A 133492-nucleotide genomic window follows, 5' to 3' on the forward strand; every position below is an offset into this window, starting at 1 on the left:
AGCTATGATCACACCACTGTGTCCCAGCCTGGGCAATAGAGCAAGACCCTGTGTGGCTCAAGCAACAACAAAGGAAGGAAGGAAGGAAGGGAGGGAGGTAAGGAAGAAAAGAAGGAAGGAAGGGAGGGAGAAAGGAAAGGAGGGAGGGAGGAAGGAAGGGAGGGAGGAGGAAGGAAGGGAGGAAGGAAGGGAGGGAGGAGGAATGAAGGGAGGGAGTGAGGGAGGGAAGGAAAGAAGGAAGGAAGGGAGAGATAGAGGGAAAGAAAAAGAAAGAGAGGAAGGAAGAAAGGGAGGAAGGAAGGGAAGGAGAGGGAAGAAAAAGAAGGAAGGAAGGATGGGAGTAAGGGAGGGAAAGAAAGAGAAAGAGAGGAAGGAAAGAAGAAAGGAAGGAAGGGAGGAAGAAAAGAAGGGAGGAAGGAAGAAAGAAAGAAAGAAGAAAAAAGAAACACACACATCTATCTCTAGCTCTTTACAGTGTCATGATGTCATTTAACATAAGTACAAGGAAAAGTTCAAGGCATTTAATTCTAGCCTTTACAAAACCCAGAAGCATCTTGAGTGAAGTACTATTATCTTCATTTCCTAACTTTTGGCATTTGTTGACTCATTATCTCATACGTGGCTTGGGTGAGAAAAGCACCTGGGTGGAAACCTCCTTCCCCGGCTACTTCTCTGGCCAATGTGGACCGTTCTGAATTTCCCATATGCTTTCTTGCAGCTCCTGCCTGAGGCTGAAACCCTTTCCAGGGTGTTTTCCCAACTGTTATCAGGATGGGATGCAGAACCAGATGCTGTGCTCTGCCCAAACCCCGCCAGGCTCCTGCCTTCTCCTGCAGTCTCACTTCTCACCGCTCACTCTCCTGAGGCTTACCCAGACCCACCATGTGGCTTCTCATTGCAGTGCTTATCAGGCCATCTTTTTGCTTGGACTGTCCTTTCCACCCATCCTCCCACAGCCAACTCTGCTCATGCTTTTACACTCAGCATAAACATCCTCTCCCACAGGGAGCTGTCCCTGACCCAAACGCCCAAGCTGAGCTAAATGTCCCTGCTTGGGTCTCCCACAACTTATGCTCACCCACACTGCAGTCAAAGTGTGCAAAGCACACATTTGACTAATGAGAATTCCACTAACTCTGCTTGGCCAGAAGGAGAAAGAGAATAACTTTATTTATTTATTTATTTTTGAAGCAGGGTCTTGCTCTGTCTCCCAGGCGGGAGTGCAGTGGCATTGTCCTTCTGCACCGCGCCCCCCGCCTTTTTTTTTTTTTTTTTTTTTTTTGAGTTTTTGTAGAGACAAGGAATCACGCTGTTGCCCAGACTGGTCTCCAACTCCTGGGCTCAAGTGACCCTCCCACCTCAGACTCCCCAAGTAGCTGGGATTACAGATGTGCATGCCATTTCCCTATTCACTTTATTTTATTTTGTTTATCTATTTATTTATTTTTTGAGACGCAGCCTTGCTCAGTTGCTCAGGCTGGAGTGCAGTGGCTCGATCTCGGCTCACTGCAACCTTTGCCTCCCAGGTTCAAGAGTTTCTCTCGCCTCCGCCTCCTATGTAGCTGCGACTGCAGGTGCGCGCCACCATACCTGGCTATTTTTTTGTATTTTAGCAGAGATGGAGTTTCACCACGTTGGCCAGGCTGGTCTCAAACTCCTGAGCTCAGGCAACCCACCCACCTCCACCTTGGCCTCCCAAAGTGTTAGGATTACCGCGCTGGTCCCTATTCATATTTTAAATAGAACCACACTTGGCCCCCTGAGCACTCCCCTGTGAGGGTTAGATGGGAGCTCCAGTGTTATCTTAGTCCTCAGTTGTTTAACATTGGGAGCCACTGGCCTCTCTGGGAGTGAACCTGGCATTTAAATATACATATATTTCCTGGAGCAAGAAATTTCATAAACATAGCAAGACAGTTGGGATGCCACGGACCAAAGGAAAAGCAAGCATGACATAGCCACCCACAACAAGGGCTTATTATCCAAGCTTTGGTAACTAGGTTAGAACCCCAGCTCTGTTGCTAACCAACCTGGGTACTTTAGCCAAGTCACTGTACCTGTCTAACTTCAGATCCCAAGTCTGCCCATCTCATAGGGTTACCCTGAATCTAAGTGGAGTAACAAATGTCATGAACTCACAAGGTAGACTCGACCCTCAGTAACAGTTCGTGTCACCTCCATCCCACACTACTCTCCCTCTTTGGACCCTGCACCCATGGATTTCATCCACCGCTGGCTAGGAGCTGAGCAGAGGGACCAAACACGTGAAGAGGTGAACTGGCAAGGAAGGCTTCCAGGACAGGTAGCATGTCCAGAGTTCCAGCCTGCAGGCGTCTACCGAGCCTGGTCCAGGCTGGCACGCAGAGATGCTTCCAGCCTTCCAGCAGCTACGCACTGACTGTAAGAAAAGCCTGCTTTTAAATCCCCTATACGCATTTAGGAGCCGGTGGGGCCCCTACACATTCGTGTCGCCCTCGTTACTGCACTCTTCCATCCGGATGGCATTTAGCTGGGTCTGGGTCTGCCACCCGCCTGACCACCAGTTCCTTGAGGGCAAGAGGCGCCTGCTGCCCTCGGGGTCTGCGCGCAGACCGCAGCTGCTCAGATCCGGAGACAGGAAGGTCTGCTGGCGAGAGCTCGACGCCCGGGTCATAGTTAAGGATGCAAGAGCCCGGCTCCTTCCCGCAGCCCAGGCCCGGTCATTAATTGCTTCTGTGCCTCCATTCGGTGCTGCGCAGTCCCAGGGATGCAACCGCAACGTTTGCGCATAGTAGGCTCTCGATCTGTAATCCAGCCAAGCCAGGCCTGTAGTCTGTAAATGCCATCTCAGCGGGAGGGCTCTGGCTGCTGCCCAGGGCCGTTTCCCGGCTCTTTCGGGGTTGCCCGCGCGTTCCTGACAGTAGGAACCCGCAGCCCGCGGGAGTCAGCTGAGACCCGGCCGGCACTTCCCAACCCTCTGCACCGCCCCAGCGGCGGGGTCTGGACCAAGTCGCCCCTAGCAACAGCAACCGGGCCGGCTTTCCCAGGCCACGCTGATTGGCCGGACTCCGGGAGGCGGCGTGTCGTCACTTCCGGCAGCCGGACGCAGCAGAGGAAGCCGAGGGGCGGCCATCTTGAGTCCGTGAGGCTCCGAGGTGCCGGGGTGCGGCGGCGGCGGCGGCGGCAGAGGTAGCGGCAGCCACTAGGGCGGAGGCTGAGGCGGCAAGCTCGCTGGAGAGGGAGAAGCAGCTGGGCGCAGGCGCCTTTTCCGCAGGCCGCTCCATGGTCGGCCCCTGCAGCCCGCGGCGGCCTGTCTTGCGCTCCACTTCCTTCACATCCTCCTCCGCCTCCTGTTTTTCAGGGGCCGCCGGCGGCGTTGTGTGGAGGCCCGCGAGCTGAAATTCGCGGCGCGACGGGCGGGAGTGGAGAAGCAGGCAAGGGGGCCGGGGCTCGCGGGGCGCCCAGAGACGAAGGGACGCCGGCGGGCGGAAGCGCAGCACGCCGCCCGCAGCCTCAGCCCCGCCACTGCCGCCCTCCTGGGCTCCTCGCCGCGGCCGCCGGGGCAGGGAGAGAATGAGCCCCGGTACCCGCCGGGGTACGGCCCGGGCCAGGCCCGGGATCTAGACAGCCGTAGGGGGAAGGGAGCCGCCCTCCCCACGGCGCCGCTCCAGAACTGCCGTGGACTCGAGGACGCTGGTCGCCGGCCTTCTGGGGCTGTGCTGTTTTGTTTTCACCCTCGCATTGTGCAGAATTAAAGTGCAGTAAAATGTCCACTAGGACCCCATTGCCAACAGTGAATGAACGAGACACTGAAAACGTAAGTAACCTGGGCGTTCTCGTAGGTGGACCTTCAGGGTGGCCTTCGTGCTCCTCGGGCCGTGCCTTGCAGTCTGGCGTTCCCCCCTCCCAGCCCGAACGCTCTGGAAATAGAGGGCAGGCCGTAGTTACCCGAGAGGCAGCCGGGTCGGACCATTTCCTCCAGAAGTCCGCCCTATCCCCCCGCTCGTGGGCGGGTCTGCGAAGTCTATCGATTATACGGGCAGTCTCGTCGATTAATAAAGCCCAAAAAAGTTGCAGCGTTACGGATCGGTTCTTTGAAAGGTCAGGTTGCCGCACAATGGATTGTGCAAGAGTGTGTGTGTGTGTGTGTGTGTGTGTGTGTCAGATCACTGCAGTGGTCAGTGCTTATTTTAACCAAACTCTGCTTTTAACTTGGTCAGGCAATGGAGACTGTCACATTAATAACATATATTACTGGTGCTGATTAATCGATTGGGTCAAGTGGACTGTCTCGTTCTTTAAGATGGTCTGGAACTAAATTTAATCACAGCCACTAAGTGTCCACTGAGGGATCTTTGCGGAATTCCAAACCACTAGAGCGCAGCCTTTATTAAGGCACAGATTCCTGTCCATACAAATCTGTTTTGAAGGAGTTGGTTAAACATTTTGAAAAGCAGAAAAGCAGATGTATAGTGAAGCTCTGCTCTGCCACTCACTGCGTAGCAGAGGGACACCCGCTGGGGGCTTCGCTGTCCTCCATCCTAAAAAGAGGTTGGCTTAGATGAGCTCTTAGGTCTCTTTCAGCGCTCACAGGCTATGGTTTTATAAAAGGAACCTTTTATTTTGTTCATGTGAAACTACAGAATGCCAGGAACAGCATTGCTATAGAATGACAACTTGTAGTAGAAATTCCATTGAAAAAATATTTTGACTCTGTTCGTTCTGAACTCTTCTTTAGCCCACTGGGTTCAAAAGTGTTTCAATCTACTGGTTGGCTGTCTTCTGTAAAACATCTAGCAAAATAGCTTGTAAAGAAATTTCACTGGCCTTTCATTAAAAGTGTTAAGAGGTAATTGCTGGCACGAAATATCTTCTCTTAGGGAATGCTTCCTTGCTTTGAGTATTTTTATGCTTTCAATAATGTCCTGAGATGTGGCCTAGTGGTGTCAGTGCTTTCATTTTGATCTTAAAAATGCCACTTGTTTGCTGGATAACTGTCTGATAATTTAATCTGTAAACGTAAACCTTAAGTATAAAGCATCCCTGTAGCATATTAGTGTATAATATTTAACGCTGTTTAACCCTGAATAGGTAGAGCAGTGGTGTATGTTTCTCCACCTGAGATAGATTAGAAAATTATGTAAAGAGTAATAGAGACTCTTAGACTAGGTGAATCAGGGAACTAATTTTCTCATAGTCTGTTTAAAGAAACTTTTTTTTTTTTGGTGAGATAGACTGAGTTTCTGTCTCCCAGGCTGGAGGGCCGTCGTGTGATCTTGGCTCACTGCAACCTCCACCTCTCAGGCTGAAGTGATTATCAAGCCTCAGCCTCCTGAGTAGCTGGGATTACAGGCTTGCACCACCATGCCCAGCTAATTTTTGTATTTTTAATAGAGATGGTGTTTTACCATGTTGGCCAGGCTGGTCTGGAACTCCTGGCCTCATGTGATCCACCTGCCTCGGCCTCCCAAAGTGCTGGAATTACAGGCGTGAGCCACTGTGCCTGATTGGTTAGTTTTGATCATTGATCTTCACTCAGAAGCAAAACCTTGCATTGAACCAGAGTAGGAGTTCCATGCTTTCTAAACTGAAGCCAAAAACAGTCATAGCAGATTTGTGGTAATGAAGGATTTCAAATGGGTCTGTCTTTCTTTCTTTCTTTCTTTCTCTCTCTCTCTTTTCTTTTCTTTCTTTCTTTCCTTTCTTTCTTTTCTTTCTTTCTTTTTTTTTTTTGAGACAGAGTCTGGGCTCTGTCACCTGGGCTGGAGAGCAGTGGCACGATCTCAGCTCACTGCAACCTCCACCTCCCTGGTTCAAGTGATTCTCCTGCCTTAGCCTCCTGAGTAGCTGAGATTACAGGCATGCACCACCATGCCCAGCTAATTTTGTCTTTTTAGTAGAGACGGGGTTTCTCTATGTTGGTCAGGCTGATCTTGAACTTCCGACCTCAGGTGATTTGCCCACCTCAGCCTCCCAAAGTGCTCTCATTACAGGTGTGAGCCATCAGCCATCTAGTATATTTAAAACTGAATTGTTGGCTGTGTTTAAATCAGGTTTATCACACATTGTTGCATTAATTTAACATGCCCTGTTACATTTTTAACTCTTGTATTGGCATGTTCTGGAAGGAGCTATGTATCTTTCACAGTGCCTTTGTGTCAGTGTTACAACTCAGGTATATATCATATTACCTACATTACTATACTGCTAAGTATTAGGCTTCCTGCCAATTGAGAGGTGAACATTCAAGAATGAATGGGAGCTCTCATTCTATTGAGAAGCTTTTTTCTTTAAAGTTAGTTTTATTGACATAGAATGTTCATCCATTTTAAGTATACAGTTTGGTAAGTTTTGACAAGCATATAGTTATGTAACCACCTTCACAAGATGTAGAACACCCCATTGCCAGAGAGGTCACTTAATGGCCCATTATAGTCAGTGCTCTCTCTCTTTCTCAGCCCCTGGGTAACCACTGATCTACCTTCTGGCCCTATAGTTTTGCCTTTTCTAGAATGCTGTGTAAATGGAGTCACAGAGTAAATAATTTTTTGTGTCTTTCACTTTGCATAGTGCTTTTGAGATTTATTTTTTGAGTGTGTATCAGTTCATTCCTTTTTATTGCTGTGTAGTATTTCATTGTTTGGATGTACCACAATTTTTTTTTAATCCACTCACCAGTGGTGGACATTTTTGACTATTATGACTAGAACAGTTTTGTTTTTCTATTTTGTAAAAATACTTTTATTGTGGTTATCCTAGGAATCTTACTTAATTGTGTATGACTGTGATAAGAATGTTACTAGATCAAGACTAAGAAAAGGCAGGCAGGGTGTGGTGGCTCTGCCTGTAATCACACCACTTTGAGAGGCTGAGGCAGGTAGATGCCTTGAGGCCAGGAGTTCAAGACCATCCTGGCCAACATGGTGAAACCCCATCTCTAAAAAAAAACAAAAACAAAAATTAGCTGGGTGTGGTGGTGCATACCTGTCATCCCAGCTACTTGGGAGGCTGAGGCGGGAGAATTGCTTCAACCCAAGAGGCGGAGATTGCAGGGAGCCGAGATCATGCCACTGCTCTCCAGCCTGGGTTACAGAGCCTGTCTCAAAAAAAAAAAAAAAAAGAGGGGGCAAATAATTTGCAACAAAAATATTATCTTCATCTTTGTACACTGTTTTTGATTGATTTCCAAATGTTGATGTCCACCCTTAGTGAATGGGTACATAAAAGTTCACTGTCGCCACATCATGTTATAGCTCAAAAGAACCAATCAGTCTGATCCAGTGAGGATGATGAGACTCAGAGAGGTGACAGAGGCTGCTAGTAGTGACAGGAGACCACTGTTTAGTAGCAAAGCCTCTGCCAGGCTCCAGCCTAAGCTCCTAGCTTAGGCTCCACAAGGAGTCGTAGTTGTACCTATACACAGAGTATTTCTAAAACTTTTGAAGCTTGTGGATCAGGGGTGTCCAATCTTTTGGCTTTTCCAGGCCACATTGGAAGAAGAAGAATTGCTTTGGGCCACAGATAATATACACTAACACTAATGGTAATTGATGAGCTTAAAAAAAAATTACCCAAAAAATCTCATAATGTTTTGAGAAAGTTTATGAATTTGTGTTGGGTCACTTTCAAAGCCGTACTGCGCTGCATGCAGCCCTTGGGCCATGGGTTGAACAAACTTGCTGTGGATTTATTTTTATTTTCTTTTGAGACAGTATCTTGCTCTGTCACCCACGCTGGAGTACAGTGGTGCAGTCACAGCTTACTGTAGCCTTGACCTCCTGGGCTTAAGCAGTCCTCCCGACTCAGCCTCTCGCATGCATGGCTAATTTTTTTTTTTTTTTTTGAGACGGAGTTTCACTCTTGTTATCCAGGCTGGAGTGCAATGGCACGATCTCGGCTCACCGCAACCTCCTCCGCCTCCTGGGTTCAAGCAATTCTCCTGCCTCAGCCTCCTGACTAGCTGGGATTACAGGCAAGCGCCACCATGCCCAGCTACTTTTTTGTGTTTTTAGTAGAGACAGGGTTTCACCATGTTGACCAGGACGGTCTCGATCTCTCGACCTCGTGATCCACCCGCCTCGGCCTCCCAAAGTGCTGGGATTACAGGCTTGAGCCACCGCGCCCGGCGGATGGCTAGTTTTTAAATTTTTTTTGTAGTGACAAGATCTCCCTATATTACCCAGGGTGGTCTCTAACTCCTGGGCTCAAGCAGTCCTCCTATCCCAGCCTCCCAAAGCACTGGAATTACAGGTGTCAGCCACCACACTCAGTCAAAACAATTTTTTAAAAATGTTTTATTATAGCAAAATTTAAATAAATAGAATGTTATTTATTAATCTCTTAGACCCAGGGTGATTTTACCCTCTAGTGGACATTTGACAATGTCTAAAGACATTTTTGGTTAACACAACTAGAGAGAGGTTTGGCTGACCAGGAATGCTGCTTAACATTTTACAATAGACCGGACAGTCTTCCACAACAAAGAATTACCTGGCCTAAAATATCAGTAGTCCTGGATTTGAGAAACCCTGATGTGTATAGTTAGCCCCCATGCACTCAACAGCGCAGCTCAGTGACCAGTCGTATTTCATTTATAAATGAAGAAGTAAATGCAGTATCATTTCCTCTCTAAACCTTTTAGAAGAGATGAAGCCTTTTTAAAGAAAAATAAAATGAATACCTTTATCATATTTTCTTAATATCAAATATCCAGTGTCTAAATTATCTCACATTTCTAATTTTTAAACTCTGTTCAAATTAGAATTCATCCACTGTTGTTGGCTGATATGTAAAATATGCCTTTTTTTTTTTTTTTTTTTTTTTTAATTGAGACATAGTCTCACTCTGTCACCCAGGTTGGAGTGCAGTGGCAAAGTCCCACCTCACTGCCAACCTCTGTCTCCTGGGATCAAGCAATTCTTGTGCCTTCTGAGTACCTGAGATTATAGGCACCAGTCACCACGCCTGGCTAATTTTTTTGTGTTTTTAGTAGAGATGGAGTTTCGCCATGTTGACCAGGCTATTCGCAGACTCCTGATTTAAGATGATCTGCCTGCCTCCACCTTCCAAAGTGCTGGGATTACAGGCTTGAGCCACTGTGCCTGGCCAAAATATGCTTTTTAAAGGCAACCAGTTTGCATTTCAATTTATGTTCTATAGTTACATGGAGTCATGGACACATCCTTTTTCTATACTGGCAAAATTAGAAACATAGTTTTCACCTAAATTTCAAAGAATACAACACTTTTTTTTTTTTTTTTGAGACAGAGTCTCGCTTTGTCACCCAAGCTAGAGTACAATGGCATGGTCTTGGCTCACTGCAACCTCCGTTTCCTGGATTCAGGTGATTCTCCTGCCTCAGCCTCCTGAGTAGCTGGGACTACAGGCATGTGCCACCACACCTGGCTAATTTTTTTTAATTTGTAGTAGAGATGGGGTTTCACCTCGTTGGCCAGGCTGGTCTTGAGCTCCTGACCTTGTTCTGTTCGCCTCGGCCTCCCAAAGTGCTTAGATTACAGATGTGAGCCACTGGGCCTGGCCGGATATAACACTTTGTTGGCCCTGGGTTATTTGCCAAAGTACCAGAGGCCCAGGGCTTTCCCAGTTACTTAACAGCTACTGATACGTGTGCATCGTGTACTTAGTATTAGTTAATGCAAATAGTCCCCCAAATTTCTGACCTCTGTAAAATAAACTGATGATGCTGTTGCCTAGCCAGCTCTCGGTTATGTGAGACTGAATTAACCTGTTCCGCAAGTAGGAGTGCCTACCACGTTATGACACTGTGCTAGGTGCTGTAGAGGCCATATACCTGGGAAGCATAGCATTCTCACACTTTAGGAATTCCAGTCTGACCTTTGTGAAACTAGTCCTGTAACTCTCAAACTTAAGCAAACATTAGAATCACCAGAGGGGTTTTAGAACCCTGGTTGCAGGGCCTTACCCCCAGACCTTGATTTTAACTGTAGCGTTTGAATTTCTAGGCTGTGTGCAGTGGTTCATGCCTATAACTCCAGCACTTTGGGAAGCCGAGGTGGGCAGATCACAAGGTCAAGAGACTGAGACCATCTTAGCCAACATGGTGAAACCCCGTCTTTGCTAAAAATACAGAAATAAGCTGGGCATGGTGGTGCCCACCTGTAGTCCCAGCTACTTAGGAGGCTGAGGCAAGAGAATCACTTTAACCCAGGAGGCGGAGGTTATAGTCAGCCAAGATCATGCCACTGCACTCCAGCCTGGCAACAGAGTGAAACTGTCTCAAAAAAAAAAAAAGAATTTGGATTTCTAACAAGTTGCCAGGCGATGTTGATGCTCCAGGTCCGGGGACCACACTTACAAATCACTGTAGCAGGAATTTCTGATGTTTATTTATTAAGAAAAAAAGAAGAATCACTGCCTTAGTGTTCAGTGAAGGCTTGCTAACTAAACTATACTCCTTTTAGATTGTGCTGTGACTACATCGAGGAGAGGTTTCCAAACGATTTAATTGAGTTTTCAGGATCCATGAGTTAAAAAAACAAAACTGCATGTTTATTAAAAACTGTAGTTGTGGAAAATAACAATAGTTGCCATTTGATGATCACTTACTGTATACCAGGCAACGATAGAGTACTTTATAGAGTCATTTCATTTAAAATATGTAGTGTTGGTCTGCAGAAGTAATTTAAGCTTGGAGTTGGTCTGCAGAAGTAATAAGGAATTTGTACTGACCCATCTGCACCTGCTTTTTTTTTTTTTTTTTTTGAGACAGAGTTTCGCTCTTGTTACCCAGGCTGGAGTGCGATGGCACGATCTCAGCTCACCGCAACCTCTGCCTCCTAGGTTCAGGCAATTCTTCTGCCTCAGCCTCCTGAGTAGCTGGGATTACAGGCATGAGCCACCATGCCCAGCTATTTTGTATTTTTAGTAGAGGCGGTGTTTCACCATGTTGACCAGGATGGTCTCGATCTCTTGACCTCATGATCCACCCTCCTCAGCCTCCCAAAGTGCTGGGATTACAGGCTTGAGCCACCGCACCCAGCCTGCACCTGCTTTTACAGAGCAATAGGAAGGGCAGAGTTGGTGTTGAAAGAAAAGGCCTTTTTTTGGAGGAGGGGAAGCATCCAACTTTGTCTTCACCCTAGAGTTCACTAGCACTTCACTCTAGCCACTCAAGCTGCTTGGCTATGATGAGTCTTGTGTACTTTTATGTAGACTAGATAAGACGTTGTTTCTGTGGGTTATGTGGGACTCTGGTGTTCGGTGTTGAAGCTCAAACAAAGCAGATGTTTTTTCTGTATTTCTTGTTAATAGGCAGTTGCTTTTGGTTGGACCTAAGTATTGCGGGATTTGTGTATGGACGGTTCTCACAGCATTTTTTTTGGCAGAATTTAATATGAAATCCGAGAAGTTAAATTAACAGGTTTTGTTTCTGGAATTGTACATAACCCTAGTCTTTTTTATTTATTATTTATTTTTTAATTTTTTTGTGATGGAGTCTTGCTCTGTTGTCCAGGCTAGAGTGCAGTGGCATGATCTTGGCTCACCTCAACTTCCACCTCCCAGGTTTCAGCAATTCTCCTGACTCAGCCTCCTGAGTAGCTGGGATTACAGGCGCCCACCACCTTGCCCAGCGAATTTTTGTATTTTTAATAGAGACGGGGTTTCACCATATTGGTCAGGCTGGTCTCAAACTCCTGACCTCAAGTTATCCACCAGCCTCAGCCTACCAAAGTGCTGGGATTACAGGCGTGAGCCATGGCACCCAGCCAAAATCTTAATGCTATTTTCTTGAAGGGATGTGATAGAAGTAGTCTGGGCTTGAAAGTGCAAGACAAAAATGAGAGCCTAAGACTGATTTAGAGAAAGATTCTGAAGACAGTTATGAGGTAGAATGGAGAAGATATGGAGCAAAAAAGGAAGCAACAATAACATATAAAAGGAGAAATTAAAATTTAGTTACAGACTGGAATTTGAAATTGGTCTTGCGATTTAAGTAACTGGACAAATTAATTCACTTGCCTATGCCTCATTTTTTTTTTTTTAAATCAAAAGAGAATAACATCTCAAGTTGTGTTTTGGTTTTTTTGTTTGTTTACTTAGATTTTTATGTCTTTTCACTTTCTCAATCTCCTCTGTGGTCACATTCATCAGGCATTCTGTCACTTTCATCATTGTCAGGCTGGCCTTGTGTTCCATCTAGGCCTGCTGCATAGCTGTCATCCTGAGATCTCCCTTCACCCGTTACCTGGGGATTCCTTTTGCCTTTCCTGTCAGATCCTCTTTTCTTCCCCTTGGTTCACTCTCAGGTTTCATTACAGCAGTTCTTCCAGTGATTTTCTGAGAAAGTTGCTGGGAGGTCAGATTTTAAAATCCTTTCATATCTGAAAACATCTTTATTCTGTCCCCGTACTTGACTGATACGTTGGCTGCGTATACGCTTCCGAACTGAATACCCTTTTTCCTCAGAATTTTGGTTTTTCTTCTTATATAGCATCTGACACTCCGATTTGGAGAGATATTAATGCTATTTTGAGTCTTGCTTATTTTTCTGCATTTATTTAAGGCTAACTGGAAGTTCTGTGCATTTGGATGGATCTTTAATACAGCAGTGGGGCACACTGTTAATTCTTTGTGGAGCTCTTGATACCAATATATTTTGTCTTATCACTTGGCCTGGGCAAGCACAGAATGCCCATATTCCAGGGAGCTGAGTCAGGGAAGAGAGCAGAAAGAAAGATCTGTGGCTTTGCGTTTTCTCTCCTTGTTTTCAGCGTCCCTGCCCTCAGTTGTGCCCTTTGTCCGTAAGCCCAGAGACTTTCCATTTTGCCCTTTCTGAGGAACCTCCAGTTTTTTTCCACAGTGGGAGAGAAGACCTGGGGGTCTGTTATTTAATGGACTGACAGATCATCTTGTTTCAGGCTTACTTCACTCACACTTGTAGAGGTACTTGGTACCACCCGTTCCTGAACCTTTTGAGGGTTCTATAATACAAATCAGGATTTTCCAGTATCTCTATAGCTGGTTTAGGATTAATCTTTCTTACATGTGTTAAGTCATTTTCCTTCTTCTTCTTTTTTTGCTTCTGAAATGGTATCTTTAGTTTCTAAAGTTATATCATTTCTGTTTTCTTTGTCTTGTGTTTTTTTCCTTATGCCTTGTATTTTTTTTTTTTTTAACTTTCATTTTAATGGAGTTTGGAGATTGAAGAGGGAGAGAATGTAAATGCAGCCACGATTTTTAACAGACATGGATTAGGTATTTACATATGCCAATATATGTCTTTAAAATTTAGCTACTGCTTGTTATTATAAATAACAAACTAAGATTAATAGGCTTTTTGAAAAATTGAAGGTAAATTTGGCTAATGGTGGGGGGTTGTGCTAGAGGAGTGTTTCCCCTCTCCCCCAAGCTTTCCTACCTCTTCTTTGTTGGTGCCTACCCTGAGTAGACCCTCATCTCTCATAAGAACTCTCCTACTTGCCCTTCGAAGACTCCATCCCTTCACATCTTGGGATATCTTTTTTCCTTCGTGTCATCCAAATGTGATCATGTCCTTTGAATGCCTAGAGCTGCGTTATCCGGCACAATGCCCAGTAGCCACAGACGTGGCTACCAAGCACTTGAAATGTGGTTAGTCTGAATTAAGGTGTTCTGTAAGTATAAAAGATAAACCCGAGTTCAAAGACAGTATTTCAAAAATAGGATATAAAGCTTTTTTATATTATACATTGAAATATTGGGGTATATATTGGGCTAACTAAAATGTTATTAAATTTAACATATTAAATGTTTCTTTTTACATTTTTTAATGTAGCTACTAGAAAATTGAAAATTACATATGTATGTCACATTATACACCTATTATACAGCATTAAAGTATTCACTCTGATTTTCTTTTTTTTTTTTTTTTTGAGACGGAGTTTCGCTCTTGTTACCCAGGCTGGAGTGCAATGGCGTGATCTCGGCTCACCGCAACCTCTGCTTCCTGGGTTCAGGCAATTCTCCTGCCTCAGCTTCCTGAGTAGCCGCGATTACAGGCACGAGCCACCATACCCAGCTAATTTCTTTTTCTATTTTTAGTAGAGATGGGGTTTCACCATGTTGACCAGGATGGTCTCGATCTCTTGACCTTGTGATCCACCCGCCTTGGCCTCCCAAAGTGCTGGGATTACAGGCTTGAGCCACCGCGCCCGGCTCCTATTCATATTCTTTTTTTTTTTGAGACGGAGTTTCGCTCTTGTTACCCAAGCTGGAGTGCAATGGCGCGATCTCGGCTCACTGCAACCTCCGCCTCCTGGGTTCAGGCAGTTCTCCTGCCTCAGCCTCCTGAGTAGCTGGGATTACAGGCACGCGCCACCACACCCAGCTAGTTTTTTGTATTTTTAGTAGAGACGGGGTTTCACCATGTTGACCAGGATGGTCTCGATCTCTCGACCTCGTGATCCACCCGCCTCGGCCTCCCTCCTATTCATATTCTTTTTTTTTTTTTTTTTTTTTTTTTTTTTGAGACAGAGTTTCGCTCTTGTTACCCAGGCTGGAGTGCAATGGCGCGAATCGGCTCACCGCAACCTCCGCCTCCTGGGTTCAGGCAATTCTCCTGCTTCAGCCTCCTGAGTAGCTGGGATTACAGGCACGCGCCACCATGCCCAGCTAATTTTTTGTATTTTTAGTAGAGACGGGGTTTCACCATGTTGACCAGGATGGTCTTGATCTCTTGACCTCGTGATCCACCCGCCTCGGCTTCCCAAAGTGCTGGGATTACAGGCTCGAGCCACCGCGCCCGGCATATTCTTAAGATGCTTTCTCATAAATTCAGCTGTGAAGAGTCACATTATCTTTGGTCTGTGTGACACTATTTTGTTTTATCTATTTCTGTTAATTCCCATATGTCATTTCTCTTACCTTCCGTCCCACATTACTGTTTCAGTGTATTTAGTATAGTGTGTGTGTTCTTACAGTTTATTTCGGTATGTTTGGTACTTTATGTAAATATTGCATATGTCTCATCTGTGCACTTAATATATTGCATCTAACTGCTAAATAGCACTCCATTGTATGCATCTACCACATTTTACCCATCTGCTCACCAGAGGTGCTGCACATGTGGGTTTTCTCCAACTCTCTGCCACCACCAAAAAAAAAAAAAAAAAAAAAAAAAAGCTACAACATCTTCATGCAAGTCCGCTTATGGAACAATGTAAGAGTTTCTTTGGGATGTATAGCTTGGAATGGACTTGCTGGGTCACAGGAAATGTCAGATTGTTCTTCTGGATGGCTGCTTGCCATCAATAGTGCATGAGAGTTTTTGTATTCCCCTTTCTCTGCCAACATTTCAGAGCTTTCTAATTTTTCACCACCTAACAGGCATATTATGGTACCACATTGTGGTTTTAACTTGTATTTCTCTGTGATTTTTAGAATCTCTTTATATATTCCTTGGCTTTGAGGGCATTCTTTTCTATAAATGCCGTTTTTCCTTTGTCCATTTTTCTATTGGTTGCAGTCTTTTTCTTGTTGATCCTTAGCAGTTCCTTGATTATTTTATTTTATTTTTTATTTTTTTGAGATGGAGTCCCACTCTGTTGTCCAGACTGGAGTAGCTGGGACTAAAGGCGCGTGCCACCACACCTGGCTAATTTTGTGTTTTTAGTAGAGACAGGGTTTCACCATGTTGGCCAGACTGGTCTTGAACTCCTGACCTCAAGTGATCCACCTGCCTTGACCTCCCAAAGTGCTGGGATTACAGGTGTGAGCCACCACGCCCAGCCAATTTTTTTATTTTCTAGACATTACTCTGTTGTAGCCTTAAGACATTGCAGCTGTCTTCTCTGTTCTTCATCTTTCCATAATACCCTTCATGAATAGAAACCCTTAAGTTTTATAAAATGAACATGCTTTTGAAGTTTGACTTAAATACTTCTATCAGAAGGATATTCTCTTACTTTTTTTTTTTTGAATTGGAGTTTTACTCTTGTTGCCCAGACTGGAGTGCAATGGCACAATCTTGGCTCACCGCAACCTCCACCTTCCGGGTTCAAGCAATTCTGCCTCAGCCTCCTAAGTAGCTGGGATTACATGCATGTGCCACTACCTACGCCTGGCTAATTTTGTATTTTTAGTAGAGATGGGGTTTCTCCATGTTGGCCAGGCTGATCTCAAACTCCTGACCTCAGATGATCCGCCTGCCTCGGCTTCCCAAAGTGCTGGGATTACAGGCATGAGCTACCATGACCAGCCTCTCTTACATTTCTTACGCTAATCTTTTATCATTTTGCCTTTCCCTTGTAGGTTTTTGTTCCTTCTAGGTTAAGCCTACTTTTGCATGTGGTCTTAGGTAGGGATCTACTTTTATTTTTCTCCATTGACTGATATAGTAAACCAGTTTCCTCACTGCTATCTATTCAGCAACCCATCCTTTCCCCGCTGGTTTATGGGGCCTTCTTTATTGTATCTTACGTTCCCATATCTTCATGTCTTTTGTTCTTCTATCCTGTTGCATTGGTCTGTTTTTTTATTCTTGTGCCAATATCTCACAGCTCTCCTTTTCACTTAGCATGGCTTTGCAGTATATTTATTTTTCTTTTATTTTCTTTATTTCTTTTTCTTTCTTTCTTTTTTTTTTTTTTTTGAGACAGAGTCTCACTCTGTCGCCCAGGCTGAAGTGCAACATGTGCCTCCCGGTTTCAAACTATTCTCCTGCCTCAGCCTCTCAAGTAGCTGGGATTACAGGCATGTACCACCACTCCCTGATAATTTTTATATTTTTAGTAGAGACAGGGTTTCACCATGTTGGCCAGGCTGGTCTAGAACTCGTGACCTCCAGTGATCTGCCCACCTCAACCTCCCAAAGTGTTGGAATTGCAGGCATTATTAAACTTTTTATTTTTTGAAATAATTTGGCATACAGAAAAATTGTAAAACAATAATAATAATAATAATAATGCAATAATGATGGTTGGCTCTCTCACGTCTTATACCTTTTTCTTTCCTTAAAGCTATGGCCATGACTTTCATGTATTATGATAATAATAATAATAATGCAATAATGATGGTTGGCTCTCTCACGTCTTATACCTTTTTCTTTCCTTAAAGCTATGGCCATGACTTTCATGTATTATGTTACATAGTAGTAGTAATGCACACCTTGTCTTGTTTCTGATCTTAAGTGATTCTGGAAGTTCTCTCCATTTATTTTATTTCGTTTTTTCCTATTCTAGCGCTGGAGAATAAGTAAATGAGAATAAAATTTCATTTACTGTAATAGTTGCAGAAGGTTGGGGTTTTTTAAAATTGTTTTCATTGTTGTTTTTTGGGGGGGGTCAGTGATTATCAAATCAATGACATTCCATTCTAATCCTAGTTTGCTATTGAGTTTTGTGGGGGCTTTTTGGTAGAGACGGGGTCTTGCTATGTTTACCCAGGTGTGTCTCAAACTCACGGGTTTAAACAAGCCTCTTTCTTCAGCCTCTGAAGGTACGTACTGGGATTACAAGTATGAGTCACCATGCCTGACCAAGAGTTTTTAAATTATAAATTGTTCAGTCTTATCAAATCCTTTTTCTATGTTGAATGAAGTAATTGCCTAGCTACTTTCAAAAGTGAAATGTGACTTTGTGAATATCTCTAAAGTATAAAATACTTGGAGAACAGCCATTTATTGTCACAATTTGGCTTTTTAGTTTTTAGTTTTTTGTTTTTTAAACATTTAGAAACCCTGCCTGTATGTTAAGGAGGTAGCTTGTGATTTTAGGATTAGAAAGGATGTAGGGGCACACTTCTTGTGTTTTACAGAAGGGACCAAGTTCTATTCAGGAAGATTTGAAACATAGTGTAAAGTTGTTGCTGTTTTAAACTTGTAAAGCTGATTTCTTCTCATGTGTGAGGTACTTAAGTGGGCCTCTCAAATTTCAGATTGGTTCTCTGCCTGGTAGATACAAAGACACAACTATTCCGGAACCTTATTAATGTTAAAAAAAATTTTTTTACTGACTTACTGCTGGCAAGGATTTTTTTAAAAAGGATTTTTAAAAGGTGTCTAGGAAATGTCTTCTGATTATACAGTTATTTACAGTCTGTGGTTCTTTTATATGTGGGCACAATTAAGAACTGATATGTAAAACAAAATGGAGTGCATTCCCATTGATTTTTCTTATTGCTTTGCAATGATATGGCATCTATGTCAGTTAGTAGTGCTTTGGCTAAACGTCACAAAGACCTAACACAGTGGCCTAAACAAATAGGGGTTTATTTTTCTCCAAAAAAGACATCTGGAGGTATGCAGCGTTTTGCTTTAGTTCAGCAGTTCAATAATATTGGAGTTGGTGGTTTTTTAAAAGTAGTTTTGTGGCCGGGCGCGGTGGCTCAAGCCTGTAATCCCAGCACTTTGGGAGGCCGAGGCGGGTGGATCACGAGGTCAAGAGATCGAGACCATCCTGGTCAACATGGTGAAACCCCGTCTCTACTAAAAATACAAAAAATTAGCTGGGCATGGTGGCACGTGCCTGTAATCCCAGCTACTCAGGAGGCTGAGGCAGGGGAATTGCCTGAGCCCAGGAGGCAGAGGTTGCGGTGAGCCGAGATCGTGCCATTGCACTCCAGCCTGGGTAACAAGAGCGAAACTCCGTCTCAAAAAAAAAAAAAAAAGTAGTTTTGTCTTTTCTCTCATGTTTGAGACCTTGTAGCTACAGGATAACATCATATAGCCACAGCTACATGGTTGCATTCAAGGAGGGAGGAAGGAACTGTATTGGCAACTCTGTCCTCCCCTCTGACGCTTTTTTTTTTTTTTTTCTGAGATGAAGTCTCACTCTGTTGCTCAAGCTGCATTGCAGTGGCAGGATCTCTGCTCACTGCAGCCTCCACCTCCTGAGTTCAAGCGATTCTCATGCTTCAGCCTCCCAAATAGCTGGGATAGGTATGCACCACCACGCCTAGCTAAATTTTGTACTTTTAGTAGAGATGGGGTTTCACCATATTGGCCAGGCTGATCTCGAACTCCTGAACTCAAATGATCCACCAGCCTCAGCCTCCCAAACTGCTGGGATTACAGGTGTGAGTCACCATGCCCAGCCTCCTCTTTTATGATAAATTTACCCAGACATTATCAACACCTATCCCCTTACCCACGTTGCCACCTAGTAGGCTTAATAAGAACTGGCCAGAGCTAAGCCACATGGTTATCTCTAGCTGCAGAGAAGTTTGGGAAAACAAGTATTTGACTTGGCCATGTGGTCTCTCTGAACACACTTTCAACTTGAAGAAGGAAATCTCATGCCTTTGGCTGTATTCCACATTATTTTCAGTAGCAGTGTACATATTCTAGTTTTCATGGTGAGTGAAGTGATAACAGCTCAGTTCCACAGGAGGGAGAAGAATCAAGGCTCATTTAATCTATAAGAATTAAACTTGGCAGCTTTTGAATACCCATTAGGTTCCTGGTCTGCCATAAAATATTATAAAGAAGCCCAGGCATTGTGGCTTACACCTGTAATATCAGCACTTTGGGAGACCAGGGCAGGAGGATCACTTGAGGCCAGGAATTTGAGACCAGCCTGGGCAACATAGTGAGACCCTGTCTCTACAAAAAATTAAAACATTAGCCATGTGTGGTACACGTGCCTGTAGTCCCAGCTACTAGGGAGGCTGAGGTGGGATGACCCCTTAAATCCAGGAGTTTGAGGCTGCAGTTAGCCATGATCACACTACTGCACTCTACTAGGCTGGGCAACAGAACGATACTGTGTCTCAAAAAAAAGAAAAATCAAGTTTTTTTTTTTTTTGAGACGGAGTTTCACTCTTGTTACCCAGGCTCGAGTGCAATGGCGCGATCTCGGCTCACTGCAACCTCTGCCTCCTGGGTTCAGGCAATTCTCCTGCCTCAGCCTCCTGAGTAGCTGGAATTACAGGCACGCGCCACCATGCCCAGCTAATTTTTTGTATTTTTAGTAGAGACGGGGTTTTACCATGTTGACCAGGATGGTCTCGATCTCTTGACCTCGTGATCCGCCCGCCTCGGCCTCCCAAAGTGCTGGGATTACAGGCGTGAGCCACTGCACCCGGCCAAAAAAATCAAGTTTTTAATCAAAGATTTATATAACGTGTGTGTGCGTGTGTGTGTGCGCGTGTGCGCTCAGGTTGTTTATTGGCTCCTTAGGAGGAAAAAAAAATGTATGAAATAGTACAAGAATTCAGAATTATTTGTTTAAATGTTTAGTGTTGATACTGAGTGTTGCGATATAGGAATAGTGAACTTTTCCTTAGGGTCAGTGATGGATACTTGGGAAAATAAAATGAAAGCCAAACAGAAACAAAAAATGATTTAATTTGCTTCTCTTTTGAGGGAATTTTTTTTTTTTTTTTTTTTTTTTTTTTTTTGAGACGGAGTTTCACTCTTGTTACCCAGGCTGGAGTGCAATGGCGCGATCTCGGCTCACCGCAACCTCCGCCTCCTGGGTTCAGGCAATTCTCCTGCCTCAGCCTCCTGAGTAGCTGGGATTACAGGCACGCGCCACCATGCCCAGCTAATTTTTTGTATTTTTAGTAGAGACGGGGTTTCACCATGTTGACCAGGATGGTCTCGATCTCTCGACCTCGTGATCCACCCACCTTGGCCTCCCAAAGTGCTGGGATTACAGGCTTGAGCCACCGCGCCCGGCCTTGAGGGAATTTTTTTAAGTTAACTCTTAAATTTTTAATTTAAGGGCTTTGTCAGGAAACATCAAATTTAAATATATTAAGTTTAGCAACCTAACAAACATACATCAGATCTTTCAATCTGTTGTGTGAGGAAAGACAAGTTTCTTTCTACTTTCTATTATGACTGTTGGTTTGTAAGATTGTGTTTTAGGTTAGGCTGGGTTATGCTGTGGTAATATACATCACCAAAATTCTAGTGACTGAACACAGTAAAAAGCTTCTGCGCACTCCAAGTCTGCTTGAGGGATCCCAGTAAGGAGAAGTAAGAAATCCTGATGAGATGCAGGGAGAGCCATAGAAGGCTTCATGACAGATGATCTAAACATAACAGAATGAGTAGGTTTTTCTTAGGTTTAAAGACAAGAAAGGACATTCAAACTGAGGGAACAACATTATGACTGAGTCAGAGCTAGACTCAAAGCTCTAGTATACTGGATGATGTAGTGGGAGAGGAAGAACAGATGAGCAGGCCTTGAATTCATTTAACATTCAGCAAAAATGTGTTGCATATCTACTATGTGCTAGGCACTGTTTCAGATTTTGGGGAATATCTGATAATGAACAAAACCCAAAAACCCTGTCCTCGTGAAGGTTACAACATGCTAATGGATGAAGTCCTAAGGAGTTAGTATTTTATTATAAGCACATTGGTGAGTAAGCAAAGATAGGAATGTTGGATTCCTATCAATCTTAAGATTTTCCTGGCCAGGCACGGTGTCTCACACCTGTAATCCCAGCACTTTGGGAAGCCAAGGTGGCTAGATCACTTGAAGTCAGCAGTTCAAGACCAGCCTGGCCAACATAGTGAAACCCTGTCTCTACTAAAAATACAAAAATTAGCCAGGTGTGGTAGCACACACCTGTAGTTCCAGCTACTCATGGGGTCGGGGCAGGAGAATTGCTTGAATCAAGAGAGGCGAAGGTTGCAGTGAGCTGAGATTGTGCCACCGCACTTCAGGTAACAGAGAATCTATCTTAAAAAAAAAAAAAAAAAAGATTTTTCTAATATTCTATTTTACATGAAATAGAAGGCAGTTGGTTTGCATGAAACTTGTTATTTCATCAATTTAACTGCCTCATATGGAAAGCACACATGTCGAAGTCAAATAAAACATAGAGATGAATATCTGAAATTAAAGCATTTTATTTGGAAGCAAGAATTGCAGTTTGGGGCACACACACACAGACCACATGGTGGTCTTCAGTATGTCTGAAGAACAAAGTAAACGATGGAGGAGTTTTTTGTTTTTTTGTTTTGGAGACGGAGGATCACTCTGTTGACAGGCTGGAGTTCAGTGGCTCGATCTTGGCTCACTGCAGCCTCTGACTCCCTGGTTCAAGCGATTTTCCTGCCTCAGCCTCCCAAGTAGCTGGGATTACAGGCATGCATCACCACACCCAACTAATTTTTGTGTTTTTAGTAGAGACGGGGTTTCAGCATGTTGGCCAGGATGATTTTGATCTCCTGACCTTGTGAGCTGCCAGCCTCAGCCTCCCACAGTGCTGGGATTACATGCGTGAGCCACTGCGCCCGGCCCCAGCTGCTATTCTAAGATCCAAGGGATAATGAATTCCTGTTTTTGTTTTCATGAAACTTAAATTCTAGTGTAATCAAAATCATGTAGAAATATAAATGTGATCACCCAACTTCTTTTAAAATTATACTGCAGTTGATGTAATCATTTGTATTACAATAGCATGCATCTTGTGCACAAAAAATCCACCTGTTTTTGTATTAAAGCCTTAATGTCAAAGCTTTGTTATCATTTTAGTCTTTTCTTTTATCAACTCTGTGTTTCTAAATGGGCTGTTTTCCCAAAGTTCTAATATGGAAATTAGAATCATTTTTGTTATAGGAACAGTGCTACAAGTTACCTAGATTTGTAACTAGGCCATAAAAAGCCTGTTTTATCTAAAATAGACATTTGCAGTAAAAACTTAGAAATTGTTATTGGGATGCAGTATTATGTGATAATTGAATAAAACAGACAACAGCCTATCCCCAGACCTGGTATACGAGTGTGTAAATATTAGAGTAACAATGAAGAAGTAGATGGAGATTAATATGGAAATTCTGAAAAGTACATCTTTTGAGAAATTCAGAGGTAGATGGCACAAGTTTTAAAGCTTACTTTCACTTTAAAACACCTGAATTTCATTTTCTTTGACAGGTGTATTACAAAGCAGTTTATCAGCTAGATCAGTCTTATTTTGACTTATGGGTATGTAGAGAAAGACGGCATTTTACTGGACAAAAAGTTGAAAAGAGAAACATATAAAGGGGATCGAAAGTGGCTGTGAGTGCATATGAAGTGAGCAGGAGTTAACAGCCACAATGGGGAAGGGATTAGGACATCTAATCCTTTGAGTGCGTATAGGGCCAAGGGAGCAGTAGTAGCACGATGCCTGCGCATACAGAAATGTACACAGTGTGTACACAGAAGTGTAATTCTTGGACCTGAATGTTTCATAGGATAGAGACATATTGAGTACTTTATTCAACATGCATATTGAGTACTTTATTCATCTGTTCAACAAGGGCTATCTATTAAGCACCATACAGTCTAGCTGTTTCTTTAAGCACATTGTTTTGAATTACTGTTAGCAGTGTAGTGTAGAAGGAAATTGGGAATCCAGATTCTCTCTGGATTTCCCCCTGAACAGTTATGTGGCTGAATCCTCATCTGATGAATGGGAACATTAGCATTTCCCTGCTCCACAGGCTGTAGTGAGGCTCAGGTGTGCAGGTGCACTTATTAGCATGTGGAAAAGTTGAGCACTGTATAATTGGAAGGCAGCCCTTTTACTCCTATTTTATATAACAGCTGTGTATGCAAAATATCTAATTTCTTCCTGAACACCCAGTTGAACTGTAACACTTGGTATTTTTCTTCTCAGAATTCTCATTTTCCTCATAAATTTATATTATGTCGTTAAATTCCTTTGAAGTGGTAGATACTTTAGAATTAAAGTAGGAATGTTGTTTCTTCAACTAGAGGCTCTTAGAACTTGGCAAGTACTCTGTGTTCTCTCATTTCCTTATCTTTGTGTATGCTGTATTACAGCACACGTCACATGGAGATGGGCGTCAAGAAGTTACCTCTCGCACCAGCCGCTCAGGAGCTCGGTGTAGAAACTCTATAGCTTCCTGTGCAGATGAACAACCTCACATCGGAAACTACAGACTGTTGAAAACAATCGGCAAGGGGAATTTTGCAAAAGTAAAATTGGCAAGACATATCCTTACAGGCAGAGAGGTAAATACCAGTTATGCTTATTTCTGTTATGACTGTTGCTCTGTTTATTTCCATGTAAGAGAGAGAAAAGAATACGGATGTATTTGGCCTTATTTGTAAGCTAACTAAGCTTTTTATTTGTTTTATTTTATTTTATTTTATTTTATTTCAAGACAGGGTCTCTCCCTGTCACCCAGGCTGGAGTGCAGTGGCGCAGTCATGGCTCGTTATAGCCTCGACCTCTTGGGCTGAGGTGATTCTCCCACCTCAGCCTCCTGAGTAGCTGAGACTACAGGTATGTGCTGCCACACCTGGCTAATTTTTTAAAACAATTTTTGTAGAGACAGAGTTCTTACCATGTTGCTCAGGCTGGTCTTGAACTCCTGAGCTCAAGCAGTCATCTTGCCTCAACCTCCACAAGTGTTGGGATTATAGGCATGAGCATTGTGCCTGGCTAATTAAGCTTTTTCTTTTTGGGGCTGCGGGCGCAGGGGACGGAGTCTTGCTCTGTAGCCCTGGCCTGGAATGCAGTGATGTGGTCTCTGCTCACTGCAACCTCTGCCTCCCAGGTTCAAGCGATTCTCCTGCTTCAGCCTCCCTAGTAGCTGGGATGACAGGCATGTGCTGCCACGCCTGACCAATTTTTTTTTTTTTTTTTTTTAGTAGAGACGGAGTTTCATCATCTTAGCCAGGCTGGTCTCAAACTCCTGACCTCAGGTGATCCGCCTGCCTCACCCTCCCAAAGTGCTGGGATTACATGCATGAGCCACTGTGCCCAGCCTAATTAAGCTTTTTCAAAAGAACATGAAACATGTATTAGTTTCCTGAGAGTTATTTTGCTTTCCCATTACTTAAATGTTGTAAATATCATAGAGGGTTTAAATAATCTTTACCTTTAAAAATGAGTACTGTTGCCAGGCGCAGTGGCTCACGCCTGTAATCCCAGCACTTTGGGAGGCTGAGGCGGACAGATCACGAGGTCAAGAGATCGAGACCATGCTGGCTAACATGGTGAAACCCCCTCTCCACTAAAAATACAAAAATTAGCTGGGCACGGTGGCGGAGGTTGCAGTGAGCCGAGATTGTGCTACTTCATTCCAGCCTGGTGACAGAACGAGACTGTCTCAAAAAAAAAAAAAAAGAGTAATGTTTTATTCTTTTTCAGTAGTAAACGTCTGCCACCACAGTAAAAATTGTCTTTAACTTAAAGTACACACTTAAATATTTGAGCTCATGTTACTTGCAAATCGATAATATTGTCAATATTTACAAATTTATCTTCAAGAGGTTTCTTTATTTCTCTACTTTTCTCATAGTGTATGTTTAATGGGTTATTGTGTAGGAAGGCACATACTTTCCTAACCCTTGTGAAATGGCTTTCTGCTCAGCCTCATTTCTATTAATAAAAAATACATGCATTAAAACCACAAAATTAACTCTCTCCTGTTTTGTGATACAGATCCTGTTTTGCTGCACTTTTTTTTTTGACAAAGTTTTGCTCTTTCACCAGGCTGGAGTGCAGTGGCTTGATCTCGACTCACTGCAGCCTCCACCTCCTAGGTTCAAACAATTTTCCTGCCTCAGCCTCCTGAGTAGCTGGGATTACAGGTGTCCGCCACCATGTCCAACTGATTTTTGTATTTTTAGTAGAGACAGGGTTTCACCATGTTGGCCAGCATGGTCTCGATCTCTTGACCTAATGATCTGCCCGCCTCCGCCTCCCAAAGTGCTAGAATTACAGGCGTGAGCCACTGCACCCAGCCTGTTTTGCTTCTTTGATGTAGTTTGTTGCATTTAGGTCTTTGCACCTACTGTTCCCTGTATGTGAAATAACTCTGTACTCTTGTTTCGGGATCACTTCTGAGAATCATTGACAGATCATCTTTCCCCATGCATGGGATCCCATAAAAATCCAAATAACCTCTTTTATGGCACAATTTACATTGTATTGGAATTGCCCATCTGTCTCCTTCTCTAGTCTGCAGGTGAAAACGACAGAACTTAACACAGTACTTGGAACCTGTTAGGTACTTAATAAATATTTGTTAAATGAATGTAATAATACTGTGTTTTTTTTTTTGGAGGAGGGTGACAGAGTCTTGCTTTGTTGTCCAGGCTGGAGTACAGCAGTGCCATCTCAGCTCACTGCAACCTCTGCCTCCCAGGTTCAGGTGATTCTCCTGCTTCAGCCTCCCGAATAGCTGGGTTTACAGGCACCCACCACCACACCCAGCTCATTTTTTGTATTTTTAGTAGAGATGGGGTTTCACCATGTTGGCCAGGTTGGTCTTGAACTCCTGATGTCAGATGATCTGCCTGCCTCAGCCTCCCAAAGTGCTGGGATTACAGGCGTGAGCCACTGTGCCTGGCCTGAATGTAGTGACACTTTTTTTTTTTTTTTTTTTTTTGAGATGGAGTTTTACTCTTGTTACCCAGGCTGGAGTGCAGTGGCACGATCTCGGCTCACCACAACCTCTGCCTCCTGGGTTCAGGCAATTCTCCTGCCTCAGCCTCCTGAGTAGCTGGGATTACAGGCATGCACCACCATGCCCAGCTAATTTTTTGTATTTTTAGTAGAGACGGGGTTTCACCATGTTGACCAGCATGGTCTCGATCTCTTGACCTCATGATCCACCCGCCTCGGCCTCCCAAAATGCTGGGATTACAGGCGTGAGCCACCGTACCCAGCCTTGTAATACTTTTGAAGGAAGCTTTTAAAACAAATGCTGACCCTGTGATAGATGTGCCAAGACTGTGACACATACACTATAGCATTCATGCCTACAGCCCACCAGGCCTGGGGCTGCAGGAGCATGAGCCCTGGGTCAGTCATCTGTCAACAGGCATCGTCTGTTTGCAGCAGTGTGCCCTATAAATATTCTCATTTCCTGTGTGTGCTGAGACTTGGAAAAGGTTGGAAAGCACTGGACTGTGCTAACTGGAATCTTAAAAAACTCTTGCCAGAAATTTGCCTCTTCACAATTCATCCCAATTTTAGTGATAAAATCCTTGTGGATTTTTTAGTCATGACTCCTGTTGTTGAGCTGCCTTAGATTACTTTTGGAACCTGTAAACAGCTTGTGTGGGTGGAGCTGTCCCTGTTGTCCTTGATTAAAGCTTTCTTGAGATAAGGAACCAGGCCTCTGAGTTTAATTCCCACCAGTTCCAGGTGGCTACTTGCCAGCTTCCTGATGTGGGCAGAGATGGTGGGCTGAGAGAGCATTGGGACAGACACACCCTCTCCCATTTATTTACCTAACTTAACATTGGCTGGAGTCTGGCCTGTGGTGTTTACTTCTAGTAGGTTCTTTCTCTAGAAATCCTTGAATATGACTGGCACTGTGGTTTAATTTAAAATTTTTGTTAGTTTTTTAATAACTTTGAACAAAATCATTTTACTTTTTTTTTTTTTTTTGCCTATTATAGATATGACCCAGAATCATATAAAATGTAAACATTGTAGGAATTCATTATGTAGAAAGTAAAAGTTCCTTGAAATTTGCCTCTTCAAAGACAGTCACTTTTGCCAGTTTGGTGTATATTCCCAGAGTTTTTTATATAGACATTAACTTTTTAAAAGATTTTAACAAAAAGGGACTCGTATGGGACATAGTGATCGTTTTTTTACTTAGTAATGTACCTTGACCATGTCTGGGTCTTAGTACTCATAGATCTCACACACTCAGTTTAAAGGCAGCATAGTCTTCCTCTGTAGGGTGGTATCATAGTTTATTTCGTATCAGTGGGCATTAGAGTTGCTTCTAACTTTGTGTTGTTATGAATGTATCTGCAATGGACATTCTTTAGCATTGTATGTTCTTATTAAGTGTTTCTGTAGGATAATTCCTAGAGATGGAAGTCCTAGGTCAAAGTTGATAAATATTTGACATTGTAATAGATATTACTAAATTTGTTTTGAATAAAAAGTGATGTGTACCTACTTTGTCATCCTACCAAAATCAATGAATGTTCATTTTCCTACATGCTTCTACACTAGATAATTTTTGTCTATCTGAATGTCTTAGTCTGTTTTTGCCGCTGTAACACAATACCAGAGACTAGGTAACTTATAAGGATAAGAAATGTATTTCTTACAGTTGTGGAAGCTGAGAAGTCCAAGATCCAGGGCCTGCATCTGGCCAGGGTCTTCTTGAAACATGAAGGGCATGATGGAAGGGCAAAGGGTGGAGAGTAGCAGGGAGGGAAGGGAAGAGGAGGAGAAAGAGAGAAAAGAGGGAAGAGCCCTTGCAGCCCGATTGCCTCTCTAGGGCTGCACCTCTTAATACTGCTACAGTGGCAGTTACATTTTAACATGAGTTGAGGAGGAGACAAACATTCAAACCATAACACGGATGGACAAAAAAAGGTTGTAGAAAAAAACAAAGTTGCTTTTTCCCTTTTCACTACTTAGATTTATGATCTTTTAATATATTTTTGTCATCATATTTTCTTTTTAAAACAAATTCCCTGGCCACCTGCAGTAACTCATGCCTCTAATCCTAGTGCTTTGAGAGGCCATGGCAGGAAGATCACTTGAGCCCAGGAGTACAAGGCTGCATTGAGCTATGATTGTACCACTGTACTCCAGCCTGGGCAGCAGTGGATGTGCTCTAAAATAAATAAATAAAGCAAGTTTCCTGCTTATATCATATATCCATTTTTCTTTTTTTAAAAAACAGTCTTAGTAATTTAAACCCTTTGTGTTTTAGTCATCTGTCTGATGTGTCTGTTGTGTAGGTTATGAATATCTTTCCCTAGATTGTTACTTCTCTTAACTGTTTATGATGTCTTACCTTAGGGAAGTTTTTAAGTATTTATGTGGCAAAATTGTTTCATCTTTTTCTTTTTTTTATTTTATTTATTTGTTTATTTTTTGAGATGGAGTTTCGCTCTTGTTACCCAGGCTGGAGTGCAATGGCACGATCTCGGCTCACTGCAACCTCCACCTCCTGGGTTCAGGCAATTCTCCTACCTCAGCCTCCCAAGTAGCTGGGATTATAGGCAGGCGCCACCATGCCCAGCTAATTTTTTTTTTTTTTTTTTTTTTTGAGACGGAGTTTCACTCTTGTTACCCAGGCTGGAGTGCAATGGCACGATCTCGGCTCACCGCAACCTCCGCCTCCTGGGTTCAAGCAATTCTCCTGCCTCAGCCTCCTGAGTAGCTGGGACTACAGGCACGCACCACCATACCCAGCTAATTTTTTGTATTTTTAGTAGAGACGGGGTTTCACCATGTTGACCAGGATGGTCTCGATCTCTTGAAATCGTGATCCACCCGCCTCGGCCTCTCAAAGTGCTGGGATTACAGGCTTGAGCCACCACGCCCGGCCTTATCTTTTTCTTTATTATGTTTGGGTTTCATGTCTTCATGAAGATTTGTCCTATGTCTTAAAAAACAGTTCTGTATCTTCTTCTAATATTCCTCTTATGGCTGGCTCACATTTTAACATTTAATTCATGTGCTATATAGTTGATTAGGTGTAGGGATATGGCTTTTTTTTTCTGCTTGGATTACAATTGTCTCAGAACCATCAGTTCTCTCCCCAATTGAAGATACCTGCGTTAACACGTGCTAAATTCTTGTATGTGTCCTGTTGTTTCTCCAGTCAATTTAGTCCCATACCATGGTGTTTTTACTACTACAGCTGTGGATTATATATTTTAGGTCAGGTTCCCTTCCTGATGATTCTTTTTTGTGTGTGTGAGACAGTCTCACTCTGTCACCAGGTTGGAGTGCAATGGTGCTACTTGGCTCACTGCAACCTCCACCTCCAGGATTCAAGCGATTTTCCTGCCTCATTCTCCCAAGTAGCTGGGACTACAGGTGCTCACCACCGTACCGGGCTAATTTTTGTAATTTTAGTAAAGACGGAGTTTCATCATGTTGGCCTGCATGGTCTTGATCTCTTGACCTAATGATTTGCCCGCCTTGGCCTCCCCACATGCTGGAGTTGCAGGTGTGAGCCACCACACCCGGCCAATAATTTTTATTTTTCGAAATTTTCATTTATATATATTTCGTCCATTTACTTTTCCAGATGAATTTTAAAATTAAATTGCCATTTTCTAAAAACAGGACATGAAATTTTGATTAGACTAAGTTTCACGGGATTAGTTTTTTTTGTTTGTTTGTTTTGTTTTGTTTTACTAGTGGCAGAAGAATTTATTCACATGTGCCTTAATATACTTGCTGGGGCTTGCCCATGGTACTCTTTATATATAAGGCCTGGACATTCTGCCAGTTTTTCTCAAACAGTGATACCAAGAAGTTAACAGCCATGTGAATGTTATACACAAGCTCATTGTCTGTCATCTTCACATGGCCGATGGCCACAGCCAGACATAACACCTTCTTCATTTGGAACTTGATTATGGACTTTGCCTCATTCACTTTGGCCAACATGTTTTTGTTGTGTGTGAGCAGGGTACAGAACTTCCCTGCCTTATTTAGGCCTGGGCCAAGGATTCGTGGGATTTGCTTGATGCGAGACTCTGAAGCCAAAAATGCATCATACTTCTTTGGCCAACTTCTTGACCAGTTTCTTATTCTTGTTGAGTTTTTTCAGCGCCTCGATGTCCATGTGGGGGATATCCTTGTCCTTGTCCTTGTCACAGTGCTGCTGGTCCCCCAGGACATACACTTGGGGCAGGGAGTGGACTTAAGCCTGACGGTGCCCAAGAAGCACTTACCCTTCTGGGGGTCATGGTTCTTCAAGCTGATCTGCAACTCCACCGTCTTCAGGAACTTGTGGCACTTGCACTGGTTCCTGTGCAGGACTTCCTGCACCACCACGTACAGGGTGTCATGGGAGACTTTGCTGCTCATGGGTTCTCAACCCATGATAACTGGAAAAGCGGGATTAGTTGGTTTTCTAAATTATTCATAGTTTGGGAGGAAATTGATATTTTCATGATGCTAAGTCTTTTCTATTCAGGAATATGCAGTGTGTCTTAAATTTGTTTTCAGAGTTTATACCTTTTTTCATCTCTTTATGTAATGCTTGTTAAATTCATTCGGAGATATTTTATAATTTTTGTTGCTAATGTAAATGAAACTTTTTTTTCCCTCAAAGCAATAATATATAACATCTTGCATTTGGGAAACTTTTGATCTCTCATTTGGAACATCGAAAATTAAGCTTATGTTATTTTTTAGTAGCACACTTTTTTTTTTTTTTTGAGGCGGAGTTTCGCTCTTGTTACCCAGGCTGGAGTGCAATGGCGCGATCTCGGCTCACCACACCCTACGCCTCCTGGGTTCAGACAGTTCTCCTGCCTCAGCCTCCTGGGTAGCTGGGATTACAGGCACGCGCCACCAGGCCCAGCTAATTTTTATATTTTTAGTAGAGATGGGGTTTCACCATGTTGACCAGGATGGTCTCTCTCGATCTCTTCACCTGGTGATCCACTCGCCTCAGCCTCCCAAAGTGCTGGGATTACAGGCGTGAGCCACCGCGCCCAGCCAATAGCACGCTTTTTATTTGGTTTTCAGTTCTATGAATTTTAGCTCATGTACAGGTTCATGTTACCACCATTATAATCAGGATATGGAACAGTCCCATTGCACCAATCCCTTGTGCTGTCCATTTAAATGGTAACCCCATCCCCTACCATAACCTCCTGCAACCCCCTGTCTGTTCTCCATCCTTATAGTTTTATTTATTTTATTTTACTTTTTTCGAGATAGAATCTCCATCTGTCCCCCAGGCTGGAGTGCAGTGGTTCTGTCTTGGCTCACTGAAGCCTTCGTCTCTTGGGTTCAAGCAGTCCTCCCACCTCAGCCTCCCAGTAGCTGGACCACAGGCACACAGCACTGCACCCAGCTTATTTTATTTTTCGTAGAGACAGGGTTTCACCACGTTGTCCAGGCTGCTTTTGAACTCCTGAGCTCAAGCAGTCCATTTGTCATGGCCTCCCAAAGTCCTGAGATTACAGGTGTGAGCCACCACGCCTAGGCAGTTGCCTTTTCTCAAGAATATCAAATAAAATGGGATCATATGATATGTATGTAACCTTTTGAAACTGGCTTCTTCTCACTCAGCATAATGCCTTTGAGATTGATTCAGGCTGTTGCATATATTGACAGTTTGTTCCTTTTTGTTGCTGAGAAGTATTCTGTTGTATGGCTAGACCACAGTTGGTATTAGCTCTCCCACTGAAGGACATTTGAATAGTTTCCAGTGTTTGGCAGTTATGAATAGAGCTCCTGTACAAGTTTTTGTGTGATCATAAGTTTTAGTTTCTCCAGGAGTGACAATACTGGATCCTGTGGTAAAGAATTAAGTGAATTGTTAACTAGAAAACTGGTTTTATATAGCAGTATAATAGTCCTTGTAGAAAGAAACCTAAAGCCTCTGGTCTGTATTGGTATATTTTTATTACTTAGTACTGTTCTCAGCTAACATCTTATTTTTGTCAGTGTTCTCTAGCCCTGTGATGGGAATTTGATATATTTTACCTGTTGAAGAACTAAAATCTCTGAAGAAAACCCGGAGTGTTGCAGAAAGAGTGGCATTGATGATTTAGGGACTTAGTTTATTGTGAGGCAGTATAAGATAAAGGGTTATTGTGTATTATGTTGAAAGTTTTAACTGCTATCCTTGTGGTAAGAACAGAGATGTAGAATTATATAGTGAAAATAATTTTCTAAAAGATGGGAGTAGGGATAATCTATATCGTGCCTTTAAGTCACAAGGATGTTGTGAACATAAAAAATACTCATGAAAAACTGTGTGTTCATTGGAAGAGAGGCATTTTAATTTAACAAACATGTTGGAGTAAGAATTAAAACCAAGATATATTAATATGTACACTCTGGGGACCATTTTAAATCAAGCTTTAAATAGCCTACTTATAAGTAAGTTCAATTTAGATGAGACCTCCCCCACTCCCAGGATGGTTTAGACCATGAACCAATCAGAAATGGACATCAAAATGCTCATTTTATATATTTTTAAAATACATATGCCAGTTGTGAAATTCATCTGATTTAGCTCTTAAATGAAAATGCTACCCATTATCCATATTGTCCTGGAAGCATCCATCCCATATTTACTGTGAATCTGGGGATGTTGGTGGTATCTGCTATCTTGCTTTTGACCAACTTTTCTTAGCTTATGGTTATTTTGGTGTGATATATTGCCTGTTTTACACCAGTTTTCTTTCAAGTTCATTATTTCCCCACCCATGCACACACACTAATTTCATAGCCTCCCAGAGACCTTTCCCCTCACATGAACTACAGAACTCACTTCTCTCAGTCATTTTTACTTAATTGGAGTTACTTATTGTTAAAAGATTATTTTCCTAAAGTAATGCATGCACATAGCTTAAAAAGTCAAATATACTAAAAACTTGTGATGACAATCAGAAGTTTCTTACCCCTCTTTTTCCTAGCTACAGGGAGGTGTTAGGCCAAGGCATTTTTTAGAAGATGGACAAAATATCAATATATTTCTTTACTAATGGGGATAATCTAATAGAAAGGAGGAAAATGGAAGTGCAGAAGAGATTTTGGAACAGGTGAGGGGATGGTGGAGACATTGGCCTTTGGATAAAGTTGACAATTCTTCCATAGAAATAGGAGGAAAGCCAGCCAGGCATGAATCCCTGCACTTTGGGAGGCTGAGGCAGGTGGATCATCTGAGGTCAGTAGTTCAAGACCACCCTGGCCAACATGATCCCATCTTTACTAAAAATATAAAAAATTAGCTGGGCGTGGTGGCAGGTGCCTGTAATCCCAGCTACTCAGGAGGCTGAGGCAGGAGAAACACTTGAACCTGGGAGGCAGAGGTTGCGATGGGTTGAGATCACACCAGTTCCCTCTAGCCTGGGCAGCAAGAACAAAACTCCATCTCCAAAATTAATTAATTAAATAAAACAAAGAAATAGGAGGGAAGCAGAGGGTGCTGGCATCAGTGCAGGTGAGGGGATACTACTGGTAGTAGGAGCTTGTAGAAATTCTCTTCTGAGTGCAAGCTATTTTTTCACTAAAATGGAAAGCCAACTCGTCTAAGATGAGATATGTTAGAGATGTGAATAGATTAAGTAATTGCCAGACCAGCAGGAGAGTAAATAGAGTAGAGAAAAAAGAATTGCCAGGCAGCCTTAAGGCTTCCCTGAGGTTGGTGACCAAGGATTTAAAGTGGGAAGTGTCAGCATGGAGGTGTGTTACTCTCCAGCCACATTTGATTGCCCAGCTGCAGGCAGGGCATTTGCAGAGATTGGGGATTTGTCACATTAGCATAGTGAAGCGAGAAAGGAGCAAGGGCGTTGATATGGAACCTCCCAGGAAGTGATCACAGTGAAATTAGGGTTACAATTAGGAAGTAAGAACTTGAGTAGGAAGATTCACACTATGAAGGTGGTAGGGTAAGTGGATTACAGATGCTGGTGAGTTCCAACAGCTGTTGGAGTACTAGATTGAGTGAGCTGGAAGGTAGAAGAAGTTGGTTAAAGAATAGGAAGCTCAAAATTTGATCGTGAAAGGTTTTCAGATATGGGTAATATCAGAGACTGGAGTATGACCATGTAAATGGCTTAAATATGTAACTTTTTTTTCTTTCTAGAAGTTTATCCTTGGTTTTTAGAAATTTCACATTGAGGTGCCAAGAGAGTTAGTCTTCATTCGTTGTTCTTGGTGCTCATTGGACCCTTTTAATACAGAGATTTTTGTCTTCCAGTTCTGGAAATTTGTCTCTTGTTTTTCTTTTTAACTTAATCTTCATTCTGGAATCCTTAACGAAAGACTAGAGTGCTTGAAAAGAGCCTCAATTTTTATAAAAATCTGTCTTCTATCTCTGTTTTTTTACTTTCTGGGAAATATTTTTAACTTTATTTTCCAGTCTTTCTGTTAAAAATATGTGTGGGGGCTGGGTGTGGTGGCTCATGCCTGTAATCTCAGCACTTTGGGAGGCTGAGGCAGGAGGATCACTTGAGGTCAGGAGTTTGAAACCAGCCTGGCCAACATGGTAAAACCCCGCCTCTACTAAAAAATCCAAAAAAATTAGCCAGGCGTGGTGTCGCATGCCTGTAATCCCAGCTACTTGGGAGACTGAAGTAGGAGAATCGCTTGAATCCAGGAGGTGGAGGTTGCGCCACTGTGCAAGTGAGCCAAGATTGAACCACTGCACTCCAGTCTGGGTGACAGAGCAAGACTCCGTCTCAAAAAAAAAAAGGTGAGGCCGGGCGTGGTGGCTCATGCCTGTAATCCCAGCACTTTGGGAGGTCAAGGCAGGTGAATCACGAGGTATCAGGAGTTAAAGACGAGCCTGGCCAAGATTGTAAAATCCTGTCTCTACTAAAAATACAAAAATTAGCCAGGCGTGGTGGTGGGCACCTGTAATCCCAGCTACTCGAGAGGCTGAGGCAGGGAATTGCTTGAACCTGGGAGGCGGAGGTTGCAGTTGCAGTTGCAGTGAGCTGAGAGCCGAGATTATGCCACTGCACTCCAGCCTGGGTAACAGAGTGAGACTCCATCTCACAAAAAAAAAAAAAAAAAAAGCTGTGTGTGTGTTTTGTCTTCTTTCTCCAGTTTACTCTTTGATCATTTTTATCTGTTCGTTGTTGTTGTCTTTACAGCATCTAGCTCTGGTATTATCAGTGCTGTTTCTTCTGCCGGCTCCCTGAGAATAGTAAAGGCTTTTTTTTTTTTTTTTTTTTTTAAACTTTTTTTTGAGACAGAGTCTCCCTCTGTCACCCAGCCCTGGAGCACAGTGGCGCAACCTCTCACAAGTTATGTTAGCAAGTGTGGAGAATAGAGGAGAAAAAAAATCCCGCAATCCTAATATTTTGAATACCGTTTTCATTTTTGTATATTCTGCATATACATGTTTTTCAACATTTTTATTGTAATTTTGTATCTCATTTTTTCTGCCCTCGGATTTTTATCCAAAGCAGTTTTCTATATTGCCACATAATCGTCGTAATTGTTCGTTTCAGTGGTTACGTACAATACCATTGATGAAAACAGCAGTTCTCAAACTTTTCTGTCTCAGAACTCCTTTAAATTGAAAATTGAGAACTCCCCAAAGCTTTCATTTATCAGGATTATCTATATTGATAGCTACTGAATTGAAGTTATTACTTAGGAAACTTAAATATATATTAATTCATTAAAAATAATCCTGTTACATGATAATGTAAATAACATATTTTCATGAAAAACAACTCTTTTTCCAAAGCAAATTATTGAGATAGTAACAGTGTTTAAATTTTTGGCAAACCCCTTTAATTTCTGGCTTAACAGAAGATAGCTGAGTTCCCGTATCTGCTCTGCATTCACACTACTTTGGTGTGTTGTTTTAGTTGAAGTGTATGAAGAAATGTATAGCCACCAAAGCAAGGGAGTATCTTAATACCCTTTTCAGGTGATTGTGGATATTGTTCTTTGACTTTATATCAAAACTCAGTAGTTTTCTGGGGGTGGGTAGACAGTGATGAATCGAATTTTTATTCAAAACAACTGTTAGTGACTGACAATAAAAAGTTAAAATCCAGAATGATTTGCTTCAATTTAAAATTAATTATATCCCAAGAGCAGGTGTCCACCAGGTTGCCTGAGGGGAGGGGTGAGCTGGCCCAGGTCAGAAACAGCAGGTCAAAACTCCTGTGCTGCATTGGGATGGGAATTGGGATCAAGATTGCACCTGTGAATAGCCACTGCACTGCAGCCTGGGGAACGTGAGGAGATCCTATCTCTTAAAAGAAAGAAGCACGCCTGTAATCCCAGCACTTTGGGAGGCTGAGGTGGGCAGATCACGAGGTCAAGAGATTGAGACCATCCTGGCCAACATGGTGAAACCCTGTCTCTACTAAAAGTACAAAAATTAGCTGGGCATGGTGGCACATGCCTGTGGTACCAGCTACTTGGGAGGCTGAGGCAGAAGAATCACTTGAACCCAGGAGGCAGAGGTTGCAGTGAGCTGAGATTGCGTCACAGCACTCCAGCCTGGTGACGGAGCAAGACTCCGTCTCCAAACAAAAAAGAAAGAAAGCCGGGCGCGGTGGCTCAAGCCTGTAATCCCAGCACTTTGGGAGGCCGAGGCGGGTGGATCACAAGTTCAAGAGATCGAGACCATCGTGGTCAACATGGTGAAACCCCGTCTCTACTAAAAATACAAAAAAATTAGCTGGGCATGGTGGCGCGTGCCTGTAATCCCAGCTACTCAGGAGGCTGAAGCAGGAGAATTGCCTGAGCCCAGGAGGCGGAGGTTGCGGTGAGCCGAGATCGCGCCATTGCACTCCAGCCTGGGTAACAAGAGCGAAACTCCGTCTCAAAAAAAAGGAAACAAACAAAAACTAATTGTAGCAGATTTGCAAACAAGCAGGACAAGGGTGAAAGCAAGACTTGGTGTAAAATGTAACATGTACTTTTTCTATATATGTTACATATCTTATGTAACTAAAAATCATAAAAACAATCAGCATGCTTTTAGTACAACCTGGAGGTATAATGTACAGGAAAAAAAAAACTCATAATACTATATTATATTATATTATAATTATAAACTTAATCCCAGTATATTAAAATAAAAAAAATTAAATAAATTAATGAAAATAAATAATTATAAACCTAATCCCAGTATATTTTAAAAATCACTTGATTTTACAGTTCTGAACATTTTTTTTTCTTTTTGAGACAGGGTCTCGCTGTCACCCAGGCTGGAGTGCAGCGGTATGATCTCGGCTCCCTGCAGCTATCTATCTCCTGGGCCCAAGCAATCCTTCCACCTCAGCCTCCTGAGTAGCTGGAACCACAAGTGTGAGCCACCACATCCAGCTAATTTTTTTGTATTTTCTGTAGAGATGAAGTCTCCACATGTTGCCCAGGCTGGCTTCAAACTCCTGGGCTAAAGTGATCCTTCTGCCTGGGCCTTCCAAAGTTCTGCGATATAGGAATGAGCCATCGCACCCAGTCAACACCTTTTTTTTTATTGTGGTAAAATATATACAACATAAAAGTTACTTTAGCCATTTTTTAAGTATGTAGTTCAGTGACATCAAGTATATGTACATTGTTGGACAGCCATCACCAGTATTCATTTCCAAGGCAGATAGTTAATACTCACTTTTTGTGGATTCTATATTTGCAAATTCATCTACTTGATGCAATTTATTTGTAACCCCAAAATCAGTACAGTGCGTTGGTAATCCATTTTGGACATTTGCAGAATGGTGAAAAAATGTGCCCGTCCCTAGCTGTGGTTCAGCAAAGGAACACTTTGCCTTCTTATTTCAGTCTTTGTGCTGTGAACCAGAGTCTTTTTTGTGGTCTATTTAATGCCTTTTTTCTTTTTTTTTTTTTTTTTTCATTTTTGTACTTTTTGTTGATGATTTTGCTGTTTAAAATGGGCCCCAAGCATAGTGCCGAAGTGCTAGCTAGTCTTCCTAACGAACACTTGAGTGGAACTTACCTAACATATGCATTTTCTTTGTAAGGCACATCATAACCTTGCTGTGGATAAAACTGTGGACATTTGAGTTTTTTCCTTGCAATGTACATGGCTTTGGTGCTTTACAAAGAAGATGCATGTGTTAGACATTTCACTCAGGTGTGCATTTCAGTGCTGTGACTGTGAATTCAGTGTTGACCAGTAATAGTAAAGAAGACACACACACATAAAACAAATTGATCAGTTGATGCAAAAATGTTGTGACAAGAAGAAACCTAACCCTATTATTTCCCCTAGAAGCAATGATTTAGTATTCACCAATTCAGTGAGTTGCCAAAAACAACAAGAATTGACTGTATCTCCTTTTTTGAAACAAGAGGCGTTATTATGGGAAGGGCATTAGGAAAAATCATAGGCTTTCCTCATTTGCTTGATACTTGATTCTGTTCATGTCTTCAAGAGGAGAGACCTAAGAAGAAAACTGAGAGCTCCCATTAATGGGTAACAAGTGCCTGGCTTAGCTTCATGGAGGCCAGAGAACTTTGGCCTTTACACTGGGACGTTTCATACACACAGCACAGAGTTGTTTTCTCCAGACTGTTGAGTTTTTCCTTTTCCAAGCATAGGGTTGCCTTCCTGTGCCCTACTACATGTGCCGCTATACTGTTATATTTTTATCTCCCAGAAATTCTTTGAAGTCACTTGTCTACTGGTGGCACGGCACCCCTTCCTTTCTCTTGGCCATTTCTTGTCCTTTGGTCTTTATTCTTCAGTGGGCCTGTCAGGTGGCAGGAGAGAGAAATGCATGTGATCAGTATGCCATTGTTAACCAGTGTCCTCATTATGGTTATGAAAATAACTTTATTTCATTATTTTTATTTAAGTTACATATTACACACAGTTAAGAGTTAGGGTTACCGTTCAAGACTTGTTACAAGAGTCCCCCTAGACTCACCTGTTTCCCTGTCTCCCAAGATGGCCACTTTTAATCTTTTAAAGTGATTCTTTAGTCTTTTAAATGCTTCTTTCATACTTTATAACGTGCTTGTAGTCTTACTTGTTTTTCAGGTTTAGGCATTATCTGTTGACATTTAAAGTCATCATGGACTTTAAAAAACACAAAAACTCTTTATTGAAATGTACCACAGGCCGGGCCTGGTGGCTCATGCCTGTAATCCCAGCACTTTGGGAAGCTGAGGTAGGCAGATCACCTAAAGTCAGGAATTTTGAGACCACCCTGACCAGTGTGGTGAAACCCCTGTCTCTACTAAAAATACAAAAATCAGCCAGGCATGGTGGCATGTGCCTGTAGTCCCAGCTACTTAAGAGGCTGAGATAGGAGAATTGCTTGAACCCAGGAGGCAGAGGTTGTAGTGAGCTGAGATTGCGCCACTGCGTTCTGGCCTGGGCGACAGAGCGAGACTCGTCTCAAAAGGAAAGAAAAAGGCTGGGCGTGGTGGCTCAAGCCTGTAATCCCAGCACTTTGGGAGGCCGAGGCGGGTGGATCACGAGGTCGAGAGATCGAGACCATCCTGGTCAACATGGTGAAACCCCGTCTCAACTAAAAATACAAAAAATTAGCTGGGCATGGTGGCACATGCCTGTAATCCCAGCTACTCAGGAGGCTGAGGCGGGAGAATTGCCTGAACCCAGGAGGCAGAGGTTACGGTGAGCCGACATCGCGCCATTGCACTCTAGCCTGGGTAGCAAGAGTGAAACTCCATCTCAAAAAAAAAAGGAAAGAAGAAAGGCCAGGCATAGTGGCTCATGCCTGTAATCCCAGCACTTTGGGAGTCCGAGGTGGACGGAAAATGAGGTCAAGAGATCAAAACCATCCTGGCCAACATGGTGAAACCCCGTCTCTACTAAATATAAAAAAAATTAGCTGGGCGTGGTGACACACACCTGTAGTCCCAGCTACTCGGGAGGCTGAGGCAGGAGAATCACTTGAACCCAGGAGGCGGAGGTTGTAGTGAGCCAAGATTATGCCACTGTGCTCCAGCTGGGATGACAGAGTGAGACTCCCAAAAAAAAAAAAAGAAAGAAACATAACACACATAAAGAAAAAGTGCCCAATTCTTAAATGTACAACTTGATGAATTATCACAAAATAAACACATTTGAATTACCATGACCCAGGCAAAAAACGTACTGTGACCTACACCCTAGAAAGCCTCCCTTTGGCCTCCTTCAAATCCCTTCACTACCTCCACTTCCTCAAGTGAACCACTGTGCCAGCTTCTAATGCCATAAGTTTTATTTGTTTGTTGTTTTAACATTGTGCTAATAGAATGTTACAGTATTATTAATAATAGCATATTTTGTGTCTGCTTCTTTTACTCTACTTCATACTTGTGATATTCTTCCATGTTGAGGTTTTCATTTGTGACCAGCTGTTGTGGTTGTTTGGCTTGGTTTCCATTCGCTATGGATTGAATTATATGTCCTCAAAATTTGTATGTGTAGCCCTAACCCAAAGTGTGACTGTATTTGGTGATGGAGTCTTTATAAAAAATTAAGTGGAATTGCAAGTATGAGCCCCAGTTGATAGGATTAGTGTTCTTACATGAAGAGACACCAGAAAGCTAGCTTTTTCTACCATGTGAGAACACAGGGAGAGGGTGGCCATCTGCAAGCAAGCCAGGGAGAAGGTCCCCTTTAGATCTGTGAGAAAATAAATTACTGTTAAGTCCCCCAGTCTGTGGTATTTTGGTTATAGCAGTCCAAGCTGACTAATGCGTCATTCTTCAGGCACTCCGTCCCCCTAAAGGACTTGCAATTTTTTTTTTTAAGCCTCCTATTTTAGTGGTTGTGAATTCTGTAACACCTTTCAAAAGCAGGGTGTTAGGATCTTTTGACCATTAGTGAACTAACAGAAAGTGGAAGATAACGATTTTTCTCCAGTGGGTGTTTGCTGTGGATTCGTTGGGAGAAGCCCTTCTCATGTATGAGCTGTCCTTATCCCTATTTTGTAATTTTCCACCTTGCTGCTGGCACAGAGTGAATGTAAATGGAATTTCCCAAAAATTTCCACAAGAGGTGGCTCTCACTTAGTGAGCCCCCTTGGCGTTTCTTGTGTCTGCCTTTACCCACCTCCACAATCACTGGAATGAAGGGGTGGTCTTCTCTGAAGTCTGCACCTTTCTGAGGCACAGCAATCGGGGACACCCCACAGTTACCACCTCTTTTGGTTACCCCAAGGTTTCAGCTTTGTCTGAGCTCTCCAGACTCCAGCTCTGGGCCAAGGTGATTTTGTTGGAGTCATCCCAGCAGGAAGCTAGGAGGAAGAGGGGATTAGGAATTCCCACTCAGACTTCCTTGCTGCACATACACATGTCATGCTAAATGATGATGTTTCACTCTGGGGACATGGTTGCTTTTGATAAAATGACTTTTCTACAGTTTAGTTAAGCTGACTGAAACATATTTGAAGCTCCTATTTTTGCTTCAGATGCTCAAGATGAAAATGTTTAAGAACAGAGTCAGGCTGGGTGCGGTGGCTCATGGCTGTAATCCCAGCACTTTGGGAGGCCAGGATCACCAGCCTGGCCAATGTGGCAAAACTGCATCTCTACTAAAAAAAATACAAAAATTAGCCAGGCATGGTGGCATGCGCCTGTAATCCCAGCTACTTAGGAGGTCAAGGCACGAGAGTCACTTGAACCCAGGAAGTGGAGGTTGCAGTGAGCTAAGATCCTACCACTGCGCTCCAGCCCGGGTGACAGTCTCAAGGAAAAAAAAAGAATAGAATCTTTAGAATAGTGGCAGGATGCCGTGGCTCATGGCTATAATCCTAGCACTTTGTGAGGCTGAGATGGGCAGATTGCTTGAGCCCAGGAGTTTGAGACCAGCCTGGGAAACCTAAGGATACCTCATTTCTACAAAAAATTAGCTGGACATGGTGGCACGTGCCTATAGTTCCATCTACTCAGGAGGCTGAGACAGAAGAATCACCTGGATCTGGGGAAGTCAAGGGTGCAGTGAGCTATGATCATGTCACTGCCCTCCACTCTGGACAACAGAGTGAGACCTTGACTCAGAAAAGAAAAAAAAAAAAAAGAATCTTTAGCATAGGAGGAGGATACTGAGCAGAACCAGGAGAAACTAGTGATTAAGAGTGCAGGTATGAAAATAGAAACTCGGTCTCAGGAGTTCAGAGAGAAGAACTGGAAAGACAGCATGTTTGACGGATTTGGCTGTGAGTAGGAGGAAGAAAACAGAATGGAGGCCAGAAAAGTGTGTGTATATTTAAGGGTTTCTTTGGAATTGGGAGATCCAGGTATACTACGTAAAATTACTTATGAAGGTAAAGTTTGAAGAAAATTCATTCGACTTTGATTTATATAATTTTTAAAACCACATTATCTGGTAAAACACCAGAAGTCCTGTTTCTTGGTTACTGATATGAGTGTTCAAGACCTCAGATCAACTCAGCATACATTTATGTATTTATGTATGTACATATATATTTATTTATTTAGGGATGGAGTCTCATTCTGTCACCCAGGCTGGTTGCAGTGGCTCTATCTTGGCTCACTGCAGCATGCATTCATTTATTTAATCTTTTTTGAGATGGTGTCTCATTCTGTCACCCAGGCTGGAGTGCAATGGCTCCATCTTGGCTCACTGCAACCTCTCCCTCCTGGTTTCAAGGTTTCAAGTGATTATCCTGCCTCAGCCTTCCAAGTAGCTGGTGGAATTACAGGCATCCGCCACCAAGCCCAGCTAATTTTTGTATTTTTAATAGAGATGGGATTTCACCATGTTGGGCAGGCTGGTCTCAAACTCCTGACTTCAGGCGATCCACCCACCTCAGCCTCCCAAAGTGTTGAGATTACAGGTGTGAGCCACCATGCCTGGACAACGCAGCATTTATTGAGTACTCCTTGTGTGCCAGTTAGGGCTATAAAGATGAATAAGATGTATTTTCCCCAGTTGAGACATGTATAAGACAGTTGACATTTGCCTGTTTCAGTAGTCAGTATTTTCTTTTGCTTATTCAGTTTCCATTGAAACTTAATATTTTCCAATTTTTCAGGCACACACATTCATTTACCCTCCACTCCTTCCCCAGTTCTGATTTGCTTCCTCCCCAAAGATGGGGGTGATGGTTCACCCACTCCAGAGTCAGAATTGCTAGATGCCTTGTTGCAGTGATTTTTTTCTGTGGCTCCTCTGGAGGTTATAGGCTCCTAGGGAATGAATAATGTGGTCAGGTGGAGGCTTCTGACCAAGTTAAGCAGGGTTTTAAAAACACGGTGTTCATATACATAGTGCAGCTATTCTCAAAACTATGGCATGGGGAGACCCCTGGAGGTTTCCTGAGACAGTTTTAAGGAGTCTGCTGAGTCAAAAACCTATTTTTGTGATACTATTAAAACATTTGCTTTTTCCATTTTTTCTCTCACAAGCGTAGAGTGGAATTTTCCAGAGGTTACATGATGTGTGTGTGATATAGCACAACAGATTGAATGCAGATGCTCCTATGAAAATTTCACACAAATATATTACTTGTGTTATAATGGGCTTATTGTTATTTTGAAGTGAATTGATAAGTACTTTTTTTTTTTTTTTTACAATTTCTCAGTGTTTACTTGTATTATGGTAAATATTGATACAGCCCACATTTGGGGGACATCAGTAACCTTTAAGAGTGCAAAAGGGGGGCCGGGCACAGTGGCTCAAGCCTGTAATCCCAGCACTTTGGGAGGCCGAGGCGGGTGGATCACGAGGTCAAGAGATCAAGACCATCCTGGTCAACATGGTGAAACCCCGTCTCTACTAAAAAAAAATAAAAATAAAATAAAAAAAACAAATTAGCTGGGCATGGTGGCACGTGCTTGTAATCCCAGCTACTCAGGAGGCTGAGGCAGGAGAATTGCTTGAACCCAGGAGGCGGAGGTTGCGGTGAGCCGAGATCGTGCCATTGCACTCCAGCTTGGGTAACAAGAGCGAAACTCCGTCTCAAAAAAAAAAAAAAAAAAGGAGTGTAGAAGGGGACCAGAAAGTGTGAGAACCTTTGTTGTAGAGAAACTCTAAGCTCATTCCCTGGTCTTTGGCTATAGATGCTTTCTCCAGGGGTCGATCTTCCTGTGTCCTGCTGGGTGTCCAGTAGGAAGCACAGCCTCTTTGATCTTATGGACGTGGGCTCATTTGCTGTTTTGGAGCTCAAAGCGAGTGCAAAGCTGAGTTACTTTATCTTCCCTGGTCATGGCAAAGCCTCCACTTTTGTTCCCTTATGTCGTCACTTTCGTTCTTTCCCCATTCTGGATACCCATAGTCCATAGAAATCATTTTTACCTGACAGTGATAAGCCGACCAGAAGCTATAGAAGCTGTGGTACGTCCTGTATATCCTAATGGTTTTTAAAAATACTGGCTGGGGCATATTCACCCTTTCTGAATAAAGGCTGCTAGGTGACCCTTTTGTTGCCTCTGTATATATTCACTTGGTTAGCCCACAGATTGCCTTGGACCTAGTTCCCTTTCCTTCTTCAATTGCCCAAACAGCTTTTCTAAAGTTTTTAGATACAACAGTTACTTACTTGTATGCTTACTTATCCCACAGTCAGCTAAATTTAAAGTGTCAGTAAATTGTAAATAAAAGATTTGCTACATTGCATATGTTTTTAGAAGTGCTTTCTGTGTATCATTTCTCTTTTTTTCTTGGTTTGGAGGAGATTTTCCCCTTGTCTATAAGTAAATTAAATATAAAATGTTATTATAGTACCTTTATTAGATTGAAGCCCCAATTTGCTTATACCCTTATTAGGTTGAAACCCCAATTTGCTTTTCTTTCTTTCTTTCTTTCTTTTTTTCTTTAAATGAAAGGAAGTTTATTAAAGAAGTCAAGAAACAGGCCAGGCACAGTGACTCATGCTTGTAATCCCAGCACTTTGGGAGGCCAAGGAAGGTGGATCACCTGAGGTCAGGAGTTCAAGATCAGCCTGGCTAACATGGTGAAACCCCATCTCTACTAAAAAATTAGCCAGGTGTGGTTGTGGATGCCTGTAATCCCAGCTACTTTGGAGGCTGAGGTGGGAGAATCACTTAGAACCTGGGAGGCAGAGGTTGCAATGAGCCAAGATCGTGCTATTGCACTCTAGCCTGGGCAACAGAGGGAGAAGCTGCCAAAAAAAAAAGAAGAAGAAATAAAGAAACAAAAGAATGGCTACTCCGTAGACAGAGAGGATGGACTGCTTGACTGAGTCTACTTATAGTAATTTCTTGATATCGATAAACAAGGGGTGGATCATTCATGAGCTCTCTGGGAAAAGGGCAGAGATTTCCTGGAACTGAAGGTCCCTCCCCTTTTAGGGGACTATTTAGGGTAACTTCTCAAAGTAGCTGTGGCATTTGTAAACTGTCATGGTGCTGGTGGGAGTGTCTTTTAGCGTGTTGATGCATTATAATTAGTGTATAATGAACAGTGAGTATGACCGGACGACACTTTTCATCGCCATCTTGGTTTTGGTGGGTTTTGGCCTGCTTCTTTACCACATCCTGTTCTGTCAGCAGGGTCTTTGTGACCTGTATCTTGTGCCGAGCTCCTCCTATCTCATTCTGTGACTAAGAATGCCTAACCTCCTGGGAATGCAGCCCAGTAGGTCTTAGACTTATTTTACTCAGCCCCTTCTCAAGATGGAGTTGCTCTGGTTCAAACACTTCTGACATATTTTCCCCCTCCCTTTTACAGGGAGACCCTTAGTCCTAAAGAATTGTAGAGGTACAAAGATCTATCATCTGTAACTTCTTCAGGCCAAGTAGGGGTGTTTTGACTATTAGGGTCTCTTGTATTTAAGGTAGAGAGAAATTTAGTCAAAAAGCATTGGTATGGAAGCTTCTGTTTTCAGTTACACAGTTTTATGAAGTTACGATTGCTTATTGTAACCAGCTGAGTTTAAGGTTTTGAGATTTGTTTGCTTGCTTGCTTCTTAAGAATGCCATGTATCTTGGCATTTTCAGTCCGTAATTACTAGATTCTTAAAATCCATAAATATTTTTTTCTAGGTTGCAATAAAAATAATTGACAAAACTCAGTTGAATCCAACAAGTCTACAAAAGGTAAGATTGGTTCAATGTCCAGTATTTTTTAAACGATTGTCAGTGCTAATTGCCATCTAATTTGTCCCTTAAATACCTCAACTGTTATTTTTATTTTATGTTTAATGCCATAAAGCTTCCTGTTCCTCAAATTAGTGCAGCTTAATGTAGTATTTCATAAAAATGGTTGGGTTATCTTCAGTCAAAGATTTAGCTGTACAAGGCTGTACTTTTTATTGAATATTCTAAATATTGACTAGAGAGTACAAAAATGTTTTCATGTAATTGATATTGTGCAGATTTGTAGCTTTCTTATAGCTAATACCGAAAATTTTAAAGTCAACACTTTGGCTTCCTTAAACCCTTAACACACCATGTCTGATTAAGGAGTGACAATTAATATAAAAGGGAAATGTAAAAGTAAAAGTGGAAAAACATGTTCATAAAGCATTATTGCCATTGGTTTCATTTAACATCGATCAAGTCTTTGCCCTAGTACCTTTTAGAATCACCTGGGCAAATTTTTGAAAGTCTTAATACTTGCATAATAATACCTAAGCAATTAGGTAGGGCCCAGACATAGATATTTCACTGGTAGGTGCATCAGCAAATAATTAATGATCTTCATAAAAAAGTCTTTCTAGTTGTTTTTAGCTTTGCAGAGTCTTTTTACATACTTCATTTGATTTCTAGATTTGGCCTATAGTAGTTGGGGGGGGTACAAAAACCATGAACTAGGAGCAGGAAGTACTGAATTTAAGTTCTGGCTCTGCCACTTAACCAGATGTCTGATTTGACCTTGAGCAAGGCACTTAACTTTTCCGGACCTTGGGTTTCTCACCTTTAAAATGGTGATAATTGGCTGGGCGTGTTGTGGCTCACACTTGTAATCCCAGCACTTTGGGAGGCTGAGGCTGGCAGATCACAAGGTCAGGAGATCAAGACCATCCTGGTCAACATGGTGAAACCCATCTCTACTAAAATTAAAAAAAAAAAAAAAAAAATTAGCTGGATATGGTGGCGTGCACCTGTAGTCCCAGCTACTTGAGAGGCTGAAACAGGAGAACTGCTTGAACCGGGAGGTGGAGGTTGCAGTGAGCCAAGATCACACCACTGCACTCCAGCCTGTTGACAGGGCAGGACTCCTTCTCAAATAAATAAGTAAAAAATAAATTTAAAAAATGGAGATAATTTTATCTTCTCATGATGGATGTGACTATTATTAAAATAACACATGTAAAAGAGCTTTGTAAACTGCACTGCACTTTACATTTGTAAGATATTTTGATAAGTGCAATGCTGTATATATATTACTAATGTATTCCTCATGGTTATTTATATCCTGGTTATTTTGAAGCCCTGTCCCTGTTACGTGTGTGGGAGGTGGGGAAGGAGATAGACTTTATCTTGCACTAAAAATGTTACTGAGACAAGTAGTTTTTGTGATCTGCAACCCATATGGGCTTTAAGGCTTCTCAAGGTGGGCATGAAACATCTAAAAACACCAGTCCTTTGTCCTGAAGAGGAAATTTTATCTGTTTCCTTAAACTTTCTATATTCGTCTGTCTAAGGACTTAGTACTAATAAATACATGAGCGGTTACTAAAATTTGGTATTCAGAACTAAAAACATACACAGATGTTTACTGAGGACTCTAATTGAGTAGTCTATGATGTTACATACCTTTCACTATTCATGTGTACCTGGATATAATTGTAATCCTAGCAGTTTTCCAGGAAAAAATTTTATCATGGTGTTGTATCAAGTTGGCTGCAGTTTTTTCTTCTTGTTTGCTTCCTTCCTTTATTTTTATTTTATTTTATTGGTCCTGATTTTTAATTGCTGCTCTTCTTTTATTGTTTGTCACATTATTATTAGTTTGTCTGGTTAGCCCACTAGTGTGAAGATTTGTTTGTGGTATCATTCAAGTATGAACCATCCACAGAAGACCGATTCTAAAGCTAGCTCTATCCTAAGTTAAATAACTTGATAAGTATAATATTATACGGCATTGTTTAAAATTGTGTATATAACTTGATATAAAGTAAATTAGAAGCATTCTATATACATTTCTTTCACATTCTTTTTCACCAGGTTTCTTATCTCCAGCCTCCCCTTCTCGTCCCCCTACCAACTCCTGCCATTTTGTGACAATGTAGAGTGTTCCAGGAGACCTTGTCAGCCCTCTTTGGAATAGTCTTTCTTGCAGCCTTTTTTCTTCTCAGCACTATTCATAGTTGTATCACACTTACTTCAGGAACAGCTCTCTTAGATAGTGATTTAAAGCTGTGGAGCATGCCCTAGCAGCTAAGATTCCTTGTAAAGAATATTCTGCCATCAACAGTATGTAGTCTGTTTTTACTGCCACTACCAAAAAAGGTAGACTGGCTCATTCAGGCAGTGTTTGAACACGTGTTAAAATACCAGTTTCATGATATTCAGGCTTGCACGCTGGGTCATGAATATTTACTAAATGTACATATAAGTAAACCTGAGTTGACTCTGTTTGCTAATTGATGTTATTTTCACCGAAGAGTCTCTTCATTTTTCCTTTGTATTTTTCTAGCCATTGAATTAATAAATGTTAGATTTTAGTGAGAGATTTATTTTTCACTACTGTTTTTGGACTTTTTTTTAAGAGATGAGTCTTGCTTTGTTGCCCAGTCTGAACTCGAACTTCCTGGTATAAGCAGTCTTCCCACTTCAGCCTCCCAAGTAGCTGGGACTACAAAGGCACACCACAGCATCTGGCTATATACCTTCTAACTTCTCACTACATATCTGGGATGCTATTCTATTTTTAAACATATTTTAGGTCAGCTTTTTTTTTTTTTTTTTTTTTTTGAGATGGAGTCTCGCTCTGTTGGCTAGGTTGGAGTGCAGTGGCGTGATCTGAGTTCACTGCAACCTCCACCTTTTGGGTTCAAGCTCTTCTCCCTCAGTCTCCTGAGTAGCTAGGAGGCATACGCCACTACACCTGGCTAATTTTTGTATTTTTAGTAGAGATGGGGGTTTTGCCATGTTAGCCAAGCTGGTCTGGTCTCAAACTCCTGACCTTAGCCTCCCTTCGCCACCTGCCTTAGCCTCCCCAAGTGCTGGGATTACAGGTGTGAGCCACCACACCCAGGCTGAGGTGGGCGGATCAGTTGAGGTCAGGAGTTCCAGACCAGCCAGGCCAACATGGTGAAACCCTGTCTCTACTAAAAATACAAAACTTAGCTGGGTCAGGAGGCTGAGGCAGGAGAGTTGCTTAAACCCAGGAGGCAACAGAGTAAGACTTCATCTCAAAAAAAAAAAAAAAAAAACCGCGCACACACACACACACACACACACACACACACACACACACAAGAAATTTGTAACATGTAATAAAATAATTGATTTTTTAAAAATGTATTCATTTTTTAAAAATTCACTTTGAGAGGCTGAGGTAGTTGGTTACTTAGCCAACCTTGAACACATTCAGGGATAGAGACACACTCCTTCCTATAGCATCTTATGCCAGTGTTCCGTGGCTTTGTTATTAGAGCCTTTTCCCCTTCAGAGTAGCATCTGCCTTCTAGAAACTTCTACAACACTGTTCTTTATTTTTCCATATGGAGTTGTAGTCACTCCAAACATAGCCCTTAGAAGTTGCTATTTTGGGTCGTCTTGATTTTCTCTTCTCCAGAGTAAATACCCTCAGCCCCTTTGGGTACTCCCACAGGAGTTGCCCTCAGCAGAGGTCTTCTTTATTCCATACTTGGAATTGTTTCCCCCTGCCACCTGAATTTGCTTGATTCCTGCTAAAATTCATTTAATTGATTTTCTGCCTTAATTCCAGTCTTTTGGGGCATTTTGGAATAATAGGTCTTTTGTATTAGCTGCTATATAAATTGCATATGGAAGTCTCCATCCAATTAAAATATTAGGGCAAGAACAAGACCTTTCAATGGAGAATTCATCCTTCTAAGTTGATACTGCTGACCCAGTAGTAAAGCATATTTTGAGTAAGATTTAACCACCATTCTTAAATCTAGACTTACTAGGACAAAAAGGGAAATCCCTGTGTTTTAAAATTTTAATGAGATTTACAGAGGAAGAAAAAAAGGAACATTAAACACAAATATATGCAAAATACCCAGTAGGATTTATTGAAGCATTATTGACTGTAGATTTCGTCAGGGTCTTTGTGGGGAAATCCTGCTTATACCCACCTCAGTCTCCTTCCTTCCATTCTTCCTTCCTTCAGCTGGCCTTATCGTGATTCTAAAATAGGGCAACACTGCATTCCATAAAATAGAATAAGTGTTCCTATGAGCTGAGCAGAAGTTGGCTTTAGAGACAAAGACTGAAGAATGCTGAGGCAGGTCAGGCTCAGTGGCTAACTCCTGTAATCCCAGCACTTTGGAAGGCTGAGGCAAGAGGATCACGTGAGCGCAGGAATTTGAGACCAGCCTAGGTGACATAGAGAGGCCTGTCTCTACAAAATAAATAAATAAATAAATAAAACAAATTAGCCAGGTGTGGTGGTGTGTACCAGTAGTCCCAGTTACCCAGGAGGCTGAGATGGAAGGATCGCTTGAGTCTAGAAGTTGAAGGCCGTAGTGAACTATGATGGTGCCCCTGCACTCCAGCCTGGGCAACAGAGCAAAACTGTCTCAAAAAAAGAAGCTAAAGCAAAGAACAAAGAGTGTATTGATCCTTTCGGATTTTTTTTGTAAGGCAGGGACAAGGAAACAGAACAATAGACCACAATAGACAACACCACATAGAAAAATAACTGATTATTAACATCAGGTTAATTCACAGTACATTTTTTTTCTGTAAGGATTAAAGCAGTAGGAACTTATTATTGTGCCAGTTGAAGTTTTTTTGTTTGTTTGTTTTTATAGACAGTCTCGCCCTGTCATCCAGGCTGGAGTGCAATGGCGTGATCTCAGCTCACTGCAACCTCCAACTCCCGGGTTCAAGAGATTCTCCTGCATCAACCCCCTGAGCAGCTGGGACTACAGGTGCACGCCACCATGCCCAGATAATTTTTGTATTTTTAGTAGAGACAGAGTTTTGCTGTGTTGGACAGGCTGTTCTTGAAATCCTGGCCTCAGGTGATTCACCCGCCTCAGCCTCCCAAAATGCTGGGATTACAGGCGTGAGCCACTGCACCCAGCCAGTACAGTATAAATCTTCAATCAGGGGCTGGACGCAGTGGCACACACCTGTAATCCCAGCACTTTGAGAGGCTGAGGTAGGCGGATCACCTGAGGCTAGGAGTTTGGGACCACCCTGGCCAACATGATGAAACCCTGTCTCTATTAAAAATACAAAAATTGGGCCGGACGCGGGGGCTCACGCCTGTAATCCCAGCACTTTGGGAGTCCGAGGCAGGTGGATCACGAGGTCAAGAGATCGAGACCATCTTGGCCAACATGGTGAAACCCCGTCTCTAATAAAAATACAAAAAATATTAGCCGGACGTGGTGGCACATGCCTGTAATCCCAGCTACTCGGGAGGCTGAGGCAGGAGAATTGCCTGAACCCAGGAGGCGGAGGTTGTGGTGAGCCGAGATCGCGCCATTGCACTCCAGCCTGGGTAACAAGAGTGAAACTCCGTCTCAAAAACAAAAACAAAAATATTTTATTCATTGTGCCCCTCAAGCCTGGTCCACTCTGATCCCCTCAAGCACCAGACACCTACCCAGGAAGAGGAAGCTGTTTTCTTTTTAAAGTTGGTGTTTGCTTTGGAGCCACTGTTAGTGCTTACAGCTCTGTAGAACTAGTGGCCTTTTTTGACATCCTAGGGAATCTTGGTTGTGGGACATATCAGGGAACTTTATAATTTGAAAGCCGGAGAACCAGTTCATGCTTTTCATGTGATCTGTTGTGTAATTACTTTTACTGCTGCCACCACTGGGTTTTTTAGGACACCGTTGATTTGGTTTTTTAAACCAGTAGGTTTCCACCCTTCTTGTGCATTAGAAACATTTGTGGAGTTTGAAAAAAGCCTATTTCCCTCACAGTACTTTCCTCCCTAGAGGTCTTATCTTGGTGGGTCTAGAGATGTGGTGATCCCAGTACACAACCCAAATGGGAATGGCTCCTGGTCTATCTTCAATTTCCCCTAAAGTTCTTAATTTCTCTCCTCTTCCAAAAGGTAACCTGTCTTCTTTATTTATTTATTTTATTGATTAAGTGATTGATGGGGTCTTGTTTTGTTGCCCAGGCTAGAATGTAGCGGCAAGACTAAAGCTCACTTTAGCCTTGAAATTCTGGGCTCAAGTATCCTTCCACCTCAGCCTTCTAAGGTAGCTGGGACTAGAGGTACGCACCACCACACCCAACTAAAGTAACCTATTTTATTTATTTATTTTATTTTTTTATTTGAAGAGCCCCCCTCTGTTACCCAGGCTGGAGTGCAGTGGTACAATTTCGACTCACTGCAACCTCCGCCTCCTGAGTTCAAGTGATTCTCCTGCCTCAGCCTCCCAAGCAGCTGAGATTACAGGCACCTGCTGCTACACCCAGCTGATTTTTGTATTTTTAGTAGAGGTAGGGTTTTGCCATGTTGGCCAGGCTGGTTTCAAACTCCTGACCTCAAGTGATCCACTGGCTTCTAAAAGTGCTGGATTACAGGTATGAGCCACCATGCCCAGCAAAGTAACCTATTTTAAAGATGACTCCTTCCCCACATATTCTAAGTTTTTAGACAGATTCCACTGCTGAATACTTCCTCCCTCTCTGGAACGCTTCCTAGGAATGCCTTAGTACCCAGTTCCTGGCCTCTTTTCTCTATTTGGGTGAAGCAGAAGTTATTTTGGGAATCCTTTTCATTGAACAACTCTTTTCATCTTTTTCTTTTCAACTACCTTTCTCTTTCATTTTTTTATATTGACTTATAGCAGGTCAGTAGTTCAGGCCATTAGCAAAAGTAGTAACTGCTGTAAAAATAGTTGTTACAGTTTTGCCTGTCATGTACAGTCCAATGCCTACATTCAGATTAGTGTCATAAATCTGATAAATTAATACAAATAGGGGATGGCACAAATGAAATCCAAGACAGATGCTTCTTTGACTGATTGATTGATTGACTGATTCAGGGTTTTACTTGTAGCCCAAGCTGAAGTGCAATGTCATGATTATAGCTCACTGCAGCCTGGAACTTCTGGGCTCAAGCAATCCTCCCCTCTTGACTTCCCAAAGCACTGCAATTATAGGCATGAGTCACTGCCCCCAGCCTGATTTCACATATTTAAAATATTGAGAATAAAAACGTATATATGTTTTTGGACTTCAAAAGAGGTAGAAGAAATAGAAAAAAAATTACAGCTTCAATATTGTTGCTTTTTTAATCCTTATAAACTTTTAAATGTATTGCCAGACTTATTTTTGTTTTGGTAAGAAATAATATAGCAAGATATTTGGAATACATTGTAAACTGAGAATATTAGAGTGTATTTTGGGGGTTTGTTTGTATGTTTTGAGCAGCAAGGTCTCACTATCTTTCCCAAGCTGGTCTCAGACTCCTGGATTCAAGCATCCTCCTGAGGATTCCAATCTGCCTTCCAAGGAGCTAGGATTATAGGCACACACCAGCATACTCAGCATACAATGATCATTGTATCAATGATTGATTATGCTGTTTTGTAAAAGTCACCAAGGAACCAAGTGTTTTAAGTAGGTTAAACTTAGAGCATAGCCCGGACCCATTTGCAGAAAATATAAACTTGGGTACAAATTAGACCTTTGTGAGAGAATTATAACAGCAACATAGCTAGAATCACAATCACATGTCTAGTGTTTATTATGTAGCAGGTGCTATTCCATGCACTCTGTATGTCAAGCATCCTTTAATTGTAGAGTTGACAGGGTCAGGGAGGTCAAGTTACCTAGACTCATCGAGTGGTGCAGCTGGGTTGGGATTAAGTCGTGTGGCCCCAGAGTTCTAATGACTATACATACTTTACATCATTGCATGTACTTTTCACGACAATCCTGTGAAGTAGATGTTTGTAAAATCTATCTTACAGATAAGTAGGTAGTTCTCTAAGATTTTGTGACTTGTTCACTCATCCAGTGAATAAGGGACTGAACTAACATTAGAACCTAAATCCATAGCATCAAATAGCTTGCTTTCCCTTGGAGAGCCAGTCGTTCATAGTACTTTCAATTGGGAAGGAAGCAAAGAAACATACTGAAATTCACCTTGCAAGTGGTAGATACCTAGTAAAATCTGATAAGTTAATTTTGTTAATACCAAATTCATTTTCACACTAAATTATATTTTTTCTGATGTTGCTCTGATTCTAGGAATCTTGACCACCAGAACCTTGAGTTTGGGAGATGAGAAAATTCTTAGTTTGTCTTTGAAATATTCGATCATAAAAACCACATTGTTGGCCAGGTGTGGTGACTTAGGCCTGTAATCCCAGCACTTTTGGAGGCTGAGGCAGGCAGATTGCTGAGCTTAGGAGTTCAAGACCAACCTGGGCAACATGGCAAAACCCTGTCTCTACATACAGAAATCAGCCAGATGTGGCGGTGTGCACCTGTAGTCCCAGCTACTTGGCGGGCTGAGGCTGAAGGATTGCTTGAGCCCAGGAGGTCGACGCTCCACTGAACCATGTTCATGCCATGGCACTCCAGCCTGGGTGACAGAGCAAGACCCTATCTCTTAAAAAAACACACATTGTTGCTACTCTTGTTTTACCTTTTTTAGAACTGCTTTGTTGTATTAATCAGTTGAAGCAAAGCAATTTTTTAAATTCAGTTTTTATTTTATTTTATTTTTTTATTTTTTATTTTTTATTTTTTATTTTTTTTTGAGACGGAGTTTCGCTCTTGTTACCCAGGCTGGAGTGCAATGGCGTGATCTCGGCTCACCGCAACCTCCGCCTCCCGGGTTCAGGCAATTCTCCTGCCTCAGCCTCCTGAGTAGCTGGGATTACAGGCACGTGCCACCATGCCCAGCTAATTTTTTGTATTTTTAGTAGAGACGGGGTTTCACCATGTTGACCAGGATGGTCTCGATCTCTCGACCTCGTGATCCACCCGCCTCGGCCTCCCAAAGTGCTGGGATTACAGGCTTGAGCCACCGCGCCCGGCCCAGTTTTTATTTTTATTAAATACTGACTACATACAAAAGAATGTTCTGTTCCTTGTTTCGTGTATAAATATGTATATGAGATGAACGCTCTTATACTACCTGGTTTAAGAAATAGATCTTCGGCCGGGCACGGTGGCTCAAGCCTGTAATCCCAGCACTTTGGGAGGCCGAGGCGGGTGGATCACGAGGTCGAGAGATCGAGACCATCCTGGTCAACATGGTGAAACCCCATCTCTACTAAAAATACAAAAAATTAGCTGGGCATGGTGGTGTGTGCTCTCCCAGCTACTCAGGAGGCTGAGGCGGGAGAATTGCCTGAACCCGGGAGGCGGAGGTTGCGGTGAGCCGAGATCGCGCCATTGCACTCCAGCCTGGGTAACAAGAGCGAAACTCCGTCTCAAAAAAAAAAAAAAAAAGAAATAGGTCTTCAACAATACCTTTAAATCAGTTCCATATTTTGTATATTTTGCCCCTCCTCAACCTGTTTCCCCTTCTTCATTTCCCACCTACCAGGTAACCACTAAAAAGTATTTTCTTAGTGTTTTCTTGCTTGTCTGTATAATTTTAATATGGATCCCTCATCAATGTAGTGTAAAGGTTTTTTTGTCTGTCTGTTTTTTGTTTCTTTTGGGTTTGTTGGGTTTTTTCTTTTTTTTTTGAGACTGAGTCTCATACTGTCTCCTAGGCTGGAGTGCAGTGGTGCCATCTCGGCTCACAGTAACCTCTGCTTCCCATGTTCAAGAGATTGTTGTGCCTCAGCCTCCTGAGTAGCTGGGATTACAGGCGCCCACCACCACACCCAGCTAATTTTTGTATTTTTAGTATGGATCAGGTTTCATCATGTTGGCCAGGCTGGTCTCGAACTCCTGACCTGAAGCAATGCATCCACCTTGGCCTCCCAGACTTCTGGGATTACAGGTGTGAGCTACTGTGCCTGGCCCATGTAGTGTAAAGTTTTAAACATTGTATAAATAGACTCATGCTATATGTATTTTCCTGTTTGCTTTTGCTTTCCTTTTTTTTTTTGAAGACAGAGTCTAGCTCTTGTCCAGGCTGGAGTGCAGTGGCGCAATCTCAGCTCACTGCAACCTCTGCCTCCTGGGTTCAAGTGATTCTCCTGTCTCAGCCTCCCAAGTAGCTGGGATTACAGGCATGCACCACCATGCCTGACTAATTTTTGTATTTTTAGTAGAGACGGGGTTTCACCATGTTGGCCAGGCTGGTCTCGAACTCCTGACCTCAAGTGATCTGCCCCCCTCGGCCTCCTAAAGTGCTGGGATTACAGGCGTGAACCACCATGCCCGGTGCTTTCTTTCACCTACATTGCATTCCATGTTGATGTATTTTGCTATAATTCACCTTCACTGCTATGTCCATTTTCAAGAATATATAGTATCCCATTATGTGAATATACCACTCTGTATTTATCCATTCTGTGGTTCAGGGACATTTGGATTGCTTTTTGTATTGCAAACATGACCGCTGTGAATTGTCCTTTGTATATCCTGGCACACTTGTGAAGTATTTCTTAAAGCTATATACTTAGAATTCTTGTATCACGAGATCTGTCTGTACGTTGTCCTCCTTCATTAGAAAAGGCCCAATTATTTCCAGAGCAGGTGTGCTAATTTATATTTTCTTTTTTTTTTTTTTTTGAGACAGAGTCTTACTCTGTTGCCAGGCGCCAGGCTGGAGTGCAGTGGCACAATCTTGGCTCACTGAAACCTCCGCCTCCCAGGTTCAAGCAATTCTCCTGCCTCAGCCTCCCGAGTAGCTGGGACTACAGGCGCACACCACCACGCCCAGCTAATTTTTGTATTTTTAGTAGAGACGTGGTTTCACCATGTTGGCTAGGATGGTCTCGATCTCTTGACCTCGTGATCCGCCTGCCTCAGCCTCCCAAAGTGCTGGGATTACAGGCTTGAGCCACTGCGCCCGGCCGCTAATTTATATTTTCATCAGTAGCTTGTAAGAGAGCACAAGTAATGTAGCATCCTTATCAAAATTTGATTTTCTCTGATTTTTTAAAATTTGTGCCATCACAGGAGAATTGCTTGAACCTGAGAGGCAGAGGTTGCAGTGAGCCAAGATCGCGCCACTGCACTCCAGCCTAGCAACAGAGCAAGACTCTGTCTCAAAAGAATTTTTTTTAAAAAGTTGTACCATCAGTTTAGTAAATTTAAAAGTGATATTTAGCCAGATCACTTCTGTAATCCCAGCACTTTGGGAGCATGAGATGGAAAGATCTCCCAAAGCCAGGAGTTCAAGACCAGCCTGGGCAACAGAGCAAGACTGTATCTACAAAAATATATTTTTTTAATTAGCTGGGCATGGTGATAGGTAGCTGTGGTCTCACATACTTGGGAGGCTGAAGGTTGATTAAGTCCAGGAGTTCACAGCTGCAGTGAGCTGTGATCACACCACTGCACCCCAGCCAGGGCAACAGAGCGAGATCCTCTCTCAAAAAAGGAAAAACAAAATCTCATTGTGGTTTTAATGTAACATTTTCCTGATTACTGATGAGGTCACACATTTTTTCATGTTTAGTTTTTTTGTGCTTATTTGTTTCTTTTAATTTCTAGTGGATTTTTTTTTTAATTTTAGGATATAATTATATATCCTGGATTCTATTATATATGTGGCACATATCTTCTACTTGATGGTATATCTTCATCCTCTTGATATTGTCTCTTAGTGAATAGCAGAGGTTCCTAACTTTGAAGCAGCTGAATTTATCAGTCTGTGTGTGTGTGTGTGTGTGTGTGTGTGTGTGTGTATATATATGTATGCTTTGTACTTTTTGTGTCTCCTTTAAGAAATTATTCTCTACCTGGAGTCATAAAAAATATTCTTCTCTGTTGTCTTCAAGTGTTTAAAATAATCTTTAAACACCAGCAGTCATGTGTTATGAGGCAGGGATTCAGTTTCATGGTTTTTCATCTGTATAATCACTTGCTGCCTCACTTCTCCTTTCTTTACTGATCTGCATTGTGGACAGTCTGCAGGTCTAAACACGCTTTGTTTTTCAGAGTGGTTATTCTGGTTCACTTACCAATTGCCATTTTGAAGGCAATTATTTTTATTTTATTTTCATATTTTTAAATTTTATTTTTAATGATAGGACACCAAATGATAACTAGAACCCCAAAATAAATAGGTGAAAATCAGAGCTACATTGATAGAAACACAGGCATGACAGAGAAGACTTTATAACTTAACTCTCTTCTGCCATTCATGAATGACACGATAAATAGGGGGAAAAAAGGTACATATCTTATACATATTTAATATACAGCACCTACATTAGCCCATATTATAGCTGTTCAGTTTTAACCCCTTTTTCAGGATACATAACAGCAGTTGTGCTAGGATATTATTGTCATAACTATTCCAATGTGTGATGACTATGAAGTAAATTATTTTCTCAGAGTTTGGCAATACATAACATTTGAATAAGCCAGGCTAACATCTTTCTAGGCTATAGTTTCTAATGTAGAGCAATAAAAATAGAACCAAACAAAAGACTCAAACATGTGGAACTTAAAACAGAATTCTTGGATCAAAGAAAAATTACAAACCAAAATTGTAGTATATCTAGAAATTAATGATAATAAACTGTGTCTGAAACTATGTAGTACTGCTTTTTGGTCGTCCAGGAAATGTATATCCTTAAACATTATTAAACAAGAATGACAGGGAACGCATTACGTATTAAATGATTTAGAAAAGGGAACAAAATAAATCTCAGGAATAAATAATAATATAAGGAGTTAGTAAAGGCAGAAAAGGAGTCATTAAAAGCAGAAAATAATGAACTTGAAAACAATGGAAATGGTAAGTCCAAAACTTTGGGGGGTGTTTTGGTTTTTGTTGTTGTTGTTTTTGCCAGGAAGTGAGAAGAGAGGCATGAAGTAGATAAGCTACTAAGTATTGCCAGGGGGAAGGGAGAGAAAACACACAGACAAAATAGGAAATAAGGGGGAAATACCAGATACTGAAGAATTTAAATTATTTTAAGGGAACCTTTTGTACAACTCTGAAAAATATTAGAATGCCCAAAGAAATGGATAATTTTCTAGGAAACCATGACTTACCAAAATTGACGCTGGAAAAGAATCGATACACATCAGTAACCACAGAGTTGAGAAGGTGGTTAAAAGGAGAATAGGTACCCACCTCATATTGCCAAACCTGGAATTGATTATTGAATTCTTTGAGATCTGTGAGTACGTACGCTTACCTCTGTCCAGCTGTTCCAGAACTTAAGAAGAGGAACTTCCAAATTCTTTTCACAAATTCAGAAACATGGCTATTGAAATATATTAGAAACAGGAAAGAAAACTACAGTTCAGTTTCACTTATCCATCCTAAAATTGGGAATTAATATCAGCCTATAGGACTAAATACTGATAAATTTATCTTTGTTTCCCCCAAGATTCACTAAATGATGGTAAAGGAATTAAAAAGCAGGCGAAAAGAGACCAGGAATTGGGTACTGAGGCATTCTCAGCAAGAGCCCCAAGAGACGCAGGAGATACCCAGCTGTTACAGTGGAAGTTGCCTTTGAGACTTGGAGCACTTGGGGATGGGGGTCTTTAAAACAGGTTACCTACCTAGCACAAAGGAGACCAGACCTGCCAGCCAGTTCTCTGCCTCTGTGGCAGCCAGTGACATCAGTTTCTTTGAGTCCTTCCAGAGATCTCTGTATTAAGAAGCAGGTTTTGGCCGGGCGCGGTGGCTCAAGCCTGGAATCCCAGCACTTTGGGAGGCCGAGGCGGGTGGATCACGAGGTCGAGAGATCGAGACCATCCTGGTCAACATAGTGAAACCCCGTCTCTACTAAAAATACAAAAAACTAGCTGGGCATGGTGGCGCGTGCCTGTAATCCCAGCTACTTAGGAGGCTGAGGCAGGAGAATTGCCTGAGCCCAGGAGGCGGAGGTTGCGGTGAGCCGAGATCGCGCCATTGCACTCCAGCCTGGGTAACGAGAGTGAAACTCCGTCTCAAAAAAAAAAAAAAAAAAAAAAAGCAGGTTTTTTCCCCCCCTTTTTTACACAAGTACATTTTCTTGAAAATTCCTTCTCATGAACTTTGCCAGCCTCTCTGTCTTGGTTTGTCTGAGAGGACCTTTGATGCATTCTTCCCTTTAGGTGCTGTGGTAGTTGAGGCAAAGTTTCTGTACAGTGATGAGGGAGTGATTTAGGTGGCCTGGTCTTCCGTGCCATACCTGTGTGTCTGGAGAAGGGAGCCTGAACACCTTCATTGTGATGGTTTAGATCAGTTTTATGTCAGTAACCCCTGTGTTCTCTTTCACGTACTTATTTTACTTTCGTATTTGGTTGGTAAAGTTGCCTTACTTATTTTTGACTAGCTAGAGACTAAAATTCTCTCTCTTTGCCTTTTTTTCTACTTGTCAAAAGGCAAAATTTTCTTTTTCCTACAATAATACTTCACAACCCCAGGTCCTGGTTACCGGGACGTGTTTCTTTACTTCTCTGATACTGTAGATTTAGTGTCCTTGATATCCCCATTACCAGGATAGCAAATCTTTCCCTTCGAAGGTGTTTATCTTTCCCTTGTGTACCAGTTCCGTCAAAGATGCGAAAATGTGTGGAGGATATAGATTGATCAGTGAGGAGAGAATTCTTTCACTTTATACATTTCTATGTAATTTGATTTTTTTTTCCAACTAACATCTATTTAAGATTGAAAAGGGAATGCGAAGAAATAAGTTGTATTAAGATAGTAGAAATAGGTGAGTTTCTCTTATTTAAATGTCTTTTTACAATTACAAAACTTTAAAAATTGTACAGTCCTCATAGGGACTTTTTTTTAAAGTTCACGTTTGCCTTTCAGTAAATTATTCCTATCCAAATTTAACCATCTTTGGCCACCATATTCAGAGATTATGAAGTCTCTGGCATTTTTATTTCATTTGTATGCAAGTTATCAACTTCATAAAAAGTTCTGTGCCACTACCTACCAGTTGCTCTGGACTTTTCTGTATCAGCTGCTTATAATTTGTTGATTCTTTTAGTTAAATTTCTGAGGTAGCAGTGTGGAATCCTGAGATGAGTGTTGACTTTGGAGTCAGGCAACCCAAAGTGAGAATTCTGGCTCCAGTATTTATTAGCTGAGTCTTGGAACAAGTTTCCTAACCTGTCTCGGTCGTCTTTCTCTGTATACTGGAGATGATCATACTCAGCTGATAGAGTTGTGAAAATTAAGCTTAGATAAGATTATAGATGTAAAGCACCTGGCTATGTGTTTCAGCCACAGCAGGCACTAGATAACTGTTAGCTTCCTGCTTCCTCCCTGTCCTCTTGTTTAGGTTATCATAAAGTTTATTTACACATTTGCTGCCTGCCAGTGTCTACCTAATGCATAATTCCGATAGAGAGATGAATATATAACGTTATTTGGGCTAATACCTTGCCACTAGCTTTCTAGGGAGTCTTTGGCTACTCCTTTTGCCTACAGAATTAAATTTGTACTTTGTTTTCACATTGCATCCCTGTTATGACCTCTGCTATAATTTAGGAGTTCTCAAATTTTAATACAGTGTCTGCAGAATATTAATCTACTGCTGCCTAACAAATTCCTCCAGAACTTAGCAACTTAAAGCCAAATCCCTTGAATTCCTATGATAGTCCATCTTTTTTCTGCTCTTTGGCTCTAATTAATTCACTTTGTTTCATTTCTACTGTAAGTAGGGACTTGAAAATGATTGCCTTCATTTGACCGCTGCTCTGTCATCAGAACTGTGACAGCTCTGCAACAAGCATTGTGCTGCTGAGGATTTAAAAGCTGTGTGATTGTTAGAATGCTGAGGCTTAGCTCAAACCACAGTTGTTGCTAGTTAGTGTTTTCATGCAGGCGTTTATCAAATAAATGCATTTCAATTGTGTGCCAGGCTTGGTCTCAGGTAAACAGTAGTGAAGGGAGACAGGCATGCTCCCTGTGGGTGACACAGAATAATAAACAGGTGGACAAAAATGTGTCTTCACAACTTGAAAGACATCCCAGGAAAGAATTGAACAGATGGCTATGATGTAAAACAAGGAGACCGATTTAGATAAGTTTTCAGAGAATCTTCCTGAAACTTAAAAGATGAAAAGGGAGAAGATATTTAAAGGAATTTAGTATGTCCCATGGCCAGGTGCGGTGGCTTACACCTGTAATTCCAGCGCTTTGGAAGGCCAAGGAGGACAGATCACCTGAGATCAGAAGTTCAAGACCAGTCTGGCCAACGTGGCGAAACCCTGTCTCTACAAAAATTAGCCAGGCGTGATGGCGCACAACTGAATCCCTTGAATCTGGGAGGGGGAGGTTGTACCACTGCACTCCAGCCTGGGCAGCAGAGTGAGACTCCGTCTCAAAATTAAACAAACAAACTTAGTGTGTTCTATTAACTAAAAGGAGTTGGGGTGACTAGAACATACCTTAGGGGATATGCAGAAGCTACCTGGTGCAGGACTGCCAAGGCCATGGTTAAGGTTTCATTCTCAGTGCAGTATCCTGAGCTATATTGGTATAGCATCCAAACTGGAGATCATCCTTTTTTTTTTTTTTTTTTAGGCAGATTTAAAATTCTGAGCTTAAGGTTATGTGTCAAATCCCATCCATGGGCTGGGCACGGTGGCTCACATGTGGCTCACGATGGCGCCCAGCACTTTGGAAGGCTGAGGGGGAGAATTGATTAAGCCTAGGAGGCCAAGGCTATAGTGAACTGTGATCACACCACTGCACTCCAGCCTGGGCAACAGAGGAAGACCCTGTCTCCAAAAAAAATCCAGTCCATGTCCATCTCTTCTTAGCTGCTAATTCAATTTAAGATTAGACACAGTGGACAAGGACAAGTATGGTGAGAGTCCTGTGGTTTTTTTTTTTTTTTCGCTAGCCTCCTTTCCACATAGGCCTCTGTTCCTTCTCTTCCAAGGTTTTTCCCAGCTCTTGCCTCGTGGAGGTTGTAGTATCCTGGGTGTTAGGAGACTGGATTCCAGACACATTCACCACAGAAAGATAGCAGGACTTGGGAAGATCTTTTTCTTTCTTTTCCTGTTTCCTCTTGTTTGCAAGAGGGTTGAAAAGGATGGTCTCTAAAATCCTGTTCTTTTTCTGGATTGTATCAACCTAGGCCATGATGATAAGACCCTGCTCTGAATTCACAACATGTACTTATACAACAGCAATTTAATATTTCTCCTTATTCTATAGAATGGCTAGGAAGCTCTGCTGGTCTTTGTTGGATGGTTTTTTGTTTGATAGAATTTTCTGAGACAGGGTCTCGCTCTGTCACCCAGGTTGGAGCGCAGTGGCGCCAACAGCTCACTGCAACCTCCACTTCCCAGGCTCAAACAATTCTCTTGCCTCAGCCTCCCAAGTAGCTAGGACTACAGGCTCATGCTACTGCGCCCAGGTAATTTTTGTGTTTTTAGTAGAGATGCGGTTTCACCATGTTGCCCAGGCTTGTCTCAAACTCCTGAGCTCAAGTGATCCACTCACCTTGGTCTCCCGAAGTGCTGGGATTACAGGCATGAGCCACTGCACTTGGCCAGTTTTTCTTAAGGTCTCACCTGGGTTCACTTGTGTGGCTGAATTCAGCTGTTGGGTTGGCAGGGGCTGGATGCAGTTACAACAGAGGGTCTGTCTCTTTAAGTAACTACCCTTCATCCTCAGAGAGCCAGACCAGCTCCTTCACAGTGCTCCAAAACAGCAAGCCATGATGCCCAAGCGTTTTATACAGCCTCTGCTTTATTCAGATTTGCTCATGTCCTACTGGCCAAAGCAAGTTACTTGGCCAGGCCTAATGTCAGTATGAAGGGGGCCCTCCACAAAAGCGTGAACCTGTAAGGCAGGCGTCCCCAAACTTTTTACACAGGGGGCCAGTTCACTGTCCCTCAGACCGTTGGAGGGCCGCCACATACTGTGCTCCTCTCACTGACCACCAATGAAAGAGGTGCCTCTTCCTGAAGTGCGTTGGGGGGGCTGGATAAATGGCCTCAGGGGGCCGCATGCGGCCTGCAGGCTGTAGTTTGGGGATGCCTGCTGTAAGGTATGACTCGTGAGGGTCACTAATGTAATAGTCACCACAACCTCCATGCTAAGTTACCTGTACTCTCAGTGAGGATTTCCCAAAGTGGTTTTGTTCATAATCTTCTCATAGAGTTATTTGGAATTACCAGTTTAATATGTCCATGATGTGTTTCACTGGGACCATACAAGTTTTGATTCGCAGAGTTGGGAGGCCTAGGTAGATACTGAATCAGACTAAGTTTAATCACAAAAATTATTCTTATCTAAGTCTGATCTTATGTTTTCAAGATAACATTGTAAAATTCAGAGCATGGTGCTATCCCCCTTTGAGACCTCTCCTGTTTTTAATAAATGGAAACATTTGAGAATACTATTTGGTAATAGTTTTATTAAAACTACTTCAGAGATAGTCTGGACTTTCATATTAGTCTAGATGTGGAATAATAAAAATTAGCAATGAATCTGTTATTTATGAGAAAATTTAAATTTATATTACAACAGTTGAATATAATGTTTAATAATTTGTGTTGGGGGGATTATGTGTTTTGTTTGTTTTTTTTTTAGCTCTTCAGAGAAGTAAGAATAATGAAGATTTTAAACCATCCCAATATAGGTACTTTCTGCTTTTTTAAATACTTTTAGATCTAAATGCATTCTTGAAATTATGTCATAAAGCTAAACACGTATTCTAGAAATGGTAGGGTACACTTTTAGTAAAATAGGTATATAACTTGTTGATCATTTGCATTAGCTTTTTGAAATTACTGAAGACAGATTAAAAGCTTAGGTATTAAATGTTGAATGTAAAGCTTTAATGTAGTAGAAACATCTGTAACCTGATTCTAATTTTCAAATATATTAGAAAATATAATTGTATTGCATGAGTAGACACAAGGGAATTATAGGAAGAATTAACATTTTCAAAGGGGCTGGGCACAGTGGCTCATGCTTGTAATCCCAGTACTTTGGGAAGCCAAGGCAGGAGGATTGCTCGAGGTCAGGAGTTTGAGACCAGCCTCAGCAACAGAGTGACACCATCTCTACAAAAAAAAAGTAATAATAAACTTAAAGATTTTTTTAAAGAATATTTCAGCTGGGTACAGTGGCTCAGGCCTGTAATCCCAGCACTTTGCAAGGCCGAGGTGGGCGGATCACCTGAGGTCCGGAGTTCGAGAACAACCTGACCAACATGAGAAACCCCATCTCTACTAAAAATACAAAAATTAGCTGGGTGTAGTGGCATGTTCCTGTAATCCCAGCTTCTCTGGAAGGCTGAGGCAGGAAAATTGCTTGACCTCGGCAAGCGGAGGTTGCAGTGAGCTGAAATTGTGCCATTGCACTCCAGCCTCGGTAACAAAAACGAAACTTCATCTCAAAAAAAAAAAAAAAAAAGAATATTTCAAAGGTCTAATACTTTTGGCTATGACTGTGTCCTAAGAAAATACTTATATAAGGAATCATATTTAAAAGATGGAATACTTGCTGTCTAATGGAATTTTGATAGGAATTAATTTTATAAATCAAAGATTTGTTTTCTGTGTCCTCTGTGTGCACAACTCTGTGCCAGGTGCTAGCAGGTGTGTTTAAAGATGAGGAAGGGACATGATCCTAACCTTACAGTAATTGTAGGAACAAGAGATAGTAAAAAAATGACTTGATCCTGACCCTGCTCTATATATATCCCAATGAAAACTTTTGATCCCATATACATTATAATAGGGCTTTTAAAAAATTACATAACTGCTTTTTTGTATGGTGATAGCGCATACAATCTAAAAATAACATTTCAAGAATGAAATCACACTTAAGACAGCCCATAATCAGTTTACTGTCAACATCAGTTTTTAGGAAATGAAAGGGTTGATGTTGGCCGGGTGTGGTGGCTCACGCCTGTAATCCAAGCACTTTGGAGGCCAAGGCAGGCGGGTCACCTGAGGTTGGGAGTTCAAGACCAGCCTGACAACATGGTGAAACCCCATCTTGAAAAAAAAAAAAAAATTTTATTTAAAAAAAAAAAAGCAAGTGTTGATGTTTAGTATCAAGGATAGCCCATCAAGAACACATCAGGCACAGGAATAGAAGAGTAACACAGAACCACCACTGGAAGAAAGAAGCTTTTACACAGAGCTTTTTTAACAAGAAGCTTATGCCCGATTTTATCAGATGTAAGCCAGCATTGCTTTAAAGATGTTCTTATTTTGTATACTACTAAGAGAAATGCTAGCAAGCCTTCATCCTGGTATCAGGGATCTTAACTAAAAAATTAGAATCACTAAGTATGGTTGAAGAAAAAACACTGAACAACTTCAAAGTTGGATTTAAGAAAAAAAAAAAATCACAAGGAATATAATAGTGGGAAGAAAATCTTGTTTCCTTGATTTTCATTTCAATCCTTTGGGGCTAGCTAGCCAATTCTGGATTTCAAATTCCAACTTTTTACACCCAGCACCCTGCTCCCCCAAAAATCTTTATCACTATTGCCTAGAACTAGCTAACGTAAATATATTTATTTTATCTTTTAATTACTTAAATTGTGCCCTGATTATCAGAGTTTTGTACTTACAACTTACGTATCTTTGATAACAAATTGAAATTTTTAAAAATTCTTACTATATTAAAATAGTTTCCCACAAGACCCAAATTTTCATTGGAATATTAGAAGGGTTTTATTTTTATGCAGTTTACCAACACATATGCCTTAACTTTCTGGAGAGATTTTTCTTCACAGCCTAAACATATCAGAGTCTAGAGAATGGTATGATAGTTTTATTCATCAGTTCGTCAAGCATTTACTGACATCTATGTTAGCACTTTGTTTGGCCTGATACTCTATTAAAACATCACAAAATTGCCTGAAATATAAAACACTAGCATATTCTCCCCCATTTTCGGGTAAACTTAATTTTAAAGTAAATATTAACAAAGTAGATACGTATAATGGGGATTTGATAGCTTCGGAGATTTACTCTAGTTTCATTTTTAAAATGTGTGTGTGTATATGTATTTTTGTTTCTCTCTCTTTTTTCTTTTCCTTTTTTTTCCTTTTTTTTTTTTTTTTTTTTTTTTTTTTTGAGACTTAACCCTAACCCTAACTCTGTTGTCTAGGCTGGAGTGCAGTGGCATGACCTCAGCCCACTGCAACCTCCACCTCCCTGACTCAGGCCATTCTCCCACCTCAGCCTCCCAAGTAGCTGGGACTAGAAGCACATGCCACCATACCCAACTAATTTTTGGCATTTTTTTGTAAAGAGGGGATTTTGCCATGTTACCCAGGCTGGTGTCAAACTCCTCAGCAGAAGCAATCCACCTGCCGCCTCCATGTAATCCCATGCTGGGATTACAGGCATGAGCCATCACACCCAGCTAAAAATATATGTATTTCTAATTGATAGGGTTTTATAAATTAGTAGTAATCCAAATATTTACATCTGTAACAAAGACTGCTCTAGGAAAATCACCCTGACCTACTGAAAATCATTCTTATAAAAAGAGTTTTTTCCCCCTCAATTAATTGCAGTATAATCCCCCTACTTCTTTCCATCTTTGGCATCAGAAAAGTAACAAAGGAACCTTGTTCTTTGAGAGTTGTCTTAAATTTCCCAAGCAATAAAGTTCTCAAATAGAATTATATCCTCAAAGCTGTAATGGTAAGCGAATAGATTTGCACTTGTGGGAGTGAGTAGAGCTGAGCAGTTGCTGCAGGCTGACCACTTTTCCTGAGGTGCTGGGAGGGCAGCTAGCCAACACAGACATGCTGAAGGACAGTGAGGACAACAGAGGAAGTAAGCTCAGATACACCTTGCTGGACTGCTGAGCATTCAGAAATCATCTTTGTTTTTATGGAATTCCATGCTTTTACAGACTCTTTTCTGTTGTTGTGATATTTGATAAAATTCTCTAAAGGCATTTTTTAGAGGGCCAGCTATCAAAACCTTTAGCAGGGAAAAGGTTGCTTTTCATAGTTACAGTTGACATATGTATGGTTTGTGCATACAGACATTTGTCTCTTTTTCTTCTGTATCCTCTCCCCTCCCCCAGTGAAGTTATTCGAAGTCATTGAAACTGAAAAAACACTCTACCTAATCATGGAATATGCAAGCGGAGGTAAGAACATTTGAATATTTATATATATAGTGGTTTTCTTTCTTTCTCATTTTAAAAAAATACAGAACTACCTGCCTATATGGATCATCGTGAAGGTTTCATTTAACATAATACACTAGGATGAGAATCAGAAAAGCTGACTCTAAGTGGTTCTAGGGGTTGCCGTGAAGTGTTTCACTATTAGCATAGTTAGTTGATAATATCTAAATACCTGGATATTTTTTGTGGTAAAACATACCGTAAAATTATCATTATAATCATTTTCAGGTGTACAGTTAAGTGGCGTTAGCACATTCACATTGCCCTCACCACCACCCACGTCCAGAATGTTTTTCATTTTCCAGTGCAAAACTCTATACCCACTAAACACTAACTCCCCATTTCTCCTTCTCCCAGTGTTTGGCAGCCATTCTCCTTTCTGTCTCTATGAATTTGACTACTCTTGGAACCTCATATAAGTGGAATTATTCAGGATTTATCTTTTTGTGTCTGGCTGATTTCATGCAGCATAATGTCTTACAGGTCCATCCATGCTGTAGCATGTGTCAGAATTTCATTCCTTTTTAGGAATACTCCATTGTGTGTGTGGGACACACTCCACATTTTGTTTATCTCGAGTATGTGGCTATTTAAATGTATGAATGCATTAGTCTGTTTGAAACAAATGTGTGTTCTGGTTTAGATGCTTTTCTTGATCAGATTTTAATGTCATTGGTGTTTATCTTCCCCAAGGCCAGAAATGATGGTTACAGTACATATCGCTAGATTTTTCTTAAAATAAATATTAAGGACTACTGATTGTTTGCCTACAGTGTTGTATAAATGTAGACGTGTTCTGAAATGCATGTTTATAGCTGCTATCTTTGATAATGATTCTTATTTTATGGTTGAGATTGGGCTGGGTTTGTAGTTTGGGACCACATGTGAGTTTCATTGTGAAGAGCAGAAGCAGCTTTCTTGCTCACCTTTTTGTGTCACCTGCCTTTAGCACAGTGCCTGGCACACAGCAGATACTCAGTAGATAAGAATTAGACTGCATTTATGATTTATAAACTACTGGGCACACATTCTGTTAAACTCTATAGCAGTTTTATTATTAGCACTTTGATCCATGTTGCAAAACCTGAAGATAGAAAGCTGGATTATAGTCTCATTTTAGTGAGTTAACCATTGAATAAAAAGATTGTAAACAAACAATGAGTTGTAGTAAGCATATCTCTGACACCACTTTCTTATACTCCTACTTCATTATTAGTTGTATAGTTTATACTTTGTGTGTATGTAGTTTGGAAACTTAGTTGGGATTTTCAAAACTTCAGGAATAGTAAGGTTAATCTCAGGACCAAACAGGAGTTCGAGACCAGCCTGACCAATATGGTGAAAGCCCATCTCTACTAAAAGTACAAAAAAAAAATTAACCAGGTGTCATGGAGTGCGCCTATAGTCCCAGCTACTTGGGAGGCTGAGAAAGGAGAATTGCTTGAACCCAGGAGGTGAAGGTTACAGTGAGCTGAGATCGCACCATTGCACTCCAGCCTAGGCAACAAAGAGCAAAACTCTGTCAATCAGTCAATCAATATCACAACCAAAATGCTTTATGGAGTTCTAATACTTTCTACTCATCTTATGGGCAAACAACCCAGAGTAATGTTCATAGCCTTCTCGTTGTACAGCCTCTACAGTGTACAAGGTGCTTTCTCTTAGCAGATCTCCTTTGACTTTCACAATGACTCCATGCTGTGGCCAGGCGGTGAATGATGGGCTTTTTACCCCTGAGGAAATGGAGGCTGGGAAGTCTCACTGTGGACGCTCTGTGCCCCCAGCACTCTGACAGCAGACAGCCTTTTTAATTGGTCATTCATGGCTTTCTGTTCCCATCTATTTTAGGTACCCAGGTCACAGAGATTACCCATATAGGAGCAAAACAAAAACATCTGAGAAGCATCCAGGTCTAGTAGAAAGAGGATAGGCTCTGGAAAAGACAGACCTGGAGTGAGTCCAGCCAGAGGCCCTCGTTGGCCATGTGACCTGACAAATAACATGTGCTGAGCTGAGTGTCACAGTGAGCATAGTAACCTCCTCTGAGGGCTCAGTGCACTTAGCAGCATTGTAACAGCATTTAGTCCAAGGTGGTGGTTCTGTATTACCTTGGACTTTTTTTTTTTTTTTTTAAGATAGGATCTCACTTCTTTGGCCAGGCTGGAGTGCAGTGGTGCCATCTCAGCTCACTGCAACCTCTGCTTCCTGGGTTCAAACAGTTCTGCCTTAGCCTCCCAAGTAGCTGGGACTATAGGCCCATATCACACCTGGCTAATTTTTGTAATTTTGGTAGACAAGAGGTGAGTTAATTTCAGGACTTGAATTAGAACTAAGGGCTTTCTTTAGCTGGGCATGGTGGCACGTGTCTGTAATCCCAGCTACTCAGGAGGCTGAGGCAGGAGAATTGCTTGAACCCAGGGGGCGGAGGTTGTGGTGAGCCGAGATCGTGCCATTGCACTCCAGCCTGGGTAACAACAGCGAAACTCCATCTCAAAAAAAAAAGAACTAAGGGCTTTCTGAACTGGCCTGTCAGTGTCCTTCTATCCAGCCACCTGTTCCCTACCTGGGCAGGAGAGCCACCTGTGCTTCTTGCTTCTTTTTTCTCTGACAAATAGCCTTAGTGTTTTTAAGTTCAGCTGCGTAATCTGAATGTTAATACATTTTTAATAAGGAAAAAAAGTTCTGGATTGAATTCCTAGTTTAAGAGTTGAACTCCTGAATTATAATTTAGTAATTATGTGTGTAACATATGGGTCCAGAAATCTCTTAAGAGCTTTATATTGAATTCAAATTTAGAAAAAAAAAAAATTGTATTGACAGACTTCGATTTTATGTGTTAATCTACAACAGCTGGTAGGATTTATCTTTTAATTTTTTTAAGTAAAAGCTTCTATATTATACTCATGTTTAGTTGTTTTTGCTGATCAACCACTTGTTTTGACATTGCATGCTTTTCTGCAAATAGAAAGGTCATTCGTATAGAAAATGCCAATACTTTACTGAGCTGGCATTTAATTTCATACATAATTCATCATAGTTAAGTGAATTTGTGTCATGTAAACTTGACAGTATGTCATGCCTTTTAAAAGATCATTATGCAGGCCAGGCACAGTGGCTCACACCTGTAATCCCAGCTACTTGGGAGGCTGAGGCATGAGAATTGCTTGAAACCAGGAAGCAGAGGTTGTAGTGAGCCAAGATCAGGCCACTGGACTCCAGCCTAGGTGACAGAGCTTGACTCTCTCTTGCTTACTTGCTCTCTCTTGCTCTCTCTCTCTCTCTGTTGCTCGCTCGCTCACTCGCTCTCTCTCAAAAAAAGATACCGTTATACAATCAAGTGATAACATGATAATGTTTATGTCTATTCGTTATTTAAAATGTATTCTTTCAGAGTTAGGGTTAAGAGTTTCAAAGTCAGAAATAAATGTGTAATTCATAATGACTTTCAAGTTTCAAAATATTTTGGTTGAATATTTTCACTAAGCTGTTGGAGGTATTCCTTATTTGTATGAAGTAAAGATGTTTCTTTCCCGAAAACACTTTATATCTAATTTTCTAAATTAGTATTCTTTTTTGTTTATTTCAGAGGTGGCTATTCTTTATTCTAAATTGATAAGCAGTTGACAGTGCTGATAATACATTCCTTGAAGTGTCACCTTTCTTCCCCAAGGAGTTAGTTGTGTAAATGGCCACCAAGCTGTGCATCAGCTAGTTCTGCTGGCTTCACCTCCATTGTATCCTGAGCTCCCACTTCTCACCACCACTGCGCTTCCCACTCTAGTCCCCATCACTTTCTTTATGGATTTGATTATTGCACTGATCTCCTGGTTGGTCTTCCTGCCTCTTCCCTTTATTGGCAGCCTCTCCCCCGCTAGCAGCCAGTGACCCTTTTAAGAGGTCAGTTGTTTCATCTCCTCTGCTTCTCATCTCACTGATAGTAGAGCCAGAGTGCTCACGACAGCCTCCAGGACTCTTCCTGGCCTCAAGAACTACCTCTCTTCCCCTCATTCACACTTCTCCAGCCCTGTGGCCTTCTTGCTGTTTCTGTTATTACTGTAGAATCTTACCTCAGATAACTACATTGTCCACACCCTCAAGTACTCAGTAAAACACAACTGTATGCACTCACAGGCTTACTTGTCTGTCTCTTTCTACTGCTTTTTCTCCACAGCACTTGCTATCCTCTGATACAATATATATTTATTCATTTATTGTCCCTCTCCCCCAGCTAGAATGTAAACTCTGTGAGGAAAAGAATTCTTGCTGTGTTCATTGCTACATTTCCCCAGAGCCTACCTAGAACAGTGCCTTGGAGTTAGTGGACATTCAGTATATGTTTGTTGAGTGAATGAATATATTCAGGAAATGCTTTGTCGTCATAATCCTGCAGTGAGTGTGTCCTCTTCTAACACTAATAACTTCATCCATTTTAATTTTCTATTTTCTTTGCTTAGTTTTTATTAAAGCATATTGAAAACACCCTTTAAAATAAGAGTTATATAATTTAGGCATAGGGAATTTAATTTTAAAACTTTTTTCCACCTTAAAAGATTTTGTTGGTGAATTTAAATACCTGCAGTTAAACTTAAAGCCAGCTTAGTTCAGATTCCACATATTTCTAGCTAACTTTATATTTAAAAATTAGTGCATTGCTAAAAGTGAAACATTATCAATTTATGGGAAAATTAATGCTCAGAAGTAGGGCTTCTACTTTTATTTCTCTCACTTACAGGTGAAGTATTCGACTATTTGGTTGCACATGGCAGAATGAAGGAAAAAGAAGCAAGAGCTAAATTTAGACAGGTATGAATTAATGTGTCTTTACTTTGTTAATTTGATAATTTATCTCACTTAAACCCTGAAGCAAACAAGTGTTTGCCTCCATAAGTGCTTTTAAGGCTGTTGGATGGCAGGGGTTGGCCATTCAATTCAACAAAAATTTATAAAGTACCTTTCATACCTAAGGCACTGTGCTGGAGGCAGCCAAGGTTCTATTCCTAGCTTTGTAGTGGGAGCATTAGTCTTACACTTTACCTTCCCTTTCAACAATTGAGCCTTAAAAATCTAGAGCCTTGCCGGGCGTGGTGGCTCAAGCCTGTAATCCCAGCACTTTGGGAGGCCGAGGCGGGTGGATCACGAGGTCAAGAGATCGAGACCATCCTGGTCAACATGGTGAAACCCCGTCTCTACTAAAAATACAAAAAATTAGCTGGGCTTGGTGGCGCGTGCCTGTAATCCCAGCTACTCAGGAGGCTGAGGCAGGAGAATTGCCTGAACCCAGGAGGCGGAGGTTGCGGTGAGCCGAGATCGCGCCATTGCACTCCAGCCTGGGTAACGAGCGAAACTCCGTCTCAAAAAAAAAAAAAACAAAAAAACAAAAAAAAAAAATCTAGAGCCTTTCAAAAACACCTGTGATTACATTAATTAAAACCATTTCAGAGTTTTTAGTGACTGTCAGAACCCCAAAATTCATTATTAGCTTTGTCTGACATAAACCAAGATCGAATATAACTCAAACTGCTAATTGGCAACTTCTTGCTTTGTTTTTACTCTGCTTTTTAAAGAGACATGGGTTTTAATAAGCGGATTTTAAGCATATGGGTTACTTAACTCTCCTGTCTTTATCAATAATAATTACTGTTACGGACTGACCATGCCACACACTGGGACAAGTGCTTTACCTACATTCATGTAAATCTTACAGCCGCCTTGTGAATTAAGTACTGTTACACCCATTTGCTAAAATAAGACAACTGAGACATGGGAAGATTAAATAACTTGTCCAGAATTGCCTTTCTTCCCCCTTACCCCTTATTGTGGAGAACGGAATCTTGGTATATTGCCCAGGCAGGTCCCAGAATTGCCTTTCAAGTAGGAGACCTGCCACAGACTCAAGAGGCCCAAACCGTCTGACTCCAAAACTCAGATTTGCAATCATTATTGTGCTGTTATTTAGGCTGAGAATCAGCAAACTTCTGTAAACGGCCAGATAGTGAACATTTTAGGCTTTGTGGGCCACACTGTCTCTGTCACAACTATTTAACTCTTCTGTTGTAGCTTAGAAGCAACTGTAGGCTGGGCACAGTGGCTCATGCCTGTAATCCCAACACTTTGGAAGGCCGAGGTGAGCAGATCACCTGAGGTCAGGAGTTCGAGACCAGCCTGGCCAACATGGTGAAACCCTGTCTCCACAAAAATACAAAAATTAGCAAGGCATGATGGCAAGTGTCTGTAATCCCAGCTACTGGTGAGGCTGAGGTGGGAAAATTGCTTGAACCTGTTGCTGAGGCTGGAGTGCAGTGGTGTGATCTCAGCTCACTGCAACCTCTGCCTCCCATATTCAAGCAATTCTGCCTCAGCTTCCCAAGTTGTTGGGATTATAGGTGTGCACCACCACGCCCGGCTTTTTTTTTTTTTTTCTTTCCTTTTCTTTTTTTAATTTTAGTAGAGACGGGGTTTCACCCGGTTGGCCAGGCTGGTATCAAACTCCTGACCTCACTGCCCTCCTCAGCCTCCAAAGTGCTGGAATTACAGATTTGAGCCACTGCACCCAGCCTCAATTTCTGTGCTTTCTAGGAGCTTGTAAGTCATCATTACTTTGACTAAGTAAAAAATGTTTTTCTATTTATGACAGAAAGGAAGGTATGCCACATACAAAGTACACCGTGCGATCCTTTTCCATATTCATCACCAGATGGGTTTTCCTCTTCCTACTTCCTTCACCATGCCCATCCTAGTTACTGCTCATGACATTTTAAATTTTTGGTTGGGCTCTTGTTCTCTTCAGAGAAAAGTAATAGATTTCCAGCTCCATCTTTTTTTACTTAACCTCTTTCTTGGTTGGCTGGTGATGTTGATTCTTTGACACTCTTTCATGTATGATTGAAAGTGAATTAGGCTAGCATTCATAGTTTAACCTAGATAATGTCTGTTAGAAATCACCATTTCTAGCTGCTAATAGTATGCAAAAAAAGCTGTAAGTTCAAGTTGAGTCTTTTCGGCTTATTGTGGTGTCAGGTTAGCTCTGAGCTGTTTTGGAGCCAGAGAAAGAGAGAAATTATTTGATCTCTTTGAGAAAGGACAGGAAATCATCAAATCGGATTCAAAAGCAGAATTTGAAAATAACCTATAAGAGAAATCTCAATATGAGGAAAAACTAATATAAATTCTGAATGAGAAAAGGGAAAAGATTAAATAAAACTTACCTGTGTCCTAGGTGACAAAGCTATTACTTTGTTTTGGGAAAACAAAGCTATTTTACTTTTCCAGTTTTCATGCTGACAGAATAGAACAATCATGATAAATCCAAAGTAACAGATGCTCTAAAACCCATATTTTGTTATTGGAATTTCTGTACCTTTAGTTAATCGTGAGTGGGTCTGATATTCTGAATGTTAATTTTAAGTAATGAAGCTGCTTAGCAAAGTGCTGATTTTTGTTATCATCTCATCCTAACCCCAGTTCACCTTTTCCTTGCTGCTTATTTTGAACCAAAATATTGTACAGCCCTCTCTGAGATTTTATCTCCATGGATGGGTCCATGGGGCTTACAGTTGGGAGTTGATGATGATTTGGAGGAACCAACAGTATTTTTATTATAACCTCAGTTTTGTGTATATGTAATCATATGCATCTATATATACATGCAGAATACCAAAGAAAAGACTAGATGCAAGTACAACAAAATAACAAGAGATGTTACCTCTAGTGGTAATACAGGAATATATTTCCATAGACTTTTCTGTATTTCCTAGAATTTCTACAATCTAAGTGACCAGTAAGTTGACATTTCAGTAAAACAGTTGGTTTAATCATAGTCGTGATTGCAAGTTGACTAAATAAAGCATACTATTTGCTGAAAGTGGGAGGAATTCTTAATAGTGCACATAGTAGTTTTCATAGTTCACATACGTTACAACGTTCATTCCTCCATTTTAATAAAGGAAGAGGAAACTGACCCTCAGAGAAGTTAACTAGCTTTTGCTCCCCATGGATCCACATCAGTTAGAAGGAAGACTGTTGCAGGGAGCAGACTGGAAAGAGCACTTACAGAAGAGAACCAACCTGGATTAACACCTGGGTATGGGTAACTCTACTGCTGGTTTGGTTTGGAGTTGACTCCATGGGTATGGAAAGGTTGCACCAGGTTGGGCACAGTGGCTCATGCCTGTAATCCTAGCACTTTGGGAGGCCAGTGCGGGCGAATCACCTGAGGTTAGGAGTTCAAGACCAGCCTGGCCAACGTGGTAAAACCCCATCTCTGCTAAAAATACAAAATTAGCTGGGCATGGTGGCACATGCTTGTAAGGAGAACTTCTTGAACCCAGGAAGGGGAGGTTGCAGTGAGCCAAGATTGTGCCATTGCACTCCAGCCCGGTCAACAGAGTGAGACTCTGTCTCAAGGAGGAAAAAAAAAAAAAAGTTACACCAGAGCCATCTGGGCCTAGGGGCAGCCAGGGTCCACCAGATCCAGGCGATTTGTTGGGTCCTGGCACTACACTCTAAGTGGAATGTCAATGGATAGGGTCCAAAAAGAGACTTCAGTTAAAACGGTAGAAAACAGAAGAACATTCTCACCTATTTCGTTTTGCCCCATTCCTAAATTTCTCCAGACTGGAAAGTTCAAGGCATAGGAAAATTGTTTTTAGAAATCCACACAGACATTCAAGTACATACTGAGTATTCTGTGTGTGTGAACATTAACAAAGTTATTTTCATCTTAATTACGAATCTGCACCAGTGATGTCTGACTCTGTGTCTCTCCTGTTCAGATCGTGTCTGCAGTTCAATACTGCCATCAGAAACGAATCGTACATCGAGACCTCAAGGTAAGTAGAAGTGCCTCACTGAGCATATGCTCTGTCTATATGTATGCAGTTCTCACAGTGGTCATTACACAAATGAGGTGTAGATTAGACTTACTAAAATTTTTTTAAATTTCATAGTCATTGAATCTTCTTAACTTATAGGAAGGAGCATTAAAATTTTTTTTAAAAGTAAAGTTTGTTGAAAGTATTTTACATTTCAGTTAAGGTGACTGATGGTTGATTTCTGGAGGACAGTCATCACACAGCCAAACAAATGGGGGCCTCCAGAAATGTATGGTCATCCCCACAGCATCCCCAGTGCCGTCTGGCATTCTTTTCTGCTACTTACATTAGTTCTCTCCCATTAACAGCAGTGCCTGTTGGAGACCTCTTTCAAGGTCCTCAACCTCTGCCCTCACTCTGACATAGGATGAGGTTTCATATTTCACAGAGAAAATAGAAACACCAGGCAGAAACTCCCTCAGTTTCTACCAGGCCCTTAGACATAGCTGCACCTACCCCCATCAATCACTGCTCTCCTCCTGTTACAGGAAAGTGAGGTGGCTCTGCTCTGAGTTCTGGGTCCTGATTCCCTCTGGGGACTGCTCTGTCTGATGCCTGTTTTCTCTCCATTTGTTTATTCACTCTCCTTCTCCACTGGCTTTCTTTTCACCAGCAGCATTTACCCATGCTCAAGTCTGTATGCCCTTTTTTTTTTTTTTTTTTTTTTTTTTAAACTAAAAACCACCCATGTTCCCCTTCCAGATACACCCTTTTTCTCTCTTCTCCTTTGTAGCCATATTCTTCTGAACATTTCCTAGATTCTGTGTCTTAACTTGGCACTCACCTTCACTCTCCTTTCATGTGGTTGTCATTGACCTGCTTTTTCATATTCACTCTCAGCTTCAGTGGCCAACTGTACGCTGATGGCTCTGAACTCATTCCTGCGGCCACAGCACTCTTCTTGGATCCAGGACCCAGCTGAGCAAAGGGTATCTTCACATAAGCATTCCTCGGGTGCAGCAGGTTCAAAGCCTAAATTTTTCCTTTCTAAACATGAATGTTCACTTCTTATTCAAGTGAGTGATGTCCCTCAGGTGCCTTATCTACTCAGTCACCAGGCCCTTTTGCTGTTGTATCCCAGATATCTCTTTTTTTTTTTTTTGAGACGGAGTTTCGCCCTTGTTACCCACGCTGGAGTGCAATGGCGCGATCTCGGCTCACCGCAACCTCCGCCTCCTGGGCTCAGGCAATTCTCCTGCCTCAGCCTCCTGAGTAGCTGGGATTACAGGCACGTGCCACCATGCCCAGCTAATTTTTTGCACTTTTAGTAGAGACGGGGTTTCACCATGTTGACCAGGATGGTCTCGATCTCTCGACCTCGTGATCCACCCGCCTCAGCCTCCCAAAGTGCTGGGATTACAGGCTTGAGCCACCGCGCCTGGCCAGATATCTCTTAAGCTCACTCTTTTCTGTCTGTTATACTATCCAAGGCCAGACCACCATTATCTCAGGTGATTACGACACTGCTTTCTTACCTATTCTTCTCTGCTTCTAGTTTTGCCTCTTCCTCCCATGTATATTTTCTACACTGCACCCAGAATGGTTTTTAAGGAAACACAAATGAGATGGTCATTTCTCTGCTTAAACAACTCTTCAGTGGCTTCCCATTGCTCTTAGGATGAAAACCCGAACTTCTCAAGTACAGTCCTTTGTTATTAAGCCCTGACCATTCCCCAGCCCTCTCTACACGTCTCTATCCCACACACTGTCTGTCAGTTTCTTGGTGAAACATGCTGTGTCTCAGATGGGTTCTCAGATTCTCTATTCTGCCTGAAATACCCCTCATCAACACATCCATTATAATCAGATGCACCTTCTGGTGCTTTGATTTCATCTGGGAAGTGGTCCACTCCTTTCAGTGCCAACCTGCATATCCTGGTGCCTCTTCAGTTATGGCACTTGTGTCTCAGGACAGCTGCTTATCTTTCCGCCTCTTCCACTCTAAACTGTGAGCTGTTGAGGGCAGGGTTTTATCGGTCTTGTTCATCATTATCCATCCAGACACTAATACAGCATCTGCTGTGGGGTAGCCACATAGGAAATGTTTGTTAAAATAAAGTAACTGTGATTTTGGGGGTTTTTTTGTTTTGTTTTGTTTTAGGTTTTTTTTGTTTTTGTTTTTGGTTTTTTTTTTGAGACAGAGTCTTGCTCTGTCATTCAGGCTGGAGTGCAGTGGCGCCATCTCAGCTCACTACAACCTCCATCTCCCGGGTTCAAGCAATTCTACTGACTTGGCCTCTCAAGTATTTGAGGTTACAGAAGCCTGCCACCATACCAGCTAATTTTTTGCATTTTTATTAGAGATGGGGTTTCGCCAAGTTGGCCAGACTGGTATCAAACTCCTGACATCAGGTGATGCACCCGCCTTGGCCTCCCAAAGTGCTGGGATTACAGGCGTGAACCACCGCACCCAGCTGTGATTTGTCTCTTGAATGAGGTTTGGGATTCTCCCCTTTTCATTTAACAGCCATTTCATAGCTATTTAGCTGTTTTTATGAAATGCTCCTTTTTAAAAAAAAGATATTTATTTTTTGAGACAGGCTTTTACTCTGTCACCCAGGCTGGAGTGCAGTGGCACAATCATAGCTCACTGCAGCCTCAAACTCCCAGGTTTAAGAGATCCTCCTACCTCAGCCGTCTAAATAGCTGGGATTGCAGGAGTTACCCAGCTAATTTTTAAAAAATTTTTTGTAGAGAAGGGGTCTCTCTATGTTTCCCTAACTAGTCTGGAACTCCTGGGCTCAAGTGAGCCACTGTACCTGGCCCTGCCCCTACCCCTGCCACATGTTACTTTCGTTTTTTGTTTTTGAGATGGAGTATCACTCTGTTGCCCAGGCTGGAGTGCGGTGGTAGAATCTCAACTCACTGCAACCTTTGCCTCCTGGGTTCAAGCAATTCTCCTGCCCCAGCCTCCCGAGTAGCTTGGATTACAGGTGTGCACCACCATGCCCAGCTAATTTTTGTATTTTTATTAGAGACAGGGTTTCACCATCTTGGCTAGGCTGGTCTCAAACTCCTGGCCTCGGGTGATCTACCCACCTCTGCTTCCCAAAATGTTGGGATTACAGGCGTTGAGCCACTGTGCCTGGCCCCCATATTATTATTCCTTTTTTTTTTTGACAGAGTTTCGCTCTTGTTACCCAGGCTGGAGTGCAATGGCGCGATCTCGGCTCACTGCAACCTCCGCCTCCTGGGTTCAGGCAATTCTCCTGCCTCAGCCTCCTGAGTAACTGCAATTACAGGCACGCGCCACCATGCCCAGCTAATTTTTTGTATTTTTTGTAGAGACGGGGTTTCACCATGTTGACCAGGATGGTCTCGATCCTTGACCTCGTGATCCACCCGCCTTGGCCTCCCAAAGTGCTGGGATTACAGGCTTGAGCCACCGTGCCCGGCCATATTATTATTCTTAATCGAAAAACTTGTCAAGGCTTTTCTTGATCTTGGGACACTGATGTTTACATTAGTGCTAGAATTAATTTATACTTCATGTTTGTTATTATTAATGTTATAAAATAAGGAGTTCTCTTTTGTCTCCTGTTTTTTTTCTCTAGAAGGAATATTTTCACATTAATTAGGAGGTAACTTTATATCGTTACAAAGAGCTTTTCTGAAAATGCCTAATCCTGTCATATTTCTAGTTCTATTTTGGTTAAATTTCATTTTTGTCTTGCTGTTTTCCCTCTAGGCTGAAAATCTATTGTTAGATGCCGATATGAACATTAAAATAGCAGATTTCGGTTTTAGCAATGAATTTACTGTTGGCAGTAAACTCGACACATTTTGTGGCAGTCCTCCATACGCAGCGCCGGAGCTCTTCCAGGGCAAGAAATACGACGGGCCAGAAGTGGATGTGTGGAGTCTGGGGGTCATTTTATACACACTAGTCAGTGGCTCACTTCCCTTTGATGGGCAAAACCTAAAGGTATAAGAAGCAGTTGCATCCGTGTACTTCACAAAACTAAAAGAAGTTTCCTAATATTACATGGCTTCATATCTTTAACATTATATTAGTGTGGGGGCTTCAGGGTTTTTCTTGTTGTGTTTTGTTAACTAAACCTAAAGGTTGACTCACTAGTTTTCTTTCCTCTCTACCTCCCCAAAGGAACTGAGAGAGAGAGTATTAAGAGGGAAATACAGAATTCCCTTCTACATGTCTACAGACTGTGAAAACCTTCTCAAACGTTTCCTGGTGCTAAATCCAATTAAACGCGGCACTCTAGAGGTAATCATGTAGGTGGAAACAAGCAACAACTTTGGAGAGTCTTTAGAGTGGCCTTAGAACTTTGCTTGATTATATGCCTTACTGGATACATCCTGCTGCTTTGTAAGCAGAAATTGAAACATTTAAAAAATTTTGAGTTTATGCTTTGAACAATAGTCAATGAAATGTTGAAAATAAATTTTTCTAAATATTATGGTTATCAGAATATTTTACTCTGCTAATGAACAGTTTACCTTTTTTTAGCAAATCATGAAGGACAGGTGGATCAATGCAGGGCATGAAGAAGATGAACTCAAACCATTCATTGAACCAGAGTTAGACATCTCAGACCAAAAAAGAATAGGTAATCACTCCGTGCCTGCACGTTCATGTGTATTTGTCTAAGTAACATATTTCTGTTTGGACTCATATCTGTACCTAAAATGTGAATGATGGAAAGTTAAGCACAGGTTATATGAACAGTTTATCTGTTCTGTCATATTTGGGAACTTAGCTACCTACAGTTTCCTATGATAGCACCCAGTAACTCTGAAACAAGTGCCCATTTATATTAGAAAATGTATGTAATGTGTAATCTTTTAGGTCAAATGAAGAAAATTGTTTTATCCTATAAAAGGATGATTTCTTACCCAAACAAAACACATAAACTGTATTATGTCCTTCTTTTAGATATTATGGTGGGAATGGGATATTCACAAGAAGAAATTCAAGAATCTCTTAGTAAAATGAAATATGATGAAATCACAGCTACATATTTGTTATTGGGGAGAAAATCTTCAGAGGTAAGAGTAATCAGAGAGAAAGAGCTGAAATACCCTTAATTATTAGTTCACATAAACTGTTTTCTTAGTTTTTATCTTTTGAATATTTGTAACATTTGATATAACATTTTTTAGATTTACCTGCAAACAGAAAATCCAAATCCTGTGACTATTACAAGCTATTTTAAGTTAACCCTTAATGATGGATATTAGCCAGGCATGGTGGCTCACACATGTAATCCTAGCACTTTGAGAGGCCGAGGCAGATGGATCAGTTGAGGCCAGGAGTTCAAGACTAGCCTGGCTAACATAGTGAAACTCCCATCTCTTCTGAAACAAACAAACAAAAAATTAGCCAAGCGTGTTGATGCACCTATAATCTCAGCTACTCGGGAGGCTGAGGCAAGGGAATTGCTTGACCCTGCCAGGCGGAGGTTGCAGTAAGCCAAGATCATGACACTACACTCCAGCTTGGGTGGCAGACTGAGATTCTGTCTCCCAAAAAAAAAAAAAAATGCTGGGCGTGGTGGCTCACACCTGTAATCCCAGCACTTTGGGAGGCTGAGGCGGGTGGATCACAAGGTCAGGAGTTCAAGACCAACCTGGCCAATATGGTGAAGCCCCATGTCTACTAAAAATACAAAAATTAGCCAGATGTGGTGGCGCGTGCTTGTAATGCCAGCTACTCGAGAGGCTGAGGCAGGAGAATTGCTTGAACCTGGGAGGCAGAGGTTGCAGTGAGCCGAGATCACACCGCCACACTCCAGCCTGAGCAATAGAGCAAGACTGTATTTTGAGGGGAGGTGGGGTAGAGGGAAAAAAAGATGGATGTTGTTATAAACCTGGTCTTTCATAAATTAACTTATAGTCATTAATGGTTTAGAAATGACATAAAGCATCAGATGAAGATAGAAAGCATCAGATAACTTTAAATAGAGCATTTAAAGTTATTTGAGAAAGAAAATGATAAATACCTTTAGTGTCTTTCCAGCAGCCATAAAACTACTTTTGCTTAAGTTTAGGATTAAAATTTTTGTACGTTGTGATTCCTCCTCTCTGAATGAACGGTTTATGAGGTCTATGTTAATGAGAAGTTTAATTTCCTGATAAACCATTTGGGTTCGTGTTGTGGTTTGCTCTGTTTTTCTCATTTTCTCTTAGCTGGATGCTAGTGATTCCAGTTCTAGCAGCAATCTTTCACTTGCTAAGGTTAGGCCAAGCAGTGATCTCAACAACAGTACTGGCCAATCTCCTCACCACAAAGTGCAGAGAAGTGTTTCTTCAAGCCAGAAGCAAAGACGCTACAGCGATCATGGTAAGTTTTGGAGTATTCCAGTGCCTTCTCTCAAGAGTCCAGGCAAGAGATCCAGCACTGGGAAGCATCCTCTTGGTCCGAGCCTGGCTTGATGTTCTTTCTTGGCATTTCTTTCTCTCTTTCTTTTTTGAGACAGTCTCGCTCTGTTGCCCAGGCTGGAGGGCAGTGGCACAATTTTGACTCACTGCAACCTCCACCTCCCAGGTTCAAGCAATTCTCCTGCCTCAGCCTCCTGAGTAGCTAGGACTACAGGCGTGCACCACCATTTCTGGCTAAATTTTGTATTTTTAGTAGAGATAGAGTTTTGCTATGTTGGCCAGGCTGGTCTCAATCACCTGGCCTCAAGTGATCTGCCCACCTCAGCCTCCCAAAGTGCTAGGATTACAGGCATGAGCCACTGTGCCTAGCCAGCATTTTTTTTCTTAGTGTTCCTGCAGGCGCTGGCATGATTACATGATTACTTCAAGCCTCTCATCTTCTTGATACATTCAGTAGATTTTTGCTGGGTAAGGCCTCAGTTAAGTGGAAACCTTACCATTAGCCCCTCTAGAACTTCTGCTTTAATCTGTAGTTTTTCTTTTCTTTTTTTTTTTTTTTTTAATGGAGATGGGGACTTGCTATGTTGCCCAAGCTGGTCTCAAGCTCCCAAGTTCAAGCGATGACATGAACCACCACATCCAGCCCTTAGTCTGTAGTTCTATTCACTCTTCACCTCTGCATTGGATTTACTTTGTGGAGTAGTACTGTCCAGTAAAACTTTCTGTGATTATTACAATTTTATATCTCTATGCTGTCCAGTCAGGTAGCTACTGGACACTTGTGGCTATCAAGCACTTGAACTGGGGAAATGATTTTTGCCCTTTTTATTTTTATTTATTTATTCTTGAGATGGAGTTTCGCTCTCATTGTCCAAGCTGGAGTATAATAGCACGATCTTGGCTCACTGAACCTCAGCCTTCTGGGTTCAAGCAGTTCTCCTGCCTCAGCCTCCTGAATAGCTGAGACTACAGACATGCGCCATCACGCGTATTTTGTGTTTTTAGTAGCAGCGGGGTTTCACGGTGTTGGCCAGGCTGCTCTAGAACTCCTGACCTCGGGTGATCCACCCACCATGGCCTCCCAGAGTGCTGGGATTGCAGGTGTGAGCCTGTCATTGGCCTAGCCGATTTTTACTCTTTTAAAATTTTACTGGCCTGGTGCGGTGGGTCGTGTCTGTAATCCCAGTACTTTGGGAGGCTGAACCCAGCAGATCACAAGGTTAGGAGTTCGAGACCAGCCTAACCAACATGGTGAAACCTCATCTCTACTGAAAATAGAAAAATCAGTCGGGCTTGTTGGCGCGTGCCTGTAATCCCTGCTACTCAGGAGGTAAGGCAAGAGAATTGCTTGAACCCAGAGGAGGTTGCAGTGAGCTGAGATTATGCCACTGCATTCCAGCCTGGGCAACAGAAAGAGACTCTTTGTCTCAAAGAAAAAAGAAAAAAAAAATTTTTACTTAAGTAATATATATGTATAGCCAATTGCGACCAGTGGCTATCATATTAGGACAGCCCTAGAGAATATATGGAACCCGTTTTGCCTTAATTGGTTTCAGTGTTTTACGGTGTCATTCTTATCCATTCTCTTACTGTTGGTGTGGTTAAGCCGCCCTCCCTTTTAAACTTCAGTTATAGAAGCCAATCCTTTATGAGGCATAAGACCCCCAGTGGGTAGGCCTACCAAGCTCTACAGTTGTTCTGCCTTCAGCAATCCACGTGTCCGAGTCCTGAGACTAGCGTGTGTGTTTACTCCCTCATAACTACACGTTAACATTGTAGATATCTCCTTTAATTCTGTTATTCCAGGATTCGGGAACTAAGTCTATGTTTGTCTGTTCCTAACTTTTAAAAATATATGCTCATATAGAGCCCCGATTCATCTCCTTGGGTTTTTGTTGTTGTTATTTTTGTTTTTGTTTTTTTGAGACAAAGTTTCTCTCTGTTGCCCAGGCTGGAGTGCAATAGCACGATCTCGGCTCACTGCAACCTCTACATCCCAGGTTGAAGTGATTCTTCTGCCTCAGCCTCCCAAGTACCTGGGACTATAGGTGTGCACCAACACACCCGGCTAATTTTTGTATTTTTAGTAGAGACGGGCTTTCACCACTTTTGGCCAGGCTGGTCTCGAACTCTTGACCTAAGTGATCTGCCCACCTCTGCCTCCCAAAGTGCTGGGATTACAGGCGTGAGCCACCACTCCTGGCCTCATTTTATTTCTTCTCTCTGGACATTTTCCATCTTAATACTTTGATCTTGAGATTTGACATTTAGGACTGCACAGAGCATTTTAGATGTGGACAGCTTTTATTTTGTACTAAAATTGGTGACGTGGTTTGATTTCCATTTCCTTCTGTTGCCTGTCTTTCTACATGGTTTAGACTGAAGCAACAGTGTACTAATATCCCTAGTAAAGCATCTACAGTGGCTGCTCTTCTAGGGTATAACTGAGAGCACAGAACTCTTTCTCACATCGGGATTTGTGTTCCTAGCATTTGTAGATGATGTGTTGATCTAGGTCTGCCTTTTTTGTGTTCATGTTAGTCACTAACAAGTGGGGGTTTCCACTGCTTATGGACCACTTTACAATTAAATCCTGATGTATTGCCCTGAAACCATCTAGTTTAAATGGAATTATCCCTCAATTCTAGAAGAAACCTGATCATGGGATTTTTGCATTTCTCTAGGGAATATGTTAATAAGTTAGTTCTTCCTTAAGCACATAGATTCCATCCAGATTATTAGAGCCTTTTTGTCCCCAGCTCATAAAATTTTAGAGATAAAAAGGGCTTTAGACATGGTATCCTACACTCACCAAACTTCTATTTTATCCCTGAGGAAATAGACCAAGAGAGATCATCAAGTCTCCTAAGGCTACATAGTAAATCAGAAACAACTGGGCAGAGCCCAGGACTCCTGGTCCCAGCCCTGTGGCTTTCTCCACTGAAGCACCTCACTGGAGTGGCCTTTTCATAATCCTCATCTTTCTTGGAATTTCTGAAGGCAGGAAAGCCTGTATGGCCAGGCCAGCTTTCACCCCCTTGCCTCCTCTCACTTCTCCCTTCCTTTTTCCCTGCCTGTAGATGCTGACCTCTCTGCATGCATGTCTGCTTCTTCTCTAAAACCACAATGTAATTTATAGCTGTCCTTCCTAATTTGAGACCCACATGTGAATACCCCATATGTGCGTACACACTTTTTCTGCAAATGGTGATCTCCATCCAATTTTCAAGGGATTCTTTAGCTTGTTTTTCTTTAAAAAAAAGAATAATAATAATCACTGTTTACTAATCAGTGATGAGTGGTACTGGGGCACATTTGATAGTTCTCAGAAAAAAAAAATGAATTTGGATCAATTTCTCACATCTTATACCAGGATGAATTTCCAATTGAAATGAAGATACAAATATAAAAAATAAAACCCCAGAAATATTGAAAGAAAACATGGGATTATTTGCTTTTTAACTTGGACTGGTGAAGGTGTTTCTGTCACCCCAAATACTAAACCCATGAAAGAAAAGACTTACAAATTTGATTACATAAAAATGAAATGTCTGTGTAACACATCCATACCATGGACTATACTACTCACAATAAAAAGGAGTAAACTATGATATGTATAACTTGGATGGATCTCAAGGGAATTATACTGGGTGAAAATACATAAAAAGTTACATTCCATGGATTCCCATTTATATAACATTCTTGAAATGACAGAATTCTAGAGATGGCGAGCAGGTTATTAGTTGCTGGGATTCAGCAAAAGGGAGTTAGAGTAAGAGGAAAGTGGCAGTGGCTGTGACTGTGGCTATGAAAGGTAGTTCCCAGGGTCTTTGAGATGGAAATGCACTACATCTTGACTGGTGGTGTCCACATGACTCTAAACATGTAATAAAAGGGTATAGAATGAAATAGACATACAAATTACTGTAAGTAAAACTAGGGAAATCTGAATGAGGTCAGCGGATTATATCAATGTCTGTTTCTATTCAGACTCCTAAATCTTAAAAGGTTTTATATTTTCTAAACACAAAGTTGGAAAGCAAATCAGTAGTGACCTGAAAGTTCACAATGTCAATAGACCATGATATTGGGAAGAAAGCTAAGCACTGAGGCTAATACCACCCTATACTTGGTTAAGTTTTTGTTTTATATGTTAAAATTACTAAACCGAAAGCTTAGTTGTCGTTCTCCTGTGAATAAAAGTAGCCCTTATTTATTTTTAATTTAGTTCCAAATAGATTTGCCGTTTAGATTTTTGTCCAAAAACTAGCTCCTCCCATCCCCATTTGTTTGTTTATTTTTTTAAACAGGACCTCATTCTGTCACCCAAGCCACATGCAGCCTCAAACGCTTAGGCTCAAGCTGTCCTCCCACCTCAGCCTCCCAAAGTGTTGGAATTACAAGTGTGAGCTACCATGCATCCCCAACCTTTAATACATCTAAAATATAAAATATCTTCTGCCTTAGAAAAAATGATGAGCATTTGATGCTGTCCTTTAAGATTACCACTGGATTATCATATCTGAGGCATATACTAGTAGTTATCATGTTCATTTGTAAAATTCTTAGCACTCTGAATCTTCTGTGCTGCTATTGGAGTCTCCCTGTGGTTTACTATAGGACATCAGTGTGTCGTCCACATGTCCCTAGGCACATGTCCCTGGACATACTCCTCCTGGAGTGGCAGGAATGACTAGTGACCTCCATCTACTTCCTCCCTGTCGCTTGTATGATTCCTCTGCTTCTACACCTTCCCCTGTCTACTCAAACTCCTGTTTATCTAAAGATTATGGGTGTTTTTAAAAAGATCCAGGATAAAACTTCAAAAGAAATGGCCTATAATAAACCTATACTTTTCTGTTCCAAAAGGTGATGGCCTCTCTCCTACAAAAAAGGATGTAATTCACTCAGATGTACGAGATGAACTGGTTCATTCTGCTTGATTTGTGTGCAACTAATTAGTTTGAATCTATATAGTAATACCACCTTAAGATGTTTCCAAAGGACAAGTCTAAATGCTTATAATTTTTTCAAAAATATTTTTTAAATAGAAATTTAGGGGTATTAAGTGAAATTTCAGTATTGAATTCATTGCATAGGGCAAACATTAGATATAAGTGAGAAACATCTTAGAGGATTTTACTGTTTTACATTTTTTTAGGTGAATAGCAATCTTAGATCCTCTTACAAAATATGATTACTGTCACTTGATTACTGTCACAAAATGAAACTTGAAACTATATTCAGTCTTTTTAAAAGTGAACTCTTTATTTTAGCTGGACCGGCTATTCCTTCTGTTGTGGCGTATCCGAAAAGGAGTCAGACCAGCACTGCAGATAGTGACCTCAAAGAAGATGGAATTTCCTCCCGGAAATCAGGTGGCAGTTCTGTTGGAGGAAAGGGAATTGCTCCAGCCAGTCCCATGCTTGGGAATGCAAGTAATCCCAATAAGGCGGATATTCCTGAACACAAGAAAAGCTCCACTGTCCCTAGTGTAAGTGTTGTTGAACTATAGAGTGGTCTTAGCGTGGTAGGGTTGGAACTGGCTAGACCCAGGTGTTCATTTTATTCCTGTGGTCTCCTGTTCCTGGAATGTCCTCCCCACTAGGCCAGTCTTAACCTGTAGAAATCCTACCTGCTGCATTGTAGATGTTTATTGTTGACACTCTCTTAGTTCATTCCTGCTGCTGTAACAAAATGCCTGAGACTGGCTAATTTATAAAGAAAAGACATTTATTTCTTACAATTCTGGAGGCTGGGAAGTCCAAGATGAAGGCACCAGCAAGTTCTGTGTCTGGCGAGGGCCCTGTTCTCTGCTTCCAAGATGGCATCCTCCAGAGGAGACAAATGCTGTGTTCTCATGTGGCTGAAGGGACAGAAGGGGTGAACTCACTCCCTCAAGCTCTTTTATAAGACACTAATCTCGCTGGGCCTGGTGGCTCACACTTGTAATCCTGACACTTTTGGAGGCCAAGGAGAGTGGATCAGGAGTTCAAGACCAGCCTGGCCAAGATGTTGAAACCCCGTCCCTACTAAAAATACAAAAATTAGCCAGGTGTGGTGGCAGGCACCCAAAATCCCAGCTACTTGGGAGGCTGAGGCAGAGCATTGCTTGAACCTGGGAGGTGGACGTTGCAGTGAGCCAAGATCACACCACTGCACTCCAGCCTGGGCAACAGAGCAAGACTCCATCTCAAAAAAAAAAAAAAAAAGACACTAATCTGTTCATGAAGGCAGAGCCCTCATCATCTAAACACCTCCTATCTCCAAATACTGTTTTCTCCTATTGGAGATAAAGCTTCAACATGAATTTTGGAGAGGACACAAACATGATCTCACAAAGTTCCATAGGTATGGCCGGGCACGGTGACTCATGCCTGTAATCCCTGCACTTTGGGAGGCCGAGGCGGGTGGATCACGAGATCAGGAGATTGAGACCATCCTGGCCAACGTGGTGAAACCCTGTCTCTACTAAAATACAAAAAAATTAGCCAGGCTTGGGTACATGCCAGTAGTCCCAGCTACTTGGGAGGCTGAGTCAGGGGAATCGCTTGAACTCAAGAGGCAGAGACGGCAGTGAACCGAGATCGCACCACTGCACTCCAGCCTGGCAACAAAGCAAGACCCTATCTCAATAAAAAAAAAAATTACCAGGTATGGTGGTGTGCTCCTGTCATCCCAGCTACTCAGGAGGCTGAGGCAGGAGAATTGCTTCAACCCAAGAGGCGGACATTGCAGTGAACTGAGGTCATGCCTCTGCACTCCTGCCTGGGTGACAGAGCGAGACTCCATCTCAAGAAAAAAAAACAAAAACAATTCAAGATGAGATGTGGAAAATTAAAAAATAAAAATTTCATAGCTGCGACTTGTTTCTTGCTTTTTAGTTTTTTATGTTAAAGTTAATATTCATGTGAATTAAATTCATGAAGTTGAATTTGTGAAATTAAATTCATGTGAATCCACATGACACATGATTAACCATTTTAAAGTGTGCAGTTCAGTGGCATTTGGTACACTCACAGTATTGTGCAACCAACACCTCTCTTTAGTTTCAGAACTTTTTCAGCACCCCAGAAGGGCTACCTGGGCACAGTGGCTTACCCCTCTAATCCCAGCACTTTGGGAGGCTGAGGCAGGAGGATCATTTGGGCCCAAGAGTTTGAGATCAGCCTGGGCATCAGAGTGAAACCTCATCTCTACAAAAAAATATATAAAAATAAATTAGCTGGGCATGATGATGCACACCTATAGTACCAGCTACGTGGGAGGCTTAGGTGGGAAGATCGTTTGAGCCCAGGAGGTTGAGGCTGCAGTGAGTTGTGATCACACCACCATGTTCCAGCCTGGGCAACAGAGCAAGACTCTGTCTTTTAAGTAAAAGATGGGTATTCCTATTTATGTAAATGAGTTTATTTTTTCTTATTTTACTGTGTTTACCAAATTAAGACAAAAATGACCTTTTTTATAGAGTAACACAGCATCTAGTGGAATGACACGGCGAAATACTTACGTTTGCAGTGAGAGAACTACAGCTGATAGACACTCAGTGATTCAGAATGGCAAAGAAAACAGGTAGGAAATTTCACCTGTTTGTAAGAAAAGTTGTTTTTCCCAAGAGAAATGAAAGCATGTTATTTACTGCTTTGTTTTTATAATCCTCAAAGCTGTAAGTATTCTCTGAAGGTAAGCTAAATTTGTGTACTACTTTTTAGCAAGATACTAGAATTGTAAATTGTTTTCGTCGTCCAGAGCGTCATCCTCCTGCCTGGCTGTGTATGAAAACTAAAAGCATTGGGTTAAATCCAGGAGGTTTCCTAGAGGAAGTAGAAAGTAAGCTGTGAGTATGTTGTAGAACATTGACTAGATGGAGGTTGTCTTGTGCACATTAATAACTTGAAAAAAAGCTGAAAGTGGGAGAAGATAAGGACTCGAGGCAGAGAGCCACACTTGGGAGAATGCAGAGCACCACTTAGCGTTCAAGGTCAGCAGTTTACCAAAGGGTCCAGATGCCTGAGTCTAAATAGAAACACTGGGGAAGCCAAGAGAAATGGAGAGTCAAGCCTTCTGAATGCTTTTAATTTGCTTGCAGGGAAAGCATACATAGGATGAGCACGCTTTAAAAGACAATGATGTTACATGTCAGTAAGGAGAGTGTCCTATCATGCACACTATTTTCTTGGGGTTATGAAATAAGAAAATAAGTAGAGTCAGTAAAATGGGATTAGATAGGACCAGAGACTCTGAGGTGGGGTTAGTTTGGATGGAAAGAAAAAAGAGAAGTTGGATTGGTAGAAGATAATTAAATATGCTATATTTTGTTGAGAACAAATTTCCCAGGCTGGCATGGATTTTCCTCCTTTGTTTTTGAAAGAGCAGTATATAAACTAAATTCAAAAGTGTACATCATTTTTCTAACTTGACCATTGTTTGCATCAGAATTGTTTCTTCTGACATTTACTTTCTGCAGTTACAGTAAAAGGTTCTGTTTCTTAATCCTAACCTGTTTGATCTCATTAGTCAAACGAAATGTTTGATCACTATATTTTGTGACAGCCTAAGCAAAAATTATTTCCTCTTTCATCCTTAGTACCAAACTGATTATCGCTTCCCTGTTCCATAGGTCAGTTAGGATTGAATTGATAGGAGTAACATTTGTTCTGTAAGATTATGGTTATTTGTTGAATTTTTAGAAATATTTACATTCTCTTGTTCTCTTTTCTGACTTCCATGTGTGTGTATGTGTTTTAACATTGTCTTTTTTCCTATTTAAAAACTGTTAAGAACTTGAGCCGGGCGCGGTGGCTCAAGCCTGTAATCCCAGCACTTTGGGAGGCCGAGGCGGGTGGATCACGAGGTCAAGAGATCGAGACCATCCTGGTCAACATGGTGAAACCCCGTCTCTACTAAAAGTGCAAAAAATTAGCTGGGCATGGTGGCACGTGCCTGTAATCCCAGCTACTCAGGAGGCTGAGGCAGGAGAATTGCCTGAGCCCAGGAGGCGGAGGTTGCGGTGAGCCGAGATCGCGCCATTGCACTCCAGCCTGGGTAACAAGGGCGAAACTCCGTCTCAAAAAAAAAGAACTTGAGTATAGCGGCTGGGGGGTTTACAGATAATGGTTGGTATAGGTATTTCTTAATAGTAGTCTACTCTTTGGTAGATTTGTATTATAGTTCCATTCTTAACTCTCAAGTTTTTTCTAGTTCACAAGTGACTTAATAGAAAATATCAGTAGAAGACTTAAAAGTTTCTGATGTTATAGATTTTAGTCTACAGGACTACAAAAATGTTTCATGGCCAGGTGCAATGGTTCACATTCACCTGAGGTCAGGGGTTCAAGACCAGCCTGGTCAACATGGTGAAACCCCCATCTGTACTGAAAATACAAAAATTAACTGGATGTGGTGGCGAAAGCCTGTAATCCCAGCTACTAGGGACACTGAGGTGGGAGAATCGCTTGAACCCAGGAGGCAGAGGTTGCAGTGAGCTGAGATCATGCCACTGAAGTCCAGCCTGGCCGACAGAGCGAGACTCCATCTCAAAAAAAAAAAAAAAAAAAAAAAGATGTTTCATTACCTTTACTTTTCCAAGTACTTCTAATGTAATTTGTGCTTGAGTTAAGGCACTTCTAAATTCTGGAAATGCACCACTCACCTCTTTCTGAACTTTAGGTTATGTGACTCTGTAAGGTACAGAGTCAGTCTCCTCAAGGGTGTTAAGACCAGGGTCTGCTCTCTGCTCCTCATCCTGTGCTACACGTATCATACACCAGGCACATGCATGTATACTGGTGCTCTTCTGATTCTCTTTTCCTAAAATTTTTCATTTCACTCTTTGGAAATAGTGTTTAAGACTTCTTTTATTTGGCATCATTTTCTTTCTGCATTCCCACTGGAGACAACTGCCATGTTGGGCCCACTCTTTTGTATCCTGACCTAGGCCTCATTGCCTCTCTTAGCATCAATCATTGAAATACTTTGCTTTTTTTTTTTTTTCTTTTTGAGACGGAGTTTCGCTCGTTACCCAGGCTGGAGTGCAATGGCGCAATCTCGGCTCACCGCAACCTCCACCTCCTGGGTTCAGGCAATTCTCCTGCCTCAGCCTCCTGAGTAGCTGGGATTACAGGCACACGCTACCATGCCCAGCTAATTTTTTTGTATTTTTAGTAGAGACGGGGTTTCACCATGTTGGCCAGGATGGTCTTGATCTTTTGACCTCATGATCCACCCGTCTCAACCTCCCAAAGTGCTGGGATTACAGGCGTCAACCATCGCGCCCGGCCCGAAATACTTTGCTTTTGAAGGTGTCGTCTTTCTCTTTAGCCAAAGAGAGTCTCAGCGCCAAACCTTAAAAGACAGGGCCCATTGTTTTAATAATATTTGGATTTTCCTTTCCTATCTTATAAGTGAATTGAAAGACTAGAAAATTAATGGGTTTGACAACTGAACCTTGCGGTCATAATTTTTACTTGAGTTAAGGCACTAAATATGACAGCTTTCCCTTAAAAATCACTGCTTGAGGCCGGGCACGGTGGCTCAAGCCTGTAATCCCAGCACTTTGGGAGGCCGAGGCGGGTGGATCGCGAAGTCAAGAGATCGAGACCATCCTGGTCAACATGGTGAAACCCCATCTCTACTGAAAATACAAAAAATTAGCTGGGCATGGTGGCGAGTGCCTGTAATCCCAGCTACTCAGGAGGCTGAGGCAGGAGAATTGCCTGAACCCAGGAGGCGGAGGTTGAGGTGAGCCGAGATCGCGCCATTGCACTCCAGCCTGGGTAACAAGAGCAAAACTCCGTCTTAAAAAAAAAAAAAAAAAAAAAAAAAAATCACTGCTTGAGTCTTCAGTGAGATACAATTAGCTTTCTCCGCACAGATGACTTCTCAGGCAGATTGTTCCTTTCCCTCTCTTCACCCACCCATATGTCTTAATCCTTCACTCATTTAAAATATGTATGAGCTGAAGAAGCCTGGACCTGTGTTAACTTCTGAAACAAACACAATGTTAGCCTTAAATATTTTTTACTGTTTTCTTTTTTATATGAGTGTTTATACAGAATTTCAACATGAAAATAATGATGGCTAATTCTTTTTTTTTTTTTTTTTTTTTTTTGAGGCGGAGTTTCACTCTTGTTACCCAGGCTGGAGTGCAATGGCGCGATCTCGGCTCACCGCAACCTCCGCCTCCTGGGTTCAGGCAATTCTCCTGCCTCAGCCCCCTGAGTAGCTGGGATTACAGGCACGCACCACCATGCCCAGCTTTTTTTTTTTTTTTTTTGTATTTTTAGTAGAGACGGGGTTTCACCTTGTTGACCAGGATGGTCTCGATCTCTTGCCCTTGTGATCCACCCGCCTCGGCCTCCCAAAGTGCTGGGATTACAGGCTTGAGCCACCGCGCCCGGCTAATTCTTTTTAAAACTGTGTGATGGTTTAAACCAAAGACTCCACGTTTCTTAAGCCTTTACTGCCTTCAAAATCCTACTGTCAATATAGGATATGTTAAAGGCTTACCAAATGCAGGGCTTTTTTCTCTTGCCATAGGCAATATAATTAATTTTAATAGTTTTTTCTTTTGAAAATTACTTTTATTAATTGGTTCTTACCAGCCCAGCCTTTGTTTTATCAGCTTTCCTGTGGGGACAATAAAGTTAATGATTTGGGGAGCGTGTGTTACTTTGGCACAAACACCTGTGAGTAGTTTTCTAAGACTTGTTTTGGACTGGTCATGCTGAAGGCCAGCCCACTTTCTGCTGTAATTTCTGCTTTCTGATGTTATTCTCAAAAAATGGCCAGATTCCAGGCATGACTAATAGTTGGTGTGAACTAGGCATAAGAAGGTTTGGTTACATCTTCAATTGTATGATTCCATTAAGATGGTATAGGTTCGCAGTGTGAGTCTTGAACCATGTAGTACTGGCACATAGTGCTCAACAAATGTTAGCTTTCATTATTAATTATAGACTGTTTAGCCAAGGCTATGAAGAATGTTCTTAGTTTACACTGACTAAATCTAATCTCTGAAGTTAATAATGTTGCTAAACAACGTACATAGCAGAGACACTCTGCTTCTGCTGTTTCATATTCTTTAGATACCTGGGCGAGACTGTTTAGACTGCATTCACTTAAAGAACCCAGAGAAGTGACATGATGGTGTTACAGTAATGCAAACAGAATTTTTTCTTTTCTTTTCTTTTCTTTTTTCTTTTTCTGAGATGGAGTCTCGTTCTTTTACCCAGACTAGAGTGCAGTGGCACTGATCTCAGGTCACTGCAACCTCCGTCTCCCAGGTTCAAGCAATTCTTCTGCCTCAGTCTGGGATTACAGGCGCACACCACCACACCAGTCTAATTTTTGCATTTTTAGTAGAAATAAGGTTTCACCAGGCTTGTCTCAAACTCCTGACGTCAAGTGATCCACCTGCCTCGGCCTTTCAGAGTGCTGCGATTACAGGCGCAAACCACTTCATCCAGCCCAGAATCTTTTTCAAAGAAGTTTTAGATAATTGGATATTATTGTAAACTTTCAAAATTATAAAGTGATTTTATTATTTTATTCACTTACCCCACATCAAGCCATACAGAGATTGAGCAGAGAAGGATTGGGGACACTTAGCATATGTATCTTTGGAAACATATAAAAGTTGTTTTTTTAAAAAAAATGGATGGAGTCTTGCAGTATTGCCCAGGCTGCAGTGCAGTGGCTGGTCACATATGTGATTGTAGTATACTGCAACCTTGAGCTCCTGGGCTCAAACAATCCTCCTGCATTGGCCACTTGAGTAGCTGAGACTAAAGGCAAGCACCACTGCACCTGGCTAATTTTTTTTTCTTTTTTTTTTTGAGATGGAGTTTCCTTCTTGTTGCCCAGGCTGGAGTGCAATGGCACAATCTCCGCTCACCACAACCTCTGCCTCCTGGCTTCAAGCAATTCTCCTGCCTCAGCCTCCCGAGTGGCTGGGATTACAGGCATGCACCACCATGCCCAGCTAATTTTTTTTTTTTTTTTTTTTTGCATTTTTAGTAACAACAGTTTCTCCATGTTGGTCAGGCTCGTCTCGAACTCTTGACCTCAAGTAATCCACCCATCTCGGCCTCCTAAAGTGCTGAGATTACAGGCGTAAGCCACCGTGCCGGGCCTAATTCTTTATTTTTTGTAGAGATGAAGTCTTCCCATGCATGTTACCCAGGCTGGTCTCAAACTCCTGGCTGCAAGGGATCTTCCCACCTTGGCCTTCCAAAACACTAGGTTTACAGGCATGAGCCACCATGCCTGGCCTTGGACTGTATTTTTAATTCTGCTTTTGCCCAATCACTGAGTATGCTTTTAATCAGCAGCCAAAACATTTCTTATCAGAATGTTCTGATAGGGGCTAGAGGTCATACCCCCAAATTCAAAGTGTCTATCCTTTAGTAACCTTAAGTGGATTAATGTTTTAGAAAAGCCAGTCAGCCAGGCGAGGTGGCTCATGCCGGTAATCCCAGCCCTTCGGGAGGCTGAGGCGGGTGGATCACAAAGTCAGGAGACCAGGACCATCCTGGCTAACACAGTGAAACTCCATCTCTACTGAAAAAAAAAAAAAAGATTAGCCAGGTGTGGTGACATGCGCCTCTAGTCCCAGCTACTCAGGAGGCTGAGGCAGGAGAATCGCTTGAACTCAGGAGGCGGAGATTGCAGTGAGCCCAGATAGAGCCATTGCACTCCAGCCTGGGTGACAAAGTGAGACTCCATCTCAAAGAAAAAAGAAAAGAAAAGAAAAGGTAGTCAAGATTGAGCACAGTGGCTCACAAGACCTGTCATCCCAGCACTTTGGTAGGCCTAGATAGGAAGATCACTTGAGGCGAGGAGTTCAAGACCAGCCTGGACAAAGTAGCTGGAGACCCTGTCTCTACAAAAAAAATTTTTTTAATTTTAAAAGATAGTCATAAATACAAAACAATTGGGAAGATTAATAGGAACTCAACTTTATACAACTTGAATTTTAAGAAAAACATTACTATTTCTATAAATTAAAGTTTAAATGTAATACAGACCAAGCATGGTGGCTCACAACTGTAATCCCAGCACTTTGGGAGGCCAAGACAGGAGGATTGCTTGAGCCCAGGAGTTCAAGATCAGCCTGGGGAACATGGCAAAATACCGTCTCTACCAAAAAGACAAAAAAATTTGCTGGGTGCCAGGCATAGTGGCTCAGCCTGTAAATCCCAGCACTTTGGGAGGCCGAGGCAGGTGGATCACCTGAGTTTGGGAGTTCAAGACCAGCCTGGTCAACATGGTGAAACCCCATCTCTATTAAAAATACAAAAAATTAGCCAGGTGTGCTAGTGCATGCCTGTAGTCCGAGTTATTTGGGGGCTAAGGCAGGAGGATGGTTTGAGCCTGGGAGGCAGAGTGAGCAGCTAGCCACCAAGATCATACCACTGTACTCCAGCCTGGACGATAGAACCAGACCCTGTCTCAAAAAAATTTAAAAATTAATGTAATACAGCTAGTATGAATCCTCAAAAACTTTAAAAAAATTTTTTTTTAATTATAATAAAAAGTAATACTGCTACTGTTTTGCTTAGGTAAATTGTGGGCTAGACTACAAAATAAAACTATCATTTTTAACACTTTTCTGGGGGGAAATATTCTTCAAGTTTCATAACAACTTGATGACCTTTTAGAATATATATGTACATCATTATGATGTTGAGGCTGCCTGTTGTAAATAGGATTTTTGTGAGCTTGAGTGTACAAAATTGAAATTTGCAAACATCTTACTGAATTTACTGTTTCCTATAGCTGTTAGGCTTACTGAATTCAGAAAAATCCATTTTGTTGCTTGCTTTGTGACACTCATGATGTAACAGGGATTAAATTTCTAAACAGTTTATTTAATTGCCTTTAAAATTAGTATGTATGCCGGGCGCGGTGGCTCAAGCCTGTAATCCCAGCACTTTGGGAGGCCGAGGCGGGTGGATCACGAGGTCAAGAGATCAAGACCACCCTGGTCAACATGGTGAAACCCCGTCTCTACTAAAAATACAAAAAATTAGCTGGGCATGGTGGCGCGTGCCTGTAATCCCAGCTACTCAGGAGGCTGAGGCAGGAGAATTGCCTGAACCCGGGAGGCGGAGGTTGCGGTGAGCCGAGATCGCGCCATTGCACTCCAGCCTAGGTAACAAGACCGAAACAGTGAAACTCCGTCTCAACAACAACAAAAAAAATAAAATAAAATAAAATTAGTATGTAAAAAAGTTTAATTAATTAATTATTTTAATTTGAAACAGAGTCTCTCTCTTGTCACCCAGACTGGAGTGCAGTGGCATGATCTCAGCTCACTACAACCACTGCCACTGGGTTCAAATGATTCTCATGCCTCAGCCTCCTGAGTAGCTGGGATTACAGAGGCCCACCGCTGCGCCCAGCCTCAAGTTAACAATTTATAATCCCAGCACTTTGGGAGGCCGAGCCGCAGTATGCCTAAGCTCAGGAGTTCCAGACCAGCCTGGGCCATGGCAAAAGCCTGCCTCCACCAAAAAAAAAAAATGTTTTTAATTTATAATGAGAAAATAAATTTAAATTTCCTTTTTAGAAAGGTATCTAGAGGATATGTTTTTTTTGTTGTTGTTTTTTGTTTTTTCTGCAAAGCATGTGTCCACACCCTCTTGCCATGCTTGTATGCCTTAAAGATCTTGCTTGGCCTGTCAGCAGTGTGCTTCATTGGGAATCGATGCAGCACCCTCCTGCCTGCAAGCTGACTAAAAGCCTTTTCCTTCTCCAGAGACTGGGACCATTTGTATTCACCAGCGAAAGGGTCAAACAACTCCTGCCTCTCCTCCTTGCCCTGCTTTTCTTGGCACATCTAGTGATACTAGCTCCTCATTTGGACAAAAAAAATTAGCAGCTGGAGGTAGAGTTTATTGACCCTAGTCTCCCCCTTAAAGGTAAGGACACAAGAGACAGTTGTATTTATCTATAATTTGTTAGAAAAATACATTTGTGTTGCATTCATGTGTACATGTGTCTGTACACATGTACAAGAAACAACTGAGTATTTCTTTAAAAACCTTAGTCAGCTAAAACCATCTCTGTTGCAGGTGACAGAAAACCCAGTCCAAACAGGCTTAAGTATAAAAGAGCTATTAGGTCATATAACTAAAAAAAAGTCCAGGGCTAGAGTCAGGGTGCATCTGCCTCTGCCTCATCGGCAGTAGTTCCATGATTGGGCTGTGCACCATTAGATGTCACTTCCTCCCGCACGCAGCTGTGCTCAAGCAGAAGCCCTCAGGTTGTCTTCTTGATCTCAGTAAGACCTAGAGTTGCTTCCACCAAAGCTAAATTTAAGTATTGTTGCTGCAGGAAAAGAATGAAAAATAACGAAAACAATAAATTTTTGTCTTTATAAGACATTTGTTTCCAGTTTTTCTCCAACTGTTTAAATTCTCCCAAGTCAGAGGGCAGAATTCTCAAACATAAATGCAGGGACAGAACCAGGCACAGTGGCTAACAAGGCCTGTAATCCCAGCACTTTGGGTGGCCCAGGCAGAAGGATCAGTTGAACCCAGGAGTTCGAGACCAGCCTAGGCATCACAATGAGACACCATCTCTACAGAAAATTTAAAAATTAGCCAAGCATAGCGGCACACTTCTGTGGTCTCAGCCAGTCAGAGGCTGAGATAGTAGGATTGCTTAAGCCCAGGAAGTTGAGGCTGCAGCAAGCTGTGATAGTATGCCAGTACACTCTAGCCTGGGTGAATAGAGCAAGACCCCATCTCAGAAATAAAAATTTAAATAAAAATGTTTTAATGTAGGAACAAGCATTTCTTCTTGATTTTAAAGACCTCTCTCCCTCATGTTGGGGATATCAGAATTCCAGTGGCTTATTGATTAACTAACGTGCTCTGTTAGGAGAATGTTTATTGAACACCTGCTCTGTATGCTTTCAGCTTATACTCATGGGAGGCACATTGACAAGATTTCATGCTGTGTTTTCAGGGACGTCCAGTAGTGAGGGTCACTAGGATACAGTGGGCATGCATGGGCTGAAAACAGAAGCAATTTAACTCTTAGTGGGAAAGTTGATCAGATAAGACTTCATGGAGTTGACAACCTCTGGTTCAGTTTTTAAGGGTGAATAAAAAGATACCAGCCCTCCATACCAAAAGAATAACTTCTGCAAACATTTTTTGACCAGGTGCTTGACCAATGGACTGCACATCATCAGGAAGGCCGAAAGTTGAGTTCCTGGAGGGAATGATAGAAGGCAAAGCCTAGAGAGATGGCAGGGGCCAGACTTCAGGAGCCTGGGAATGTGTATTCTGAGTCAAGGAGACTGAACTTTATTCCAAAGACTTGGTGTTCTGTAGAAGTATGAGAGATGAGTGACAAGGTCTGGTTTATATGTTAGGAAGTTCTCAGCTGTAAGGTGAATAGATCGGAGGTGTTGGGGCAAAGGCAGGGGGCCCAGTAAAGTCTAGGAGTGAGGCTCTGTACCAAGGCCCTGGTAGTGGAAGTTGAGCAGGTGGGCCACCTGAAGGGCTGCTAGGAAGTTGACACCAACAAGATGTGGTTAGTCTGGGTATGGGGAGTAAGGGAAAGGAAGAGCTTGCCAGTTTCCAGGTTTCAATCCTTCCAAAGCATTTCTGCAGAAAGACTGTGGAAGAGTTGTGTTCCTACTTACCGTTAAAGGAAAGAAACTGTCCTTGAATTCCAAGGACATGATGACTGAGTTGGAATTTCAAATAATGTGTCCCAGTGAGTCTCCTGTGGCTAGTTTTGTCCGGTAGCTGTGTGTATTAGGTGAAACCGCAGACTTCTAGCCACTCTGTCTTAACATGTCTGTAAACAGTTAATTTGCTCTGATGAATTTGCCCATCTTGGAGAAGGGGGCTCTGCTGGGGTTTTTTTTTGTTTGTTTGTTTGTTTGTTTTTATCATGGAGTAAATGTCCTTTGAGTAGGAAGGGTTTAGACTCAATTGGTTTTTTTTGTTTGTTTGTTTGTTTTGAGACGGAGTTTCGCTCTTGTTACCCAGGCTGGAGTGCAATGGCACGATCTTGGCTCACCACAACCTCCACCTCCTGGGTTCAGGCAATTCTCCTGCCTCGGCCTGCTGAGTAGCTGGGATTACAGGCACGCGCCACCACGCCCAGCTAATTTTTGTATTTTTAGTAGAGACGGGGTTTCACCATGTTGACCAGGATGGTCTCGATCTCTTGACCTCGTGATCCACCCGCCTCGGCCTCCCAAAGTGCTGGGATTACAGGCTTGAGCCACCGCGCCCGGCTAGACTCTATTGTTAAAAGAGCATAGGAAGGCCAGACATGGTGGTGCATGCCTGTAATCCCAACACTTTGGGAGGCCAAGGCAGGCATATTACTTGAGCTCAAGAGTTCAAGACTAGCCTGGGCAACATGGCAAAATCTTCTCTACTAAAAACGCAAAAAATTAACCAGGCATGGTGAAGCGCACCTGCATTCCCAGCTACTTAGGAGGCTGAGATGGGAGAATAGCCTGAGCCCAGGAAGTTGAGGCTGCAGTGAGCCACAATCACACCACTGCACTACAGCTGGGTGACAGAGCAAAACCCTGTCCGGGGGAAAAAAAAATACCAAACAACATAGTATACTCTGTTATGTAGCAGCTAGTTCCTATACCTATAATTTTATTAGTTCATTTAAAATACATGAGTGTGGGCCGGGTGTGATGGCTCACTCCTGTAATTCCAACACTTTGGAAGGCGAAGGCAGGAGGATCATTTGAAGCCACAAGTTTAAGACCAGCCTGGGCAACATAGCGAGACCCTGTCTCTACAAAAAAAAGAAAAAAAATCAAATAAAAAATAAAATATGTCAGTGTGTTTTGGGAACATGTTGAGAGCATAGCATGCTGATATACTCATTTTACCACTTAGAATTGAATTGAGGCATCTCTTAGAATAGATTTTATTTTGTGCATACCTCAGAGGATGCTGTCCCTCTCATAGATACAGATATTCAAACATGTAATCTGTTCTTTTCTTTTAAGGTAATACATTTTTATGATTACTGTTTGAAAAACAAAAAAGCAGCTGTAGGTTAGCAGTTGCTCCAGAATTTCCAAAACAAGCTCAGGAGATTTTTATTCTTTAGCAAAAATGAGATGGCTTGGGAGGAAAGTATGCTCATTACACACAGGTTGCTCTGTGGTCACTGCTCCTTCATACTGTGTTTCTGCCTCTGCCTGAACCCAAACCCCTCCCAGCCTGACAGAAATGTTCGCTTACGCAGCTAGCCCTGCCTCAGTTTGTACCACATCTACCTGTCGGCTGAGACATCAGAAGTCGATGTCCATGTCAGCCTCTGGGCACCCCAAGATGATGTTACCTCCAATAGACAGTGAAGGAGATAACTTCAAGGCTGTGTAAGAAAAATGCACATTCTTTGTGAAACTAATGTGTACCCACTGCTTCTTAATTTTGTGCTGTGGATTTTATAGTCTGAGATTTTGTTAGTTGTCCACAAGGTGTCCTTCTTCCATGTGATTTTAGTTAGCACATCTTGTCTTGTGGTGTTCTCAGTTGTGTGTGTGTGTCTTCATGCCTTTGCATACTACAAAGTGGGTAAGAAGTTCCTGCTCCTCCCAAGTTGCTTTCAGCATGTGGAATTTTATACATATACCATTTGTGTACTTCCAAAACTTTTTAGTTGCCTGTTCTTCAGTCACATCTGCATATCCTTTATTTCTTTCGTATTGGCACAGTTCTCTATGTATAAGCAATTTCAGAGGGAAGCAAAGGGGAAAAATGTGAGTTAGCTGTTCTCTGTCCTAGAATTTCCCTGCATTAATTTTGTCCTTGAAAATATATACAATACTGCTCCCTTAAACTCCATGAGGCTTTGTCTCATTATGTATTGTTCTGTTGGTACCATTTCCCACTTAACTTACCTTTTGCTCCTAAGTCCTATAAAATATCCCTTGGATCTGGATTTATTCTAGCTGATTTTCTCCACTGTGTATAAAAGGTATATTGTGACTGTAAATTTGTATATGTCATGTTCTGAGAGCTTCTTATTTTCTCGTCTCATAGCACCGTTCCTGATCAGAGAACTCCAGTTGCTTCAACACACAGTATTAGCAGTGCAGCCACCCCGGATCGAATCCGCTTCCCAAGAGGCACTGCCATTCGTAGCACTTTCCACGGCCAGCCCCGGGAACGGCGAACTGCCACATATAATGGCCCTCCTGCCTCTCCCAGCCTGTCCCATGAAGCCACACCATTGTCCCATACTCGAAGCCGAGGCTCCACTAATCTCTTTAGTAAATTAACTTCAAAACTCACAAGGAGGTAAGTGGTGGTTTGGATGGTTTTGGAGTGAACACGTAGAGCAAAAGGAAAAATAACCTTTTTTGTTGTGTGAAGCCACTACTGCCTGGATGCTTTTCAGTCTGCCTTCAGCTCATGGTTTTTGGTTTTATATATGTCTAACTTGATACTTTAAAACCTTTAAAGTAGAAATTACAGAGCTCAAAGTCTTCATAACACTAAAAGTTAACTAGCATTTAGGAGGTTTTTGTTATTCTTTATTTACTGTTCCTTTTGCTCACATATCTATCTGCATGGCATGTTCGTTGTAGTCGAACAGGCAGAACTTGAGTTCTGGTGTGGGTTGGGGCCTGGCACTCCATAGCAGTCAGCAGGAAAAACCATGTATGTCTTTCCTAATCATCTCCAGCCCTGGAGGAGAGAGAGAACTCCTCTTTTCTCACTTAATTGTTGTTAGTGGCAATAAATTTCTTAGAGTCCAAATCTTGAAAATTTCTCTCTCAGTCTTAGTAATTTATGTTGAGAGCAAGTTAGTATCCTTAAATGGTATCGTTTTGGAGATAAAAATGTCTGATTTATTTTCAAAAAATAAAAAATTATTATTTTTGTATAAAATGCTCCATGATTCTTGGCTAGTGGTCCTGGAAATTTTCTAAAATGCTCCATGTGTCTAGTAGGCTAGCATTTTGGACCTCAGTAAACTTTTTTTGAGACAAGAGTTTTGCTGTTGTTGTCCAGGGTGGAGTGCAATGGCACGATCTCAGCTCACCACAGCCTCCACCTCCCAGGTTCAAGCGAGTCTCCTGCCTCAGCCTCCTGAATAGCTGGGATTATAGGCATGCACCACCACACTGGCTAATTTTTGTATTTTTAGTAGGGACGGGGTTTCACCACGTTGGTCAGGCTGGTTTCGAACTCCTGACCTCATGAGCCACCCGCCCCGGGCTCCCAAAGTGCTGGGATTACAGGTGTGAGCCACCGCACCCAGCCCTGGGCCTCAGTAACCTCTTAAGTGTCCTTTGAGATAACTTCATTTCCATAACCTTGTGTACCTGTTACAAAAGCCTAGAAATACTAGCTGTTTCAAGAGGAAAGAGAAAGGATACCACTTTGAACCATAAACAAATAGTGAAAGGTACCTTTCCAAGAAGGAACCCAGGAAACCCAGGAGCCCCTGCAGTTTCAGGACTCCCTAGAGGAAATTTTTTGAAATTAAGCCTAGCTGTGGATCAGTCTGTCTGAGATATCCTGCAGGTTTGCCTGGGACAGACCCTCCTATTTGTCATCTGTAACTTACAGGACAGCAGTAGCAGTCTTTGCTGGGTCTGAAATGATCAGTTCCCTCCTCTGTTTTTCTGTATTCCCTATGGCCTGTAGCCTATTAATTCATTTCACACCATCTCCATTATCTAAACTGTAAGCTAAATATTACTTTTTTCTTTTTTTTTTTTTTGAGACAGAGTTTCGCTCTTGTTACCCAGGCTGGAGTGCAATGGCACAATCTCGGCTCACCACAACCTCCGTCTCCTGGGTTCAAGCAGTTCTCCTGCCTCAGCCTCCTGAGTAGCTGGGACTACAGGCACGCGCCACCATGCCCAGCTAATTTTTGTATTTTTAGTAGAGACGGGGTTTCACCATGTTGACCAGGATGGTCTCGATCTCCTGATCTCATGATTCACCCATTTTGGCCTCCCAAAGTGCTGGGATTATTGGCGTGAGCCACCACACCTGGCCTAAATATTACTTTTCAATCTCTGTAATTTCTTAGTAATTTTATATTAGATCAATCATCTGAAACTTCGGCGAGTCACATTAAAGTCTGATGTACTTGTTATTAGGACATGGAATAGACTAGGGAGTCTCTTTCTTTCTTTTTTTCTTTTCTTTTCTCCTCTTCTCTTCTCTTTTCTTTTCTTTTCCCTTCCTTCCTTCCTTTCTTTTCCTTCCTTCCTTTCTTTTCCTTCCTTCCTTCCTTCCTTCCTTCCTTCCTTCCTTCCCTCCCTCCCTTTCTTTTTTTTGAGACGGACTCTCACTGCCACCAAGGCTGGAGTGCAGTGGTGCAATCTTGGCTCACTGCAACCTCTGCCTAGCTTAGGGAGGATTTCTGACACCCATTAGCATTAACTAGAAGTCAGATGTGTCAGGTTTCTATTTACCCTCTTACTCACTTCTTAGCCCATTTATTAAGCCACCTCATTTCAGACTTGTCAGAACAGAATGGGCTAAAGAGCTTTGCTAGGTTTGGGGCACCCATCCATGACCAGCCAGCAAGAGAGACAGTGAGTTCAACCTGAGAAGAGTCTGGTGACTCTCAGAATAAATCATTCCTTCCTGGCCAGACACAGTGGCTCATGCCTGTAAATCTCAGCACTTTGGGAGACAGAGGCTGGTGGATCATTTGAGATCAGGAGTTCGAGACCAGCCTAGGTAGCATGGTGAAACCCTGTCTCTATTAAAAATACAGCAGTCAGCCGTTTGTTGACACATGCCTGTAATCCCAGCTACTTGGGAGGCTGGAGAATTGCTTGAACCCAGGGCGCAGAGGTTGCAGTGAGCTGAATTGTGCCACTGCACTCCAGCTTGGGCAACAGAGTGAGACCCTGTCTCAAAAAAAAAAAAAAAATCATTTCTTCCTTTCAGGGTTATCCCATGGCCTGTCTCAGGCCTCTCTGTCCCTAGCTCCTTCTTCAGGGATTAGGCTGAAAAGAAATCTGCCTCTGAAACTTGGGTGGTAGTAGATGGAGCCAGACCCTGTTCACATGGCTGTTCACCTTCCCATCCCTGTCTAATATCAACAGGTGTTTTCCCCTCTGAGCCCCAAGCACGGGGAATGTGCAGCCCTGAGGCTTGGCTAAGTTCAGAAAGGGCAGCTTCGTGTTCATCTACTTCGTTCTGTACTTGTCTCTTTAAATAACCCCTTGCACATCATTAAAATCTTTGAGTTTATTTGTCTTCTTTATACTCTTTTTTCAGTCATTTTAAGACTAGCATTGATTGATTTTATTATATGTATATAGTAGAAAAAGGAAAACAAGAGTGTCATTGATAAAAATATGAGCTACCTCTTTTTTTTTTTTTTTTGGTGGGGGGGGGAGATGGAGTCTCACTTTATTGCCCAGGCTGGAGTGCAGTGGCGCAATCTCAGCTGACTGAAACCTCTGCCTCCCAGGTTTAAGTGATTCTTGTGCCTCAGCCTCCCAAGTGGCTGGGACTACAGGCACCCACCATCATGCCTGGCTAATTTTTGTATTTTTAGTAGAAATGCGCTTTCGTTATGTTGGCTGGGCTGGTCTTGAACTCCTGACCTCAAGTGATCCACCCGCCTCGGCCTCCTGTAGTCGGTGGCTTGAGCCACCATACCCAACCAAAGCTACTTAGCTTATTATGTGCTAAGGTAGATGTCTATATATAGAAATACAGACATATTCATTTTATACATATAAATATGCATATACATCATATGTGGGCATATTTTATGTATAAAATGAGTATCATATATACAAACATTTATATGTGTGAAATGAGTATACACACACTAATCTTCATAATCCACCCCATTTTATAAAAGAAACTGAAGGTGAAGTTCGGAGACATTAAGGCACATATTTTTAGAAGCATCAGGGCCTGGTACAGTGTCTCACGCCTGTAATCCCAGCACTTTGGGTGGTCAAAGGAGGTAGATCACATGAGGTCAAGCGTTCAAGACCAGCCTGGCCAACATGGTGAAACCGCATCTCTTCTAAACATACAAAAATTAGCCCGGTGTGGTGGCACACGCTTGTAATTGCAGCTACTTGGGAGGGTGAAGCAAGAGGATGGCTTGAACCCAGGAGGTGTAGATTGCAGAGAGCCAAGATCACACTATTGCACTCCAGCCTGGGCAACAGAGTGACACTCTATTAAAAAAAAAAAAAAAAGTATCAGGTGGGTGCAGTGGCTCACACCTATAATCCCAGCACTTTGGGAGGCTGAGGTGGGCGGATCACCTGAGGTCGGGAGTTCAAGACCAGCCTGACCAACATGGAGAAACCCTTTAAAAAAAAAAAAAGTGGCCGGGCGCGGTGGCTCAAGCCTGTAATCCCAGCACTTTGGGAGGCCGAGGCGGGTGGATCACGAGGTCGAGAGATCGAGACCATCCTGGTCAACATAGTGAAACCCCATCTCTACTAAAAATACAAAAACTAGCTGGGCGTGGTGGCGCGTGCCTGTAATCCCAGTTACTTAGGAGGCTGAGGCAGGAGAATTGCCTGAGCCCAGGAGGCGGAGGTTGCAGTGAGCTGAGATCACGCCATTGCACTCCAGCTTGGGTAACAAGAGCGAAACTCCGTCTCAAAAAAAAAAAAAAAAAAAAAAAAGTATCAGGTACCCTTTTAGCCACTACATTGTGCTTCCCTTAGAAAAGACAGTTGCGGCATGACAGTTGGACTATATTTATTTCATATATTTCAATTAAAATTGGAGACTCAGGCTTCTTATTTAAAAAAATCTAGGTGGTTATCTTATTTAACAGTTTCCAGGCTATTTCCATCCCCAAATTTTTGCAGAAAGGTAGTCTTTTATCATATCTTGTTAAATTTTATTAACTGAGGTCTATTATCTCCCTTAGTGCTATACCGAATCAGCTATTGACATTTCGTTCTTAAAAACAATCAAAATCCTTGCTAAAGTAGTTGAAACGTCTTATTCTCCTTTAGCAATAATTGCTAGGATTAAAATTGCAGTTCCTGAAAGGCTGAAGTGTTTGTACTTAGATGCTTCAAGGGAGACCCAGTGTGGCCAGGTGTGAAGATGGCTGGAGTCAAGAAGCCTACACTCTGCTTGGAGGGGACATGGCTTTGGAGAGCTATGGGCCCTTTGTAGTCAGGAGCAAAAATCTCTCCCCTTGGGATCAGGCCTGGCCTTCCTAAGGGGCTTCAGAGTCACCCGTACCCTGCAGGCAGAACAGCCAGGCACACATGCAAGTGCCTCTGCCCTCAGGTTAATCCTTGTTGCCATGAGCAGAGTGTGAGGCCTCCATCTGCAGCTTTCTCCTGCCTCTTTGTACCTCAAGGGATTGTAGGAGGAAAAGATAAGAAAAGCACTCCCATAGTAATTGACCAGTAACTCTGATTTTTTCCAGGTGGAAGATGAGGAAATAGACAGGCACCATGGCTCACGCCTATAATCCCAGCACTTTGGGAAGCCAAGGCAGGAGGATCACTTGAGCCCAGGAGTTCTAGACCAACCTGGGCAACATAATAAGACCCCATCTCTGCATACTTTTTTTTCTTTGAGACAGTCTTGCTCTGTCGCCCAGGCTGGAGTGCAGCGTGGCACCATCTCAGCTACTGTAGTGTCCACCTCCCAGTTTCAAGCAATTCTCCTGCCTCAGCCTCCTGAATAGCTGGGACTACAGGTGTGTGCCACCACGCCCAGCTAATTTTTATATTTTTAGTAGAGACAGGTATCACCATGTTGGCCAGGCTGATCACAAACTCCTGACCTCAAGTGATCAGCCCGCCTCGGCCTCCCAAAGTGCTGGGATTACAGGCATGAGCCACCAAGCCTGGCCATTTAAATTAAAAAATGGCCAGGAACGGTGGCTCACGCCTGTAATCCCAGCACTTTGGGAGGCCGAGGCGGGCAGATCACAAGGTCAGGAGATCAAGACCATCCTGACCAACATGGTAAAACCCCATCTCTACTAAAAATACAAAAATTTGCTGGGTGTGGTGGCACATGCATGTAATCCCAGCTACTCAGGAGGCTGAGGAACAAGAATTGCTTGAACCCAGGAGGGGGAGGTTGCAGTGAGCTGAGATTACGCCACTGCACTGCAGCCTGGGCAGTAGAGTGAGACTCTGCCTTAAAAAAAAAAAAAAAGTGTGTCCATCTGAAGAACTTTAATTACAGCTGCTGTCAATATTTACTGCTAAACTTTTTCTTACTTTTTTGATACTTCTAATTAAAAGATCACATACTCATTTAATTGCCTGTAATAATTTTAATTTTTCAACAAATGTCAGCATTTCTTTGTTGATTGGCCAGAGGAGGAACCCTGCTTTGTTTTTTGTTTTCTCTCTGTAATTGATTAGATTTTCTGTTTAATTTGTGCAAGTTGTTTTTGTTAATTTTTTTTTTTTTTTTTTTACTTAATTTCTTTTAGAAACATGTCATTCAGGTTTATCAAAAGGTAGGATTTATATATACACATTTATTTTTCAATCCTCACTCCCAAATGGCTCCTGCAATTAACATCAGGTTTGGCTTTCTGGCCCTGTGTTTTTCTTATAAACTAAACTTTCTGCTGAGAACTAAATACTTAATTCCTTGAAAGGAAACTGGAAAGAAATAGATTAACTCTGTCAGGCATTTTAAAGGGACTATAGCACCCATGCAACAAAAGGCCTATGCATGCTCTGTATATTTTCTTTCTTTGGTAGAATTATTTAGCATCCAAATAATTCTGTCTTCATACTAATAACACTTAGCATGCTCCTGTTTGAAGAATGAGATGCTCAGTAACGTTAATGTACAATTAATGATTATCCCCAGGCATACAAAAGGTAAGTGGTAATTGTGTTACCTTTGTTTCACTCAGGATTGAATTAGCAAAAGGTTTTAAAATGACAGGAACATTAGCTAATACAGCAAACAATCGTAAAATTCAAAGCTACAGCCTTATTTGATGTGACTTTTTCAGCAATGTGAACAACTGCATAGCAGAAATGTTTTAATATTTTCAGAATTGAAAGCCACTTTCCAACAACCACTAAGAAAGAGTATGTCATTATTTTTACTTAAAGTGGTGCAGTAAGTGGTGTTCTGATTTTATTGATAATTTTTAGGCCAGGCGTGGTGGCTCATGCCTGTAATCCCAGCACTTTGGGAGGCATAGCCGGGCGGATCACTTGAACCCAAGAGTTCGAGACCAGCCTGGACAACATGGCAAAACCCCGCCTCTACAAATAATACAAAAATAGCTTGGGGTGGTGGCGTGCATCTGTGGTCCCAGCTACTGGGGAGGCTGAGGCAGAAGGATCACCTGAGCCCTGGCAGGTCAAGGCTGCAGTGCGCCATGATCATGCCACTGTGCTCCAGCCTAGGGGAGTGAGACACTGCCTCAAAAAAGAAAAAAATATTTTTTGATGGTGACTATCAAGAGACCAAAACTGTTGCTTTCTTAATGCGCACATGAGGCAGAAAGTCTTTCATGAAGGGTGACGTTGTACCTCTGCCTCTCAAGTCCCCAGAAGGCCACACCGCAGTTCAAAACTGTGGGACAAGCAATGTTGGCAGTTCCATTCTGTTACTATTTTTTAATTGATCTTCCCATTTGTCTGACTTTTCCCTGGTCAGAACAGGTAATAACTGCATGTAGAGTCCATTCTAATAGACTCACTGGCTTTTAATTGGAAGCCCATTGTACTGTAGGGAGCAGTTAGAAAGTGAGAATAACACCATTCTGAGGCTGAGTGTGCTCAGGCTGAAGAGCCACCAGAGTGCCTACTATGCATGCATGGTGTGCAGTGTGTGGTGTGCAGTGTGTGTGGTGTGTGCAGTGTGCGGCGGTGTGGCGTGCAGTGTGTGCGGTGTTCGGCGATGTGTGCAGGGTGTGGCATGGTGTGTGCGGTGTGCAGCAGTGTGATGTGCAGTATGCAGTGTGTGGCAGTGTGGTGTGCAGTGTGTGCGTGGTGTGGCGATGTGTGCGGTGCGGCATGCGGTGTGCAGCAGTATGGCATGCAGTGTGTGGTGTGGCATGCGATCTGCAGCGGTGTGGCATGCAGCATGTGTGGTGTGCAGTGTGTGCGGTGGTGTGTGTGGTGTGCGGCAATGTGTGTGGTGTGTGGCAGTGTGGCATGCAATGTGTGGTGTGTGCTGTATGCAGCAGTGTGGCAGTGTGTGCAGCAGTGTGGCGTGCAGCACGTGCGATGTATGTGACACATGCAGTGTGGTGTGCTGTGTATGCGGTGGTATGGCTTGCAGTGTTTGTGGTGTGTGACAGTGTGGTGTGTGCGGTGTGCAGCAGTGTGATTTGTAGTTTGTAGTGTGCAGCGGTATGGCGTGCAGTGTGTGTGGTGGTGTGGCGTGTGCGGTGTGTGCAGTGTAACGTGCAGTGTGTGCAGTGTGACGTGTGGTATGTGGCGGTGTGCGGCGGTGTGGCGTGCGGTGTGCCACAGTGTGGCATGCGGTGTGCAGCAGTGTGGGGTGCGGTGTGCGGCAGTGTGGTGTACAGTTTGGTGTGTGGCGTGTGGTGTGTGCAGCAGTGTGGCATGCAGTGTATGCAGTGGTGTGGCAGGTGGTGTGTGCGGCTGTGTGCTGTGCAGTGTATGCAGTATGCGGCAGTGTGGCATGCAGTATGTGCGATGGTGTGGTGTGTGTGGGTCGGTGCGACGTGACACGTATGCGGTGGTGTGGCGCAGTGTGTGTGCAGCAGTGTGGTATGCAGCATGTGCAGCGTGCAGCATGGAGCTGGCCCCTGTGCACAGCCACGCAGTCCTGTGGAAAAAGGCAGCACTAGCTCAATCAAATGAGAGGAAGAGTTTTCATAAGCCCAGCTGGTGACTGAAATGTGCTCTGGCTTTGTTCATTTGATGGTATTGGTGTTGGTATTGGTGGTCATGTACTGGCATGTAAGATTTCTTTTCTCTTTCCCTCTTCTCTCTGCTTCTACATTCTGTTCGTTGAGGCTTCCAACTGAATATGAGAGGAACGGGAGATATGAGGGCTCAAGGTGAGGGAATGATTTTTACTTAAAATTTTTTCCAGTTGTTTACCTCATTTCTGTGGCAGAGGCCACACGATTTTCTGAATAGTCCCTACTGTATTCCTGCTGTCACTGTAGGAGTTAGTGAGGTTGGCATCAGGTAGAGAGGGTGGCCACATGGGGGCACCAGCATGCCATGTGCGCCATCCAGGTCCAGCTTGGCCTCTGCCCTACATTTGTGTTTGTGTTAAAAGCATGGCGGCGGCTGGCCATGGTGGTTCACACCTGTAATCCCAGCTCTTTGGGAGCCCAAGGCGGGTGGATCATGAGGTCAGGAGATCAAGACCATCCTGGCCAACATGGTGAAATCCTGTCTCTACTAAAAATACAAAAATTAGCTGGGCGTGGTGGCGCTTGCCTGTAATCCCAGCTATTCTGGAGGCTGAGGCAGGAGAATTGCTTGAACCAGGGAGTCGGAAGTTGAAGTGAGCCGAGATCGTGCCATTGCACTCCAGCCTGTCAACAGAACGAGACAGCATCAAAAAAGAAAAGCATGCTGGCACCTTCAGCCTTTCTGCCTGGGCATTAACAGCCTCTGGAGGTCTGAGTTGGGTAGCACTGCTCAGAGAAATAAGTCCTCAACTCATTACTGACTCCTCACATGGTTCTATTCACAAGGAATAAAAGCAAAGTACTTAATAGAATATCCATATTTCAAACTAGATGTGTTTTCTTCTAAGAGTGGTGATTATGAAGTTGAGTGTTTTTTCTTTTCTTTTTCTTTTTCTTTTTCTGAGTCAGGGTCTCACCCTGTCACCCAGGCTGGAGTGTAGTTTCTCAGTCATGGCTTACTCCAACTCCTGGGCTTATGCAGTCCTCCCACCTCAGCCTCCTGAGTGTCTGGAAGCACAGGCGCTGCTACCATTGCTGGTTAGTTTTTGTATTTTTTGTAGAGATGGGGGTTTCACCGTGTTGGCTAGGCTGGTCTCGAACTCCTGGGCTCGAATGAACCTCCCACCTCAGCCTCCCAAAGTGCTGGAATGACACACATGAGCCACTACACCTTGCTTTTCCGTTTTGTATAGTTATCATTTCGTGAATTCGTGTAGGGGGTCACCAGGCAGCCTTAGGACTCTGGGTCCCTAGTTCTAGATCTCTTCCACTTGTGCCCTTTTTTATGCCAGTCACCAGCAGGCTCTTTCAGGTTCTTGTTCACCATTTGCCCTCTTGGTCTTTCTAAAAGCCTGCTTCTGGTCATATGACCTTTCTAAATGAAAACCTTCAGTGACTTCCACTATTTCACCCCGCCATGTCCCTGTGAGGCCCTGAGTGGTGTGGTCCAGGCTGCCCTAGAAGCCCCAGCTCTGCTGCACTATCAAGGCAGAGCACTGGGCGGAGTGCCAGGCAGCATTCGCCCTCCAGGCCTGCCTATCCCAGCCTGGAGCAGGTTCTAGATCCTGGTTTGTTTCCCCACCTATAGAAAGGTGAGGTAATATGGCCTACATGGGCATTAAGTAAGTTGAGGCCTGACCACCACAAGTGCTCAGTAAATGCCAGTGGCTGTTGTGGTGATGACACTGTGCCTCCAATTCCGCTCAGTCTGTGTACTTTGTTACGCCACAGACATATCCTGCGCTTTCCTGCCTCCCCTTTGGCCTCTACTCAAAACAAAAACTTTTCCTTATCTTCATTGCATTTTGTTGAACTCCTTGGCTCTTCATAGCTCTCCTCAGATTCAGCGCCCCCCCCCCCCCAAACTGTGCCATTTCCTCCTGGTCTTATTTTGCCTGTCACACTCTCCTCCCGCTAGGCAGGCTCCAACTCTCCTGCAGCCGTCTGGAGATGGCCACACCTTTCCTGTGCTGCCCCTGTGGCCTTACCTTACGGTCTGCTGGCTCCAAATGGGTTTGAGAGCTTTTACTTTTCTTTGTAACCCATTTGGTATCTAATATGGCATTTTATACATAGGAAGCTTCTCATCAATTTTAGTGGTAGTGAACCAAATTAAGTATTCTACTAGCAGGTTGGTGACATGGAGAGCTATGTGCATAGGTAAAAACTGTAGCCCCTCACCTCTGATTAGTTAGCCATAGGATAGAGCATACTCAAGATACATAGTGTTTTACTCCCAAGAATACTAGGCACTCACTGTCTTGTCTTTTCTTTTTTTTTTTTTGAGACGGAGTTTCGCTCTTCTTACCCAGGCTGGAGTGCAATGGTGCGATCTCGGCTCACCGCAACCTCCGCCTCATGGGTTCAGGCAATTCTCCTGCCTCAGCCTCCTGAGTAGCTGGGATTACAGGCACGTGCCACCATGCCCAGCTAATTTTTTGTGTTTTTAGTAGAGATGGGGTTTCACTGTGTTGACCGGGATGGTCTCGATCTCTTGACCTCGTGATCCACCCGCCTCGGCCTCCCAAAGTGCTGGGATTACAGGCTTGAGCCACCACGCCCAGCGGCACTCACTGTCTTAATTGAGGCCACCAGATAGATACACACATGAGAATGTAAATAACGGCCTGTGGCAATAATGACCAAATGCCAAGGAATGGCCAGTAAACCGTGGTGTTCCCTAGAGACCCATGCCTGGGCCCCACTCGTGCTGCATCTCAGGCATCCAGACCAAGGCCTACTTTCTGAATCCACAGGGCATCCACATGGGTGGTGTCAGTCCTCCACAGACAGAGAGGCTGCCACATTGCATTTTTCCATCTATTCCAGTAGTAAGATTGTGTCATCTAAGATTTTTGCTTTAACTGTATAATTGGACGTTTAACAAAACAGAGGAGGAAAAACAATGAGGTGGGTAGAGCATCATGTTCAGCCTCAGGGCTGTTCGCAGGGAGAGCAATTTTAGACTGCGGGTGTTGAGTCTCCAGTTATCCTGAGTGCCAGTTAGTGATTCACATCTGAAAGAACAGTGTCGCAGGAGAGGGACAGCCCAGGGTGGATGGGTGGGGTGGCCAGGAGCTGGCTGCCGACTCGCTCCCTGAGCTGGGCCTGCAGAGCCCAGACTTGGAGGAGTGGGGCACGCTGTCCACTTTGCCTCATTTCCAAGGATTCCGCTTAGCCAGTTAATGTTTCTTCGTTTTAGTAAGCACAGGTGGCTGGTGAAGATTTTCCACCCTGGTAGATCTTTTGATGTATGTGACTTATGACTTCCAGGGGGTGGGAGAAGAAAATAGACGAAAATAGACTTAGGTTACAAATGCAAGTCTGCGCAGGAAAATGAGGAGGTCAGTCGTCATGTTGTATGGAAGTTGTGAATTAGGGACTAGCTAAAGTACAAGCGGCTGATTTTCCCGTGCAATTAAAAATAAATCTGCCTCTGTGCATTTCAGTCGCAATGTATCTGCTGAGCAAAAGGATGAAAATAAAGAAGCAAAACCTCGATCCCTACGCTTCACCTGGAGCATGAAAACCACTAGTTCAATGGATCCCGGGGACATGATGCGGGAAATCCGCAAGGTGTTAGACGCCAATAACTGCGACTATGAGCAGAGGGAGCGCTTCTTGCTCTTCTGTGTCCACGGTGATGGGCACGCAGAGAACCTCGTGCAGTGGGAAATGGAAGTGTGCAAGCTGCCAAGACTGTCTCTGAACGGGGTCCGGTTTAAGCGGATATCGGGGACATCCATAGCCTTCAAAAATATTGCTTCCAAAATTGCCAATGAGCTAAAGCTGTAACCCAGTGATTATTATGTAAATTAAGTAGCAATTAAAGTGTTGTCCTGAACACTGATGGAAATGTATAGAATAATATTTAGGCAATAACGTCTGCATCTTCTAAATCATGATATTAAAGTCTGAGGACGAGAGCACGCCTGGGAGCGAAAGCTGGCCTTTTTTCTACGAATGCACTACATTAAAGATGTGCAACCTTTGCGCCCCCTGTCCTCCTTCCATTGCCCTGAGAGTCAGCGTGTGGCCCCATCTCCATGTGCCTCCCGTCTGGGTGGGTGTGAGAGTGGACAGTGTGTGTGTGAAGTGGTCTCTATGGAAGCATCTCCCTACACTGGCAGCCAGTCATTACTAGTACCTCTGCGGGAGATCATCTGGTGCTACAACGTTAAAATTGCCAAGGAGGAAAATGCTGAATTACTGCTAAGAATTAACCTTAAGATTAGTTCATAGTTAATACAGGTTTACAGTTCATGCCTGTGGTTTTGTGTTTGTTGTTCTGTGTGTGTGTTTTTTTTTTAGTGCAAAAGATTTAAATTTATAGTTGTGAACATTGCTTGTGTGTGTTTTTCTAAGTAGATTCACAAGATAATTAAAAATTCACTTTTTCTCAGTAAAATCTTGCATTGTCTCCTAATACTGTATTTAACACACCCTCAAGTTGAGCGAAAGGAATGTGTTTGAAGGCTTGGTGCCTCATGGCCCTCAGCAGGGATCCCAACATTTTGTGATTACCAGCATATTTTTTCTCCCAAGGCAATCAAGGGAGAAGACGGCCCTCATGGTGACCCAAGAAGAAAGGGAGTCCAGAGCAGCTGCAGCTTAACCCTGGGAGTTGTGGCACAGCCCTGTGGCAAAACACCGGGTCTTGACGGTTCTAGGTTGGTTCTCCGTGAAGTATGTAAATTTCCTTTCCCCTTTCTTTGTGATTCAGTACATGAATCAGACCTGTAGTTTTGTCAAACACCTACCTATGTGGTTGTTTAGGGGTAGTGAGCTCATCATTCACTGGGTTGCATTATTCTGACAGGGACATTGTCACACTGGTTGGTGTGCTCTTTTGGGGTCTGGGTTTGTTGTTGGTCAGAGTCTGAAGGTCTGGAAGCCGGGCACAGTAGTTCACACCTGTGAGCCCATCAGTTTGGGAGCCTGAGGTGGGAGGATTACTTGAGCCAAGTAGTTCAAGACCAGCCTGGGCAACATGGTAAGACCCCATGTCTTCAAAAAATAAAAACATCAGCCAAGCGTGGTGCTGTGCATGTGGTCCCAGCAATTCCAGATGCTGAGGTGGGAGGATTGAGCCCAAGAGGTCAAAGCTACAGTTAGCTGTGATTGGGCCACAGCCCTCTGGCCCGAAGAATGAGACCCTGTCTTTTTTTTTTTTTTTTTTTTTTTTTTTTTGAGACGGAGTTTCGCTCTTGTTACCCAGGCTGGAGTGCAATGGCGCGATCTCGGCTCACCGCAACCTCCGCCTCCTGGGTTCAGGCAATTCTCCTGCCTCAGCCTCCTGAGTAGCTGGGATTACAGGCATGTGCCACCATACCCAGCTAATTTTTTGCACTTTTAGTAGAGACAGGGTTTCACCATGTTGACCAGGATGGTCTCGATCTCTCGACCTCGTGATCCACCCACCTCGGCCTCCCAAAGTGCTGGGATTACAAGCTTGAGCCACCGCGCCCGGCATGAGACCCTGTCTTTAAAAAAAAAAAAAAGAAAAAGAAGAAGAAAAAGGAAAGAAAGTCTGGAGAGTCACTCAATCAACCAAAAATATTGTTGTCTCTGGACAAGGCACTGTTCTGATTGTTTGAGATGTTCAGTGAGCTAAACTATCTCCTTGAGACTGCCATTCTAGGCTGTGGATAAATAAGTTACCTAGTATGGAGCACGTGTGAGAAAGCGCAGAGTGGGCACAGAGTTCATCAGCAGTCTGGGTGTGAATAGTGCTGCTTGGGCAGAGGCCTGGGTGGGCGTGTTCACACAGATTTCTGGGGAAGAGCACTGCTTGGGCCTGAGGCCTGAGTGTACAGTGTGCCTGGAGCAGAGTGTGGAAATGCTTCTACATGAGAGCTGCTGAGGGACAACAAGAGCTGTGTGGCCTTAGACTTTCAGAGGATCACCCGGGCAGCTATGTTTGGAACTCACGGAAATGGGGCAAGGAGAATCCAGAAAAGCCGCTTGGAGGCTCTCAGCAGTAATACAGGCAAGAGGTAGTGCAGCCTTGGCTGAGGATGGGCCTGGCACAGATGGTGGTTGGGTTTTGGATATGTTTTGAAATAACAGGCAACTGCATTTGCCCTGGAGTTGGATATGGGGTGAGTGGAGCCAAGGACAACTTCATGATTTTTTGTCTGAACAGCAGAAAGGCCGGAATTGCTGTTAGTTGAGATGCGGAAGCTGGCTGGAGAGAGGTTTGAGGACAGGAGGGGAAGTAGATGAGGAGAGCAAGCTGGGACGTGTTGAGTTTGAAGTGCCTTTAGACACTGACTGGTGACGTCCAGTGGGCAGTTGGATAAACACGTGAGGGGTTGGGAGAGGTCGGGTCTGGGAGAGACACCTAGCCCTCAGCAGGTGGAAGGGTCCTGTTCAAAGCTGTGAGACAGGAGAAACCAGGACTGAGCCCTGGAGACAGTGTGGGCAGAGGTCGGGGAGAAGAGGTAAAGCTGGCAAGGCAGCAGCAAGAAGGGAGGGCCGCCTAAGGCTCACCTTGCGGGAACCTCACAACTTGACTTTTAGGAACTAAGTCGAGCCGGGCGCGGTGGCTCAAGCCTGTAATCCCAGCACTTTGGGAGGCCGAGGCGGGTGGATCACGAGGTCGAGAGATCGAGACCATCCTGGTCAACATGGTGAAACCCCGTCTCTACTAAAAATACAAAAACTAGCTGGGCGTGGTGGCACGTGCCTGTAATCCCTCAGGAGGCTGAGGCAGGAGAATTGCCTGAGCCCAGGAGGCGGAGGTTGCGGTGAGCCGAGATTGCGCCATTGCACTCCAGGCTGGGTAACGAGAGCGAAACTCCGTCTCAAAAAAAAAAAAAAAAAAAAAAGGAACTAAGTCCCCTTCCCCTCTTTCTGTCCAGTGCCTTCCAGAGTGCAGTCCTCTAGCAGAGCCCCGTGTGCCCAACCACAGACATCAGTGAGGACTTTCCCAGCTTTCCTATCTGGTGCAGGCTGGTTTTTTATATCCCATTAAAGCATCGCAAAGCCAACCGGGACAAGAGAAATGGGATGTCTCTCTGCACACATGATCCTCTTTGAGGAGATCTTCCCACAGACTTCTCTCCCTCTTTGCTGTCTGTTTGTCACTGTCCCTTCTGCGGAGCAGAAAGCCAAGGATGTTTTGCCATAAATTACTTCTTCCTCTGGGTAGATGTTACTGAGCTGTTCTATGAAATTCACGACTATGAAACTTGCTTTCCTAAGATTCCTGCCCCAGAAACTCATTATAGCAGGTTCCTGTGCATAATTTCTGCAGAGGTGGAGCAGAGCCCTGCCAAGCAGAGGTTGGGCCACAGCGGACTTCCTCTTCCTCATCTTTGTACCTGGGACTCATTTTGAATTGTGTTCTGTTTTTGCATTCTCAAGGACAAATTCAGCGCTAGAAGTTAAATTCCTTTAAGAGAAATTAGTTTCCCACATGCCCTGATGCAGTGGCTACTCTTTATGCTCATATTTTCTTGAGGTGCCCATGTGTCATAAGTAGTGGCTGCATTTTAATGTGTTACTTCATCAGATAAGGAATGTGTGTCTCAGAGACTAGTGTTCACAGAAAGTTATCCAAGTGGGTAATATTTATAAGGCTATGTTACTAACTGATCTTGGCCTGATTTTAATGGCATCATGGGTAGTATTCCTTTACCAAGGTTAAAATGTGAATACTCATTCATTACTAAGGTTCAGGCCCTTTCTATAGATTCTCCATTCTAAGAATGTGACATTTTTATTCTGCATGTGATGAGTTTTGAAAAGGGATATACTGGCCGGCGTGGTGGCTCACCCCTGTAATCCCAGCTACTCGGGAGGCTGAGGCAGGAGAATCACTTGAACCCGGGAGGCAGAGATTGCAGTGAGACGATATTGTGCCACTGCACTCTAGCCTGGCGACAGAGTGAGACTCCGTCTCGAAAAAAAGAAAAGGAGTATTGTACAATCATTGAAAATTATGGCCTGGGGTTGGTTTCTCATACCTGTAATCCTAGCACTTGGGAGGCCAAGGTGGGTGGATCACGAGGTCAGGAGTTCACGACCAGCCTGACCAACATGGTGAAACCCGGTCTCTACTAATAATAAAAAGTTAGGCATGGTGGCAGGCGCCTGTAATCCCAGCTACTCGGGAGACTGAGGCAGGAGAATCACTTGAACCTGGGAGCCAGAGGTTGCAAAGAACCGAGATTGCACCATTGCATTCCAGCCTGGGTGACAGAGCAAGACTGTCTCAAAAAAAAAGAAAAGAAAAACAAACTACACTTTTTCCTTATCAACTATCTGGAAGTGTCTCAGAAGTGAGGTGAGGCAGCTACTGGGGCTGTGCTGCTGGTTTTATTTACCCGCCAAGCAGAGCGTTGTCCTAATCCCGATGACAGCGTTTCTTTTCAGTGAGTGTGACTTCCCTCTCTTCTATATCAGCCACATTAGAGGAACCAAAACCACATTCCTACAAGTGAGTGAGTGAGTCCCCAGCCCTCAGGCCACCTTTGCATTTCTGAAAGTGAAGGCCCATGCAGAAAACTGTTACAGAAACATGACTGGCTTTTAGGAGCATGACCGTGATCATTTTCACAGCATAGGTTTCTCCAAAAGCCTAGACAATAATGATATTTAGAAGAAAAATCTCCGTACATGTGCATGTGAATAAATTACGGTTACTGTGGAAGCTGTGCCAGGCAGCCCCTGCCCAGTAAACGACCTTTGCGCTCACCTTCAGGTCTGCAGAGCAGTTGCCTCTTCCCTGGGTGTGGCACCAAGCAGGAACAAGGTCAGTGCAGGGTGTTTCCCACACACTGTCCCTTCCAGTCCGTCTCAGAGGGGCATCAAAATGAGAAAGCTTTTGCTCAAGAGTTCAAACCGTCGGGCGCGGTGGCTCAAGCCTGTAATCCCAGCACTTTGGGAGGCCGAGGTGGGTGGATCACGAGGTCAAGAGATCGAGACCATCGTGGTCAACATGGTGAAACCCCATCTCTACTAAAAATACTAAAAATTAGCTGGGCATGGTGGCATGTGCCTGTAATCCCAGCTACTCGGGAGGCTGAGGCAGGAGAATTGCCTGAACCCAGGAGGCGGAGGTTGCGGTGAGCCGAGATCGCACCATTGCACTCCAGCCTGGGCAACAAGAGTGAAGCTCCATCTCAAAAAAAAAAAAAAAAGTTCAAACCTTAAATTTCTGTTGTGGGTTTTTTGTTTGTTTCCTAATATGCCATTCCTGGTGTGCCACACAGCTCAGGAGCCCTTTAGATGGGGAGGGATTGTTGCTCTTCAAGGGAGTGAAGTGAAGATGGTGCCTTAGAGGTGTTCTGACAGTGCATGGGAAGTCCAGGCGTGACTCCCCCATGAGTGGAAGGAACTGAGTGTCCTTGCCACTCGAGGAGAAAGAAGACAGTTCAAAGCTATGTTTGTTTTGTTTGTCTTGGGTTTGTTTTGTTTCGTTTTGTCTTTGAGACAGGATTTCGCTCTGTCACCCAGACTGAAGTACACTTGTGCAATCACAGCTCAGTGCAGCCTGGAACTCCTGGGCTCAAGCGATCCTCCCACCTCAACCTCCTGAGTAGCTGGGACCCACAGACAAGTGCCACTTTGCCCAGCTGATTTTATTTTTCATACAAACAAGGTCTTGTTCTGTTGCCTAAGCTGGTTTGAATTCCTGGGCTCAACTAATCCTGTTACCTCAGCCTCCCAAAGTGCTGGGATTATAGGCGTGAGCCACCTCACCCAGCCCCAACAACTATTTGTGAATGATTCCTTGGAGAGTTCCATTGAAGGTCAGGCATAGTGGCTCACGCCTGTAATCCCAGCACTGGGAGGCTGAGGCGGTGGATCACCTGAGGTCAGGAGTTTGAGACCAGCCTGGCCAGCATGGCAAAACCCCATCTCTACTAAAAATACAAAAATTAGCAGGGCATGGTGGCTTGCACCTGGAGTCCCAGCTACTCAGGAGGCTGAGGCACGAAAATAGCTTGAATCCAGGAGTTGGAGGTTGCAGTGAGCTGAGATTACACCACTGCACTCAAACCTGGGTGGCAGAACCAGTCCCTGTCTCAAAAAAATCAAACGCACTAACCCTCTTCTCTTCCTCTCCTGGCTTAGCCAGTGCAGTAAAGTCCTACAACGGCGTGCTCCCTGGCTCTGAGAGAACACTGCCTGTCGAGTAGAGACTTGGCGAGGAAATTTTTCCCATTTCTAAGATGGAAAGTTCTGGATTCTGGACTTTCTGTTAGGAGTTATAGGTCTGTACTGCTATCTCCCTGGCCCGGAGCTTTTGCCCTAGAGAACCAGTAAAAGCATTGAGCCTGGGGTAAGAACTCAGACCAACTGAAGGCTCTTTCCCTCCCTCCTCCTCCAAGAGGCCTGCCCTGGCTGTGACACCGAAAAGCACACTCAGGCCTCTGTGCCCAACTCTGCCCTTTCGCCATCTGCCCCTGTCACACCAGCATCAGCATGTTACATAACTGTGCTGCTGTTTGTGTGTGCTCTCCACACACTTACTAGAACATGAGCCCCATGGGGCAGACGTCTTCATCCTTTTTCTTTTCCTCTATTCCAAGTACCTAGCATAGTACCTGGCAAAGGCACTATCAGTGCAAAATGAATGTTTCTTCTGTTTTGTTTTGTTTTCAATGACTGGAAGCAAGCAGGAAATACACAGAAGGTGCAGGACATTTTTAGTGGCTTGCAGTAAAAAATGTCACTCAGGTCCCCCCAGCTGCCCCTGCCCCAGATGGCCCAAGGATGAGATAGGTAGCCACTCGGGTCATGTTTTGGTTTGTAGCCTGGCCTGTATGGTCTCCAAGAGCCCTTTGAGTCTTGCCTGTTTGGCAGAGAAGACTGAGGCCCAGAGGATGGAACGGATGGGACTGGTACCCAGTGAGCTTTTCCCTTCACTGAAATGCTTATACAGGTAATGTCTGTCATTCAGCATGGGCCAGGCGCATACCATGCACTTCGTGGTGCTGGGTGCTATGGAAATGAAGTAGATGACCCTGTGTGGAGATGACGTTTACCATCGAGTGTGGAACTGGGAGTTAAACGCTTTGACTTACCACCCTAATCTGCATCTGCACAAGAGAGTCACACAGCCTAGGTACTGTTTGGATTTCAACCCTGGGAAAGAATAGCAGCCTGCTGCTTGATGACAGCATGTGAGCTGGGGTTTAGTGAGGAGGAGGAGGAGCGGTCACGTGGGCATCAGCAGTCACATAGCACCAGACTAAGGTGAGACTCTCCCAGCGGAGTCCAGGTCAGTAAGGCGGCTTCACGGGTCTCTCACAGGAGGAGGAAAGCTCGACCCATGGGTGGAGCCAGGGGAACCTGGGGGCCACTTCAGGCATTGTTTGTGGCCATCAACTTTGATTCAGTAAGCTTTGTTGATTTATTTTGGTTTATTTTTTTTTTTGTTAGTGTGATGGGGCTGATTACTTACAAGTTCTGAGGTTTTTATTTGCGTTTCCAGCTCCCTGGGTATTCGTTCATACCTGGTTTCTGGCTGTGATTAAATGTCTTCTGACCAAGTGGGTTGATAAATGGTGGGGGGAGGTGGGGAGCTCCACTGAAGCAGGGGGCGGGGGATGCAGTCACTGAGCAGAGAAAAAACTCATCTTTATCACTGAGGGGGTTCTTTCCCCCAGCCAGTGCCTTCTGCAATTTCCTGCTCTATCTACATTCCACCCACTTAACCCACCTCTAAGAGTTATTTTAAAACAGCATTCTAGAACCCAACTCTCAAGCAGGAGGGAAGTCTCCAATGGCTCATCCTGTGCGTCTCCTCTGTGTCTGCAGGCACCTGCAGTACAGGAGCGCTCACAGCCCACCCTCAGGACCTGTGGAGGGAGTTCAGCTGCTTCTGCTGCTCCTCGTGTGCATGGGCCTCCTCGCCAGCATGGCAGTCTCCTATTCTTGGGAGCTTTAACTGTTCAACACTCAATGGCCAGGCGCGGCAGCTCATGCCTGTAATCCCAGCACTGTGAGAAGCTGAGGCAGGAGGATCACTTGAGATCAGGAGTTTCAGGCCAGCCTGGCCAACCTGGTAAAACCCCGTCTCTGCTAAAATATACCAAAAAAAAAAATTATCCAGGCATAATAGCAGGCACCTCACATCTCAGCTGTTCAAGAGGCTGAGGCAGGAGAACTGCTTGAATCCAGGAGGTGAAGGTTGCAGTGAGCTGAGACCATACCACTGCGCTCCAGCCTGGGTGACAGAACAAGACTCTGTCTCAAAAACAAAAACAAGGCCAGGCATGGTGGCTCACACCTGTAATCCCAGCACTTTGGGAGGCCAAGTTGGGGGGATCACGAGGTCAGGAGTTCGAGACCAGCCTGGCCAACATGGTGAAACTCCATCTCTACTTAAAATATAAAAATTAACCAGGCATAGGGGCACACACTTGTGGTCCCAGCTACTTGGGAGACTGAGGGGGGACAATCACTTGAACCCAGGAGACGGAGGTTGCAGTGAGCTGAGACCACACCATTGCACTCCAGCTTGGGCAGCAAAGAGACTCCGTCTCAAAAAAAAAAAAAAAAAAAAAAAAAAGACTCAAGTATTTGAAGATTAAAAATGTGTTATCTCCCTGAATTATTATGATTATTATTTTATTCCTTTTTTTCAGAGGGATTCTCACTCTGTTGCCCAGGCTGGAGTAGAGAGTGCAATGGCACAGTCTCAGCTCACCTCCACCTCTGTGGTTCAAGCGATTCTCCTTTCTCGGCCTCTCAAGTATGTGGGATTACAGGCACCTGCCACCATGCCTGGCTAATTTTTTATTAGTAGTAGAGACCAGGTTTCACCATGTTGCCAGGCTGGTCTCGAACTCCTGACATCAGGTGATCCACCCTCTTCAGCCTCCCAAAGTGCTGGGATTACCAGGTATAAGCCACCGTGCCCGACCCCCTCCCTAAATTCTTGTTTCTCCAGGTTAAGCTGTCCCAGTTCTTTTCAGGTATTCTAGAATAAGACAGGAAGACTTCTTGTCATTCATTTGTTCATGTGTTCATTCATTGTAGGCATATTTTGAGGGTTAAGGTAGGAGAAGCTCCTCTGTGCTGAGCCCTGGAGATATAAAAATAAACACGGGCGCGGTGGCTCAAGCCTATAATCCCAGCACTTTGGGAGGCTGAGGCAGGTGGATCACAAGGTCAAGAGATCGAGACCATCCCGGTCAACATGGTGAAACCCTGTCTCTACTAAAAATACAAAAAATTAGCTGGGCATGGTGGCACGTGCCTGTAATCCCAGCTACTCAGGAGGCTGAGGCAGGAGAATTGCCTGAACCCAGGAGGCGGAGGTTGCAGTGAGCCAAGATCGCGCCATTGCACTCCAGCCTGGGTAACAGGAGCGAAACTCTGTCTCAAAAAAAATAAAATAAATAAACAAAGATAAAACCTGGCCTCAAGGAGCTCTTCACCCAGGGAGACAAGGGGTACTGGTGCAATACCAGGATGGGCTGATGCTGCATGAGGAGGGCCAGGATCCTGGCCAAAGGGAGCTGGGCCTGGGTGCAGGGGAGGCGTGTAGAGGTAGCGGCGCAGCGAGTCTGTTCAGTGGGAGAGAGGAGTGGCACGTGCAGAGGCAGGCGCCAGGGGCCTGGCTCATCTCCGACTCAGGCGCGGGGGCAGCGACTGGGCCGCCAACTCCCGGGCAGGCTCGCTCTTGTCACCAGCCCAATATGTTATGTCTCAGACTCTGAGACACTGCACTTCTGTGAAGGGGCCTTCATTCTGCAGTACTTCATCAGGGAGTGACCTAGCAGGCTTTGGGCAGAGTGTGCTGCTGCCAGACCAAAGCAGATCATACTGCACCAGACAGCCAGAGCCTGGCGACCCCAGAGAGCCTGAGGCTCTGCCTGAGCTGGCGCCTTCCAGAGCAAGGCCTGCAGTAACTCGCCTTACCCTCCTCTCAGGAGGGAGCTGCCAGCAGGCGTGGGTAGGCATGAGCACATTCTCAAAGCAGTTATGTTTTGCATGGAAGTCAGCTGGGAAGTAGGAGCATATGTAGTCATGTTCATTAATGTGGCACCAGAAGTCCCTGGGTGGAGGGTACCTCAGAGCATTTCCAACCCGCCACCACTCCCACCCTCCACTCCACCCCTCCCCAAATGCACCTGTGCACTCGGGAGTTCTGCCTGACAGTCACTCACCGCTACAGGCTGGCCTCCGCTGCTCTTCAGCACACAGCTGGAAGAGCACACAGCTCGGCTGCTTTGAGCCATGTAGTTCTCGTGCTCCACTGGCCACTCCTCTGCTATCCCCTTTCTGCGGGCTCTAGAGGGCTCCAACAAGCTTGTCCCATGGCTGCTCAGACATCCCTTCAGCCTGCCACCGTTGGGAGTTCCTGCTCCCCGGAATGGTGATGCTGTGTGTCCTCTTGTACTGACATCACCAAGTACAAAGGGCACATTTTGCTGGTTTGCATTTCCTGGTTCAGAATACCTTATCTGAAATGCTTGGGACCACCCACAGGTGTTTTGGGTGTAGGGCTTTTTCAGATTTTGGAATATTTGCATTATACCTACTGGTTAAGCATCCCAAATTTGAAAATCTAAACTCCAAAATGTGCCAGTGAGCATTTTCTTTTAGCATTACATCAGCACTCAGGTTCAGATTTTGGAGTATTTTACATTTCAGGTGTTTGGATTTGGGATACTCCATCTGTATATATTTTATTAATTTAACCAAAACACTAGAACTTTGCTGACAAAGTCAAGTCATGTCATCCTGTGGCGAGGCAAGGAGAACTGAGGGAAGTAAGCACCATACTCCTTTCTGATCTGAAGTGAGAGTGAGGAGGGTCGGGCCAGACTTCTGGCCCCTCTGCCACAGCATTTTATCTCCCAGGTAGATGCTGCTGTGACTTGGATGGGGGCCGCAGCATAGGAGTCCCTCAAAAGCACAGCAGTTCTGGGACCAGGCACAGTGGCTCACACCTGTAATCCCAGCACTTTGGGAAGCCAAGGCAAGAGGATTGCTTGAGGCCAGGAGTTCGAGACCAGCCTGGGCAACATGGTGAGACCCCCAACTCCACACACAAAAGAAATTAAAAATTAGCCAGATCGGCCAGGTGGGGTGGCTCATGCCTGTAATACCAGCACTTTGGGAGGCCGAGGCGGGTGGATCACCTGAGGTCAGGAGTTCAAGACCAGCTTGGTCAACATGATAAAACCCTGTCTCAATAAATATACAAAAATTAGCCAGGTGTGATGGTGGGCATCTATAATCCCAGCTACTTTGGAGGCTGAGGCAGGAGAACTGCTTGAAACCAGGAAGGGGAGGTTGCAGTGAGCCGAGATCACACCATTACCCTCCAACCTGGATGACAGAGTGAACTCGGTCTCAAAAAAAAAAAAAAAAAAAAAAAAAGGGTTGCACTCCTTCGGCCTCAGCTACTGGGAAGGCTGAGAAGGGAGGATCACTTGAGCCTGGGAGGTTGAGGCTGCAGTGACCTGTGATCTCACCACCTCACTCACTCCAGCCTGAGTGACTTCAAGACCCTGTCTCAAAATAACAGAAAAAATAATAAATTTTAAAGAAACAATTCTGGGTATGGATGAGTAGCAACACCTTTATTATTTCTTCCTCTTTTTTTCTTTTTTTTTTTTTTTTTTTGGCTGATTACCATATTTCTTTTCCTTTTGAAAGTGTAACACATTTGAAGTGCCATTTAATATGTTGGGTTGATGGGTCAAAAGTATTGGCAAAACTAGACTTTTTAATTTTAATATCAGTTTCTGCTTTTTTTTTTTTTTTTTTTTTTTTTTGTGCTATAAATTGTATAATCCTGGAGTAGCCTTGATGTGTGTTGACACAGACTACATAGTAATGGGTGCAGCTATAGGTGGAATGAGATTAATGAAGGAAGCCCTAAAGCCCTGCCCTGGAGGCAGGCAGCATTCTCAAAGAGAAGGCTTACCAGCAGAGCAGGCCTCTAATGAGGAAGAGATGCAGGACAGAGCCCAAGGAGAACTGTGATGCAGGAGGCCCTCCTGAAAGGAGGCCTAGGGCAGGCAGGGCCATCCTCCCAAAGGGGATTCCAGCTGAAGGTGGGAAACAGAGCAGACCTGCAGGAGGGAGCCCTGCCCCAGGTTAGGCAGACAGTCTGGAGGGGTTGGTGCTGTCCTGAGTGCAGGTGGGTGTGGGGTACCTGGAACCACTGGACCGATTCCTCTGCAAGCCTGGTCAGATCCCAAGCCAAGCCCCATGCTGCATGGGGTTCATGAATGGTCGAACAGGGTCGCAGCCCCATCACCACAGCGGGAGATGGTGCCAGGCTGCACACACAGGCATTTCACCCCGCAGCACTGAGGATGGCCTTGTCCTCACAGCCTAGGCTGCTGCTGGAGTACCTTGACACCTGGCCACCCCTGGCTGCATAGGAGTCTTGGAAATGTACTGCCAAAGTCAGACAGCTGTGTGCAAGCTAGAAAGCAGGGCGTTGTCACTCAAGCAGAGGGGAGAATGGCTGCTGAGGGACCACTGGCATCTGTGCAATGAAGGTGAATCAGAGACACATGGCTGCTGGCAGCAGCACTTTTATCTTTTCAGGGCCTTAATTTTTATAGAGCCTTAAATTGTGTTAAATCCCCACCCCTGAAAAGGGTATGAAAGTCAGGATTTCTGAACCCAAGCAAAACAATACAAAGTTGGGTTTGAGGAGAAAGATGGAAAGAGTCCAACCAGCTGGCCACAGTGGCTCACACCTGTAAACCCAGTACTTTGGAAGGCTGAAACAGTTGAACAGCTTGAGCCCAGGAGTTTGAGACTAGCCTGGGCAACACAGTGAAACCCCATCTCTACAAAGAAGGAAAAATAGAAAAAGAAATTAGATGTGGTGGAACATGCCTGTAGTCATAACTACTTGGGAGGCTGAGGTGAAAGGATCACCTGAGCCCAGGGAGGTCAAGGCTGCAATGAGCCATGATTGTGTAACTGCACTCCAGCCAGGGTGACAGAGTGAAACCCTGCCTCAAAAAAAAAAAAAAAAAAAAAAAAAAAAAAAAAAAAAAAAATGTCTAGTCACTGTGAGTGCAGAAAGCCTCTAGCTAGACTGAGAAGTACACATGGAAAAAGCCTCAGCCTGGCCAGGTGCAGTGGCTCATGCCTGTAATCCCAGCACTTTGGGAGGCCTTCGCGGTTGGATCACCTGAGGTCAGGAGTTTGAGACCAGCCTGACCAACATGGAGAAACCCCGTCTCTATTAAAAATACAAAATTAGCCAGGCATGGTGGCTCGTGCCTGTAATCTCAGCCACTTGGGAGGCTGAGGCAGGAGAATCGCTTGAACCCAGGAAGTGGAGGTTTCAGTGAGCCGAAATCACACCATTGCACTCCAGCCTGGGTAAGAAGAGCACAACTCCATCTCAAAAAAGCCTCACTTTTCTAAGCTGAAATGCTGTCATGTGCTCAGTGGAAACCTCACAGCCAGAAGACTTGCCAATCAAATTATTTTCTTTTTACCTGTGGAGAAGGAGATTAACTTCACATCCATGTGAGTCCAATGTACAACCCCCAAGTGTGCTCTAGGAAGCTTCAGGAAGTGCCCAGCTGGCTCAAAATAGAAATCCAGAAGCCTGCTGGGCACGTGCAGCCTTTTAAGCCACTGCTCAGACAAGCAGGTCCCAACTGTGGGAGGCTAGAATGTTCTTAAAAGAGCAGTGAAAAGAGCCCAGGAGTTGGAGCTAGGTGGCCGCTCCTTCTGCCTCTCTGAGCCTCGGTTTCCCCATCTGTGGGGGACCTCAGGCTGTGGTAGTGGTAAAGTCCTGCTGCAGCTTTGGTGGGCTTCCACAGACTGGAACACATGACAGCATTTTTAACAAAATGCCATTAAAAAATTATTTTGGCTTATATAAGTAATCCATGTGCCCTGTAGAAAATTTGGAGAATAAAGTATAAAGAAGGAAATCACCTGTTACCCCACCACCCACAGTGACTACTGTTCTTTGGGGTTTTTCCATACATACTCTGTGTGGGATCTCGGAGCACAAGCTGTTTTATAACCTGCTTCTGCACTCGAGCTGTTCTCAGCATGTCACCACCTCGATAGGTTCCTCACACTGTTGTCCCCGTCTGCACAGGACCCCAGAGGAGGGGTGGGGCTACAGCCGCCTCGTCAGTGCCAGCGAATCTCCCTATGGTTTCCCTGTTTCCAGTAATTGTATCTGTCATTTCTGTAGGGCAACGGGACTCGAAAGAAGCGGGCTGTTCTGCCCCCCAAGGGGCATTTGTCAGCGTCTAGACATTTTTGATTGTCACAGTTGGGGAAGTGAGGTCTACTGCATGCAGCAGGTGGACACCAGGGCTGCTGCTGGATGGCCGCCACCAGAGTTGTCTGGCCTAAGTGTCTGGAGCGCTGCTGTGGAAACCCGCCGTAGACTCATTCCCTAGCTGGGAAGTCCGAGTAACAGGAGGAAAGCTGAGGTAGGGCTTGGTGTAGCTGGACTGTCCTGCAGGGAGATGTTTCCAACGCCCAGGACGTCTTCCAGCCTCCCTGCCACCCCCAGATACTGTCCTCTGCTTTCACAGTGCTTTCAAGGAGAATTAAACTTGCCTATTCAAGTCTCCAGATTTGGAGGAAGAGGAAGGCTGTCTAGACTGTGGTTGGAGGTTCCGTGGAACTAGTGGCCCCAGCAGGCAGAACCGCCACTCACCTACTGAGGGGAGTGTATATTAAGCCCTGCCTGGTTCCCCAAAAGAATTAATGCAGCAAGGTAAAATACGGGAGGCACAGGGAAGAGAGTGGGCTCGGGAGAGTTGGGGGTCCAGGCCCTGTGGGCGCCACAGGCCAGCTAAGGCACCACCTACCTTCAGAGTTTACTGCTTCAGAAAGAAGTTGTCCTGAGCCAGGCCCAGTCCTCAGCCTTCCGGGGCAGTATGTTAGGCCTGCACGGGGTGATTAGCAGTTCCATTTTGTTTGCCCACTGGTGGTACTAGGAGTGCCCCAGTCTAGAGTCTGCACGGAAAAAGGGGAACGTTGGAACACAAGTGACAGGCCTGTGCAGCCATGCCCTCAGCCCTGTGTTCACCTTGGAGTTGGGGCCACACCACCCCAGTGATGGTCGGGCTGGAGGGCTGGCTCTGCCCATGCCGTTGTGAGGGGGACTGAGCCAGCAGGAGGGCTTGCAGCTGGAGCAGCTGTTGAGCAAGAGGGAGGGCAGCACTGATAGGGTGCCGTGGGGGCAGAGCACAGGCAGGCCTAGAGACCCCTGCCTCACTGAGGGGTGCCATGTCCCTGGCCTGGCTCATGCCACATTCCAATGGTGCCACACACCAAGCTGCTCACAGGGAGCCTCAGCTGGTTGACACAGCAAGACAGGAGGGCTTCAGTGGCCAGGTCTCCACTGGGTCTATGTCCCTTCCTCACTGCCCTCAGCTTCCCCTTTCCGGAGGGGCTTACTTCCTGTGCTCACTTTGGGCTTCTCATCCCAGCCCTTCTCCCGAGACTCCAGACTGTACAGCCCCAGCGTGGACTGGCCCAGGCCTTCCTAGCTAAAGCCTAAGCCAGAAACTGGCCCCTTGTCAGCCAGGGAGGACCCAGTCCATGGCCCAAAAGATGGATGCAGAATGGCTGGGCGCGGTGGCTCAAGCCTGTAATCCCAGCACTTTGGGAGGCCGAGGCGGGTGGATCACGAGGTCGAGAGATCGAGACCATCCTGGTCAACATGGTGAAACCCCGTCTCTACTAAAAATACAAAAAATTAGCTGGGCATGGTGGCTCGTGCCTGTAATCCCAGCTACTCAGGAGGCTGAGGCAGGAGAATTGCCTGAACCCAGGAGGCGGAGGTTGCAGTGAGCCGAGATCGCGCCATTGCACTCCAGCCTGGGTAACAAGAGCGAAACTCCGCCTCAAAAAAAAAAAAAAAAAAAAGATGGATGCAGAAGTGTCCCCAGCCTTCTGCATGAGAGGACCTGTCCCAGCCTACACTCCAAGTCAACCGTGCACTTAGGACCTCCCATTCGCCCAGCCCAGCTGCTCTCCTGCTAATGCCTCCTTGGAGCCTTCCCAGCCTGGAGTGCCCTCTAGACAGCCATTGTGGCAGATTCGAGGATGCACCCCACTGCTGCTCCTGAGCCCCAGTGTCTAGGTTGACAGGCCCCTCACATCCCAAGGAGGTGAGAGCCCAGTGATCCACACTTGTAGTGTGCAGGGATGCGGTGGGCATAGAGATACAGGATGAGGCCTGCCCCAGACCCTGATCCCCAGGGGTGGGGCAGAGGCGGCCCTGGCCAGCAGATGGCAGCACAGGCTGCAGCCTTGGAGCTTACGAGCTGGAAGATGGGAAGCAGGATTCCTAGTCCCTGGCAGGCTCACCCGCCCGCCTCCATTCCCTGAGCTGGCTGAGCCCCTCAGGGTGCCCAACCATGGTAAGAACTCTGAGCCAGAGGCTGGGCAGGGATGGCGGCAACTGTTAACTGTAGTAGGAGGGGATTACATCAGGGACCAGGGAGACCAAGCTCTACACAGCAGAACCCCCTTCTGCCCCAGGGTGCCTACCTTGTCGTCCTACCTTGAGACCAAGGGGCTGGACACCCAGAGGCCCCTGAAGAGGAGACTGGCAGTGAAGGGGGGACCAATGGCTCCCCAGGGCTGCTAGTGGGTCTTGAGGGCTAAGCCCAAGGGCCAGTGGGGCTGGGGAGCTCTTCAGCCTGAAGGCGGAGGCTGGGAGGGAAGGAGGCAGGGAGGAGAAGCTAGAGAGTATGTGTTGGGGAAGATAGGAGGGAGGCAGGGAGATGTCTAGATCTGATGATGTTGCTACCTGGAAGACTGGAGGAGGAACCCAGTTGCAGGAATGGAAGGCTCTTGTTTCTGGGCTCAACCCCCCTCACCCCCACTATCCCTGCCTACCCCCCAACAC

At 43.4% G+C, this 133492-nt stretch overlaps 1 protein-coding gene and 1 pseudogene across 14 annotated transcripts; one reads left to right on the forward strand and one right to left on the reverse strand.

Annotated features, from left to right (window-relative positions):
• The first annotated feature begins 3117 nt into the window (after window positions 1-3117).
• On the forward strand, window positions 3118-116996 carry MARK3 (microtubule affinity regulating kinase 3). Of its 14 annotated transcripts, none has more exons than XM_074394356.1 (18): window positions 3118-3796; window positions 23721-23912; window positions 46294-46347; window positions 65009-65057; window positions 68483-68548; window positions 73320-73390; window positions 77359-77415; window positions 81146-81382; window positions 81563-81682; window positions 81926-82025; window positions 82352-82464; window positions 83605-83758; window positions 89073-89290; window positions 91265-91368; window positions 103016-103174; window positions 103842-104099; window positions 112747-112791; window positions 116106-116996. In XM_074394356.1, exons 1-18 carry the CDS (start codon window positions 3746-3748, stop codon window positions 116449-116451), a joined length of 2394 nt encoding a protein of 797 aa, XP_074250457.1. In that variant the 5' UTR covers window positions 3118-3745; the 3' UTR covers window positions 116452-116996. The 14 variants fall into 14 exon arrangements, with proteins under 14 accessions (XP_074250457.1, XP_003933414.1, XP_010342254.1 ...); XM_003933365.4 differs by lacking the exon at window positions 103016-103174 and adding an exon at window positions 110224-110250; XM_010343953.3 differs by lacking the exon at window positions 103016-103174 and adding an exon at window positions 110224-110250 and having other exon boundaries at window positions 3554-3796; window positions 83653-83758.
• LOC101041448 (large ribosomal subunit protein uL1 pseudogene) lies at window positions 30070-30717 on the reverse strand (annotated as a pseudogene).
• Window positions 116997-133492: the final 16496 nt, after the last annotated feature.

This window comes from Saimiri boliviensis, chromosome 2 (genome assembly GCF_048565385.1).
Source record: "Saimiri boliviensis isolate mSaiBol1 chromosome 2, mSaiBol1.pri, whole genome shotgun sequence".
NCBI lineage: Eukaryota > Metazoa > Chordata > Mammalia > Primates > Cebidae > Saimiri > Saimiri boliviensis.

Bases quoted from the DNA above. Each gene is read 5' to 3' on its own strand.
- MARK3 (XM_074394356.1), top strand. From the start codon at position 3,746: ATGTCCACTAGGACCCCATTGCCAACAGTGAATGAACGAGACACTGAA. The intron at 91,369-103,015 runs GTAGGAAATTTC...AACCCCTCCCAG, and splicing joins CAGAATGGCAAAGAAAACAG to CCTGACAGAAATGTTCGCTT. The intron at 112,792-116,105 runs GTGAGGGAATGA...TGTGCATTTCAG, and splicing joins GGGAGATATGAGGGCTCAAG to TCGCAATGTATCTGCTGAGC.